This window comes from Girardinichthys multiradiatus, chromosome X, assembly GCF_021462225.1.
Source record: "Girardinichthys multiradiatus isolate DD_20200921_A chromosome X, DD_fGirMul_XY1, whole genome shotgun sequence".
In the NCBI taxonomy this organism is placed as follows: Eukaryota; Metazoa; Chordata; class Actinopteri; order Cyprinodontiformes; family Goodeidae; genus Girardinichthys; species Girardinichthys multiradiatus.
The window spans coordinates 24,113,770-24,257,948 of record NC_061817.1 but is presented as its reverse complement, the minus strand read 5'-3'; the positions used below and the strand labels follow the sequence as shown (position 1 = coordinate 24,257,948).

The 144,179-nt window shown below is 39.5% G+C and overlaps 7 protein-coding genes across 15 annotated transcripts; 6 read left to right on the top strand and 1 right to left on the bottom strand.

Moving 5' to 3' along the window:
- Positions 1 to 50,029: 50,029 nt before the first annotated feature.
- On the top strand, positions 50,030 to 59,026 carry LOC124862507 (palmitoleoyl-protein carboxylesterase notum1a-like). The gene is made up of 11 exons (XM_047356462.1): positions 50,030 to 50,613; positions 53,745 to 53,797; positions 53,910 to 54,005; positions 54,292 to 54,352; positions 54,436 to 54,494; positions 54,588 to 54,690; positions 54,773 to 54,964; positions 55,064 to 55,161; positions 56,159 to 56,306; positions 56,396 to 56,443; positions 56,530 to 59,026. The coding sequence occupies exons 1-11, from the start codon at positions 50,273 to 50,275 to the stop codon at positions 56,831 to 56,833; spliced, it is 1,503 nt and encodes a 500-aa protein (XP_047212418.1). The 5' UTR covers positions 50,030 to 50,272; the 3' UTR covers positions 56,834 to 59,026.
- Positions 59,027 to 60,677: 1,651 nt separating this feature from the next.
- LOC124863165 (myeloid-associated differentiation marker-like protein 2) lies at positions 60,678 to 62,837 on the top strand. Its single transcript, XM_047357431.1, has one exon. The coding sequence runs from the start codon at positions 61,457 to 61,459 to the stop codon at positions 62,366 to 62,368; it is 912 nt and encodes a 303-aa protein (XP_047213387.1). The 5' UTR covers positions 60,678 to 61,456; the 3' UTR covers positions 62,369 to 62,837.
- A 1,889-nt stretch (positions 62,838 to 64,726) lies between these two features.
- Positions 64,727 to 68,579, top strand: LOC124863033 (pyrroline-5-carboxylate reductase 1, mitochondrial-like). Of its 2 annotated transcripts, none has more exons than XM_047357274.1 (8): positions 64,727 to 64,882; positions 65,078 to 65,149; positions 65,261 to 65,331; positions 65,686 to 65,865; positions 65,951 to 66,172; positions 66,299 to 66,391; positions 67,532 to 67,695; positions 67,957 to 68,579. In XM_047357274.1, exons 2-8 carry the CDS (start codon positions 65,083 to 65,085, stop codon positions 68,123 to 68,125), a joined length of 966 nt encoding a protein of 321 aa, XP_047213230.1. In that variant the 5' UTR covers positions 64,727 to 64,882; positions 65,078 to 65,082; the 3' UTR covers positions 68,126 to 68,579. The 2 variants fall into 2 exon arrangements, with proteins under 2 accessions (XP_047213230.1, XP_047213231.1); XM_047357275.1 differs by lacking the exon at positions 64,727 to 64,882 and adding an exon at positions 64,902 to 64,969.
- Positions 68,580 to 69,668: 1,089 nt separating this feature from the next.
- Positions 69,669 to 85,054, top strand: LOC124863459 (transcription factor MafG-like). Its single transcript, XM_047357834.1, is given in 4 exon segments — positions 69,669 to 70,132; positions 70,135 to 70,163; positions 80,971 to 81,043; positions 82,086 to 85,054. Coding segments are annotated over 4 exon segments (618 nt in total). The 5' UTR covers positions 69,669 to 70,069; the 3' UTR covers positions 82,539 to 85,054.
- Positions 85,055 to 92,378: 7,324 nt separating this feature from the next.
- Positions 92,379 to 110,311, top strand: LOC124862326 (ethanolamine-phosphate cytidylyltransferase-like). 4 transcript variants are annotated; one of them, XM_047356172.1, is made up of 13 exons: positions 92,379 to 92,568; positions 99,353 to 99,441; positions 101,679 to 101,840; positions 101,927 to 101,993; positions 102,090 to 102,174; positions 102,257 to 102,298; positions 103,957 to 104,086; positions 104,581 to 104,663; positions 104,735 to 104,812; positions 104,912 to 104,977; positions 105,055 to 105,120; positions 105,207 to 105,295; positions 109,112 to 110,311. In XM_047356172.1, exons 1-13 carry the CDS (start codon positions 92,435 to 92,437, stop codon positions 109,227 to 109,229), a joined length of 1,209 nt encoding a protein of 402 aa, XP_047212128.1. In that variant the 5' UTR covers positions 92,379 to 92,434; the 3' UTR covers positions 109,230 to 110,311. The 4 variants fall into 4 exon arrangements, with proteins under 4 accessions (XP_047212128.1, XP_047212126.1, XP_047212129.1 ...); XM_047356170.1 differs by having other exon boundaries at positions 103,954 to 104,086; XM_047356173.1 differs by having other exon boundaries at positions 92,380 to 92,568; positions 109,115 to 110,311.
- Positions 110,312 to 112,328: 2,017 nt separating this feature from the next.
- On the top strand, positions 112,329 to 127,008 carry LOC124862572 (guanine nucleotide-binding protein G(o) subunit alpha-like). 5 transcript variants are annotated; one of them, XR_007036945.1, is made up of 11 exons: positions 112,329 to 113,383; positions 113,710 to 113,845; positions 113,926 to 114,017; positions 114,120 to 114,212; positions 115,696 to 115,856; positions 119,061 to 119,189; positions 120,786 to 120,915; positions 121,016 to 121,087; positions 122,649 to 122,780; positions 126,054 to 126,141; positions 126,646 to 126,670. XR_007036945.1 is itself a non-coding variant. In XM_047356561.1 (10 exons), the coding sequence occupies exons 1-9, from the start codon at positions 113,345 to 113,347 to the stop codon at positions 122,730 to 122,732; spliced, it is 936 nt and encodes a 311-aa protein (XP_047212517.1). In that variant the 5' UTR covers positions 112,329 to 113,344; the 3' UTR covers positions 122,733 to 122,780; positions 126,646 to 126,780. The 5 variants fall into 5 exon arrangements, 4 of the variants coding, with proteins under 4 accessions (XP_047212517.1, XP_047212519.1, XP_047212516.1 ...); XM_047356561.1 differs by lacking the exon at positions 126,054 to 126,141 and having other exon boundaries at positions 126,646 to 126,780; XM_047356560.1 differs by lacking the exon at positions 122,649 to 122,780 and having other exon boundaries at positions 112,335 to 113,383; positions 126,646 to 127,008.
- A 1,127-nt stretch (positions 127,009 to 128,135) lies between these two features.
- On the bottom strand, positions 128,136 to 129,477 carry LOC124863390 (neuropeptide B-like). Its single transcript, XM_047357750.1, has 2 exons — positions 129,155 to 129,477; positions 128,136 to 128,513 (listed from the first exon to the last, which is right to left on the bottom strand). Exons 1-2 carry the CDS (start codon positions 129,410 to 129,412, stop codon positions 128,385 to 128,387), a joined length of 387 nt encoding a protein of 128 aa, XP_047213706.1. The 5' UTR covers positions 129,413 to 129,477; the 3' UTR covers positions 128,136 to 128,384.
- Between the last annotated feature and the right edge of the window lie 14,702 nt (positions 129,478 to 144,179).

Here is a 144,179-nt window from a genome sequence, read left to right as displayed (position 1 = left end):
ATTCAGAATTGCCTTAAGTGTTTGTGGCATTGTTGCAAAAATGTGTTCCTAAGAGATTTTAGTTCATAGTCATGATAGCATCACGCAGGTGATCCACATTTGTCGGCTTCACATCCCTGATGTGAAGCTCCCATTCCACCACAACCAAAGCTTTATTGGACAAAGATACTGTGACTGTGAAGGCCATTGAGGGTGTGATTTTATTGTCAAATTCAAGAGAGCAGTCTGAGGTAATTTGGTCTTTGTTACATTATTAATTCTCCTGTTAGAAGTAATCATCAGGAGCTGTCTACATTGTGGTCATAAAGAAATGACAACAATACTCAGGGAGGCTGTGGTTTTAAAATAATGCTCAGTTGGTACTAAGTGGCACAAAGTGTGGCAAGAAAATATCCCCTACACCATGATACCAAGACCAGAAGCTTCAATCATAACTACAAGGCAGGATAGATGTATGCTTTTATGTTTTGTTTTGCCAAATTCTAAAGTTGTGATACTATCTGAATGCCACACCTGAAATTAAGACGTATCGGACAAGAAAGTGCTTTTTTTCTATTTTGATGTGAACTGTAGCCTCTTGTTTCTTGTAAGCTGGCAGGAGTGACAGCCAAGTTGGTCGTTAGCTGCTGTTGGCCTCTGCTCCAATGTTTATTGTGTTGTCCATTCAGTCTTTACATACCCTGATTGTAATGACTGGTTGTTTAAGTTACTGTTGCCAGTCTTTTATCTCACACCAGTTTGGCCATTCTTCTTTGATGTCTGACATCAATAAGGCTTTTTTCATCACACAACTTCTAATCACTGGATACTTTGTTGCATTAGGATTATTCTCTGTAAATCCAAGATATAATTATCCATTTAATCCCAGTAGTTTAGTAGTTTTTGTTATACTCACACCAGCCTGGCTGGCACCCACATCTACGTTCCAAGTTGTTTAAATCCCCTTCTGTGCCCATTCTGATGCTTCACTTGAACTTGAGCAAGTCATTTTCACATTTAGATGCATTGGAGTGCTGCCATGTATTTGGCTGAGTTGGTATTTATGTTAACAAGCAGTTGAACATATGTACAGTACAGACCAAAGGTTTGGACACACCTTCTCATTCAAAGAGTTTTCTTTATTTCCATGACTATGAATATTGTAGCTTCACACTGAAGGCATCAAAACTATGAATTAACACACGTGAAATTATATACTGAACAAAAAAGTGTGAAACAACTGAAAATATGTCTTATATTCTAGGTTCTTCAAAGTAGCCACCTTTTGCTTTGATTTCTGCTCTGTACACTCTTGGCATTCTGTTGATGAGCTTCAAGAGGTAGTCACCTGAAATGGTTTTCACTTCACAGGTGTGCCCTGTCAGGTTTAATAAGTGGGATTTCAAGCCTTATAAATGGGGTTGGGACCATCAGTTGTGTTGTGCAGGAGGTGGATACAGTACACAGCTAATAGTCCTACTGAATAGACTGTTAGAATTTGTATTATGGCAAGAAAAAAGCAGCTAAGTAAAGAAAAACGAGTGGCCATCATGACTTTAAGAAATGAAGGTCAGTCAGTCCGAACAATTGGGAAAACTTTGAAAGTGTCCCCAAGTGCAGTCGCAAAAACCATCAAGCGCTACAAAGAAACTGGCTCACATGAGGACCGCCCCAGGAAAGGAAGACCAAGAGTCACCTCTGCTGCGGATGATAAGTTCATCCGAGTCACCAGCCTCAGAAATCGCAGGCTAACAGCAGCTCATATTAGAGAACAGGTCAATGCCACACAGAGTTCTAGCAGCAGACACATCTCTAGAACAACTGTTAAGAGGAGACTGTGTGAATCAGGCCTTCATGGTAAAATAGCTGCTAGGAAACCACTGCTGAGGACAGGCAACAAGCAGAAAAGACCTGTTTGGGCTAAAGAACACAAGAAATGGACATTAGACCAGTGGAAATCTGTGCTTTGGTCTGATGAGTCCAAGTTTGAGATCTTTGGTTCCAACCATCGTGTCTTTGTGTGGCGCAGAAGAGGTGAATGGATGGACTCTACATGCCTGGTTCCCACCGTGAAGCATGGAGGAGGAGGTGTGATGGTGTCGGGGTGCTTTACTTGTGACACTGTTGGGGATTTATTCAAAATTGAAGGGATACTGAACCAGCATGGCTACCACAGCATCTTGCAGCGGCATGCTATTCCATCCGGTTTGCGTTTAGTTGGACCATCATTTATTTTTCAACAGGACAATGACCCCAAACACACCTCCAGGCTGTGTAAGGGCTATTTGACCAAGAAGGAGAGTGATGGGGTGCTGCGCCAGATGACCTGGCCTCCACGGTTACCGGACCTGAACCCAATCGAGATGGTTTGGCGTGAGCTGGGCCGCAGAGTGAAGTCAAAAGGGCCAACAAGTGCTAAGCATCTCTGGGAACTCCTTCAAGACTGTTGGAAAACCATTTCAGGTGACTACCTCTTGAAGCTCATCAACAGAATGCCAAGAGTGTGCAGAGCAGTAATCAAAGCAAAAGGTGGCTACTTTGAAGAACCTAGAATATAATACATATTTTCAGTTGTTTCACACTTTTTTGTTCAGTATATAATTTCACATGTGTTAATTCATAGTTTTGATGCCTTCAGTGTGAAGCTACAATATTCATAGTCATGAAAATAAAGAAAACTCTTTGAATGAGAAGGTGTGTCCAAACCTTTGGTCTGTACTGTAAATGTGGCCAGTGAATGTACTTCTCAATATTAACAAATTTCACCCTTAAGGTGAAAATACATGCATCTGTCTGCCACAGTACATTCTATGAGAGCATCAGCCAATGAACCCTAAGGTCTTGGAGGGAACACAAAGGGCCACACTCCAAGCTGTAAAACTCATTTTAGCTGATGATCATGGGTGTAACAACTTGGCTGCTGCACATCTACATGAATGATGAATTAGCAACCCTACACTTTCTTCTGGATTTCCCTTGTAGATAATTGCGTCACCATGATCAAGCATTTGCGTAAGAGGGTTTTGCTTTTCCCAAAGCCTCTTTGTCATCTCATGTCTAAATTATTCCCTCCTAACACGCTTATACACTGCAGGCATAAACATTGAGCTACATATAGCAAAAATATATTATCTTTTTATTGTTGGTTTGGACATTAAAAGGTTCTGATTTCATGCACACAAGGTCTTTCTGGATGCCCAGGTTGAACTATAATCAGAGGATTAATCTAGCATAATCAGACGGGTCCCCCAAAAGACCACCAACAGAGAATAAAGCAAAAGATGTCTGCTTTTAATGGCATGATCATCATACACAAAAACCAAAAAGGACAGATGGCTTTGGTCATAATCTTCCAGAAGGTTGCTGCCTTCTTGCAATGAGTACCGTTGTCCTAAATTGGAAAGCATAAAGTAAAGTAATTCTGTTCAATGGTCCAACTTCATAATACTGTGTTGAAACATATTACACAATACTTGCACAGTATTCAACTTGAAGCTTTATCAAATTATGGGACAATGAAGGTCAAAGCAAGCGGAAGCCTTACTTTCAAATGATCCTGAAAATGATAGGCCTTGGTTAAATTTAGCTCCTAGTTTTCTGAAAGACCTGGAAATGTTGTAGCTGGAAAAAGGAGAAATAAACAAAGCTGGGGGAGCTCAGAGAAATATGTTATGTCAGCTACATGCTCTCCTCAGTTAGTGCAATGGCATTACAATTTATTTGTGTCAGGGAAGGGGGTACTCCAACACCACATGAAAGACTCAGATACCATCAGGCTGTCTAGCTGATCCTCATAGGTCTGGATGGTGAATAAAAAAGTCCCATAACAAACAGAAGGCACTCTATTAACACCCATCATGGCTGCCAGTACAGCTGTTTGATGAAGGACATATTTGTCAAAATAGAGAAGTCGTCTGAAGTAGTGTCTTCCAGAAAAACTCTAATTTTCATGTTCATCTCCTCATTTGCTGGGAGGAGAGTCTTGCTTAGGATGGTAGACCAACCCAACCCAGTTTCTTTAGTCCTGGCTAATTACAGGACCACAAGTCATCTGATTTTTGACGGGTTCAAAGAGACCTGAATGTCCTCTTCTGTAATTTCAAATGACTGATTTCTGTTATTAATTATACATCTTAAGTGCCTTTGAAGAATGCTGCAGACCATCCTTCAGCAGGAAGACATAACGTCTTGTGCAAAAAGAAAAAAAAAACATAAGAAAGCAAAGCTTCACCTCATTGACTCCAATAAATCATCGCTTCCAGGAAAATCATCAAGTCCTGTCTTATTATAACATTAATATTTCTCTGTCTCCTTTTTTTGTAGCAAAACACTGAGTCTGACGTCATCTGAGTGCATCATTGTCATTTCAAAAGTTTCTGGAAGCAGAGCAGGGGTTGTGATTGAAGTCTGGGATTTGCCCCAGAGCTGTACTTTGAGGAAGAAACCACAGAACCACAGATAATGCTTTACAGTCCACTGGTCTCAAGTACTGTCATCAGTTTCATTTTGTAAGATACTTGAAATAGATTGCCATTCTGGGTTTCTTCATACCAAAGGGCATTGCACTAATGTCAAACTAAAGACTTGCTTTGTAATATATTAGATAGATAATACGTTTGCACAATAAATCCGACACAGCGTATTATAATGCTTGGAACCTGGCAAAAACATTAACTTACCACAAGAAAGGTTGAAGCATGAAGTAGAGACATTACGATCTCTGGACAGGCGAACACTGTTGACATTGGCTTTACTGTCATCAAGAGTAATCCAGGCAGAGTTTATAGTGAGAAAACTAAAACATCTCAGTGTCAAGCACACAGTAAAAATGAAACCACCAATGTTGACTGGTCAAAGACTCGGAAAGGACAGTTCAAACAAAGCAGAGACTCTTCCTTGTCTACTTTCCACTCTGCTGAAGACTTTTTAGGAGACAGGGGAAGGCATCTCTCTTTCATCCTTCACCACAGACAAACATAGACACATAAAAACATCCGTGCTGAAAAAGTGGCATAGTCCTTTTAATTCCAGACAAACCCAATGAGAAGAAGTTAATTACAGAACTAGGGCAACCCAACCCTTTTGAAAATTACACTTACAGTAAGACCTTTGAAGCAAGTACGTCCTTTATGCTATTCTGCCCTTTGTTAAATGTTTTGTCTCTTTTAAAGCATGCCATTGACTGCTGTGGTTACCAGTGGGTCCCAGTCTTTTTTTTTCCAACTTGGAGCGGCATTCACTCATGAAAGGCCTATCTATCGGACACACAGAGGAGGGCAGAAAATGTTAAATTAAAATGTAATCTGTTAATTTTTAGCTGCTTCAGGACTTGAAAATAAGACTTTTATACAAAACAATAATAGGTGTTGCTTTTGCAGCACAACATTTCCTGTTAAACAGGTACATAAATCTCTTCTTACTACATTGGCAACACATTTTGGTTGTTTTTCTTTGTGGTCTTGGTCTTTGATAGTTGTTTCTCAGCAAGTTCTCGTTATGTAAGAATTAGGAAAGACCATTTGAAGATTGGGCAGCAACAGTTGGACTGCTTTTAGCAGACCGTCCATTAAATTTTTGAGACTCGTTGATCGGTTGTGACATGTTATACCTAAAACAAAAGCCAGGTTTAGGTTGCCAACTGCCAGCTTAAATAACCATCATTAAAGCACCAACTTTTCAACCATTTTCAGGTAAAACTGTTTTAAAGGTGGAGTAGAATATCATGACATACAGACCCAAAAATACAGATGTGTTGAATTAGTTTGCAAAGGAACTAGTTAATTGTGTGCTAGACGGCTCATAAAGGGATCATATATTTTCTGTATTAGTGCAGCAGTTTCTCACAGCAAAAAAAGATAGGTCTTGTTGGACTGGACCAAAACGTTTGGCTTTAGACTTTTACCTACTACCTGGTAGTAATTTTAGAGGGTGAGAGATATGGTGAAGCCTACATATCATTCTCAATTTTTTCCCAAACCACTGTAGGATGCTGTACCAGCTTAAGGCTGCATTAGTGCTGAGGTGTTGGGTTCACCAGTAGAGCAGCCTGCTCTACAGTGATCAAAAATCTTTTCCATTTCTATTATGATTTGTGGGTGTTTTTGGGTTTTGTCGGTCTGTTTCACAGTTAAGGTTTTGAATTGTTCTTCTGTTTATTATTTTCCTGGTTATGCTTTAGTTTCATGTTTTTCTAGTTGTATTTGTATTAGTTTGTATCCTTGAATTTCCGTTCTGCTCAAGCCAGTTTTTGTCCTGTCAATCAACTTTATTTGGTTCACCTGCACCTAGCTAATCTGTCTTCTTGCTTCACCTGGTTCACGCTCCATAAATACACACCTGTTCTGTCATTTGTCACGGAAACATTTTCTGGATCATGCTCACGTCTTGTTTTTCGGATCATGCCAAGCCTGTCTTGCCAGCCCGTTTATTGTTTTGTTCCTGCCTCTTCTTATGAGTGAGTTTTTTGTTAATTAAAGCCTTTTTCACTTACCATCATGCTGCCTGCTCATCTGCATTCTGGGGTCCTATGCTGCACTAGTCCTAACAATTTCCCACGCTTTTATCTAATCACATAAAAGGCTGAACCCTGTGATAAACACAGTTTGCTTTCCAGGAAACCTGGGCCTCCCATGGCACTACAGTTCTGCTGACTGCTATTTAAAAGCTTACTTAAGTGTCAAGCAACAGATCCTGTCATGATACTTCTGTTGACTTTTGTTGACTAAGGTTGTTCTGTGAATTTTTTTTCTTTCAAAATCCTTGTTTGAATATTTGTTTGTCTAATATTTGTAACTTTTGACAATTGTTTTTTTTATTTTTATTAATTGCATATAGTACATACATAATAAAAAATGATGACACTTTACTTATCTTGTTATCTTATCTCCCTATATATTTTATTTTATTGCAAAATATTTCTTATTCAGCTACAGGGTATGCACAACAGTTTGATGACTAGGGTAAACCTAAAAATGAAAGACTGACAGAATAATTCTTTTAAACATACAATATAAGCGTATATACAAGGGTTGGACAATGAAACTGAAACACCTGTCATTTTTGTGTGGGAGGTTTCATGGCTAAATTGGACCAACCTGGTAGCCAGTCTTCATTGATTGCACATTGCACCAGTAAGAGCAGAGTGTGAAGGTTCAATTAGCAGGGTAAGAGCACAGTTTTGCCCAAAATATTGAAATGCACACAACATTATGGGTGACATACCAGAGTTCAAAAGAGGACAAATTGTTGGTGCACGTCTTGCTGGCGCATCTGTGACCAAGACAGCAAGTCTTTGTGATGTATCAAGAGCCACGGTATCCAGGGTAATGTCAGCATACCACCAAGAAGGACGAACCACATCCAACAGGATTAATTGTGGACGCAAGAGGAAGCTGTCTGAAAGGGATGTTCGGGTGCTAACCCGGATTGTATCCAAAAAACATAAAACCACGGCTGCCCAAATCACGGCAGAATTAAATGTGCACCTCAGCTTTCCTGTTTCCACCAGAAATGTCCGTCGGGAGCTCCACAGGGTCAATATACACGGCCGGGCTGCTATAGCCAAACCTTTGGTCACTCATGCCAGTGCCAAACGTTGGTTTCAATGGTGCAAGGAGCACAAATCTTAGGCTGTGGACAATGTGAAACATGTATTGTTCTCTGATGAGTCCACCTTTACTGTTTACCCCACATCCGGGAGAGTTACGGTGTGGAGAAGCCCCAAAGAAGCAGACCACCCAGACTGTTGCATGCCCAGAGTGAAGCATGGGGGTGGATCAGTGATGGTTTGGGCTACCATATCATGGCATTCCCTTGGCCCAATACTTGTGCTAGATGGGCGCGTCACTGCCAAGGACTACCGAACCATTCTTGAGGACCATGTGCATCCAATGGTTCAAACATTGTATCCTGAAGGTGGTGCCGTGTATCAGGATGACAATGCACCAATACACACAGCAAGACTGGTGAAAGATTGGTTTGATGAACATGAAAGTGAAGTTGAACATCTCCCATGGTCTGCACAGTCACCAGATCTAAATATTATTGAGCCACTTTGGGGTGTTTTGGAGGAGCGAGTCAGGAAACGTTTTCCTCCACCAGTATCACGTAGTGACCTGGCCACTATCCTGCAAGAAGAATGGCTTAAAATCCCTCTGACCACTGTGCAGGACTTGTATATGTCATTCCCAAGACGAATTGATGCTGTATTGGCCGCAAAAGGAGGCCCTACACCATACTAATAAATTATTGTGGTCTAAAACCAGGTGATTCAGTTTCATTGTCCAACCCCTGTATGTGTATCAATGTCCACCATTAAGACACATGGGAAGCATTGCTCATTGGGTGTGATGGCACAACACAGGCCATTGGGTCTCAGTAATATGTAGTTTTTCTTTATTTCCCTATAAGAAGTGATGCTTTAAAATAGAACAGTGCCGAGAAAGATCTCTTAGTGCTACACCATAGAGTAACATTCATAAATTGTTATAGCTGAAGATACAAGAGAGATATTTTTTTATGTGTGTCATAAGCTATTAACATGTTTTACCCTTTACTGATATAAGCTTTAGTTGCAAGAAGCCTATGGCCATTTTTTAAATGTAATTTCTACTGTAACTGGTAAATAGATGACAGCAAAATCAATTAAATTGGAGATCTTGCAAAAACAAAGTTTTACAAAATGGGGAATCAGGCACACTGTGCCACTAAAATACAAAGTTTGCGTTTGAAAAATAGGCAGCAGGAAGACTTGAAACGACTCCATGCAAGACTAATAAAATGTTTGGAACAACAGCAACATATAACGAAACAGACAAACCTCAAAAGGGTCATTGTTTGATCTCCCCAAGTTTTTTGCTCTCTTTTTTGCATTGCTTTAGCCTGTTAACATTCTGGTTTACATTATCTTGTGTTGCCTTCAAAATCATATTAAATCTATCAGCTCCTACATGAGAAGGGGGCACACAACTTTTACAACATAAATGAGACCTTTATTGTAGCTAAACCAATACAAATATTTATCTGTCAGTGTCACATCATCTCCAACTGTCTAATGTGGAATCCTGTGTAGCTTTGTACATAGATGTAATAGATGATCTGGTCTTCAGAGAGGTTTATAGCTGGCTTTTTAAGATGAAGATAAAACGCAACCAGTCACCCACTCCATCCTAAAAAAGGATAAAACCATAAACATGAAAAAGGAGCAGTTAAAGTGCTGGATAGCTACATGCCGGGAGCAAAAACTATGATTTTGCCTGCTGTGTAAAGTCTTTCAGGAACAGTAAGAGATGCACGCATCACCAATACATTAATGTTGGGAGCTGTTGTGGTCAGGGTGTATCAAACATGTTCTTTTAGGCCAAAAAAAACTAAACACACTGGCAGCTGCACAAAACTCAATCACTGCTTGGTTGGCTTGGCAGGATTGAGAACATGTCTATGTAACAAGTTTTTCAGTGAGCCTTTTTTCTCCAGATAAAGTTTTCCTAGAAATCCACATGGATATTTGCCAGTGGTTTACAACTGAAACATGCTTTATGTGTGTGTAGAAATGCTTTCTCGTTTTCTTTCTCCACTGCAGGATGTTTCCAAAAGTGTGTGTACATCAAGTCTCAAAGAGACAAGACCACTTGTGCCCATAGCGTCTGGTAGAGCTCGTGACTGGGCCTGTTTAATTCCACCAACAGAGAAGCCGTTCCACAAAGCCCATCACGCAACCCACAGATGTCCCACAGAACAGACAGGGCTGTGCCGCAACCAAGGAGGGGCAGGAATTGTCCTCCCCCCAGAACACTGAGCCCTGCACACACACATTAGAAACACGCAAACAATCACCAGAGATCAATAGGAGAAAATGAATCTACTTCAGAGCAATAAATACAACTCTTTCTGTTCATTACTTTAGGTAAAGTCTGTGGTGGTGAGTTATTTACCCACATCAGGACAGAATATGTACATTTTAGTTTGCTAAAAATTCAACAACATATGCAAACCTGGTAAAACCAGATAATCAGTCAAATTTGTTTCACACTGTTTTGTCGGTTGTCTGTTGCTGAAATTCATTTCGAAGTAGCAAAATGTATCTTTAACTGGGATTGGGTCTGAAAAAAAAACTGTCTGCCTTATTAAAGAAGGCAATATCAGTTTATAAACCCTGTTAGCTAAAGTGCATCAGATTTTAAAAATAAACAGTGGAGCGAAACAAAAATGAGATGTCTTAGAGATCTAGACAAAGATATAATAATAGGGCACTTTTTGCAACCTTCTGGCACAGCTATCTCTTGTAATAATTTATTTAATTTCACATTATTTTGGGAAGATACACAATGTTACATCGATTCTTGAAAAACTCTGAATGACCTGCTGGATATTATTTATCAGAGTCAAATAATCACATTTCCTCACATCAGACTTTGAGCATATTATACAAATGGAAGACTAGATATATATGCTTGGTAGGACTGGAAAAAAAATAAAGATCAGACAGGATCTAGCAGAAGTATAACATATTTAAGGGCCAAAATGACCAACACCCATCAGAAACAAGTTTTTTTTGTTTCTGATGAAGTTCTGTTTTAAGGGTACAGCTTCATTCATTTCTTTGACCTGAAAACATATGTGCAATAATGTGTTTTCAGAATCCACTCTGACTTTACCAACTTTATTTTAACACAGTGTTTTCTATTTTCATTCTTATGGAGAAGTAGCTTCTTCATTTTCTCTAACATTAGATGTTGCAGAAATTGCATTGAAAGATGTGTGTTTTTAAATGAAATCGGGCAGCATTAAGAGCAGTAACAGCACTATTTGACTGAAACTCAAATTATCAAATATCGTTATGTTTGTCTATGCTACTTAGAAGCAAGACAAGGGACCAGAGGAAAGTCAGAGTGGAACTCGAGCATGTTTTGGTATCTTTATATTCACAGTTGGGCTACTCTTCAGGGTTGCCTGGGGCTGACAGGCAATGTGAGCACAGACTTCAAAGTAACCAAAGAAAATATATAAATACAAAACCATTAGCCAGCTTGTTTTCTTTAGTTAACATTTCAAACACACTGTGGAGTGGATCATGTTTTTCAGTCCCCCCCCTTTCACCCACCTCTGCAACTTGAATGTTGTTTTTTTCTGATGGTCCTGCAGTCCCACAGCTGAACAGTCGGCAGCAACCTGAGAAATTACTTAAAAAGGAAACCACAGCCAGACTGAAGACAACATCCTCTGACTGGTGTGGACTTTCCTGCCAGCTGTCTCTTTATGAGACTATTGGCATTTGACCATCAGTATATCAACAAACCCACCAGGATCCAATATCAGCGACAGATCAAATATACAAACATCTGAGCCCCAGAGGTAGTAGGCTTACAGTACAGAGAGCAGATAACTATATTTGCTTAAACACTTTTAAAAAGTAGGTGTAAAATAACTATATATCTGCAAACTTCACGAGAGGAATATAAATACAGGTGCTCCACATAGCCGAAGATTTAAAGGAGATTCTCTATGTAGACAGATTACCACTTCATTATACAAACAAAGCTCTGAAAAATTAACAGGGCCTGGGCCTCTCATACCACAGAGTGTGAACAACACATATCCAAAACCCACATGAGACAGTAATGTTGCCATTTGGAGGAAATCAAAAAATGGGAGTTCTTTTGTCTTCCCTTCTCATTCGTGTCCACAAAATTACATTTTAGCAATAAAGACGTTTATAAGCTTCGGGTACAAATGTTTGAGAATAGCACTTTGTGGCTATTTTAAAACTCTGCTTAGAGCTGAAATAACATCATAAAAAGACACATGAATCAGTAAAAATAATGTGCAGGGGGAAAATAAAAACCTTCATCTGTTCCAAGTAGCTATTATAAAATTACAGACAGCTGTCAGGAGAAGACTTTGACATGTGCGACCACAGTGCAAGTTTGACCGGGTTATGCTATAAAAACATAACAAAGCTTTAGCCTCAGCAGCATCATGGCACATTTTGTAAAAAGTGAGGAGAAATACTATAATCATGTTCTAGTTGGCCAACGTTTGAGAACTGACATCAATCCAATGGTCCTTTCTTTTACTAAAGCCTGGGGTTGTACCCATGAAGCATTATATCATTTAATCAAACATTTAGAGACAGATGCGAACAAAATGTTCCTCTAATGTTACCAATTTACAGATTTGCATCTAAAGCCAACAGCCAGCATAGCTTAGTTCAGTTTAGCTCAAATAATAGATGAACTTCATTCTCTTTTGACTTGAGTGTATTTTATTAGGATTTTATGTGATAGACCAACACAAAGAAAAGAAACAAGAAAGAAAAATGATACATGCATTTAAACTTTTCTGACAAATATAAACCTGAAACATGGTGTGCATTTTCATTCAACTCTCTTTACTCTAATACCCCTGCCTAAACCTCCGTGCAACACACTACTTTCAGATGTCGACCAACTAATAGGAGAGTCCACTTGTGTAGAATTCAATCTGAGTACACATTGAGCTGTTCCATGAAGGCTCGAGACTGTTGTTAAAGGGAACAAACACCATCACAAAAACCAAGAAAAACACGAGAAATATCAGGGATAAAGCTGTGGTGATGGAGGCAAGCCTGAATCACAAAAGCAGCCAAGGACACCATGATAAGTTGGAGGGAGCTGCAAAGATGAACAGCTCAGGTGGTAACTGGCAGACAAAATTATTAGCTCTGGTGTCTAAAAATCTTGACTTCATGATATGGCGGCAAGAAGAAAACCACTTGTAAAAGCAAGCCATATAAAGTCGGATATGTAATTTTCTACAAGTCTTGTAAGGATTCAGCAAACAAATGGAAGAAGACGCACAGGTAAAATTAAACCAAAATTGAACTTTTTGGCCACTATGACCAGAGACATTGTGTGTGGCAGAAAATTAACACCCCACATGACTCTGAACACATAATCCCCACAGTGAAACTATGGGGATATTTTTATTCAGCTGGAACAAGAAAACTGGTCAGTTGATGAAAGAGTTGATGAAACAATCGATACTAGAAGAAAACCTGATACAGGCAGCAGTCAGCTTGAGACTGTGGTGGAAGTTCTTCGTCTAGCAAGACAATAAACTTAAACATATAGCCAGAGCTACAATGGAATGGTTTAGATCAAGTATGCATGTGGTAGAAATGTCTGGTCAAAGTCAAACCCCAAATCCAGTTGAGAAAATATGGCAAGCCTTGGAAGTTTATGTTCACAGAGACTCTCCATCCAATCTGACTGATCTTGAGCTGTTTTACAAAGAACAATGGGCCAGGGTGTGTGGGCGAGGGAGAGGGTTGTGGTGGTGGCTGTGCTCGGAGTGGAGCTACTGCTCCTCTACGTTGAAAGGTGTCAGCTAAGCTTGTGTGGGAATCTGGTCAGGATAACTTTTAGACACCTCCCTTTCCAGGTACGCTCTACTGGAGGAAGCCTCTGGACTTGCTGAAGGGACTATATTTCTCTTCTGGTCTGACAACACCTTGGGGTCAACCAGAATGAGTTAGTGTCGCTGGGAAGAAAGATGTCTGAGCTTCCCTTCTGGACCATCTTGGATAAGTGGAAGACAATGAATGTATGGTATAATTATGATAAAAAAGATTCTGACTGGAAAAGTGTTCTGGAGGTGTTCTGGAGGTCTTTTTCAAAAATGTTTCTGGTTTGGTTTAAGTTTTGCTTAATAAATAATTTGCGGTTTGTGGTTTGGTACAAATGAGGCTGTAGATTTAGACCAGCTGATTGATATTTAAAAAAAACTCCAGAAAATGTAAATCATAAACTTTGTGAATATGTTTCAAGAAGACTCCTATGATATCTGTTTAAGTTAAGTTAAAGTTCTGCAAAAGAAATTGGTTTCTTTCTCTTCCTTCATATAAGTTGGCACCCAAGTTATTCAAAATAGTTTTTGTTTATTTATTTTTGTTAGTATATCTTTAATTGTTTTCCTTCATCCATTTCCAATGTTTAAATGTTGATTAGTGGGAACTGACAGAATAAATCTGAATTTAAAAGACAGTGAGTTTACCCTCTAAAACCAGATTGTTGTTAATTAATTAACTTCATGTTAGTGACTTTTTGCAGTTTTTATTGAGACAAGGCTGCGTTTAAACCTCTCTATTTCAAAATCACTTTGAGTGGTCAAACTTGGACTATGATTTTACACTGAACATAGATTCATTAAAACATTTATTATATTTGTGAAAACACAAAAGGGAGCATTACCGTTACTTTTTTTTGGTATTAGGACCACCTCAAAATTAGACAAGCGCTCAAAACTATACAGATTACAGATTCTTTCCAACATAGTTTGTGTTTTGTACAACCTCTATGTTTGCGTATGAAATGAGGAGATTCTTAGTTTTAGCAAAAAACATTGCTAGAGCCTGAGCTTGTTCTCATGAAGCGGTATTGTGTCTGGTTATATCGTTACACCCCTAAAAATAAACAATTAGATTCATCAAACGTATAGGAACAGGGCCCTGTTGTTTTGAAACAACTATCTTTCTAACTCACGAAATAAAAAATCTTTATATTTTCTGACATTTCTTTGTCAAAATCCATACTGAGAAGTTGCAAAAAATAAATAAAACCAATTAATTTTAGAGTATTACATGAGAACCTGACAATCTGTTCTTTGAAAAAGGATTTTCATGTAATCCAATCACATTCCAGAAAGAAACGGGCAGTGGCACGGTGGAAAACTGAGCCATTCTCACTTCAAAGAGCCAGGAGGGGGGTGCTTTTAAAAATCACACCAGCAATAAACTACGACCGAAGTTCATCACTTTTCCACAACATGAAAGAGGTCTTCAGAGCTGGATCTCTTCAAGTGGTCCCCCCTACTCGCTGACCCGATTCTGCACAAAGTTTGAAGCAAAGTTTGCATCAGTGGAGGGCTGGCAGAGCTGAGGCTGTTTACAGGGGAGGCGTAACCAGGGAGTGGTCAAATTATTTACATTTCAAAGACAGTGGACAACATGCCACTGTTTGAGAAAGGAAGAAAAAAGCAGGGTCTTAATTTAAAACAAATAAATCACAGCTAAAAGCTGATATAATTTATTTGAATGACAGATGGACCGCTTAGGTGTCTTTCATCCTGCTACCCGTGAACAGAAATGGGCGAAATTAAAATGATAAATATGCCACGGACACTGCAGAGTTTATCTTGGTGTGGGAGTAAATTATAATCTTAGAGACAGCAGCTGAAATGCTCCTCTCCCGCATGACTAATTGAAGTAATTACAGAAGGGACATGAAAGGGGTGCAATGCTCTGCCAGTAAAACAAAGACAATAAATCAAGTCTTTGCACACTCCATCAGGGTAAACGTAAAAAAAATACAAACGAAGAATAAAAAAAAAAAAAAACATTCTTCTCACATATTAACATCACCTAATGTCACCTGGGCCAAGGCATCCAACAAGTTCTCATCTTCTTACTCTCTTTTCATCAAAGGAAGCAGGGGACAAACACAGGAAGTGTGCTGTTAGGCTAGATGAGGGACAAAAGAAATAAAATACTAAGATAAAGCCCTCCGATCTTCATCAAATTTACCAAAAAGAAATGTGGGAAAAAAATGACATTAAAAAAAGTGTGTACAGATGGTGACAGGTAACATGGTCTTCTGTCCACAGCTGAGACTCCTGAGCAGTTGCAGCTCCCTCCTGAGGTAGAGGTTTGAAACAGCATAAGTTCATGGTACACATTATATTAGTTTAGAAAACCTAAACCAAATTTAAAAATTATGAAAAATGTTGGTCAGAAGGGCTGCAGATGTATTTACTATGAATTAAGATGACAATGGGTTGGTTTGGTTTCATATCTGATTACAAGTGAAATGTCTACTATACACCAATTTAAATACTTGTATGGAACAACTGAAGGCAAGAATGCAATGTTGAGTATCCAAAGTATTATATTATCTGTAAAAATGCTACTTTTAAGAAAATGTATTATATTTGGTTTACTTTTCATAGATCTATAATACCAGTCAAAAGTTTTAGATACACTTTCTCCCTTTATGGGTCTCTTTATTTCCATGACTGTAGATTCTCACCAAAGGCATCAACTATGAATGAACACTTATAGAATTGCATAGTAAACAAAAAGTGTGAAATAACTCTTAATATTTTTATATTTTTGATTTTGTTTTTAAAATAGCCACCCTTTGCTTTTATCACCGCGTCACTCTCTTGGTATTCTCTCCATGAGCTTCATGGGGTTGTCACCTGAAATAGTTTTCCAAAGAGTCTTGAAAGAACTTGCCAGAGGTTCATTAAGTGATGGCCAAAGGTTAATATTTCAGTCATCACAGCAAAGGGTGGATACTTTAAGGAGTCTAAAATATAACATAATAAAGTTATTTTACAATTTTTCTATATACATTGTAAATATTCATATTTCATAAAGAATTAAATGAGAAAGTGGCTCTAAAAGCAAAAATAAACCCCAATTGACCTATATTCACTTCTGGCACAAGGAGAGCCTTTGGAGGCAAGCCTTTATAAAATGGGATCTTTGTTACAATGTGAAGTGATGATGTGCCTTAGGAAATGGCAGAGTGAGACAGCCTATCTGTGTAGATAATTATAAAAAATAATTTCCTTCACACACATACAGACAAGATTCAAGTCAGAGACAAGCAAGACTTAAAAGGTATGCTCTTGAACAAGTGAGTAACAAAGTTATGCAGCGCTTTGCAAAAGGTTTTTCAAATTCTGTCACATCACAACCAATAACTTCAGTGTATTTTATTCAGATCTATCACTATGAAGTAGAAGGAAAATATTTCAAAAGGCTTTTTTACAAATAGAAAGCTAAAATGTGAGATATGCATATGTATTCAGCCTTCTTCACAGTGATACCCCAAACAAAATCCAGTGCAAGCATTTGCTGTTAGAAGTCGCCTAATTAGTAAATAGATTTCACCTGTGTGTGCTCTGATCTCCTTTTAAATAGAGCTGTTCTGTCAAAAGCAACACAAAACACTGAATTTTTGGCCTTTATGCAAAAAGCTTTGCATAGTGGAAAACTAACTCTGTACACTGCAATGACCATACCATCCCCACCATGAAACATGGTGGTTTTAGAATCAGAATCAGCTTCATTGTCAAATTTGTACAGACAAACAAGGAATTTGACTCCAGTACACTTTGCTCTCAGCGACGATTGTTTTTAATATATATATATATATATATATATATTTATACACATACACACACAATAGTGGAAATAGGAAGTATTTTTAAATGTACATATAAATATAAAATTGACTTTACAATAGAATATAATGTGAAGTGTTGTTCTGGAACTCTGACTGTCAAGTGTTCATTGGAGAAACAGGCTGAGGGACGAAACTATCTCTGTGGCAGCTGGTTTTAGCAGACAGTACTTTGTAGCACCGACCTGAAGGTAAAAGCCTGCAGTGCAGACAGTTTGTGTGCAGGGTCTGTGGGGTCTGCAGAAATTTTAGCTGCCCTTTTCCTGACCCCAGACCTGTATAAGACCTGGATAGAGTGAACGTCAGCCTTGATGATTCTGTGTGCAGACCTGATTGTTTGTTGACAGACTTTTTGTTAACCCCTTTTTTTTTTATATATCCCGACTTCAGACATGTAAATTAATTATATCATGAGCAAAAAGCCAAAAGCAAAGAAGCCAAGCAGCTGAAAAGGAAAATGTGTAAAAAGATCAAATATAGCCATTAATCCTGACACATCAAGCAGGTTCAACTGACTCCCTTTTTTGATAAAAAATAAAAAAACAAAAAACATTTGAGGTAAACATTACAAAACCATTATGTAAATTACTAGGCTTTGTGTTTACTATTCTGAGCTTTAACATGACATTCAGTTCAGCAGCATGCTAGTCTTCTGGTATTTTTGTTTTTCTCTTTTTTGAAACAGAGGAAAGAGAAGAAAATACCACAGTTCACTGGATGCTCAGACTGAAGAAAAGAAAAGCCATAATTATTGTGGAGGATGAAGCAGGCGAATTAGTCGCCGTCAGTTACTCTCATTTGCTCATCTTCATTTCGTCCTTCACATGAGAGTGTGGTCAGCTCTGATCTTGTTTAGATGAACACATCAACAGTCATGCCAGTAATGACTGCATGTGTCTGGTTCAGAGCATTGGCAAAGACCAGCTTTCTCTGAAGGTTTAGATCCTCTCCTTCAAGTTGGTTGAAACAAATCCTAATTGTGAGGAATTTCAACAATTACGAAACTGTAATCAGCTATGATGTTCACTATAGCAGAATGTAGTTTAAAAATGTGCAATCATTGAACTTTCTGAGGAAGAATATTATCCATGCCCCTCTGCAGATGTGATTTGAGCCTGCCATCAGGACACAGTTGAAAATGTGTCCAGATGAGTTTGTACTCATCTCAAAAACACAAGAGCATGCAAAAACATACATATATTTAAAAAAACTGATCAGGAACAAATGAGCTATTAGAGAAACAGGAATAATTAACAACAGTATTTATGTTCAGATTTTAACCGATTTTGTGGCTCTGACTTCAGAAGAACTCAGAAAAAAAACAACTTTGAACTCAATCAGTTACAACAAATACTTTGTAAAATACCATAAATGATCATTTTAGGAGGGGTAACTATCTAAAACCGCTCCCAGACATTTGCTTAGCTAACCAGTAGCTGAGTGGTTAGCTAAGATAAGGACAGTTTAGCTATGTTGAAAAGAGGTGGAAGCAAAATAAGTTTTTTGTGCATAAAAACACTCAGGCTTAACATATATGTAATATATGTTGGTGGAGTTTAAACTGTCATATCAACAGAGCTGTGTGCAGGTAAGTGTGTGTTTGTGTGTCTCTCCTCACCTCTACCTTGCAGAGTGTGGCTGGCAGGTGCAGCTCAGCAACTGCAGCTCATCAGGACTAATCAGTAGGAGCAGATTCCATGAGACAGATGCCAGATTGTTTGCTTACCAAGCGTGGTAATCAACCAGCCTTCTCTACATAACTTTGTTCTTCTTTTTCTGACTCTAATTTGAGTTGTCCTCCCTTTTTCAGGAACCAGATCCATGCCCATTCACAAGTTCCCACGTTTCAGTGTTCTGCTCCCTTGCTCCTTGGATCATTGGAGAAATCCCTTTGACATAACCTCCAGTAATTTTGTCACTGCTCCTCGAACTGTCCTACTGGTACCAGCTGTTCATGCTGCTCAGCTACTTGCCACATGTTGACAAGCCTGTCCAACCTTCAACGATTGCCGTTTCCAGGAGAGAAAGAAACAGAGGCACAGTCTTACTGAGCCATCATTTACCACCACCTGCCAATCTCAGACTCTGTGGATTTACTCACCTCCTCCTGGTCTTCCTCATTCACCACTAACAATAAGAATTCATCTGCCCCAACTAATTCATTACCCATAAAGTCACAACCCAGAAAATAACCACTTACCTCTCTTAGTGTCCAACCAGAACCTTGCTGGGAACTCAGAAGAACCATTTCCCTGTATTTCATTTTCAATAAATCTGTTAAACCTTTGTGCTGTGTCCATAATTGTTGCTGACTGGAGAGTCAATCCTAAAACAAACATGACATAAACAGCCTGGGCCTATTGGAGGTTCCTTCCTGTTAAAACATTGTCTTACCTTTCTACTGTCACTACATGCTTGCACAGTGTGAAGAATTGGTGCAAAGTTAATCGTTCTGAAGTAGGGATTGCAGCAAAGTTGGTGACTCAATGAAATTGGCTTGGCTTCCTTACATAGATATAACTTGAATTTAATTAACCGAATTTGACTGTATTGTATTATAATTAGGATCGTTTTTAAATCTGTATTTGTCTGCTTGGATTTAACTGACTATATATTTGTGTAAATTGTAAATTGCATTTGTGTGTCTTATGCCTTGAGATGACACCTTGGTGCTATATAAATTGTATTAAATTGATTTAAGTAAATTGAATATACATATACAATATATATGATTATGTTAGCATAATTTCCTTTTCAGTTGTGGTTGGGCCTGCAGCCAATAGTTATATTGGTTTCTCTGTTTGATGTTGAAAAAAATATTGAAAGTAAAAAATAAAAGGAATAAATTATTTCAGTAAGCAGCTGATTGTTGCCGAAGAATAAAGATGTCAAGCTTGAAACACACCCAACTATGGTTGATAAGCTATGATAATATAGTCTCTATTTGTCTATTTGGCGATTTGTCCTATGTAAGTTATGCCAAATGTTTTTTTGTGAGGCAGCAGCATGGACACCTAATATTCTACCATCCCAGAATCCTCTGCCATTTAATTTGTTATATTCAGAAATATACATATGCTAAGATTACTGTGCCTTTGAACAATTTAGGGAAGCAGAGATGTTGATGATGTCATTCAGTTATTTGTAAGCATATGAACACACATTAAACACACTGCATTTTTTGTGATATCATTAGAAAACCAAAAGGAAATACTAGAGATATCAAGAAGAGAACAAAAGTCTGAATTAACCTTGTGTATCGTTTCCTAGTAGCCTGAAGGTACCACGTTCATCAGTTCAACAAGTTATATGAAAAAATAAACAACTGGAATGTCTTGCCATCATACCACTAAAAAAAGAGATGAGTTCTGAATCCCAAAGATGAACATGTTCTTGTGAGAAATGTGTGCATCAACTCTTAGTCTTAAATTGTTCTTTCACTTCAATCTAAGAATCTTCACGGGACTTATTGCAGAATCTTGTTGCAGGGAGGTAAGATAAGATAAAAATCCCCTTCATTTGGTTTGATGAATCTTTGCCACTTTTCAGGCACAGCTGTGAAAGTATGGATGCTAACTATATCCATTCATGTTTCAAAGCAAACACATTAATTGAGTCGATGTTTGTTAAAAATGTATTTTTTTAAATCAGGAAACAGTCTGTGTCTGTACAGATGAACAAATAAAAGGAAACAGGTGCATCTTTCAACAGATAATAAAACACACAAATGGAGTTTCAGTAAAAAAAAAAAAAACTCATTCTCTGTTTTTATTTGTAGTTCACTAAAAACAGTGTGTCAATAATTATTTATACCTTTCTTAATAATTAATGAAAAACATTTTATTGACATTACAGCAATCTCCTCTTCTGATTGCTGACCAGTTTTTTTGCATGTTTCCACTGGTACTTCGATCTTTCGTCTTTGGCGTTGACCTCCAAGTCTTTGAGGTTGGAAAGCCTTCTTGCCATCACCCTAATCTTTAGCTTCCTCTACGGATTTTCTATCTGATTCAAGTCTGGACCCTTGCTAGGCCACTCTAAAACATTAACATTACTTTCAGTCAGAAGAAACATGTTGGTAAAATCAAACATTAATTTAAACCTAAATCTTTTATTGGTATGAACTGTACAACAATAGTCCATCAGACACTGTGGATCCAGATGACACATCGTCGTCCATATATGGTACTCACCTCCCATTTTTAAGAGTGTTGTTGCTTTTTTGTTGTCAAAACGTGCTTTTATGATTACTTATCTGCTTTAAAAATTTATAAAAAGGCTTATTTGGGATAGTTTTAATATTTATTTATATATAAATAATATAATAATATTTATTATTATAATTAATATACTGGTCCTTCTCAAAATATTAGCATATTGTGATAAAGTTCATTATTTTCCATAATGTCATGATGAAAATTTAACATTCATATATTTTAGATTCATTGCACACTAACTGAAATATTTCAGGTCTTTTATTGTCTTAATACGGATGATTTTGGCATACAGCTCATGAAAACCCAAAATTCCTATCTCACAAAATTAGCATATTATTAAAAGGGTCTCTAAACGAGCTATGAAACTAATCATCTGAATCAACGAGTTAACTCTAAACACCTGCAAAAGATTCCTGAGGCCTTTAAAACTCCCAGCCTGGTTCATCACTCAAAACCCCAATCATGGGTAAGACTGCTGACCTGACTGCTGTCCAGAAGGCCACTATTGACACCCTCAAGCAGGAGGGTAAGACACAGAAAGAAATTTCTGAACGAATAGGCTGTTCCCAGAGGGCTGTATCAAGGCACCTCAGTGGGAAGTCTGTGGGAAGGAAAAAGTGTGGCAGTAAACGCTGCACAATGAGAAGAGGTGACCGGACCCTGAGGAAGATTGTGGAGAAGGGCCGATTCCAGACCTTGGGGGACCTGCGGAAGCAGTGGACTGAGTCTGGAGTAGAAACATCCAGAGCCACCGTGCACAGGCGTGTGCAGGAAATGGGCTACAGGTGCCGCATTCCCCAGACCTGGGCTACAGAGAAGCAGCACTGGACTGTTGCTCAGTGGTCCAAAGTACTTTTTTCGGATGAAAGCAAATTCTGCATGTCATTCAGAAATCAAGGTGCCAGAGTCTGGAGGAAGACTGGGGAGAAGGAAATGCCAAAATGCCAGAAGTCCAGTGTCAAGTACCCACAGTCAGTGATGGTCTGGGGTGCCGTGTCAGCTGCTGGTGTTGGTCCACTGTGTTTTATCAACGGCAGGGTCAATGCAGCTAGCTATCAGGAGATTTTGGAGCACTTCATGCTTCCATCTGCTGAAAAGCTTTATGGAGATGAAGATTTCATTTTTCAGCACGACCTGGCACCTGCTCACAGTGCCAAAACCACTGGTAAATGGTTTACTGACCATGGTATCACTGTGCTCAATTGGCCTGCCAACTCTCCTGACCTGAACCCCATAGAGAATCTGTGGAATATTGTGAAGAGAACGTTGAGAGACTCAAGACCCAACACTCTGGATGAGCTAAAGGCCGCTATCGAAGCATCCTGGGCCTCCATAAGACCTCAGCAGTGCCACAGGCTGATTGCCTCCATGCCACGCCGCAATGAAGCAGTCATTTCTGCCAAAGGATTCCCGACCAAGTATTGAGTGCATAACTGTACATGATTATTTGAAGGTTGACGTTTTTTGTATTAAAAACATTTTTCTTTTATTGGTTGGATGAAATATGCTAATTTTGTGAGATAGGAATTTTGGGTTTTCATGAGCTGTATGCCACAATCATCCATATTAAGACAATAAAAGACCTGAAATATTTCAGTTAGTGTGCAATGAATCTAAAATATATGAATGTTAAATTTTCATCATGACATTATGGAAAATAATGAACTTTATCACAATATGCTAATATTTTGAGAAGGACCTGTATTTATGCCCATTACATACAATTACATACTATTTGCCTTTTAAACTGCACATTTTATTTTCTCTACCTTGTTTTCCTCTAAGCTAGGCTAACTGTTGGTAAAGTCAAAAGCCAGAATGAAGTTCATGTTTAATTTTCAGTACATTTTGAAACAATGTTTCATTTCTGGAAATGTTTTTTCTTGTACATTATTCAACTGTATGTTGCTCAGTGTCTTTGCTTTTAGGGGCTTCAGTGCATCTTTTGTTTAGACATAGAGACATTTAAAGATCATTTTGGGACAACTTTGATCAGACTCTCATTGCTGGCTCTCTGTTTTCCACCACATGGTTCCCTTGTCTGTGTATCTGTGCAAGTATCTGCACAAACAAGTTGCCTGAGCATCATTGTTTTTAACTCCAGGCAAGGCCTACTGTTCTCAAGTGATTATCAAAGGGCTCCATTTACAGTTATCTCTGCTTGGTTGCGCCACGGAAGTAATCACTACAGGTCAGGGGTCAGAGCTCATGGCCCGGGCAGAAACTCGACTGACTGACGTGGAACTTCAAAGGAAAGGGATCCTCTGACAGGCTGTTGTTTTCGCCAGGAACTCTGGCTATCATAATCAGGTTGGAAAGGGACAGTAACAAAAAAGAGAAAAGGAGTGTGTGGAGGGACTTATGTCTCTGAGAAGTAGAGCAGAGAAAGAGTAACTTTGAATAATTAAAGGCAGCAAGATCAAAGAACAGGCTTGAGTTTGGTCTGCTTAACCTCTTTAACACAGAAATGGAGCACAGCAAAAAGGTTGCACTTTATTTTGTCCTGTTGTTGTTTCTTTGCTTGGTGAAACCCAAAACCATGTTAAACACAATGGAAAATATTTGAGGTCATCTTTTATTAACCAAGGACAGCTTTGATGTTTGATGTCTTTATTTATTTTAGAAGAAGAAAAAGAGAGGCCCGAAATGGCATGCCAGCGATCTTCTTTTGGAGAGAACACACGAAAGCGGTGGGGGGGGGAGTAATGAATGATATGAGAGCAAACCAACCTTGTTTATGCTATGTAATCAATTAAACATCATTACTGGCCCTTTCAAGAGTACCATGATGAAAGGCCAGAAAGAAATGATCAAAGTGACAGCATTTTGTTTAAGCGCTAAGCTGTCTCTGCTACCATGTCCCAGTCCTTAGCAAGTGACCTTGCAACAGAGGTAATGATATGTGACCAAAATTGGGTTTGCTGTGTTTTGTATTTTACACTGCTGCATCAAAGGCTGATGGACTGGATGGATGTTACTGCACATTGTGTTTTGTCGACACTGCAAAAACACAAAAAAGACTACACATGGAAATTATACAAAACAAGTCATACAAATGGCTCCAAAGGAAAAACATGTTACAATTTCTCACCGTTGTCTTCAGTAGTACTTTCGGTAAAAAGATCAAATTGTATTGACTGTTGCAGGTTTCTGCACAAAGTCTCTCTTATTGTACATTGGTGTAAAGCTGGAAAATAAATAGGTTTGGGGCATGGTGATGGAGTGTTTTGACCTGTGTATGAAAGTCCAAAACAGCATTCCAGACACAAACCACAGACCATCTCAAGACTTCATGTTCAGCAGCATTAGGGAACTTCAAATGCAGTCTGAAAAGGAGCCTCTTCAGCTTTACTGGATGTAAAAACAGGTAGAGGGAGTTTTTCATGGACATCCTGTCATGGGAGAAGGGCAAGGGTGTAGCGACATCACAGCAGGGTTTAAAGGAAGTCAGCATTTCAGGGTGGTCAGCTGGAAAGTGAAGGAGGTCAAAGGAACCTTGTTGGCCACATAATCCAGTTCTTATCTCCACATCCGTGTTGAATTTGGGTTTTCTAACAGGCAGAGGGCTATCAGTGCTTGTGACATATATAAAGTACAACAATACAATTTCAGCTCTTTCTCCTGTCTGAATTGTAGGCTCCGTTTTTTTCTAAATCAATGTTCTTTTAGCCTACAACTGTTGTTTATATAAAAAAAACACCAATACTAAAGTCAGTGTTGGAACATCTGCACAACCTCTGTTTCTAAGATGCTGTAAAGGACGCCCATATTTGGTAAAATAAAGTTTTACCCCTCCTGTTAACCTGGGTAGTTCATAAGCTATGCTACATTTAAATAGACACACAAATCAAACTCTCAGGAAACTTGTGTCTATCAAAGAACCAAGAGCTGACCTTGTCACATGGCATGATCAGTCTTTGTGGATTGTGTTACATCGAATGCTACTCTAAGTTGTCTGTTTATGAGTGAAGCTCACCAATACCCCCTTTTTGTTTTTTGACGTCCTAGGGGTGTATTTTAGCATTCAGCAACCTTTTCCAAGTACTTCCTCTTTGCATTTGCAACCAATTCCTATGTGACCTAAAGTGCAGAAACGTAAGGGCATCCAAAAAGCCATTGCCAGGACAGACCAGTACTTCTTGCTGTCTAAGATTCTCCTTTGGCAACCAGAAAAGCTTTTGGGCATGAAAAGCTCAAGTTGAAGGAGAGGAGGGGGAACCCAAGTGAAAAAAATCAGAGAAACTGCATCCTTTTGTGACATCATTGGAAAATCAAAAGAAATGTCTAGAGATATAAGGAAGAAAATTCCTAAAGGTCTGAACTGAAAGATAGACTTTGCAACACCTCTGTCTCTCAAGTTGAGAGACATAGAGGTGGAGGAACCTCAGAGCAGAAAGGCAGGCTGATCCTGAGAAAATAAACAGCCCATTTAACCAGTAAGGCATTCTTTCCAGTACTACCTCTGGTGTTTCTGGTGTGACGAGCTGATGGATCATCCTAGTGGCTCTAAAACTGTGATCTTCCCTTGTATTGATCTTCCTCTTTTTTACTCTTCAATACTGAGGCTGAAACCCAAACTTATGAAACAAAAAGTTTTCTGTTGGCTTCTGATTGATAGTCTTTTAACTTTTAGGTTCTTAATAAGTTTGAATCACTGCACCCTGAATGCTCTTTAAATAATTTTACTCTGGCAAGTGGTCTGTTGATTAAATTTGTCTTATTTTTGATAGATTATCATGCAGTACTATAGTTCAACATAGTTTATCAATCCTGCATAGATGACTGGGCAAGATTCATGTTTGTCTAACACAAGCAGAAAGTCAGGTCAGATTATATGCTAACCCATCAAAAAGCAGTTGTGAAAGTCTTTGGTTTGGCGCTGGTCTCTGAGAGAGTGTTTCACTGAAGCATAAAATAAGAGACATTTGATCTAAAGCCCAATTGGTGATCTGTTTGGCTTGTAACAGTTCACATACTGCTGAATCATGCCAAAAAGATATTCAATTAGCGTCAGAACCGGCAGCGGTGACGTCCCATCCGACAGGATTCACAGGCTTCCCGCTCCTCAGCACAAAGGGGCAGAACAACAATATTATGGTGTCCACTCAGAGCCTACCCCACCAGTAAAAACATTTCTGTGACAGTGGGCTTGACCTACCTCTTCTCTCGCATAAAAACACAAAGCCAAGCGTAATTCAACAGCTGCTGCCCGGGTGCCCTGTGGAGGACAGGAGGAGAGCTTTGAAGATCTTGACCTTCTGGAACAATAAAATGCCATCATCAAACACTATCCTGAGACAAGCTGCTGAACCACATATCTATGTGTCTGCTTGAAGTATTTCATATTAAACTCTGGGGATCTCTAGGATGAGTTATCTAACAGAAGCACACATAGAGTTGTTCTGCTGCATTCTGATGGTCCTAACCGGGAACACATGCAACTGAGTTTACAACTGCTGCCTCAATTCAGCCCCTCACTGACGTATTTTCTACCATGAGTGGAAAATATGCCTCTGTATAAAATCAGTGCATTTTTCTTAGTGATTTTTCTGCCATGAGCGTAGCATTATTTAAATTCTTCAGATTCCCCTGAAAGTTTTAGATCTTTGGTAAGCAAGATCAAAAGCTAAGTGACCCAAGAAATAAAATATTCCAGCGAACATCCAGGAAGTCCTACAAGTATTCAAGCGATTACAGGTCGTTGTATAGCCACCAGGGAAAATCACTGCATTCAATGTTTCTAGAAACCACAGAGGGGTTTCACCCAAACATTTCACTGGCATATATAAATATAAGGTAAATGCCTTTTAGAATGAAAGGTCTGAGTCTATCTAGATTACCTGCCCACTGCCAAAAACGTCTTGAGACACATTGAGAAGCAACATGTGAAATATATATTATAAATGGTTTCTGGAAACAAGAAACAACAACATTAAATTGTGGTATATGGAGATTAAGGTCCTTACTTATTTTTAAGCACACTTTAGACCTTTGGACAAAGTTTAAGGAGAAAGGAACGATATGGACAAGTTACAAAAAACCTGATGTGTATGATCAAAAAGTCAAGTAAAGGGGGCTTTCAAAGATAAGCCACTGTGCTTAAAAAGTAATTGAATACACAGCAGTATAAGTATCTAAATTAGAACTGTATACTACCCAGATAGATTAACGAGTACTCACAAGTTAGTATATCAAACCTCTACCCAAACTAAAATTAGTCATTTGTGAATTACTTTGAATTGACGTTTGGACTTCACCACCAAAAAATCTGGTGTTCTTGCTGATTTCAAATAGTCTGCCATATTTTATTGGTTAAATAAAATGAACCCTTAAGAAAAATAAAACATCTTTCTCAAACTATTAAGGTAGTTTCATAAGAATGTAACAAAAATGATGTTCTGAAGTTCTAAACAGTTTTTTTATTCTGAATGTATGAAGCCATTTGCAGCTGTACTGGACTCTCCTATTGGACAAAATACAAGAGTATGAAGGTTAACCATATCATTTCAATTAAGATTTTCCATAATTAGTCATCATAAGGTTAAATACTAAGTATTCGGTACTTTTATAGTGCCATAGTTCTGCTTTTATTCAGTAGAAAATGTATTCATAAAAAAAGAATTGAACGTACAAAACAACTTTGTTTTAACGGAAAATAATTTCCTAAGTTGCACATCTATGAAGCTCCCTGATGTCACAAAGAAACAGTAAAGCTCTGCAAGAAGTTGTATATTAGTCACTCCTTTTGTGCTGCACTTCACTTAGTAACTTCTTTAATATGAGCCATGTTCTGCATCAAAAATGAAGAACCTCTGCATCCAAGATGAGTATCTGAGAAAAATAGATGGTCGAGAAGGTAGAAATACCACCGATCCTGTGAGCAAATGTCATCACAGCCCATGCTGGACCGAACTGGCACTTGCTTCTCTTGTCCTGAACAGACGCTGATGTAAATGGACTCTCAGTAACCTTCTCACATTTCCCATACAAAAATTGCCTCTTAGATTAGAAATATGTCCCAAACATCCGAATTAGACCATCAAATAATGTTTCTGCTCCATTAAAATTTAATGTTGATGAATCAACAACAATGCTGGACAGTTGTGATTGCTTTAATGTTCATCTCAGTCTCTTAACCTGTTAAGCCCTAAGGGTTTTAGAAACAATTTCTGCCTGAAATTACATACTTGAACTAAATCAAGTACTGAAATTACATAGCACTTTTCCAGTCATATAGTCCACTCAAAGCACTTTACACTAGAGCCACATTTACCCAATCACATTCACTAACGCTCACACATTCATACACTGATACACAGATCAGTAGGCCATATGTTGATGTGCAGAGGGGCACATCAACATATGGCAGGAGGAAGCTGGAACCAAACCCACAACCTCCTGATTGCAAGACAACTACTCTTTCTACTGAGCCTTCTAAGGTCTACATGCAAACTGTGTAAAGGTAAGACATAAAATAATATTTTTCAAGTGGAAGCACTATTGCAACTGTCACTATGTCTGATCTAAGCGTGATCAAACAAAAAATAAATAAACACATCACACACACCTTTGTCAGGCTTAACAGGTTAAAACAAGCCTCTGTGAGAGCATAAGTTTTTTTCTCTTTGCCTCTGGGAAGATGCTGAAAGCGGAGGTCTGCTCTTCTTTTAATTTAATATTTCCACTGAGGTTGTTGAATTTTATCAATGTATTTAAATGCAAACTCTGTAAAATACTGTGATATCTGGCATGGGTGGCTCGGCAAATTAAATTGCAAGACTCCTGTAGTGTGATATTAAGTTAGAAGAAAATATGTCCTGTAGATAAAATGTAAATAAAATTCTGAAGAAATACAACCAGTGAGAAAGGTTTAGCACCCTTCCACCATGAAGCTCCACTTTTAGTTCAGGGTCAATATAAATAGTCCCACTTTCCTACAGGGGCTACATGTTTTGTAGTGATTTGGCCCAGGTTACTGAGGTGCAAATGCAGGTGGAAGAATAACTTCCCCTAAGAACTACACTGGTTCATAAAATGGAACCTCTTTATACATATTCAGAATTTGAAATTGTTAACAACAGTAAAAACAATGTGTAGGAAGAAAAAGCTTTGCTTTTTGGATTTTTCACCTTCATCTGATATACTTTTTTCAAGTTGGTATAAAGTATTTGCAGCTCAGAAATTTTGCAAGACTGACTCTCAAATGAAAATAGTAATCCATCCACCACATACATTTTGTATTATTGGGTATCTACATTGATATTCTCCATATTTTCAGTATATCAGCTACTTTAAGTTAGAATTAACTGAATATTCTGTCTGAAAGAGAATTATTTTATTAGGCTAATATTAGAAAGAAGGTGAATAAACGGATAACTTCAAATCAAAGTCTTTCCATCAAATGCAGTCAGTGAAACAGAATTGATCACATATGATGCTGGTAATGGATGACTCAAAATACCTTTCTGAACATGATCAACATTCCTGTGGGTTTTTCGCACTGAACAAGAGATCAGAGGAGATGAAGCGAAAGGTGCCTCATCTTAACGGTCTCCAAATGTAAGTTTGTGAACTTTCAAGTTGAAAGCAGGACCTGTCGCTTTGATACAGCAGGAAAATAAATCTCAGGGGGTCAAAATATGAGGCACGAACTCAAAACAAAATAGGACACACAAAAACATTGTTCTGGATAAAATTGAAAATGTTTTTCTTATCTCTGTTCTCATGCTTATAGACTGATGTTGTAGTTTCACTCACACGACTGATAAAACAAGTCTTTGATCTTACATAACTCTGCATTTCCATAACTGGCAAAGAAGACTGCAAAGCAGAGATGCCAGCTGGGTCCACTTGCTCCTCAAACCTTCTGTCTTTGTCCACATGTTAAATTTTACAGGCCTCTCAAGGAAGTGGTGTTGACAGTCTCTATTTGAGGTCAAGAGGGGTTGGGGGTCAAGCACTTCCTGCTGACATGAAAGAACATCGGAGCACACCTTGCTCCCAGAGTCTGTTGTCGGCCCAGTGGACCATCTGTACCTACATAATCTGGGGTTCATCGGACCCAAACAAAAGCCATGTGTTAATTACCTTTGAAGGTGCAATAACTTCAGGGCCACAGCTGATCTTCATCTTGTTTCAAAGGTAAAGCTGGAGAACAGGTTACGCTTCAGACACGTTACAGTTGTCCTTTCCCACCGGTAACCTGGCTGTTCAACGTTCTCTTAAAGGAAATAAGCTTTCCACTCGGTCTCCGGATAGTATGTAGCCCCTTCAATCTTACTCCAAGGAAATCCCCAAAAAGTATTTAAAAGATACATTTCTGATACAAGACGCACCCTGCTACACCTGTACACCAGATGTGAATTCAAGTTGTTCTCCTGATGTTTTGTCTTGTTTGGGAATGCACAGTGTCCACCTTATTAAAATGGAACATTCCTATATCACGGTAGGGATTTACCAACTGTATATTACTGTTTTTATTATTTAAGTAGAAAAACAACAACCAAAAGAGACTGTACTATTATAAAACATATTTATATAGTTCTTTTGACCATTTTTTATGAAGTTAACTGAAGATTCCAGTAATGTGATGATCATTACTTCATAGACATAGCAGAAGATGCCGGTGGCTGTCAGCCCATTAGTCATAAGAAAAACACGATGATCTGTCCCTCTCATGGTTTGCTCTTCCCTCTGTGAATTAGGCTTGAGTAACACTTTCTCTCTCACCACAAATGACCACCTTCCTCCGGACACAGGAGAAAAGAAGGTGGGTGCTGCGCATTCCCAAACAGATAGGCTAACTTGCTTTGAATAAACATACCTATAGGTGACGCCAAACCAACAACAGAATATCTGTGGTGATGACACATGGGTTTAAATGGAACATGTGGGTTTGAAGGAAGTGGTTTCACTATATCCGTTTGTTTTTCTTCTGAAATCCCACAATACCTACCTGCATTTGCAAGAGGATAATCTCACATGAACACATCAAAGACTATGTTGGCTACGGTTGTCATAAGATGCATCAAGAAATGGTTGGTTCTCACCATTGCTAAATTTTATTCTTGGGAGGCTCTGATCGGTCACCAGCTGATTGGAAACTCAAAAATTGTCCAGTCAGCAATATCAATATAACTATCATGTCGGGCAAAAGGTAACTTTCATTAGTTTGGAATGTTACTGAAAGAACACACAAAGTGTATCAATAGCATGTTTAGAAATTATGTCAGAAGAAGAACAATGTTGGCTGTTCATTTAGGCTGTGGTGTTCGTTATTTTGCTTCTGTGCCATTTCACTCCAGTTTACTAAAAGAAGTCTTCTGACAACAAACATCCTTTTTTGTACTCCTTAGAAATGTTTTGTTAAAATAGGCTACAAGGAATATATCCCCTGAAATGTACCTTCAGTGAATTAACCTTCAGCAGATAGTAAAGCTGGAAGGCAGGAAGGCTGAATGTGCTACAGCAAAGCTGCTCTGTTGTATCATTTTACGTATTTACCCTCTCTTTGATATGTTGGAAGTCTGTTGTTTCGGTTTGTGTTAATTTATGAAAATAAAACAGTAAAAACAGTGCTAGCTGCACTTTTGACATTTTGTATCTCAGTATAACTTTCAGAAACAGAATTGTACAACCTCCATCTGTCAGCAATGTGTTGCTACAGTGTTTGAAAGTACAAAATGCAGAGAAATACAATGTTATTAGCTTGCATTGTTTCACTGTCAGTGGCTGGACACCGAACATTACCATTAGCAAATTCTACTTATTTTTAATGTTGGAACTGGAAAAGAGGTTCCAACTTCATTGGTACATGGAACATAACACAAGTGGTCAATAGCCCTTGTTCGTGGTTCTCTATCTTCTGTTTCATCACAGTTATGTTGCCAATTTAGCAAAATCATGTTTTTCAGACATGGACTCTGTTTGACCACTCAGACAAGAAGATTGGGAAGAAATTAAAAAGACTAAACATTGTAAATGTAAAAACATACTGTCTTTGCACTTCAAAAATAGTCTGAAGGCTGTAGTTTCTAGTCTCAAGACGGTCAAAAGGAAGCAGACAGACCCACAGGTGAAAGATCCCAGTCCTGTGAAGATGATCCTGAGCAGGGATGCAAGAAAGTGATTACAAAAGTCCAGAAGTTCCCTCGGGTTTTTTCAAAAGAAACCACTTGGATGCCACACAGACTAATGTCTTAGATGTGTCTTTTTTTTCTATGAGGGTTGTAAAAGCTAAAATGATGATTTCATGTTTTTGGCAAAAATTTCCCAGGCTGGGAAGAGCCCGTGGAAGGTAATCAAGTGGCAAGGCGATGCCATTCTGATGAAAGACGGCTTGTCAGACAGCTGGCGACTATGGGCGCTCTTTGGCATCGGCCACAGCCCACTACGCACCAAAATGTGACATCAAAGCAGGTATGAGGCCAGGCCAAGATGCTGGCACCGATCGTTATTTTCTGTAGTTACAATAGCCTCATCATCCTTGAGTGGGGATAAAGGCAAATGGCTGCTTGGTGTTAAGAGTGTCAAAACTAATGGAGACCTTACCATGAGCTGATGGCATTAGAGTGGTAAAATAAGCGGAGAGTATAATGTGTCACTTATCTATCACTTTTACCTTTATCCTTGGTCAGTAGTCTTAATCTGTTTATCCATCTAGTGTTTTTTGACTTTTTCTAAGTGTACATTGCATGTCAACGAGACCAAAACAAAACAATCATAAAAAATTATGGCAAATATTGTGTATTTTGACTCTAAACCCTAAAAACAGCCTCAAATGCAGCTCTCATAATTGAATAATGGGCATGTTTTACGGCATGGTGTGGACTTCAAAAGAGCTTCCTCATAGAGAATGGGAGGTTAAAGGACAGCAAGTGAGTAATGTGTTTTGGCTGTCCTGTGATGACCTGTAATAAGGGCTTTTCCATGTCCTATGGCATATGTGTGGCATAAATAAACATTTCAAAGACGAAGGAGCCGGATTCTCCCTCTGTCTCACTGTGGATGAGAATAGACACAGTGGCAGGAGGGCTGCCGCCTCTCCAGGGATAATAATAGCACATTTTAAAAGGTAATTGGTCTCTGTCGTCTCCTTTTCTCCCAACTACCTGGCAGAGGGCATTTTAAAGGGTGATTCAGGCACCAAGCATGAATGGAAAACTCCTGGAGGATGACTGCACGCCCTCTCATGCGCCATTATCTCCATTACAGCCTGGTCCACCCCCAGTCATCCTGCAGCGCACTGACACATTCCTGCTCACATGCAGGCAAACACGCAAAACATGCACCCTGACAGACATGCACATCCATCTAGCTCGGCGTAAATGACGTGACAAAAATGTTTACAGGCAGCAAGAGCAAGTTTGTCACTGCCAACAACAAACAGCTGAGCTGTAAAATCATCAGCTTGATCGGTATTCAGTGTCAAAGAGATCCCTAATGCTATCTTAAGAGATCATTTCTTTATCAAATACTGCATCATCTGCAATCAATAGATGTTCTCCTCTTACGAAATGAGAGCCTGCTCGACAGATGTCTCCTGCCTCTCTTAACCCCCCCCCCCCCAAGTTTACATGCACATCTTAGATAGCACCTCTTGGCTTCAGTCAGGATCAAGGTTGTTCACTGATTCTCTGGGAAATATCAGGAACATGTGGTTAGTGCACATGAAAGGATCTCCGCTATGCGTTAACACCCAAAAGCATCAGTACATGTTGTTGCTTTGAGTTTCAAACAAAGGCTCTATAAAATAAAGGGGAGCCTCCTGCTTCCGGACAGTTGACCCAAGGTGATGCAGAACAGAAGCTGTGGTTAGAATTGCTTTCACAGGGACATCATAACCTGGCCAATTTGTTAATGAAACTCCTCAATAACAGGAAATATAAAAATGTAGTGGATAAAAAGAAAGATTAGAGAAGTGTGAGTACTATGTATAGTAATGACAAGTACATATCAATGTTTTTTATTGTAAATATGTTTCTAATAGGCCTGCTGACATGAAGTTCACACCAGATGTCAGTGAAAAATCCAAGTAATCCATTCAAGAAAATAAGTCAACACAAATAAATCCACAAATTATGTGTATTGAAATGTATCTAGTACTTAGTAGAAAGGTCTTTTTTGTTAATCACAGGTTCAGAATGACTCCTGTATGGAGAAACTAGTCACATACACTGCTCAAGTGTGATTTTGACCCATACTTCAACAGAAACAGTTTTCAAATGGACCTTTCAGTTCTTTCCAAATATTTTCAGTTGGATTTAAGTTGGTTGGTCAATAGGTTCATCCTTGAGGCTTTGTTTCGTTTCTCAAAAAATTTGGATTATTGTCTTGTACCATGTCTTCTACCATGTTTCAATTACAGATCAAGAGTATCTTAGTAAATTACTTGAGTCATCCTCACTTTAACTATTTAAAGTCTGCCAGAATAATATGCTGAAAAGCAGTCTCACACCATGATATTCTTCCCTCCAAACTGCACTGTCTCTATGGTATTTTAGGGGTCATGTGCAGAACCATTTCTCCTTTCAAAATATATATATACAATGAAATTTCAATGAGGGAAATTTTCATCTCATCTGACCTCATTGTATTCTCCCAGTATTTGGTTGCTTGACCAAACGTTTAGCAGTAAACTGAGAATGATCTTCAGCATGCTTTTCATCAGCAGTGGAGACGCACTGGAAAAGAAGGGCTTTACCTGGGAAACATGAAATATGAGGTGAACATGCAGACTAGAAGGCAAACGAAGACGAAGGGCAGAAGGACTGATCACAGACTCAATGACATAGGGACCAATAAAGTGGGGGGACAGTTTCTTAGAGACTGCCTTTAGAGGTATGTCCCGAGAGGACAACCAAACCTTCTGGCCAGGTTGGTATACAAGGGTCGGGCGCTTTCTGCGGTCGACATTTCTTATTTTGGTCTGCGGTGCGGAGGAGAGCCTGGGAGTCCGTGCACCAGACCAGTTTACAACGGCGAACGTGGTGGTGAATGGAGGTAACTGCAATGACCTTCTCATCCGCAGAAAACAAAGGCGGCTGATAGCCAATAGGGGCCTCAAATGGCCCGTAGCTGACGAAAAGTGTGAATTTATGGCATATTCAACCCAATGTAGGTAAATGCTCCAATCCAGAGGATTTGTGACCGACAAGCACCTGAGAATGGACTCCATCTGCTGGTTCATACGCTCAGCCTGTCCATTGGGGTTGGTAGCCAGAGTTCAGGGAGGTCTTGGCCCCAAGAGCCAAACAAAACCGTTTCCATACACGAGATGGAAACTGAGGCCCTCGATCCGACAATATTTCCTGAGGAATGCCATGAAGGCGAAAAATATGCTGTACTAGCTGCTGGGCTGTCTGAAAAGCTGACGGGAGCTTTTTTAAGGGGATGAGATGACAGGCTTTAGAAAAGCGATCTACAACAGTGAAAGTGGTCATCATCCCTTTAGAGATGGGCAAACCGGTAACAAAGTCAAGGGCAATGTGTGACCCTGGGCGCTTAGGAATGCTAAGTGGTTGGAGTAAACCAAAAGGTGGCTGGTTGCCTGGCTTCTGCCTAGCGCAGACTGAGCATGCTTGTACATATTCCCTGACGTCTTTATGAAAAAATGGCCACCAAAATCTCCTAGAAATAAGAGAAATTGTCCGGCTGACCCCTGGGTGCCCAGAAAATCTGGCGGTGTGAAACCAACCAATTAGCCGGAACCTGACAGACGTTGAAACAAAAACCCTATTTGGGGGACCCATGCCAGGGTCAGGTTCGAGCCGCTTGGCCTGATTAACTAGGTCCTCAATCTCCCAAACCAAAGCCCCAAAGGTCCAATGAGGAGGAACGATTGGCACAGCCTCTTTCACAGTGTTATCTGGGGAGTACAGTTGGGACAGAGTATCAGGCTTAATATTCTTAGAACCTGGCCTATAGTAAATGGAAAGATCGAAATGGGGAAAAAAAAGTGACCAGTGTGATTGGCGTGGGTTCAGTCTCTTAGCTGACTGTAAATAGGCCAAATTTTTGTGGTCAGTCCATATTAACACAGGGTGTTTAGCACCCTCAATGCTGTCATTCCTCCAGGGCCAGTTTAATAGCTAACAACTCCCTGCCCCCCACATCATAGTTCTGTTCAGTGTTGCTGAGCCGTCGAGAAAAAAAGGCGCATGGATGAAGTGTTCCATCCATGGGGGACTCTGAGAAAGGACTGCTCCTACGCCTGTTTCAGAGGCATCTACCTCCACAATTAACTGCTGGGAGGAATCTGGGTGAATCAAGATGGGATTCTTGAACTTTTCTTTCAGAGCAGAAAAAGCTTTGTCAGCCTCAGGTGTCCAGGAGAACAAGGTGTTCGTGGAGGTCAATGCAGTGAGCGGGGCAGCCGTCTGACTAAAGTTCTTAATGAATCTGCGATAGAAGTTTGCAAAACCTAAAAAATGTTGGAGCTGCTTGCGGGAGTCCGGGACAGGCCACTTGAGGACTGCCTTGATCTTCTCTGGGTCTGAGCGAACCTGTCCACCCTCAAGAATGAATCCCAAAAATGTGACTGATTTCTTATGAAAGTCATGTTTTTCAGCCTTCACAAACAACCGGTTCTCCAACGGTTTTTGAAGGACTAAGCGAATGTGACGGCAGTGCTCCTCAATGTCCTTAGAATAAATCAGAATATCATCAAGATATACAAAAACAAAAACATTCAAAAAATCTCTGAGGACACCATTGACGAGCGACTGAAACACTGCTGGTGCATTACAGAGGCCAAAGGGCATCACCAGGTATTTAAAATGTCCCAGAGGAATTTTAAATGCAGTCTTCCACTCGTCCCCCTGGCGGATCCTGACTAAATGGTAGGCATTTCTAAGATCTAATTTAGAAAAGATTGTAGCACCGTGAACCGGCACAAAAGCCAAGGTAAGGAGTGGGAGCTGGTATTTATTCTTAACTGTAATTTGATTAAGGCCCCTGTAGTCAATACATGGGCGAAGGGATGCATCCTTTTTACCGACAAAGAAAAATCCGGCTCAGAGTGGAGATGATGAAGGGCGAATAATGCCGGCAACTAAAGACTCATTAATATAGTTCTCCATAGCTTTTCCTTCGAGTCCGGATATGTTATACAGCGTACTGGCTGGCAGGGGAGCGCCAGGAAGTAAATCAATGGCTCAGTCATAAGGTCTGTGGGCAAAGTTAAAGCCTTAACTTTACTGAAGACTAGCTTTAGGTCATGGTAATCAGTGGGGATGAGCGAAAGATCAGTAACTTCACTCTCAGCAGGAACAATGTCAGCAGGAAGTGAGGCAACAGCTGACTGAAGGCATGAGGAAAGGCAACTAGTGGACCATGACTCGACTCGGCTATCAGACCAGTTAATATGGGGGTTGTGTTTCTGTAGCCAAGGGAAGCCTAAAACTATGGAGTTCAGAGCAATAGAAAACACAAAAAAAGATATCTCCTCCCTATGATTTCCAGACAATACTAAAGTTAGAGGTTTGGTTTGATGGGTTATGCGTGGTAATTTCTGCCCATCCAAGGCTGAAACTAACTGTGGTGTGGGAAGATCCCCAGTCTCAATCTGGGCCTCATTTACCAATCTCTGGTCTATAAGGTTTTGTTCACTCCCAGAATCGATCAGAGCGGAGAGGTTCTGCATATGACGGTTGAATATTAAAGAGGCAGGCAAACTAAGTCTGGGGCAAAAGGGTAATTTAAACGGTCTGCCAGTTCCCCCTCTATTACTGACGGACCTGATCTTTTGGTCCTGTGGGGCAAATAGGGCAGTTGGCTAGGAAATGCTCATCAGAGCCACAGTAAAAACACAGATTGGTCTGACGGTGTCTCTGTCTCTCTTCAGAAGAGAGATGAGTACACCCAACCTGCATAGGTTCAGCCTCAGAGGTCTGTGCTGAAGAAGAGGAACGTATAGCTAAGGAGACCTGGCTGGGGTGTTGAGTCTTACCAATGCTATGATCTAGTCAGGACCTCTTTCTCTCTCTGATACGATTATCAAGTCTAGTTGCTAAGTTGATTAGCTCATTAAGAGTCTTGGGTTCATCTATTAAAGCTAATTCGTCTTTGAGAGGCTCATTTAAAGCCTGAAAAAGATGCCGTTTTAAGGGCACAATTGTCCCACCCAGGGGCTGTTGCTAGGGTTCGGAAATCAATTGAAAAGTCAGAAACTGACTGATTCCTTTGTCTTAAAGACCATAATTTACAGGCTGTAGCAGTCTGGTCAATTTCACTAGAGAAAATCTGCCTGAATTCCTTCTCAAACTCTGAAAAAGTGCAACCGAAATCCTGCAGTCAGCAAAGCGTGCTTCTGCCCATCTTAACACTTTACCTGTTAGGAGCCCCAAAACATAGGAAATCCTGACATGATCATGTGGGAAAGACTCCAGGGATCGGTTGAAAACAAGTGTACATTGCAAAAGAAAACCCTTGCAATCTCCCGTCTCCGCGGAATATTTCTCTGGGTTAGGGGAAGTGACATCACGAGAGTGCGGAAGTTGCTGAGAGACCGGTGGGGCTGTAGCGCCCTCTGTGACCGGAGTGGTAACACTGCTTAGTGTGTGTTGTAGCATAGAGGCTAACTGCTCAATCTGCAGGTTAGTCTGTCTTTGCTGCTCGGCAAGGGACTGGAGAGTAGAGTCATGAGCTTGAATTTGATGGGATTGTTCAGAAAGGGTTCTCCTGAATGCCTCTGCTGGGTCAGGTTGGCCAGAGTGTTCTGTCATAGTTTTACGGACAGATTTGACCCACATGCAGTAAGCATTCAGGAGACAGATATGGTTTTAACAAATATTTTATTTACAAGGAACGGGGTGGTACGGGAGGAACTGGAACCAGGAAACCAACTGCAAGGTAAGTAGAGCTGGTAAGTTAAAGTGAATCTTAGAGTATATCTTTTACTAAATAACAAATCTGTCTTATTAGGGATGAGGAGTGATCCGCCAGGAGGAGGGAGCGACAACGAAGCTGCACACAGATGAGACTCGAGCTGGTGGGTACTTCACACAAGTTGTTGGGGACTGAGGTTCTGGTGGTGGTTCTGCAGCGATGGAGGGTGGACAGGGTTCGCTTGAGGAGGTCCGTGGTTGATCCAGACAGGAAGCTGCCAGCCAGTTGTTGGTAGACGAAGTGAGCAGGAAGCCTTGCTCTTAATCCACAAGGTTGGAGATCTTTCTCCAGAAGTCAAAAATCCAAAACAGCAAACAATGCTGAACGCGAAGTCAGGTTCATATATACAGCCTGCGAAGGAGCACATACAAAGTTACATAGGGCAAAGAACAAAGCAAGAATTACTTGTGGCTTGAGCTTACACCACTGAGGGCAACACTCTGGCCATGAATTGCTGGCAGCCTTCGTCTTAAATACCCTCCAAGGATGATTAAGGAAATAGGGAACACCTGTCACCTCTCCTCACGGTCTCCAGTGCCACCTAGAGGCTAAGAACAGTGAACAGCAACAGAAAACAGACACAGCACTCAGGTCCTGACAACCATTGCATCTGAGAGCATTATTTATTGTTTTTACATACTAACTGTTTGCTCTGATTCATGGTCTTTCTGGATCTCGGAGAATTCTTTAGATTACGTTTTTAATCCTCGGTCAGAAATCTTGTGAGGGGCACCTGGTCATGCCTTGGATTATGATGAATTGATGTTCTTTTCACTTCCAGATTATGGCATCAAAGCTTCTCACTGTAACATACCGACGTTTAAAAATATGTCTGTAACCAATGTCATCAGAATATGTTGCAACAATAAGGTCACAAAGGTCTCAAACATTCTTTTAGTGCGTATTTTTTACACATAATTGAACTTACTGACTGATTTGTATTTATTTATTTCTATACGTGGGTTACTTGATTTGTTGCCAACATCTTGTGTGAATTTCATGTCAACAGCTCCATTAGAAATATATTTGGGATAAATATTGATATGTTTAATTGATATGTTTTAACTCATTTTTCCTGCTGTGTACTAAAACATCTAAAGTACTTAGTCACTTCAAAATAAATCCTTTAGTGGTATAATATAGTAGAGGTCTTTGTTATTGTGACCTTTGTGGGATTTAGCATTCTACTTGAATCCCACAATCCTCAACTTGCCATTGTGCCATCATATGTTTTACGCTCCTACTTTGAGGCTACTGCATACTGTGTGGGAAATAGAATGGTGATTTAAGGAAATCCAAAGAAACTCTTCTATAAATTATAAAAGTTTTATAGATGGTGATCCCTTCTTTGTTCTCCCAATGAGGACCTCCACCTGTTTCTGATGATATGAGCCAGAGCCTGTCCCTTTCAAGCGGCTGATCCCTCCTGATCTCTTTGATGTAACCTGACCTAACAGTTCCAACTAGCAGGATTTGACGATCACGGACAGACCCTCAGCAGCAAGCCTGCACAAATCAGAACTAACAGCCAAAGGGAAGATGGGAGATGGGGATGTTCATATAGAACTGGTAGGGCACAAAGATGGAAAGGGGTCTCATGAAGCTATGAAGTGTCTGAAAGCCAACCAGCCAGCAGTCACATGATCAGTGCTGCCAGCCCAGACTTAAGCAGTAAAACCTGTGAATCTGTGAGGGCACATGCAACTGATCGGAGATGAAAGACAAGCTTTGACTTTCACAGGAGGCCTGCAGTTGGGGTGGGGGGTGGGAGGGGTTCTATAAGGGGCACTTCTGAGGGACTGCCATCAGAACAGCTGGGTCATTTTCAGATGACCTAATTTTTGTATTAATCCATTCAGACTTGCATGGGTAAATTTGAGTCTATGTTACACAGAAAGGACAAAAAAGGAGAGAAGGAGAATCATTGGTAAAAGTCAGAGAGGCTTAATGCTACGAGTTCAAATAAGGTGTGCAGAAAACCACCCTCACCATTGACATAACAGTAGCAAGTCTTTCCCATGTTTTTTTCTTTTTCTTGAGTCTGTTAGCTTTCCTATTGCATAGCACTTAAGATGCAACCATGTGCAATTTAGTCTACTTTGATTGGAGAACGTTTCACCACCAGGGCAGTGAGTGTCAGAGACCAGCGTCCATCTGCGAATGATTTAAGGGTTTCATTTTTGAAGATGACACGTGATAAAACAGGGAGGTATAGGTCAAAGTGACTATAGACTCAGTCTATGACAGAGCCTCTGCTTCTGGGCCCTAGCACATGTTTTAATCTATCCAAGCATGTGTTTGAAGTTCCCATTGAGCACCATCAGATTCAACTTACCAGGCTCACAGCAGCTTCACCTATTTTAGACTAAGACTCAGTGAGGGTATATTAAGCTGTTTGATAATATGGTTGTTTTGAACAATACTTTGACTTATGTTATATAAAAAAAATCAAACATTTGAACAAACATTTATTTACAGTGCAATCATAAATCTCCACGGGTTTATGAAAATAATATATTACCTCAATAGCTCCGAAACACCTCATATACTATTACCCCTCAAAACCGTTTCACATAGAGCTGTAAAAATGGGCACAGTAATAAAACTTTGCAGGGCAGATAAGTCTCCTGGAGGTATGCCTATAACTAAACAGGAGGTTGGCCATTTTGAATCAAAGCCACCATTGTTTGCTTTAACAGAGGTTGTATTTTAAGTACCCTTCCTGCAGGATTACGATGTATCAGTTTCAAACTTGAAATTTAAATAAAAATGGTATAATTTCAACGTGCAAGATCTGAGTGACACCAAACCAAACTGAATATGACAAATATCTGTCAAACCCCGATTTAAAGAGCCCCTTAGAATGTTTCAAATTGCTGCATCTCCTGTGTGCAAGACCTGGGCACCACAAAATTTCCATCTGCCAAACAGGCAAATTCTCAACACGTTTGTACAGCGATTTACTAGCATTTGACTTTAGTTCTGCTCACTGAGAAAAGTAAGTGAAGTGTTCAATTAAATGATCCTCTTTGCTTGATGATCATATCAGATTCATACCTTTTCTGATGAAAGCATAATTTAATCCCAAAAGGAAGTAGACACCAATCCTTCAACACTAAAAAAGAAGTTGGTTTAATTTAAAGAGACAATGCTTGATTTTATCAAACTTTTTGCTGCTTCATAGTGGACAATAATGAATCCGACTAAATGTAATATTTAAGTTTGCAAAGAGAACCAACTACTGGTTAAGTGCACCTATGGCAAAGCTGGGATTTATCCTACTGAGGGGCAGTGTAAAGCCCTTGGGTGTCATGATGTAGGGTTGTTTAGTTTTTGGTTTCGGGTTTCTTCTTATGTTTTTCACAGTTAAGGTTTTGACTCGTTCTTTTGTTATTATTCTTCTTAGATTTTGAATCATGCTTCTGTTATTTTCCTGGTCATGCTTTAGTTTTGTCGTCTTGTTCATGTTTTGTCAAGTTTGGTTTTCGGATCTGGTTATGCTTTAGCTTCATGTTTTTCTAGTTTGTTTATTAGAGTCTCTGTTTTTGCCGCAGCCACGTTTTGTTCTGTCTGACAATTAAGTTTATTCGGCTCACCTGTCCAAGTTAATCTGTCCCCTTGCTCCACCTGGTTTTCACTCGATATATTCACACCTGCTCTGTTTGTCTTCGCGGAAACACCTTTCACTCTCATGCTCATGTCAAGTTTGATGCTCAAGTCTTATTTTTTTATCATGCCTGTCTTGCCTGCCCATTTGTTTTGTTCCTGCCTCTTGTAGTGAGTGAGTTTTTGTTATTAAATCTTTTTCACTTACCATCAAGCTGCCTGCTCGTCTGCATTCTGGGTCCAATTCCAAGTAAACCATGACAGAATCATGACAGTATGTTTCCGCCAAACATGGACCTCGCGGACAGTAGGCAGGAGAGCGCCAGGGATCGCTGGGTTAAGCAGCAGATGAATGAGGCGATGAGACTTATGCCGACTGATTTGGTGGTTCTGCCGTCTCCTCTGCTGCTGGAACGGATGGAGCGTGAGGCGGCCCAGCGCCAGAGAGTTTGTTAGGGCTGTTCTGTCCCTCCGCCTAAGCTCCGACGTTCCCCACCTGCTTCCATACCGGCAACAAAGCCATCATCTTCCTCCCGCCGCAAGAATCACCGTCATGCAGGGATTCCCAGCCGGTCGTCTGGCGAGGAGGTGGTTTCCCTGCCAGCTGACGTGAGGGCTGCAGCAAGTAAGCCCACATCTTCGTCTGCCATAGCACTGTCTCCCAGGCTCGCTGCACCTCCGCCCATGCCGTCTGCGCTCGCTCCAGCCCGGTGTTCTGGGGCAACACCTGCCGAGCTGGAGCAGTGCTTGAGGTTCACTGCAAGCCAAATCAAGATCCTCAGGACGACAGGTCTCCTGTATTCCTCTCCTGAGCTGATGGAGAGGATAAAGCAGATTGAGTATGAAGCGGCAGTAAGGCTGTTTTACTGCCATCCACTATCATCCACGTCAAGCCTCCAGGGAGCTGCTGCAGAGCAGCCCATGTCAAGTCTCCAGGGCGCTGCTGCAGAGCAGCCCACGTCAAGTCTCCAGGGCGCTGCTGCAGAGCAGCCCACGTCAAGTCTCCAGGGCGCTGCTGCAGAGCAGCCCACGTCAAGTCTCCAGGGCGCTGCTGCAGAGCAGCCCACGTCAAGTCTCCAGGGCGCTGCTGCAGAGCTGCTGCAGAGCAGCCCACGCCAGGGCTCCAGGGAGCTGCTGCTGCTGCTGCTGCAGAGCAGCCCACGCCAGGTCCACAGCTTGACACACCACAGCCTGACACTAAGTCAGCCTCAACCCCCTCCAAATGGCGCAGAAGACGTCGTAAGAGGGACGCCCCGGCTCAAGTCATAGGGGGCCCCGGCGACGCCTCTGCTCATGCCACTGAGGGTCCGGCCGACGCCTCAGCTCCTGCTCACGTCACTGAGGGTCCGGCCGACGCCTCAGCTCCTGCTCACATCACTGAGGGTCTCGGCGACGCCTCAGCTCCTGCTCACGTCACCGAGGGTCCGGCCGACGCCTCAGCTCCTGCTCACGTCACCGAGGGTCCGGCCGACGCCTCAGCTCCTGCTCACTTCACTGAGGGTCCGGCCGACGCCTCAGCTCCTGTTCCTAGTCTGCAGGAGTTTAAGGAACGTTTTGTCCTCATTCTGGCTTTTGAACCCAGAGCTGAGGGTTCGCCAGGCTCTGCTTCAGCCTCTGAGGGTTCGCCAGGCTCCACGCCTCTGGGGTTCCACAGAGCTTTTTGGGGGGCCTCTACTCTCCTCTGTCGGCCTCCTGACCTACCTGCAGGTTCCCGTCGCAGCCTGCCACGGCTTCGCCGCCTACTGCCCGGAACTCTGTGGTGCAGGTCTGGTCGCCCACCTGAACTCTGTGCCTGCTCAGGACGACCTCCTGGTGGCCCGCCTGAACTCTGTGCCTGCTCGGGACGACCTCCTGGTCGCCCGCCTGAACTCTGTTTTTGTTTTTTGCCCTCCTACCTAGACCCCCGCCGCCCGCCCTGGTTGGGTTGTTTTCTTTTTGTTTGGACTGTTGTGGGCGTCTGGTATCCGCCCTTAAGGGGGGGGTTCTGTCATGATGTAGGGTTGTTTGGTTTTTGGTTTCGGGTTTCTTCTTATGTTTTTCACAGTTAAGGTTTTGACTCGTTCTTTTGTTATTATTCTTCTTAGATTTTGAATCATGCTTCTGTTATTTTCCTGATCATGCTTTAGTTTTGTCGTCTTGTTCATGTTTTGTCAAGTTTGGTTTTCGGATCTAGTTATGCTTTAGCTTCATGTTTTTCTAGTTTGTTTATTAGAGTCTCTGTTTTTGCCGCAGCCACGTTTTGTTCTGTCTGTCAATTAAGTTTATTCGGCTCACCTGTCCAAGTTAATCTGTCCCCTTGCTCCACCTGGTTTTCACTCGATATATTCACACCTGCTCTGTTTGTCTTCGCGAAAACACCTTTCACTCTCATGCTCATGTCAAGTTTGATGCTCAAGTCTTATTTTTTGATCATGCCTGTCTTGCCTGCCTGTTTGTTTTGTTCCTGCCTCCTGTAGTGAGTGAGTTTTCGTTATTAAATCTTTTTCACTTACCATCATGCTGCCTGCTCGTCTGCATTCTGGGTCCACTTCCAAGTAAACCGTGACAGAACCGTGACATTGGGTCAGGACACTGGCCAGAGTTTTGCCAAAGTGCAAGGGCCATTCAAGATTGCTTGCAGCTTATCATTGGAACTTCATGTTTCACCATGGTCTTACTTTGTTAAAGATAAGTAAGCTTACAGAGCTAATTCCAAATCTCCACAATTTTATCAAGAATGGGGATTCATCCAGATAATGTGATTTCAGATATCTGCATCTCCACCTGCTGCTTGGTCTATAGCTTTCGTTAGACACAGAGTGAAAGAAGAGTCAGAGATATTAGTTATAAAATATGATGCGACTAGTGACACCGCCCGCTACCAATTCAGTAATCAACAGTTTACTGATGTTGTGATTTTCAGCACAACTTTGGAACTGCAAGCAAGCAGTTACTAAAAATAGTAAAGATTGCACTTATAGTAGAGCTGTACCTGAACAGTGCTGAATAGGGACTAGTGGAAAAGGGGCATAAGTACAACATCTACCTGAATTCAATACAATTTAGTTTATTTATATAGCGCCAATTCACAACACATGTCGTCTCAAGGCACTTCACAAAAGTCAAGTACATACATTCCAATTAATCCTAACAATTGAACAGTGCAGTCAGATTCGTTATTTATTCAAATTGGATAGACTTAGTCAGAGATTTGTAGCATTCACTCCTCCTGGATGAGCATGTAGCAACAGTGGACAGTCCCTGGCGTTGACTTTGCAGCAATCCCTCATACTGAGCATGCATGTAGCGACAGTGGAGAGGAAAAACTCCCTTTTAACAGGAAGAAACTTCCAGCAGAACCAGGCTCACTGTGAGTGGCCATCTGCCACGACCGACTGGGGGTTTGAGAGAACAGAGCAGAGACACAAAGAGAACAAAGAAGCACTGATCCAGGAGTCCTTTCTATGGGAAGGAAAAGTAAATGTTAATGGATGTAGCTCCTTTAGTTGTTTCACCTAGAAAGAAAGAACAGATCAACTCTGAGCCAGTTTTCAAGGTTAGAGTCTGAAAGAAAGCACATAGAGTTAGTCACAGTAAAAGCTCAGTCAGTAACCATGTCTAGGAGAGAGAAAGGGTTAAACACTGAAAGACAGGGCCATGTGGATCATCGGTAGAGGGTGAGTATTAAGTTGTTGCCAGCAGAAGCTTGGACGATGCCCCTCTCCAGAAAGGTGTCACAGGTAGACACAGAATCAGGCCAGGTGTAGCTTCGAGGAAGAGAAAAGAGGGAGAACATAAAGTTCAAAACTGAAATAACAGCAAATAATGCAAAATTAGAGAGTAGTGTGAGAATGTAGCGAAGAGGGTGAAAGTGGTCATTATGTCCTCCAGCAGCCTAAGCCTATAGCAGCATAACTACAGAGATAGCTCAGGATAACCTAAGCCACTCTAACTATAACCTTTATCAAAAAGGAAAGTTTTAAGCCTAGCCTTAAAAGTAGACAGTTTGTCCATCTAGAGCCCACTGATGGCCATTGTTATACTAAAAACCACAACGATTGGGATACCTCTCTCTGTCAGATTGACCATAACCATTGGAAAAGAGAGGGGGTCATACAGGTAGCAGAAATGGAGGGTGTGTTTGCACCTCAGCCATAACTGAGCCGGTTTAGGCTAAACCTGTCTCCCCTTTACTCCATCCAACAGGGAGGGAGGAAGGCGGAGGTATTAAATAAGGAAGATAGCTCAGGATAACCTAAGCCACTCTAACTATAAGCTTTATCAAAAAGGAAAGTTTTAAAGCCTAGCCTTAAAAGTAGACAGGGTGTCTGCCTCACGGACTAAAACTGGGAGCTGGTTCCACAGGAGAGGAGCTGATAACTAAAGGTTCTGCCTCCCATTCTACTTCTAGAGACTCTAGGAACCACCAGTAAACCTGCAGTCTGAGAACGAAGTGCTCTGTTAAGAAGGTATGGAACAATCAGATCTCTGATGTATGATGGAGCTAGATCATTAAGGGCTTTATATGTGAGGAGGAAAATTTTAAATTCTATTCTGGATTTAACAGGGAGCCAATGAAGGGAAGTTAAAGTAGGAGAAATATGATCTCTCTTTTTAATTTTCATCAGAACTCTTGCTGCAGCATTTTGAATCAGCTGAAGGCTTTTAACTGCATTTTGTGGACATCCTGATAGTAAAGAATTACAATAGTCCAGCCTTGAAGTAACAAATGCATGGACTAGTTTTTCACCGTCACTCCTGGACAGGATATTTCTAATTTTGGCAACATTCCAGAGATGAAAGAAGGAAATCCTAGAAACCTGTTTAATATGGGATTTAAATGACATGTCCTGGTCAAAAATAACACCAAGGTTTTTAACTTTATTATTGGAGGTCAATTTAATACCATCCAGGTTAAGTGATTGACTAAGCAGTTTCTTTTTTAAAGACTCCGGTCCAAAGACGACAACTTCTGTCTTGTCTGAATTTAGGAGCAGAAAATTTAAAGTCATCCAAGTTTTTATGTCTTCAAGACATGCTTGTAGTCTATCTTACTGGTTGGGTTCATCAAGATTTATGGATAAGTAAAGCTCAGTATCATCAGCGTAACAGTGAAAATGTATCCCATGCTGCCTGATAATTTGACCTATTGGAAGCATATATATAGTAAAGAGAATTGGCCCAAGTACTGAACCCTGTGGTACTCGACAATTAACCCTGGAGTTTAAAGATGATTTATCATTTACATGAACAAACTGGAATCTGTCAGACAAATAGGATTTAAACCAGCCTAGCGCTGTTCCCCTGATCCCTACAGCATATTCCAGCCTTTCTAAGAGAATATTGTGATCGACTGTATCAAATGCAGCACTGAGATCTAACAGAACCAGTACAGACACAAGTCCATTATCTGAGGCCATAAGAATATCATTAGTGACTTTCAGCAGAGCTGTTTCAGTGCTATGATGAGGTCTGAAGCCTGACTGAAACTCTTCAAACAGGTCATTGCTGTGTAGATGCTCACACATTTGATTAGCAACTATTTTCTCAAGAATTTTAGATAAGAATGGAAGATTGGATATAGGTCTATAATTTTTCAAGTTATCTCGATCAAGCGAAGGTTTCTTAAGTAAAGTTTTAATTACAGCTACCTTAAAAGCTTGTGGTACATATCCATTTACTAAAGATAGATTAATCATATCTAAAATGGGGCTGGTAATCAGAGGGAACACTTCCTTAAATAATTTGGTTGGGATTGGGTCTAACATACAAGTTGAAGGTTTAGATGAAGCTAATATTTCTGACAACTCAGGAAGCTTCACAGGATCAAAACAGTCCAAACACAGATCAGGTTCTGCAGTTACTCCCAATGTTGTCTCACTTGCTGAGGATGAAGTAATCATCTTCGGGAGTATGTCAAAGATTTTCTTTTTAATAGAATCAATTTTATTTTGGAAGAATCCCATAAAGTCATGACTGCTGAGAGCTAAGGGAATGGATGGCTCAACAGAGCTATGACACTGTGTAAGTTTAGCAACTGTACTAAAGAGAAACATAGGATTATTCTTGTTCTCTTCTATTAATGATGAATGCTGCCAGAATATTTATTTCTTTAATTATGGTTTTGTTACAAGCGGTCAAGCACATTTAAATTGCTGGGAAGCGTGCCGGTTTGTTAGGTCTCCAAACTACTGAGCTCAGATGATATTTCTCATTATTTCTTCCTCCCTGGAGGAAATAATAATAATACTAAAAACCTTCACTTTTGGGACTTGGTTTATGCACTGATGCCAGAGTTCAACATTCAAAACATAGCATCAGTCTTGCGAAAACTATTAGATATGTACTTAGAAGCCATGTGCTTGCTTTTGTTCTTTTATGCCTTTTTATTTTGTAGAAAATGTTTTTATAAAATGAGGATATATGCCCTTTAAGTTATACACTCTGACTTGAATGTGTCCTTGACAAAAGGGAAGCTGTTACTGGGAAGCTCACCTCAACCGTAACCAGGCATTCCTGTGTTAAAAAGCTGGCTTCTCATCAGGATGCTTTGCTCCACTTAAAATATACGGTAGAGCAGGAAAGTTTGGGAAGGACTGCACTGGGAGGAAGGACGCAAACAGGGGAAGAAAAAATGATGGCTGCTTTGATCTTTAGAGACCCAGTCTGGATGAAAAAACAGAAGTTCCCTTTTCTTTAAGAAGCGTGAGCAGCTCAGAAATTAAATGAATAAAATAAGATAAACAAATACAGTAGATAAATAACAAGTACACATTCTATAATAATAATATTACTTGTAAAATAGGGTTTTCTTACATAAATATTTGTAGATTTTTTTCGTTTATTTTTCTGTATCATTGTGTATTCTCACTTCATAAATTTGCGGTAGGATGGGAAATGGGCATTTCAAGCCCAGTAAAAGCTACCACATCAAATAAAACATTGTGGATCTAAAGAACCGACGCATCGACATTTTTCCCTGTATAAATAAAAAAATGGGGGTAGTCTGCCACGCTTGATCGTTCTCTGAGTCCTGCCCCCGCACCAGCGATTGGCTGGGTAAACGCACATGGGGGGAAAGTTTGAATAAAATACAAGAACATGGCACAAGTGTTGTTGTTCAAGCTTGTGCGCTTGATCCAGAGGCACTGCGATCCGTCTTGCAAAACTGAGGTTTGACAGCTGTCTTCATGAATTTGAATCAGGTTCAGAAAGTTTAGTAGATGACTCATTGGTCGAATAGGATTATCTGATCTTAGGTTACTTTAGATTTGACTTTTTCGGAGTTTCACACGCTCCTTCAACCCCTATAGCCGTTTGTTCACTCAGGAAAGTTGCGCGCATCGCTTCGTCTTTCTTGTATTTGTGGAGACATCTGAGATGAAAGCCGTCAGAATGGTTCCATCACTGCTGCTGGTGCTGTTTCTGCTGGTGCTGATGCAGTCCGGCGCCCTCTGCGCGCGGAGGTTCCGGGGCGGCCGCAACCCGCAGCCGCGCCGCTCGCCGCCTCCTCCCACGCACCGGGCTGACCGTGGAGACACCACGGAGAGCTTTCCTCTGGACTTCACCGCAGTGGAGGAGAACATGGATAACTTCATGACGCAGGTGAAGAACCTGGCGCAGTCCCTGTACCCGTGCTCAGCGCAGAAGCTTGACCACGACATGAAGCTGAACTTTCTGGTGAACACGTCAGTCACCTGCAATGACGGGAGTCCCGCCGGGTATGTAGCATTTCACAATAGATAGTAGACAGCGATGTGGTCAAATGTAGTTTCAGGGTCACCTGAGCAGCTGATGTTCTGCTCCAGGAGCCCTCGCTTCCCTCTTGGTTACCTGGATGCTTGCAGTCAGTCGCAACTTTCTCAGAAAGAAAGCGCTCCTCTTTCTAAAACATCTTTCAGAACTTGATCAAGTTTGTTTCCAACATTAATATTTACAATGGATGTCTTATTTTTATGTTTTGTATGAATATACTTAGAAAACTGTCCAAAGAAGATAACGTTATGGATAAAAGTGAACCATAAAAAGACGTCCAGTCTACATGAGGTTTAGGTGTTTGAGGTGGGTTTCAGGGGCTAACCAAGCCAGACAAATACCAATCAAGTCTTTCTTTAAGCTAAATTTGAACAGGACCTATGGACGAAAAAAGTCCATATTTCAACCTTTTTTCTTGACTGGCCAACCTTAAATAACGACACTGAAGGTATCCGTGAACGTCGCGGTGTTTGAAGCTTTTGTTGAAAAACATAGGTAAATGGTGTGTAAATTTTGCAAAAGTTCAAAAGGCAGAAGCTCAGTCAGGAGAAGGTAGGAGCTGGACAGCTGCTTTGCGTCAGCGGAGCGTGAAATTTGCGGAGAGCCACATGGTCTATGGTTCATTTCCTTTGCTTCAAATTAGAATGCAGGATTTGCTCTGCAGAAAGCTTCGGTGTAAGTTTCCAGACCCCTGCCCAATGAATGCCAACTTTCTGACCGATTATGTTTGAGGAGGGAACAAACTGTGGAGTTGGGATGTTTCAGGAGTTTATATGTTCTGCTGTTTGATCCTTTAACTAAGTATTTGTTTGGAAAATGAGATGCAAACGTTCAGATTTAACTGGTAAATGTTCTACAATTTGAATATATATCTAGGTAAAAAAAAAAAAATCATAGTCATAAAAAGTATCTCTACAAAGGTGCTGTTATGTGCTTGTGGCAGCACTTTAGTTCCAAAAAATAACATAAATGTTTTGGAAAACATCTCCGAATTATACTGTAAACATGTATAGCTATTATTTGGAGCATTCTTTGTTACATAAATAACTTTTATGTGTGTCCTGGGGTAACAAGATACTTATTGGCTTTATAGACTTCGTGAAATGACCGCATCCAACTCAAGCAACAAAGTGGACAGGTGAAACAAGGGAAGTCTCTCCCGGTAAACCATTTCTCATTTTGTACCCATGGATTGACATTTCTTCCTTTATAACTTCCGTTTCATACCAGAAATAAATCATTGTGTAATCACTTTTCTTTTCAGTGAGTATTTTTTCAATGAAATTTAAAGATACTTATAAAGATTCTTATTTAACGACAAAGGCTCATTAAAAACATCCCCTATTGGTCCAGCACAATATGACGTCTAATTAGATATTATTCATTTGAGTCATTTAATCATTTTTTACTCACAGTAGAATAAAATATATATATATATATATATATATATATATATATATATATATATATATATTAAATCAATGGCTTTAAAAGCAGATGTGAAAAGTCCTCCTAGTCCAATGAATTCAGGCATGATCAGTAGGAAACATACCGTACTAGATGGCATCGTAGTCGGGTAATAGTTGGATATGAATCCACAACGGCAAAGTAAGGAAAAAAAAGACAACTAAAAGTTAAAAAAGGAAAATAAAAGACCAATATATAATAAACAAAATCTTTCTTCTGTTCCCTCAGGCATTTAAGTATCAATTGTAATTTAAAATACATTATTTTCAAGTACTCTCATCATTTATGCTAACTCAACTGGTTTTTGCACCAGTTTGATTTGTGCAAAAGAACCCATCAACCCACCAGAGGGGTTTAGCCAAGGATCACCTTGACTGAATTTCATGTCTCTTTATGGATTTAGAATCCAGTCTAATTCCTGTTAAAACCCAAAGTGCCATGTGGTAAGAGCAGGCTGCTTTCACTGGAAAGCTCTTAGCTCTTCAGAGACCCAACATTATATTGGCAGACGGCCTTTCATTCACAGTTAGGATGGTAATCCATATAAACAGCATGTTCCTGAAACCTATTAATCACAGTAACACACCTCTAAAGATTAAACCTTCAAGTTCACCGGACAGGAGCGGTGTTGTGATTCAGCTCCCATAGTTGCACTAGCGTGAGTGGGTCAACGGTGCACTTTTCCATGGTTGCTTGTTAACCTTCCTAAGAATGCTTCAGTAAATGTTTTGTTGTTCAGAAACTTAAGGCTCTCATCCTCCATTGTTGACTCTAGCTGGCAATAGTAGCATAAAACATGATCTGGAGCCAAAAAGTGTGATTCAGCGGTCTGAACAAGCAGTTGGAAGGGTGAAGCAAAGTCTGCTCTCTTTAAACTCGCTGAAATGTCTTTTGGCAGTCTCTTGAGTTGGGTCATTGGTAAAGTTGAGAGGATAGAAAAATGAAATTCCCAGTTAGAAGCTGGTCCTTCACTCAGCTTGAATGATATAATGTCACATTTTGTCACAAGTGCATCCAAAAAGCATAGAATTATTAAAGCAATGCCCTCTTATGGACTGAACGCAAAAAGCATGCTTCAATTTTACAGCATTGATGAAGTTGTTCTCTAGTCCTTTTTTGTAGCAAATACTGTCTCTGATTCTCTTTTCCATGCTTCATAGTGTGCACAAATATCGGAAATGCATGATTTCTCTTCAATTGTTTCTTGATTTTTATCCATGTTGTGGAAAAGACAAAGAACGATGAGCTCTAGGTCAGGAAATGATGGTACAGCCTGGGATAGGGGTTCGGTATGATGTTTATCTCCTGTTCATGAATCACATCAATGCAGAATATACACATAAGCTTATTGTTCTCCACTGTTGCTGTTTTCTGTCAGTTTTTACAGATAAAAATCAATGAAGTAAAAGGACCTTATGTTTATGTTAAAGCAATGAAGTCACATTCGTTCTATTTTATGCTATTTAGTCAAGAGTTTTACCTTACAGTTTTCACTCTGTATTGCATTGTTTAAATTATTATTAAGAAAAATTAGCCTTTACATGGATTAATTTTGTACATATTTGCAAGCAATTTATACCGACCTGCAATCAATGCGATAAAGACTAACTTTGTTTTTTTTTTTCTGCAGGTACTACCTGAAAGAGTCCCGAGGCAGCAGACGCTGGTTGATATTCCTTGAAGGTGTGCACTTATCAAACCTCAAGACACTTCTAATGGCACCTCTAAATTAAATTAGGAATTAGTTGAGAGAGCTGATTCATGATCAGTTCTTTTTTTCCCTATAATTTTCCAGGCGGCTGGTACTGCTTCAACAAGGAGAACTGTGACAGCCGATACGAGACCATGAGACGATTTATGAGCTCTTCCAAGTGGCCCCAAACTAAAAGAGGTCAGCTTGTTTGTACTAAAGAGTGGAAAACAGAAGCTGTTTTGACGTCTTTGCAATGAAAAGAGATTGGGCATGACGTGCACAAATTTACAGTGTTATTAAGATCTTGCATCAAGTTGCTGTAGAATAGTTACCTGGCGCCCACTGCTAAGAAAGCATAGATTCTTCTCTCTGTCATTGCAGTATAATGACTGTAATCCATTTGGTAATGATAATGAGTAAGAGGAGGATGTGTCTGGGGATTGGTGGGGAGCCAGGATGGCTAATGATACATCTGTCTCTGTAGGCACGGGGATCCTGTCTCCACTGCCGGAGGAAAACCCTCACTGGTGGAACGCAAACATGGTGTAAGTTGACTCCTGTTTCTATGCTCATCGATGGCTTGACTGAAATCCCTACCGGCAACTTAAACTTTCTGTCATTTGTGCAGGTTCATTCCCTATTGCTCCAGCGACGTGTGGAGCGGTGCCACGGCCAAGACAGATCAGAGTAAGAGAGAAGTAATGAGGTTCTCTCAATAAGGACAGTCTCTTTGTCCTTAAAGAACGGCTATTCTACAGCTCTTCTTTCTGTTGTGTTCAGGTGGATATGCCTTCCTGGGCTCCCTGATTATCCAGGAGGTTATAAAGAGTCTTTTGAACAAAGGTCTGGACAATGCGAGGGTCCTTCTGTTAGCAGGAAGCAGGTATTTCATTTTAAAATCTTATAAACCAATGTAGCTTTGTTGTGTACTTGCTGATGAGAACAAGAATCGTTTCTTTCTGTAGTGCTGGTGGCACTGGAGTTCTTCTGAATGTGGATCGCGTAGCTGAGCTCCTGAAAGGCATGGGGTACGCTGGGATACAGGTGCGAGGCCTGTCTGACTCTGGCTGGTTCCTGGACAACAAGCAGTACCACTGCACGGACTGTGTGGACACCATCAGCTGCACACCCACTGAGACAATCAAGAGAGGAATCAAGTAGGGAGATAAATATAAAATAAAAAAGTTGGCACAGAGCTGATTGCTTTGCAACTGAGAGCATGTTTGCTTATGTTGTTTTGTTGCCTCACCTATAAGGTACTGGGGAAGTGTGGTCCCCGAGAGGTGCAGGCAAAGCCATGAAGGAGAGGAGTGGAATTGTTTCTTTGGATACAGAGTCTTCCCATCAATTAAAAGTGAGTTTATCATGTGGGGCCCCCTACTGGCCTGGTGAGGCCAAAACAACTGGAAGTAACACAGGACATGTTGATAAAGGCACCAGTTTTACACATACTAAGAAAATCTTTGTAGCTTCAGTTCAGTTCTTCTCAGTAGAGTCATAATTCAAAGCTATATTGACAATTGCTGCAACTTGTGTCTGAGCTAACAGAAGATTTCTGATTGTAAATACATCAATTAGTAATAACCTTTTTAGTACATTTCCTCAGTTTGTGTGTCATTTGGTATTTTCCTGCTTCTTTGCATACCCACAAACAAGCCATTTCCCACCCATACACTTAACAAATTGAGCATCAGTTTAATCCTCCTGGTAGTTATGTTTTTGCTAATTAATTGTGGAGATAAATAAACATAAAATGTTAAAATCCCACATTTAATCATGAATTACATTATATCCAAAACATATATCCATTTATTTTGGGACTGACCTTGCTTTGCCCAGTTCACTTTTATAAAATATGACAGAATATGGGCCCAGAATCAAACCAAACTAACTCTGAATGACCACTGGGTGTTTGATATTATTTATTGGAGCAATATAACCACAATAACCAGAAAATAGGAAGTTACTTTAACTCCTCAGTATAAAATGATTCAGTACAAAACACCCTGTGGCCTAGGGCTCAATTTCTACCAAAACTGCAAAGGAACAAAATAGCGAAGGGACAAAATAACCAATTATGGACACTTTTCCATGATTTTTGTGAACGCAACATTAAACTTAGCTCCTCCTGCCTGACTCTACCGAGTCTGCAGAAAAACAGAATACAAAAATACGAAAAATGCTAAATAAATGTAAAAGTAAAAAGTATTGCTAAAAAAGAGGCCAAAAAAGCTGGAAAAAACTTGGGCCATTGCTCTTTGCATCATTATATTATGCTAAATTGTTTGTGTCCACATTTATGGCTATGGTAACAATATTTTACATTATTTTGCTCTTTGCTCCCTGTGCAGGCCCTGTGTTTGTGGTGCAGTGGCTGTTTGATGAGGCCCAGTTGACAGTGGACAACATCCAGTTAACAGGACAGCCTGTGCAGGAAGGCCAATGGCGCTACATCCAGAATCTAGGCACTGAGCTGAGAAACACACTGAAAGATGTCCCGTAAGATGAATTGCTTCAATTTATAAGGAGAATTTAAAAAAATATACATGTTTTAATCTGTTTTAATTTTCATGTCTTCCTTACTTCAGGGCTATGTTTGCACCAGCATGCCTATCACATGAAGTTATTACCAGAAAGTGAGTCAAATGTACTAGGTCAAGAGACTTCACATGTATGTTTTCTCAACCATGAGCTAACAGTGCCCTCTTGTGTTGTGATTTAGCTACTGGATCGACGTGCAGGTCAAAGGGACCTCTCTGCCCCGAGCCCTGCACTGTTGGGACCGCAGCCTCCATGACAGCAGGAACAACAAGGCGCCGCCCAAAGCCTGCCCTGTGCATCTGATTGACAACTGCCCCTGGCCTCACTGCAACCCCACCTGCCCGACTATCCGGGACCAATTCACAGGGCAGGAGATGAACGTTGTGCAGTTCCTCATGCACATGGGCTTCGACGTGCAGAAGATGGCCCAGCAGCAGGGCATGGACCCGAGCAAACTACTAGGCATGCTCAGCAGTGGCAGCTAAAAGGGACACACACTGCCCTATTTTAGGCTAGAACTAAGCAGGACTGGACAATTTCTCTGGTCTGTCTCCCTTAACTGACACCTCTTTACACCCTCCCCACTTTAAATCCCATTCTGTTGCTTTCTGACCTCCTGTCATACCAGGTGCTTTGATTTGATCCTAAGGTCAGGTTTAACACACCAGGCTCCACCATGACAAGGCACCACTTTTTGCTACCACAAATGCAACAATAAATTGTTTTATTTTTTAAAAGAAAAACAAAAAGAACAAATATCATGAATGTAATCCAGTTTTAAAGATGCTAACTGACACCTATTTCTTCACTGCTGTCATCCTTTTGTACAGAATAGATTTGGTCATCACAATAATGGTACACAAAAATGCTGTTTTATATTTTAGGTAGTCAGAGTTGATAACTGAAAGAATTCCTATTACCTCTAGTGTATTAGAGATTTATTTCTATAGATGTCTAGTCTCTAATAGAAAAACACATCAGGTCATGTGTTTGGCAGGAGCAGGGTCAAATGATAAGAAAAGCACACAGTCAGGGAATCTGTAAAACAAAAAAAGAAGCAATAGTTGACTTTACTTAGTATTAAAATCACCCAAATGAAAATAAGTTGTCAGATCGCATTCACACTTCATATTGTGATAAATAAGGCATGGGCCAGCTTGAGATTTTTTACAACATGATAAGCTTGAGTAAAAACACTACAGTTTCATTGTAATACCTTTAAGATTAAAAACTGCTTTCATTTAAAACAGAAAGCAGCGATTATTCAAAATGCTGCTAAAAGACCCAAACATTGTCATTATTACAATTTTAATAATTTTATCTGTAACATCTGTTTATACAAGTTATTTTAATTTTAATACACTGACTTCAGCAAAAATACAGAATAAGCACTCACTAAATTTAGATCTGATTTCAAGCAATCTTTATCACAAATAAAATAACACCATTGGCATGGGATAAGAGGTTGTGGTTGCTAATCTAAGGGGTCTGTCATATATATTTTGAAAGGCATTAATGAAAGCAGGTAAAGCAGTTGTGTGTGAAAGGCCAGTTCTGGTGTTTCACTACAGTGGTTGTACAGAATATAATAGATTTTTACCAATCTCTTTATAGAGAAATACAAACATGATAACCTAAAACATCTGCTCAGGTAGTTAGCCTGCAGTCAGTTGCTTAACAGTTATGCTGCTCTTGACTTGCAGGGTCAAGTTTTAAACCGTGAAACCTTAAATTGATGGGTGATGCCTGTTTTCATTTCCACAACATGTTTATGATCTTTGCAAGCAGAAGCACTTCCCCAACACCAAATCTGTCTTTTTTATTTCCCATACAGTCGGAGAAAACTTCAGTCACCATCCCTGGCATCTTATTAAAAGAACCTTAATTTGCAGGAACTGTGTGACGAAACATTTTGGTGATTTTGAAACGGTAACTTTATAAAACCTCAATATACATTGACACCTGTAACAGGTCCATGCCTATTTGGAATCAAATTTGCAACTTTTTGCTGTTTGCAATTAAACATTTAACAATAGTAATTCTAAATATATTCTGAACTGGTGCTAAGGTGGACCTGGAAACACATCACAAACAGCTACACATGCATGTTATAGTGCCATCACATCCATACTTCCTTCTTACGGACTGCGTCATCATCACAGGGGAGTTCAAACCTTATTGGCCTCAGGTCACCTCCGTATAGCTAAACAGTCCTCAAACTCAATGCACGATGAACATTTAAAGGGAGACAAATGTTGTGTATTGTATATTTTATGAGTATTTGTATAAATTCTTTGGAATTGTTCACCATTGTAACACCCTTCTTATATTTCATCATAGAGATCACGTTTTAATATAATGACAATGCTTGTATGTAATGATGACTTTATAAATGATTTTTGTAAAGGACCTCTATTTTACATCACACCAGAAAAAAGAGAAGTATTACTACTTGTAATTTTATTCTGTAACATATTTTTTAACAAAAGACATAACTCAAGCTACAATGGTAATTTTTACATATTTATTTTGTTATGTAAATCATATTTATAAGTGTTATTTTCACAGAGAAGTGATTCTTTGTAAATTGTAAATACATTGCTGTTCTTTACTTTGTGCTGATTGCATGTCTTTGTATCAAACTCTAAAAGAAAGACATTACATATCTATACGATAAACATAAGCAGTCTTGTTTTTCTTTACTGTTATGATTGTCACTGGTAATATGAGTAGAGGAGATTGAACAGGCTTTGCTGTCTTGTGGGGAGGATAAGGTAGTCAAGGAAACCTCGTGATATTATTGTAGCTTGAATTTAAAGAATATATGACCTAAGTAAGAAAAACAGATTAAGTGGGTACAGAGTTGGAGACTAACCCATATAAAAGCATAAAAATAGAAGAGAAACATTAATGACAACTGCATCATTGTCATTCCATTTAAACTAAACGAATCCAGTGCCATGAATGGTTTCATCTTGCATTGCGAAGCTTTCTTTTAGTATTTTTTTTTTACTATAATTCGCTGCCTTTTTTAGACTTAGGCCTCCACTACCATATTGCTCAACTCTGTCAACAAGCTAAATTGCAAAGCAAATCAAAAGAGGGATTATTGCTTATATTTCTCACCTGGGATTTTTTCAGCTGTCCTGAATGACTCAGAGGATGGATGGATGGATGGATGGATGGATGGATGGATGGATGGATGGATGGATAGATGGATGGATGGATGGATGGATAATAAGCAAAAATGGATGGACAGGTAAAGTCTGGAAATATTGATATTTTTCCATACACTTTAATTTTACCATATTTCTACACACCTGGAAATGGTCTAACCAAGCAAAGCCAAGCCAACTTTATTTTTAAGCACTTTTAAACAGCACAATTGACCAAAGTGCTGGTCAGATAGCACATATAAGCATTAAAACACAAATACAAGGAGACACAATTTTTTTTAAAGCAACAAATTTGTTATTGTGTTAAAACACAATAACAAAGATGAGCCTGCCTGATGTGCACTGGGACCAATTTCCAAAGTCCCGAAGCTGCCACAGAAAAGGTTCTGTCCCCCCTGAACTTCTGCTGTATCCTCGGCACATCCAGGAGAAGCTGGTCCACTGACCTGAGTGAACAAGAGGGGCAATGTAATTGTAAAACCTCAGAGAGGTTGGGCAGGGCAAGACCATTTAAAGATTTAAAAACAAATAAAAAAATCTTATAATTAACCCTAAATAAAATGCCATGATATTCCAGATTTTCCAGACTGTGTAGAAAACCCTAAAAAACATTTTGCCAGGTAATTCTTCTCAGTTTTGGGCAAATCCACCCAGAGCCACAGCAGGTTTCTTTTCCATTTAATTTTTTCATGTATGACATTATGGGTGTGGCACTATGTCCCAATATTTGGTCTTTCTTAACGATCCTCAGTTAATATTGTGGATGTACAAAATCATCTTGTATTGGATTAAGATTAATAAACTTTACATTTTAAAAGATTTTGGGGTGGTTGTTCCAGTAAAAAACATCCTTTGGTTCATAAATCAAAAACAACAGGACACTAATACTACATGTTGAAGCTTTGTGCTGGAAGTGCCTCCCTCTCACGTGTTGAAGCTAAATTTGCTATCACCCGTGTATAATCATCTCTCTCAACTCGTGTAATTTATGTCTTTAATGTAAGTTTTTAACCTCCCTCCCTGTCATTACACCGCATCCAAATGCCAGCCTCTTATACCGAAAGGAGCTCTGAGTCAGCCTTTCCAGAAATACGACTCCCATGCTGCCAGCCACATGTAACCTCCCGCCCCTCTGTGGAATATAGACCCCCTATTTATAGTGCTAGCAAAGGTCTGGTAAGCTCTGGCTCTTCACAAACTTTTCATTTAAAGTCACCCGTAGCAGTCCACCAAATGCACAGTGACACTCGGACAGGAAGGAACAGGATGTGCCGGCTCAGGTAGAAAATAACCAAATCTCAGAGAGGCTAAAGGAGACTGCAAGAGCAAGCCGAAGAGAAAGACTGAATCTGATGGGTAATTAAAGGCCTACCAGACTTGGCTGGCAGGACATTGAACTTGTCCACCTGTCATCGGGACGAGCTATTGTTAAAGACGTGATGTCTGTATACAACTCTTAAAGGAATGCTGTGAGACTGGAAACTTTTTTTACACTGGACAACACAAAGGAAAGAGAGCAAGCAGGACAAAACTGAGAATTCATTGGATATCTACTGTACAAGTAACAAAGAAAAAAATATGGCGCCTTCGTTGCTTTATTCAATGAGTTTTCAGCACTAGATATAAATGCAAGTTAAGGATTTGTTTGGCAAAGAAGAAACAAATTCCACTTTTTTATCCTTTTAAAATCTGATTGTTGAAATCTTCTAGAGAAAATTCTGCACCTACGTCTCTAAATGTAACCTGATCTCATGCATGTGGCTCCAATTGCAAAGCAAGTTCAGACATTTGTAATTAGTGGTCATCTTTAAGAGCAAACCAAGAAAAGGGTGAGGTCTGTGTGAAAGAGGACTGTAGGCTGTAAGAACACCAACACTGACAACAAAAATATCCCAAAGGAAGACATCTAAATCTCAACGGCTTAGCAGTGTTATGGATTCTCATGGGGGACACTACCTTAACAAGGACGCAGTGCTGTCACCTTTGGGTGCAGCCCGAATATGCCAGCTGGTACTTGGCTGCACCATTATTGCCCTGGTGTCCCATAGTGCAGGTTACAGTGCAAACTATGGGACCTTCTGCATGTTTGTTTGGTGCTTCTGCTTCACTGTCACACTGGTCGTGTTTACCTTGGACATCACACGGCTCCACAGCTGCATGCCAATTTCCTGGGACAATTTCACTGTGGCCTTTGCCATGTTAGCAACACTCATGTACATCACTGCCTCTGTGGTCTACCCCGTTTACTTTCTGCAAACAGATTACTCCGACAAGGACTACGAAGTCCAAATCTACCGCATTTCCGTAACAGTCTGTTCCAGTGTTTGCTGCTTCCCTTACGGAGTGGAGGTATTCCTGACAAGAGCAAAACCAGGAGCTGTGGTGGGCTACATGGCCACTGTGTCTGGACTGCTCAAGGTGGTCCAGGGGTTTGTGGCTTGCATAATATTTGGAGCCCTTGCTAATGACAGTGAGTACAGCCAGTACATTGCCACCCAGTACTGCGTGGTGGTGTACAGCCTCTGTTTCTCTGTCACAGTAATCGTCATCATACTGACAGTGTCCGGAAGAACAGCCGCACTGAGATTCCCGTTTGATCGCTTTGTGGTCGTCTACACGTTCTTTGCTGTGATCCTCTACCTCAGTACTACACTGATCTGGCCCATCTTCAGCTTTGATAAAAAGTACGGCAGCACTGATCGTCCTGAAGCCTGCCCACGGGGAGAATGTCCCTGGGATAGTAAGCTGGTTGTGGCAGTCTTCACCTGTGTCAACCTGGTGTTATATTTTGCTGATCTTGTTTACTCCCAGAGGATTCGCTTTGTCTCCAGCTCTGCTGTCTGAAGAAAAAAAAAAGAAAAACTTTTATTCCATTTGTTGTGAAGGACCTTTGACCCATAACTTAATAGTATTATATGCATTATAAACCTCTTACATGTCTTAGGCAGTATTAAGCATGTTGCTCTCTCCAATTGCACCTGGTTGGTCCTGTAAATGTATAGCCTATCTTACAAAGACTGAGCACTGCGTTTATTGTTTTTAAGCCTTCAACTACAAGTAAAATATACCTTAGAGATGTGTCTAATATGTAAAAGCTACTGTACGCACCAAGTCTAGATTTTTGGTTTAAGTGTTCACGAATTTTCTTTCTATATGTTTTTTCTCTTCATAAATTCCTTATTGACTTAAATATCAGTTTATTTAATTGCTGTCCTGTTACGCTACCTTTTGAGCACTGAATGAGTCTAGCATTCTTAATTGCCATATGTTTTTAATGTTTCCCGTGTTCAATAAAATGCCCAAATGCAGGCCATGTTTAGTTTTGCATCTGTTTCTTTATCTGAAGCAGGTCTAAAATGTCTCAGGCTAACATGATCTCTAAAAGAAGATATTTATTTATTGCTATCAATTATGTTTATGTCTAAACATGCTAAATCAGCATTGGTTCATCATATGCATAACTGTATGTTTTTGTTTATTTAACATTTGTAAAGAGTAAGAAAAAAAAAATTGGTAGCAGCACCTTAAAGTCAGAAAATGCCAATAATATTGCCAAAAAACTGACAGAGTTGTTTGTTAACATATAACCAGTTTTTTTTTTTTTACATAAAACAACTTAATTAACTTTACTGGTTACCTATTTAAGTCAACAGTTATTAGTTTGACAAAAGTGCTACAAAAACAAGGTAAACCCATGGCTCCAGAAGTGGGACTTGGGTTGATTTAATTGTACTGAGAAGAAATGTTGGTTAAACATATTTGCAAAGTTAACCCAAAGACATTAACTGTGATGTAGAGCTTACAGCTTAAACACTCGAAAATATGTTTTATCCAAGCACATTGGTCTTTGCTTCACCAGAAACCTCTTAAAAGAGTTCAGTGGAGAAAATGTTAAGGACTTCCAGTAACTGTAGTTGATGACTGAACCAGAAACAATGCAGGTGGCAACTTTTGTTGTGTTCCACTTACCGCTGACACATGAATCTGGATTTGGAAATGACATCAAACCCAACTGCAGTCTTCTCCTTCCAAGCTTGAAAACCAGTGGGATGTCTATTAATGCCTATAAACAACACAAGCTAATAAGAATGTGTTCCTGTGCACTTTGTACTTTCCAACACTGTAGCAACCTGGTTACAAAAGACGTTTCATTTTTGTTTTACAATTAACATCACAGAGCTTTGTATGCAATGCAGCCATATTTGATTTTGAGGTTGGGGTTCCTGTACAATTCCAAATTTCCCAGTTAAAATTCGGACTTCTAGAGACACTTCAGCTAATTGTTTTTTTCAAATTCAAACTAGCAAATGTCCATTCCTGAGTAAAAATGGAACATACAATTACATTGTATCTTTCAAACATCATACATCCTTATCTCTGCAAAACAAAAAAATTGTGATTGGCCTGACTGAAATCAATTATTTCAATGATACATTGAATGATACATTATTAAACCGAAAAATAAATTATATAAATGAGATTGATGTTCAAGATTTTTCAAATGACCTTCTGTTGAATTTTTACTAGCAATTAATGTCTCCCTTGCAATGAATAGATTTGAAAACTTTGTCATTTAAAATAAATTAAGATTACTTTAGCCAGACTGAAGTTTTGACCATTGTGGGTTTTTCTTTCATTAACCGAGGGGTACCAACAATTTTGTCCAAGTATCTATCTATCTATCTATCTATCTATCTATCTATCTATCTATCTATCTATCTATCTATCTATCTATCTATCTATCTATCTATCTATCTATCTATCTATCTATCTATCTATCTATCTATCTATCTATCTATCTATCTATCTATCTATCTATCTATCTAGAGAGAGAGAGAGAGAGAGACAGAGATGTGTGTGTTATAAGACAGTGGGAAGTTCTTGGAGATATTGCCCTTTTAATATACTGGTAGGAGAAATGTGTTCACTAATGTAACAATATAGGTTTAGAATGTAAAGTCTTTGTGCTATCACTTTTAAAAAATGTGACATTTGAAATCCACATGCATATTTGGTTACACATAAGCAATCATAGCAAACACTTTAAACTTACATCTTTACAGTTTTAGCATAAAATGTACTTCAATATCTGGGTCACGGGATCTGGTGACCTGTGGTTAAAAGCCGACACAACTGGCTCTTCAGCTTTCCAAACCCCGCCCATTCAGGCTAGTGATTGGTTAGGCACGTACGTATTGCCCACAGATGAAGCTCATTGGTTGACCATGGCTGCCAGTCAGTCGTCTTGTCACAGGTAACTGCCGAGAGGAAGCGTAGACAGGAAGCTGGAACACGCTGATTGTGGAGTCATAACATCTGGCAGCTACTCAGTCAATTTGAAGGATCTTCTCTTTTTTCGTAAGTGTGTTTTTCGCTTTAAAGATGCGTTCGGTAAAGATATGATTTTAAACGCCATGTTACGTCATTCGTTCGGATAACAAGGAAGTACGAGTTTGTTTACTATTCAGGAAGACACGCAGCCCATCTTCATTTGGAAAGCTGGCGAAACAAAAAACTCACTGTGATTCACGAACTAATTTATTCTATTTTCAGACATAATGAGTGTTGGATTCATAGGAGCAGGCCAGTTGGCGCAGGCCCTGGTGAGAGGCTTCTCAGTTGCAGGTAACTTTAGACTTTAAAATATGTGCTTTAATAGGTTTTGACTGGTATTTTTGACATGTAAAGATTGCAGTCATACACTGACGTTGTTTCTGGACATGTGTCCCATCTAAGGCGTGATTGCCACCCACAGAATCACAGCGAGCTCTCCAGACACAGAACTCCCCACAGTGCAGCAGCTGCGGGTGGGTACACAGCTCCATACGTCCACCATGGCCATGAATGGCATTGCATATTAATCTGGGACTTTTAATGATGCATTTGAATTGTTCTTTTGCATGGTGTTTATTATGAGACATATATCTTTAATTAGTTTAGAATAAATAATTAATGGGTTAGAGATTAGGGTCCAAATTACACATACAGGATCAAATGCATACATGCAACTCTGCTAATATCTGGTTAAAGACCCAGGGCAAGCCCTAAATTAATGAGTGTATGTGAAGTTCTGACCAGAATCTTCCATTTCTTCATTTGAATTTAACAAATTAGTTTTACACTTCTGAATTTAGAAATGTTTGTGTTTTTGATACATATAGAAGATGGGTGTGAACTTCACCACCAGCAACAAGGAGACAGTGAACAGAAGTGATGTCCTTTTCCTGGCCGTAAAGCCCCACATCATCCCTTTTGTTCTTGATGAGATTGGGCCAGATATCGAAGACCGTCACCTCATTGTGTCCTGTGCTGCAGGTGTTACTATCAGCTCCATAGAGAAGGAAAGTCATAGTTCTGCCAATTTTTTTTTTTATTCGTTATGTGATTAAATAAGTAGTTCTTGAAGATTTTGTTACTGCTTCACAGAAGCTGCAGCAGTACCGAACTTCTCCAAAGGTGATGCGCTGCATGACCAACACTCCAGTAGTGGCACGGGAAGGGGCCACTGTCTATGCCACAGGTACACATGCAGAGGTGGAGGACGGGAAACTTCTGGAACAGCTGATGGCGAGCGTTGGCTACTGCACTGAGGTGGAGGAGGACCTTATTGATGCCGTCACAGGCCTGAGCGGCAGTGGACCTGCTTATGTGAGCTCGCTCTGCTTTTTGGCCTTCAGTGCATTCGAACATACTGCCTTACCTCTTGTTAAAATCAGGCTCTCTGGATAGTTGAGCCTTTTCTATCATTGGAATTGTACGATTGTGGTCTTGCAGGCATTCCTAGCTGTGGACGCTCTTGCTGATGGTGGTGTGAAGATGGGCCTGCCCAGGAGGCTGGCTGTACGCCTCGGAGCACAAGCACTGCTGGTAAGACCTTCATATCTGATGCCAAAATCAACAACTTGTACAGTTATAAAAAATAAAAGTACACCTGCCCATCACTAATTTAATTTTTGCTTTGTTTACATAGCAGACATGCTTTTTTTTTTTTTTTTTACATTTTGTCATGCTACTACCACAAAATTCATAACACAAAGTAATGTATATTTGTGAAATGGCTGAAAACATGGTTTTGAATGTATTTATTTCACAAATACAAATCTGAAATATGTGGTGTCCATGTGTATTCAGCCTCTTTTACTTTGATGCCCCAAATAAAATCATCACTCCAAAGAGACCATCCCCATGGTGAAGCATGGTGGTGGCAGCATCATTCTGAGGGGATGTGTTTTTCCAGCACGGACAGGGAAGCTATTCAAATTTAATGGGACAATGGATGACACTAAATACAGATTGTCCTGAAGAAAGCCTATTAAAGGATGCAAAAGACTTGAGAATGTGGCACAACAACAACCCTGAACATACAGCCAGAGATACGATGGATTGATTAAGTTAAAGAATATTTATGTGTAAAGGTTAGGAATAGTTTGCAAGACATTGTGGGCCACTACTTCTATTTTACAGAGTGAAGTTGTACTTACTGCTCCTTCTTATGTTTTGTTTTGTGTTAGTAAAACTGATAACACGATGAAATGTGTTGCAGTTTTTTGTCTGAGCATACATTCATCTTAGGTTAACATATCGTAGGAACTTTTTTTTTGTCATTATGATTTTCCTAACTATAACATGTTCTTACTTTTACCCTGGCTGTACTTTATGTAACTTTGTCTCTGCTGTACATGTTTGTGTATTATTTATTTATTAATTCGTTTATTTAGCCTTCAACTAACTCTATCACTGGTGTATTTTTGAATTTAAATGTAATCTTTCTTGTTTTGCTTCCTTATGTTATTTAAGAAATTACAGTTTTAAAACTCCTCGCCTTCTGTCTAGGAATTGCAGGCATTAGCCAGTCTTGGCACTTACTCAGGCACTTTTTCATTCCAGTGTAGATTAATTCAGCCTGTTTTGGCTGACAGCACACAGAATCTGGATGCTTGGATTTTGAATAGAACTACAGGAACATGTTCTGCTGTGCATCATATTCTCCTTCGTACTATTTTAAAGGGTGCCGCTCGAATGTTGTTGGACTCGGAGCAACACCCTGGGCAGCTGAAAGACAACGTTTGCTCACCAGGGGGCGCCACCATCCACGCCCTACATGTCATGGAGAGTGGTGGTTTCCGAAGCCTCCTCATAAATGCTGTAGAGGCCTCCTGTGTAAGAACGAGGTAGGTTGATCAGACGCATGGATTAAAAAAAATAAGTTATTTTTTGCTATTACAGACACGTACCAAAAATGCAATTATTAGCTATTTCTGATGTAAACCGATTCAAAACTAAATATGAACTTCGGACAGCAGATGGAGCTGTATGCAGAAGTAATTTAGAGATTGCTTAATGTTTTCTGGGTTTGAAATTACTTGATTTCATACTATAACGAATGCTTTGTATTTTGCATTTTTTTATGATGTACATGTATCTTTTAAAAGGGAACTTCAATGTTTGGCTGACCAAGAGAAGATCTCCCCAGCTGCCATCAAGAAAACCACTCTGGATAAAGTTCTTCAGCAGCCAGGAGTCACTGCAGACACCGTCGGTGTCAGAACCCGTGGGCTCAGCATTTTTAACAGCAATAACCCCAAGATCAAGAAGAACTGAGTCATTTTGCTGCACTGTATACACTGTCTAGAAACCACTGTTTGAAAACATAAACCCAGAAAACTGTACAGTTCTCACTTCAGGGGGATTAAATCAGATTTATTTAGGTTAATGCCAAACTAAAATAAAATTGTGGAGATTTTTTTTCCCTGAATTGATAAAATAAAGTTTACTCAATTTAACATTTTGTGGAGAAATCTGACGTGTCTCTTAGGCTTTGATATTTTTATACATTTTACTGTGTTTAAAATGACATTTTTTGCTTTACTAAGATAAAAGTGCTGTTTTTATAAAATGAGGAAGGTTTATTTTACCTATATTAATGTATTAATTTTATCAGATACCTAAAGATTACTGTAATTGTAAAAATTCAAAGTTGTGCACAGTCTCTCTTTATCACTTGATAAAATATTTAAAACATGCTCGCAAATAATAAAAAACATTTCTATGGTCACAATGCTTTTTGATTTTTACCCCAAATTGTAAGATGAGATCAAACTTGAAATGTTTCACCTGAATGCGAAATGGTATGCCACCCTTTGCAGAGTTTTATTTGGACAAAAATATTAAAAACCATGTATCCTTTTTCTTCCACTTCACAGTAATCAATTACCTTGTGTTGGTCTATCACATAAAATCCCAATTACATAAACTGAAGTTGGTGGTTGTAACATGACAAAACGGGAAGGTGGTCATGTAACAATTTTCTCTACTTTCTCTTTAGTTTAATGGTTGATGACAATGTACATTCAATTTTGACTGAGTTAACATTAAGTAACAAAACTATTTGTAGGTTATCTTCAGATGAAAGTAAAAGAAAACTTCTGTTATAACTTAAAAGTAGAAAAAAAATCATAGTCATAGTCATAGTTCTATCAAATAATGGTTGCTGGTTGGATTCTTAAGGCATTCAGATTCAGTCTCTGCTAACTTAGACACAGTAAATGTCAGCAGTGTTCATGTCGCTTAATGGGAACTGACCTAGACAACATAACAATACGCGTTAAGTGTTTTTTTATGCAGATGTGTGCTTTTGTTTTGAGCAAAGTAGACCTTTCATGAATGAAGGCACGTGACCAAACACGATGACGTCTGGCTTCGATACAAGAAAGCAATCAACAAGGAGCGCACGAGCTGATATCTGGAAATTGCTTATTTTTTTTCTGTCGCGAAAACCAAACCTGTATTTATCTGTAATGCTCGGTCCGCCTCTCCGGGGTTTGAGAAGAGGAGTTTGGCAGCTCTGACTTCAGGAAACGACATTGTTTTTTTGTTTTTTTGATTCAGGTGGGTCTGGAAAGCGAAGCGACTCGCCGTTGTTGTGCTGAGTGTGCAGAGATGTATTAGCACAGCTAGCTCGTCAAGCTAATTCCGTTAGCTCCCACAAACGGATTTCAAACTAAAGTGTCCGCTTACTCAAGCGCTTAAAACACGTGTTTATCTTGCTAGGAGGTTTATTTTGAAAGCTTCAACCCTCAAAGGTCTCAGTTTTTTTGGGTTTTTTTTTTGGCGAACGAGGTTTTGCTCTTACTATGGTGGGCTAATCTTTTGTGCACTCATAAAATGCGAACACATGAAACAGAAACAAATTTTGGTTTTAATGGAGCGGGATTTGCCAAGCCGTCTCACATCTGGCATCTAATTTCAACACTGTGAGGAATGGCTCGGTGCCACAGTTGTAATGTGCAGGCAGAGGCGCGGGGATTTCCTCGCTTGCTTGCTTGCTTGCATTGCATTGCTTGTTTCTGTAGGCGGGGAGTTGTTTGCCACTTTCTCGCATGCGGGGCGCCGAGAGGTTGAGTTGCGGAATGTCAGGAGCGTGTAACCAGCGTGTAACCTGTGCAGGTTCCCCTTTCCCGTAATTAGTTTACTGTGTGTTATTACGCCTGGTTTGCTTTGCTTTCCTACCGTGTCTGAGCGCCTCTCGGTGGGGTTTGTCAACTCATGCGCTTCTCGCTGGTCAAACCTGCTGCTTCATCACCTCGTTGTGCGAAGGAGCGAGCGCCAGCCGAGCCAGCCAGCGGTGCGGCCAGATCAGGTTGGTTGCAGTGTCCTTTTGTGACATTTTTTTGGTAAACAAAAAAATAATAATAATAACACAAAACGCACGCGATTATTTGAAACAGAGCTTGATGTTGTCGCTTTTGTGCAGCTTTTGTACATGTATGAATTTGATCATCCAGGAAATCGCTTCACCTGGACTGACCATCAAATTTAACCACTATTTAAAATCTGCAGCAACGCCGAAACCAAACCAATCGGTTCTGCATCTCCCATCATTATTGTTTCATTTTAAAATCCCAACTAGCAAGGAGTGATATTTTTATCATGCTGAATCATCACAATGATGTATTTAGACGCTCTCTCAGTCAGAATCCACCCCGAAATATGGCACCATCGGACAAAGGTCTCCTCGCCAGATGAGGGTCGATGTTTATCAACGAGCCCGTCGTTATTAGTAGGAAAAGGATGGAGATCTGGTTGCTGATCTCTCATCTGCCATCAGCATCAAGTGGTGACCCATTATGCAATTAATCAATATCAATACCTCATCGACATCCATGATGTACATCAACAAACGCATTTAGACTAAGTGCTTAGGTGTCAGCCGCGATGTCGAAACCATTTTAAAATTGCACAATGAGCAAATATTATGTGTTGTAATATTTTAATCAAAGACTGCGTTAAATTGGGTCAGGTCTAAGTGTTAATAGTACAAAAAAAAAAAAAATACAAAAGCAGCACCTGGAAATTTGCACATATTATGTATATTTTAATAACGAATGAGGCATGATATGAATCTTTTCAGATTTACCTTCCTTATGATTTATTTAAGCAACTGTTAATTATTCTAATTTTGGGATGACAACTGCTCTTGTTTCCCTGAGTGTGACATGATGAAATTTGCTGCCTATTAGAGCTTATAAAGGGTTGCAGGTAATGAATTATCCATGGATAGTCTCTGTGCAATTTGAAAAGTCACCTTGGAAACTGTTGAGCACACATAGCCGGGGCTAAAACACATAGAAGTTGCCCATTCTTACTCGGATATCCAACTTATTTCATCATCTCTGTTCATGCAAGAGAGGGGGAGCGCATTGAAGTGTGTTTAGCAGGCAGGGCAACCGTACATCAGAAGCCCGGCTTTGCAATAAAGCGTAATGCCCCTTGCCCTGCCTCTCTCCGCAGGTAACAAGAAAAGATGATGGTCCTTATAAGCGTCTGATAGAGGCAGATAGTGGCGCAGATCAGCTCTTAGATTTATCTCCTCTTTCATTGAGGTGGTGAGGATAAAATGAGAGTATTGTAGTGGTGAACTGAGTGCACAACTCACAACCAGTGACGTTGCTTGTAGTGGGCATTCGGCGGAGGGTGGAAGCGGATATGTGGGGTTGATGAAACACGAAGCAAGACTTGGCTCTGCACAGAGGTACGGACTGGCCACCAGCACCACTGTACAGCCAACTCAGCTGCGCTTAGGGAGTTGTTACGCCTATTCAGGACAATTATTAGCCTCCAGAAAGGAACACAAATGCAGGATTTGTACACAAAAGTGCTGCTTAAGCTGCACAGGAAAATAGAAATGCCTGGGAGGAAGGAAAGGAAAAGATCAATATTTTTTTTCAGCCCTCCCTTTTTGAAATGAGGGACTGGTGGTGATGAAACCTCTTGCAAGTGTGGTGCGGATTAGGGTTGCTAAACATTGCGATATGCCCCCTTTCACTCCTTAAAGTAATACTTTCATCCAGATACGTCAAAAAAGGGTGTTTGATGGATTTCTTGGAGCTTGACTTGGACATGTCGTGATCATTAGTGCTCTCTGTTTACTCGAAATTTAGTGGAGCAAACGTGATGAGCATAAGCGTGTGTCTTTTTCACGGCTAACCTTTTATTCTTTATCTTGACTCTGTCTGTGCAGAAAAGATCCGAGTTAAACTCTCATGGGGAAGCAAGTGATTTAAAAAAATCCCAGTAATGCTGTTAGAAACAAAGTCAAGATAAAACTAGTGAATGGCTCAGGGTTGGATTTTTTTTCAGGTGCTTAAAGAGACACAACTACTACTATTTCTAGTAGATGCCTTGCTGGATATGTTTCACGTTTTCTAAGAAGGTTAAGAATGTTGGGATGTTGTTTTAAAGCAACCCCATCATGAAGGCACTTTGGAGGGTGTTGAGTACTGCTAACTGTTAGTACTTATTGGATTTAAAGTAACACTTGACACACTTTTTCTGGCCGGTACTAATTACCATGTTTCTTCAAGGGCTGACCTACCAATTGCAAATTTGACTGATTGCTTTTCTCTTTTATTCTAAGGACTGGAATACATAAAATACAAAAATGTGCCACGGATTCTTTGAGAGAGGCTGTAGTTTAGAATCAAACTGAAAATGGAGGAATTATTAAGTTTAAGTTGATCTGTATATAGATTGAAAATGCATTTAGTGATTTAAATAGGAAAAAAAAAAAAAACACTGTTTAAAATAAAAATTACCCATTGATCGCAGATCAGAGCAGATTAATTGGGTCATTTCTGATGTTTTGACTGGTAATTCTGTTAACGATAGTAGGGATCTTCATATAACTGAATTATTAAATAGAAAACATTTATTTATTCATGTCCTTTGAACTTACGTGCAAAACTCTTAGAGTGGGGTATCATTTTGTACCAGTGGCATTTTTTTTTTTAATCTCCAACAGTAATTAATGAATTTCTAGGTTATTCTCAAATAAAATCACTTGCTGATGGTTTCCTGTGATAGACTGAAAATTGTTGGAGTCGTTAGGTTAGATGCATTCAATGAAAAGGAAAATAAAATGATTTTTTATGACCTGCTTTCGAACTCTGGCATCTGTAAATGAATAACACGATATTTCTGTGAATGATATCTTCATGAATCCAAATTCTTAAATAAAAACCTTTTATTTCTACTTTCTCTGTACTGATTTTGGGCAGGTTAAAAACACGCAGAACTCTTTTGGGGTATGCGTTAATTATTTGAGACTGGGAAATTTTGTGCATTATGTTCGATTTAAATGAAGCTTTTACATATTTTTTTTTATTTGTCCTAAAGTAAAAGATTAGACATTTTTAGAAATAAATGTTTACTAATATCAGGTTTAATTTTTCAGCAATCACACAAGTTGTAACCTGAAGGCAGACATTATTAATCTCTTGCATTTTTTTATGGAGAAACTTGGCTCATTGAATCAATTCCAAAAAAATGCAACAACAGGAGAAAATGACTTGTTTTCATATTTGGTGAAGCTTCGATGCTTTCATTAACGTTTTAACTGATCTACTAGTAAAACTGCTCTGTTTAGCATGTGTGCTGCAAAAGGTTGTGTTGATGGGTCAATACAATATATTTTCAAAAATGCCAGTCCAGAAGTAAGCAGCAAGGTTTTTGTTTTTGCCAGTGTTGGTTGCCTTTAACCTTTACTTCCTCTGCCAGAGTATCACAAGCTATTCTCTTCCTGTTTAAGCAAGTCCTCCAGGCAGATACAGTTGAAGGTCCAGAGTCTCTTCTCCCGGCCTGCTGCTTGTGCTGACGGAGCAGCTCGGAGAGTAAATAGCGGCGGCCAAGCCTGGAAATAGATTCTGTAAGACTAGAAAACATCGGACAGTACAAACTAGTCCTTTTAAATAAGCCTCATTTTATCAGCAACTTTGAAAAACACAAAAAAGCCCCTGAGGGCAGTGATTCATGTTTTCATTTTAAAGCAACATGAACTGGATGCAGAAGTTGGGCTTTTTTATTATATTCTATGCATGGCAGTGGCTTCTATGTTTGTTTGTTTTTGGGGGATTTTTCTGGGGATCCTCCGTTGTAGTTTGTAGTCGACACATATAACCTTATTTTAGCAAAGAAAAAACAAAATAGGAGCAAGTCTGGTGAATTCTTGCTATTCTTTTAGTTGCACTCTTGAGTGGTCGCCACAGCAAATCCTACACTTCCATCTCAACCCATCCGTGGCAATATCCTCCTTCACTGCATCCATGCACCTTTATATGCGGTTCTCCTCTTTTCCTTCTCCATTGCGGCTTCATATTCAACATCTTTTCACCAATATGTCCACCAACCTGCCTCCACACATGTCCAAGCCATCTCAGCCTTGCTCCTCTGACTTTGTGTCAGAAGCGGTCAACCTGAGCTTGTATCTGATATCTACCCGGTTAAAATAATTTTTTTAGCTGAGTTGTTTTGCAAAATGTTCATACTTTTGGAATCAGTTTAAAAAATAATCTGAGAAAACAGCTGTATTCACAAGCGAAGAAACAATTTGGAGAAAATGTGTATCTTGAAAGATTAATCATATCCTTGTTTGAAAAGTTTGAATATTTTACTGCTTTTAACCCATTCATGTCTGTGAATTTATTTCAACACGATTATTAAACCCAAGCAAATCTACTAAAACTGCATGTTTAAATTAACTTGCTAAACAAAAAAAGTTCTAAGCGTTGAAGTAAATCATCAGGTCTGAATGGCTTAAGTTTTTAAAACACATTTTAATTAGCTTTTTATCCCTGCCTCTCGCCCATAGACTGCTGGAGATAGGCACCAGCTCCCCCGTGACCCACTATGGAATAAGCAGTAGAAAATGACTGACTGACTGATAAATTTTTTTTTGTTGTAGATATAAGGCTCAATTTTCTATAGTTTTTTATTTTTTTTTATTTTGGAGGAGCTCTTATCCGTTCGTCTTGATAAAAAGAAAGCTGTCCAAGCTAACGGCCCATGTTTTTTGCAGCATTAAGGCAAAGGTAACAGGTGAAACTGCGATTCTCTGTACTTCTGTATCTGTAGGATGTGGGGACAGAAAACCTCTTAAGAGACGTCGGCTGACTTTCCTTTCTCTGCTGTAGTTCCCATCGCTGCTGTTTTCAGTGGATCTAAACTGGCACCATTTCTAAGGCCTGTCACAATAATTACACAGTCATATTATTGTCATTATTTGGACCAGTTGTTGACGGTGGGATGTTTTGTTGTTGAAATATTATACATCATAAGGCTGCAGCAGTGGCATAAAATTGAACAGAGACTGACAAATAATTTCTTAATATCTTTTGCTGCTAACAGGTTTTTACTAACTGTCCCCTGTTTTGGGAGTTATGTCAACAACAAAGATCGCGTACAAGTTTGATTAGTTTTATTTTTAGAACCTCCACTGGTCAAAAGAACACAGATGAGTATTTCCCTTCTACTACAAGCAGATCACATTTCCACTCTGAAAGCTGCTTAATAATTCCTCCCCTCGCTCCTTTTGTCAGTCTTATTTCACTCACTTAGTAGTTAATGGCTTCCCACCTCTCTTCCCATCGTACCTTACTGTTACTCAGATGCACTCACACAGTTTTCTCCATCCACAAGTTTGCACCACTCAGCTCATATCTCTCCTCCAGAGCGAGCACAGGAGTCTGATTTTTAATTTGCAGTTAAATGCTTCCCGACACATGCAGCTTGCTTGATAATTGACTTAGCTCAGCTGACAGGAGAAATGATTAGATCTGAGTTTCTGGGTGATCTTTTTGAATCTGAATTAGAAGGGAGGTGCTGAAACTAGGGCGTCTGTTCAGGCGCGATGATTTCTTGAGGTGGGGTCCTCATCGCGTACGGCCTTCAAATGTTGGCTGATTACATTCAATCATCTCAACTCTATAAGAACAATCTTATAAGACTGCAAATTAAGTAGAGATACAAATTTGACTCATGACGAGAAAAGGTTAATATAGCTATTTCACTTTCTTTGTATGTTTTATGATTTTTGTAATCAACATTAGGCTTTTTCATCAATGACAAGTGAAAAGCTTGAATCATGCTCAAAAGCTGTTTGTTGAAAATATTAATTCACTTACATTAGGCTGATTCAACAGGCAAAAATAATTATGAAAATTCTCAGAGAATTGGTAATTGAAAATGACCAGACTTAAGCTGCTCGCTTTTAATTTATTAAAACAAACTAATTAACTTAATGGTTCGTGTTTATTTGAACTCTTTGGTATAACGTGATACTGGTAACCATCCCATAAAGGTAGTTGTCCAGCAATTGTAAAATTGTGGGTTCAATTCAAGTTTACTCATCCAACATATTACATTGTGCCTTTGGGCAAGGCACCTTATCCCAGGTTGTCTATTGATCTGCTTATTGATGGATGAATGTTTCGCCGTTCGTGCCGCTTGGTCAATGTGGCTCTAGTGTAAAAGAGCTTGAGTGCTGAGTATGGCTAGAAAAGCACGATAGAAGTTCAGTCCATTAAAAAATTTTGGATGTTGAAAAGTGTTTTACAGCCTTTTAAACGTTGGTCATTTGGTCTGTTTTCCGCGTCATAGTTTTGGAGTTTTGGTTGTTTTCTTTCCGACTTTTTCGTACCCACCATACATCGATTTATACGTTGGGACGTTTTGTACCTGCTTTGACAAACAATGTAATTTGTCATATCTACTCGTTATCTGTTGTAAATTCTGTCGCTATCAGTAAAGCATAAATTATACTTACCAGAAGGAGTTAATGGTATGCAATAAAATTAAATTATATGTGAAGTTTGAGCATTTTTATATATTTATCTCATTAATTTACCACAATACTTAATTGCCAAGAGAAACAAACTGGTTGGCTTAGGTAATAGCAATACGTGGGTATGAATAGATGAACCAGGGACAAGTCTTTTATCATAATACATCTCCAATGGTCTAGTTTTATTTATTTTATTACTAGGCTGCCAGAACCAAGTGTCTGGAAGCTGCTTTGCAAGAGTTGGTCGAAGCATTTTATTTGCACCTGTGTGGTTTTAGTCATCTGTCTCTAAATATGTTTGTTTTAGCTGATGTGAAATCCACTACCTTGGCTCAGCAACCTGCTTAGTATTCAGGCAGCAGGTGCTGTCATAATCTGGATTCTGAGGCATCTTTCTGGGGTTTTGGTTCGCTCTTATGGACCTGATAATCTCGTTACGCTGCTGTCAAGTGGAGACGGCTGAACCACCATGCGTGCCACCTCTAGTCCCCAGAAATATAACCTCCGCCCTGCCCCCACCAGCCTGCCGCCATTTTGAGACAGTCGTTGATAAAAGAGCCTTGGATGTATCCTTGAAGAATCACCTCCCTGAGTATCTCTATTCAGCTACCAAAGCCCCGGTACCCCCACGCCCCCCCTCCCTTCGGCTGTAATCGACAGTGATAAATATTCATCATAGGGACGGGACCACGGGAGCCTCAGCTCCAGATCCTCATCAACAAAAAGTCCCCCAGCTAATGGTGTTCATCCTTGGCATCCCCCCGGAGAGATCCTATGAAGGGGACGAGATCTTTAAGGCAGGCCGCTGGCTGAAGGCCAAACATATCATTTAACATCAGCCATTAAAAGAGCAGATTTTCTTATTTAATTTTATATTATCATTCTGGAGTATGAACCTTAGCTTACCTTTGTAGATTTGGATGAACAAAGACAGCTGCTGATGGTTGACTGGCCTGCTCTTATTGTGTTGGCTCAACTTTACAACTTCTAATTGGCACCTTGGTTTTTGGTCCTTGCTGAGATCAGTGTTTTGTTTTTTTTTAACTCAACCTGCGCTGCTCAGGCACCTCTAAATGTGCCGACCACACATTTTACACAAGGCTTTTTCGTCTTTCTTTTCATCTCGTCCTCTCTTTTCCTCTCTCTCTCTCCCTCTCTGTCTCTCTCTCACCATTCCTTTTCTGTGGGTGACCACACTCAGCATTTTTCTATTTCCTGTGGGTGTGATGTCTCTCCTCCACAAGCAATCAGCCGTGATTTGTCAGCGTTCTTCCAGGCGATTCATAAAAATTCAGCAAGCATCCACAAAAGGCGTCTGCACCCCTATCTGCAGTGCCCCCTGCGCTCTGAGCTGCAGATCTCACCTATGGCTAGACGCTCGCTAAAGGCCTGGAATTATTAAGACGAGGCAATTTGCTGCAGGACCTTTTGTTTTTGTTTGAGTTATTGAACCTAAAGTCATCCTGTCACAATCAAATAACTCACTGGAACACCTCTGACATCTTGTCATTTCTGCAGAAAATTGTAGGTGCGTTTTCTTCTCCCCGGCCTATCTATTTGTGTGGATGCCTCTTTGTCTCTTTGAGGAATGACGTGCCCGGCAGTGGAAGGGAGCAGCTGTGCATTGGACCTTGTCTGTGTTGTTCTGCCATGCCCTGTCATTGCTAGCCGTCTGTTGGCAGCAGCCTGTGCTGGAGGCTTGCAGCCTGGGCGCAATCTTTCCTCGGTGTCATATGGTGAGCTATCAGAATGCCAAGCAATGTCTTCACACAGCTGTGTGACAGAACGTGTATCTTTAATAGGCATGGCCCAGTATGAGATCCCCCAGTTTGTGATAACCTGGGTAAAAATACCAAGATCTGACTGTATCACGGTATTTTGATCAAAATTAAAAAAGAAAATGTTTCACATAATCCAGTTGTTTTTCTGTAACACAGAAAGTTATATTTATTTGTTCTTCTGCTAAAATAACATGTTGATTATTATAACTTCAACAATGTTGTTTATTATAATGTTGTTTATCACACAACTCTGGTAACTTGTGCACTCGCTGTCACTACAAGCGTATAAATTATTGATTAAAACAGTTATATTAATGTTATAACTGTTTTAAAATCTCTTCATACTTGCAGCTTAAATGATGATTTTTAAATGCATATTGCTGGAAGCTGAACAAGCTGATGTTTGCTTGTTAAATTTATCCGCTCAGGTAGCCAACCAGCAATCAGTCTTTGAATTGAGATGTATCTCGCTGTGTATTACTCTGTGAAATCCATTTTGTTGTTTTGTAAATGGATTACACAGGGCCCTATGTGCTAACTATAGTTTTAAACAATGCAACTTTAGTAAGAGTGATGGGTGGCGCTTCTTTAGTTTTCACATCATGACTGTAGGTGTTTATTGTGACCAAAGATCTTTTCACACAAACATTTCTCTTTATTTTTAAGTGCGGGAAAAGTCTTGACTGGCAGTGTGAGGCAACAGGTAGGGGAGGGGCAGTGCAGTGTTACTCGAATGGCTGAAGAAAGTTCTCTTCGTTCCAGCACTTTCTCTAGCCTCTCTTTAAAATGACTTTCAATTGTAGGAAAGTTATGATGGAAAATCTTAGCGGTGTTGAAACCAAGCTGCCAGACCTTGCAAGCAGCCAAATTTGCCTTGATTGACTCTGATTGGTGATTTTGCTATTTATTAATTGCCTTGCATTTAGCTATTATACATACATGCTGTAAGATCTTCTACAATTTTTAGTCTATAAATGAATCAACCTACACCATGTAATTTGCTGCCCTTTTTTTTTGTTGATTAAAAATCCGGTAAGTGGTTGGGACATGTACTCTGATGCATAAATGGAATTGGTCAAAGTTGAAATCGGCAAACAAAAAGGAAATCGGGATCAGTCGGGAAAAGCCTGATCAGTGCATCTGCAGCTCTTTTTTCTCGCTTTTATTCCAATAGCTATTAGCCCTGTGCTCTCCTGTCTATTTGTCCATTATCTGTGCATCATGAGGCAGACCATTATCCCATTATGTTTTGCATCTGTGGTCCAAATGCTTACTGGAAATGAGTCACCACAAAGGCCTGTAAAAAAAAAAAAAATAATAACTAGGTGTTACTATCAGATGACTATTCATAGCCAGCCCATCAGGGATAAAAACGCCACATTTAAAAAGTCCACTGAAGGCAGGGTGGGGAGGCATGCTTTTTAAATCTACACCCACATCACAGTGTAACCCTGCTGTTTTTATGAGGAGCCAGAGGACTCTTTCTTTGGAGTGAAAAGCGTCAAAAAATTCCAGTCACAATCTGACCCCGTGTTATGTCCCCAGCCTGTGCAATCGTGTCGTATTTAGGTCATTTTTAACAAGCGTCTGTCTCTCCCTGTTTGGCTCAGGTGACCGGTCCACCTGTAGCTCCCCTTTTGTTGCCATGGTAATATCCTGGCAGTCTTCTAGTGCACTCCAGAGCTGCGACTCATCTGTTTTTTCCTTGTCTTACCTCACCGAGCTTTCTCCACAAATCATACGTGACTGGCTTAATGTGCTTAGAGACCATAAACATACACACACATGCACACAGTAGCTGTAGCTCTTTGTACAATTCTTTGTTTGGTATGATGCTGTCTGTAAAAAAAGAAATGATATCCAGCATGTGTTTGTTTATGTACTCTGTAGTAACACACTGCCAGCTGTGTAAATCAGCTTACAGAGGCAATGTGCTGGGTGGGCGGATGCCGTGGGTGTCGCTGACACAGCATTTATTGCATTCAGCGCAAAACTGTGCGTTTTTTGTCTTGTCCTGTGATGGCGCTCACCTGATGGACGGCATTTGACCCTCTGTCTTCACACACCTTGGTTAAATTTCTCATTCACACAGCTTCCTTGGATGTTCCCTCTGTCCTGACACAACAGAATTAAACTGCATTGCAGCCTGGTTATTCTGGGCTCCGCACCAGTTACATCTCTTTATTGATTTGTGGGATTATAGCCTAGCTGATTCCGAGACAGGTGCGACTGTCTAGACCGGGTAGCTTGCTGCCCTGTGTACCCGAGAGAAGGAAGCTTCATGTACCATCTTCTAAGTTGCATGTCCCGTTTAAATTCAACCTGACCTATGCTGGAGGCAGAAATGCCGTCAAATGATTTGTTTGTTCCGACCGAAGCAGAAGGAGTGAACTCATTCAACACTGTTGCGACCACCGAGAAGTCCTTGACCTACTTTATATTTTTGGGTCAAACTCATGCTGCAGCCTATTTGCCAGATATATAATATTTTGAATTGAAATGAATCCTTTCTTTTGACAGCTAATTATTTTTATGATTGACTTTCACAGAACAACCAGCAGTAGAGGTGGACGCTGCTCCTGTGGCATGAATACCATAAACAAAGGAAACAAGGCCTTAAAGGTAAAAACTGATACAAATAGTTTTTATTAGGATTGTCCATTATGGCAGAAATAAATAATTTATCTTTTTCTTTTTTGGTGGGGGTGTTTAATTTTAATTTTCCATATTGCTTTTACTTCATATCCCATGCCTTTTTAACTAAATCCTTGTCAGATTTCAAATCCTTCAGACTTTTGTGCCAATGACTCATGCAAAATGCATTTTTAATACCCCAGCTCTGCAATCTGATTTCCAATTTCTTTTTACTAATTCCCTGATGTTTAAAATTTCATGTTTTGTTATTTTTTGATGAGTATTTTTTCATGTACTGGAAATCCATCGATTTATATATGGGATAGTATACAATTTTACTCATTTTGTTTTACATCTTTTTATTGACTTGGCACAAAAACTTTAAAATGGTCAGAGTCAAGGTTGCTGCCATTTTTAAAATTGCCAGGATTGGATTACACTCCCCTCCAAAATTACAGTTTGTATATATGGGATGGGAAAAAAATCTAATTTTAGTGTTTTTTATTTTTTCTAAAATGAGAATTGCAAAGGATGCCTAAACCTGGAAAAAGATTACAATTTTAGAAAACTGATAAATATATCTTATACATAATGAAGACTGAATTAAATAAAAAAAAAATTTTTAAATGGCAAAAATATGTTGATACATGCTCACTGTTAAACATTTCTATGTCAAACTTTAAAAGAGTATTTTTTGTGTCCAACGGACACAGGTGGAGCACAAAATGAAGGGACTCCCAAGGGTTACAAGTATAACGTTTCAGTTCTCAGGATGGTGGGTCACATTTTATTGTTCAGTTGCAATGTCTACTGTTCCCAGGAGATAATAATAAAATGTTTATTTTCTGATTATTCCTAAATATATACTTGGAAAAGTTGTATTCAGCTAATGATCCGGACGTTGACGACTACAAATAATTGCCCACCCTCCACGATCTATTATTGTTACATAGCCCACCCCTAGTTCTTATGATGACGTTAATAAACCAATTTAGATATCAAACCATTTCTAATTGATTTACCTCTGCAGGTGAAACGGGAGCCGGGGGAAAATGGCACCAGTCTAACGGACGATGAGCTGGTCACCATGTCAGTGCGTGAACTGAACCAGCATTTACGGGGGCTCTCTAAAGAGGAGATCCTGCAGCTAAAGCAGCGGCGGCGCACCCTGAAGAACCGTGGCTATGCTGCTAGCTGCCGGGTGAAGCGAGTCACCCAGAAGGAGGAGCTGGAAAAGCAAAAGGCCCAGCTGCAACAGGAAGTAGACAAGCTGGTGACGGAGAATGCCAGCATGAAGATGGAGCTGGACGCTCTGCGCTCAAAGTATGAAGCCCTCCAGAGCTTTGCCAGGACTGTGGCCCGCAGCCCCGTCACTACAGGAAGGGGGCCCATGGCCTCTGTGATAGGGCCCCTCATCCCTGGTAAAGTAGCTGCCACCAGCGTCATCACCATCGTCAAATCCAAAACGGAGGCCAGGTCGTAGTAGCAGAACAGGCAGAGAGAAGATTTGCACTTCTAAACTAGTCAGTGCATTTTAACATAGTGCAGGGTCTCCTGTGTTTTTAGTTGTATTTTAACTCTCATAAAATGCTTCCTAAATCACTCTTAGCAATGCAACTCAGCAGTCTTCTCCTTTCTTTAAGTCAGAGAAAGTCTCGCAGGTGGTCCCTGCCTGTAAAAAGAAACCATCATCTTTATTTCTCTCTAATTTTATATCAGTCAAATCTTATAATTTAAGGACCTATTGCTTGTTACTCTGCACTGACTTGAATGGGGATCAATAATAAAAGGTCACACTCTTGGTCTTAATGCTACAGAAGTCTTCAAAACAACTTAACTAACCCAAAACAAGCAATTTAAGTCCAAATCATGGTATTTCTGTTTGTTTTGTTTTGGTGTTAGGTGTCTCTCAGTGATATGGACATAAAACAATGCTGACAAACCTAGCTTTCATTTCCGTTTATGCATCCATGAAAGGCTTCAGTGAAGTTGTCATTATCGACATGACTGGTAGATGCAATAATATATGTATGCACTGAAAACACACATGGAAACAAAGAGATCTTGCGTATTTATCTTAGCGATATCGTTCCAGAGCCGAGTGCCATTCCATTATGACAGGATTCCACTACAACATCCGTAAACCTGAATGTTAGTACAGAAATACCCTCACGATTTGTAAGCACACTCGTTTTGTTCATGGACAAAATATGTCATTTTCTTTAAAAAAGCTTATATATATATATACATATATATATATATATATGTATTACATTGTATTTACTTCTTAACACGTCAGATATTTCCAAAAGAAAGTCTTTACACAAGCTTTACTGTTTGACTTGTTTAAAGTGTAGGAAACTTTGTCTATCACAGAGTTCTTGGGTTTTTATTACTTGGTAGATTAAACTCCATTGTTTATAGAAATACAGAAAAAGAAAACTCATAAAAAAATAAAAAATCCTGTGACTTCTCTTTTGCAATTGTACCGAAAGTGGCTTATTATTGAAGTCTGATAGCTTTTTTCTAGTGACTAGGCGCGTACAGTGGGGTAGCGCGTAACGTGACGTGTAAGTGGCAAGTTGGCGGTGTTGTTCACTGTATAGATGTCAACGCTGTGCTATTAAAAACAAAAAACAAAAAAACACCTAATCTGTAGAGCTAAACTAGGTGGCGTGAACAAGGTCGGTTGTCTGTGTGCGTATTGGCATCTGTGATATCCTCCGCTTTCTCGGTGTTAGTTACAAATCATATCGTCCTTAAGAGTTTACATCAGCGAGCATTGTAAGGCAGATATCAGTGAAATAGACGGTGAACTTAAATTTAGCTTAAACTGAAACAACAAATATGCTGCAGGTGATGTTGGATACCTTCAAAATGCAGCCTCTGTGTCCTGAAATTAAAGAACCTCAGTATTGGGAAGATTTAATTCTGACTACGTTTATAAAAACTCATCTTTGACATGATGGCCATATTAATTTGAGGCTTTTCCTTATTATATGAAGTAATAATAATATTAATCTTTCCCCAGGGTGGACTGACAGTACAGCATACAACTTCAATAATTCCTTAGCTGAATTTATTTAGTATTTTCGGTAATGACCAAGATTCTATTTACTGGCCAAATACACACACATACACACACACACACCCCGGGGGGCTATTTGTTCAGATGTCCCTTCGCAGCCTGCTAGCATCATTCTGGCTGAATATTTTGGAACTATTCTCTGTAGAAATCATGGAGTTAATCTAAAAAGCATCTTAAGCATAGTCAGTAAATTGTTTGGGAACTATTTTCTTTCGTTTTCAAGGTCATAATCCTGTTGGAAGATCTAATTGTGCAAAGTTTCAGCTAAACTGCTGATTTGATAGGTTTGATTTTGAAGGCAGGCAATATTTCTTCATTACTCCCCCTTTGGACCAGTACTAACAGAATCAAAACAGCCCCACAGCATGATACTGCCACCACTATGTTTGACAGTTGATACAAAGTTCTTGGGTTTGAAAGCCTCACCTCAACTCCTTCACCTCGTCATTGTGGCCAAATAGCTCAATTTTGTCTCAGTAATCTTAATCCCTGATGATGTTAAACTTGTTTCAATGTGGACAGTAACACAGGTGTTCCGTGTGTGGATTAAAAAATTCACAATAAATTCAGATTTTAGCACCTGATTCTTATTTGTGCTGCATAATTACCCTGGAATAAGATTGTTTAGATACACCATTTAAAGCTCAGAATTGATATGCCATTATTGTCCTTCAAGCAAATGTATAAGTCGAACTGTCGATGGCAGTAATGAATGAATTGTACTTAAAATATGCAGTTTCCTAAGCCTGTATCTGGATTATCCACCAAATACAACGCCATCTCTTCCGTAATTTTACCCGATGGTCTTGAGATTAAAAGTGGCAGGGTTCCGCTGAGGGTTTGTACGAATGCACTAAGCTCCTGCTTGTTTTGCTCACACCAAAACAGGCCACTAAAAATAAAACAGCTCTGGATGAGTAGGGATGGCAGCTCTGATTTTCTCCCCCTTTCTACTCTTTAGTTCTCATAAAGGGCTTCAATTCACACGTAGAAAGAGACAGGGCACGAACATGTAGAGTTGCAATCAAGAGCAGCTGCCCCCCCTCCTCCCCTGCCAAGTGTCGTACCGCCTAAGCAGCTGTACACCTCAAGGTGAACCCAGTTGTGTAACGACATTAACAGAAAGCACTTCATCCAGGGGTCGCTCTCACTGAGGTGTTAATCTACCGTCGCTCTCAAAACACAAACCTCAGCAAAACTCTACGTCAGAGATCTAGGTGGTGGTTAAACTGTCTGCGTGCGCGTCATCCTATTCTCTCTTTGTCAACATGCTTAGCTCTCTGCGGTGACAGGTTAACTATGGGAAAATATACTTGTGACTCTTGACATAGCCCAGTATTGATGTTGGCGTCCTTATTGCCGTGGCCGTCTTGTGGAGTTTTTTTTTTCGTGTCAAGTGTCTTTAAAAGGTGTTCAAGTGGCACTATTGAGCAGTCTTTGAATCTCTGGAAGGCGACGAGTCTTCATCACGCATACTGGTGTATAGTATGTAGCTGCAGTAGGTACTGATGACCGTTGTAAAAAAAGTGACCCTTAATATGCAACTCAGTGGAAAGATGTGAGAGAGATGTGTAAGGTTATTTAATATTGTCAGAGTTAGTCTGTTGTTTAAATGTTCTTGCTGCTTAGTTTTGGGATACATTTTTTTTGTTGTTGCAGAGTTTGTGCTTTCCTGAGGTTTTGCATCCAGAAGTATGAAAGCATTTGGCCCTTTGTTACCTAAAGGATCCCAGGGTTCCTGCGCTGTCTTGGAATTAACTTTTAGCACTTTCCAGATATGCTAAGTGTGGGGGGGGGGACTGAGTGTGGAAAATTGTTTAAGTTTTCAGTTTTTATTTCCTATTCTGTTATGCACAAGATTCTAAAAAAATAAGTGATTCTTAAATTGATTTATATTTAACTTACATACTTTGTCTTTGATTTGCCGCATCACAACTTTTAATAAATTTTTTGGTTTGGTTTTAGTGAAACCCCTCAGAAAAACAAGCCAAAATGAAATGAATAATAATCTAAAACTGGTTCTGGTTTAAACAAGTCATTGAAAGTCCTACGTTTTTAACGTAATCAAGTTAGTTAAATGTATAAAAAAATGTACAAACTGTGCTTTAAAGAAGCTGTATTTATTGTAGGATATTTCTGTCCAGATTTGTCAAACCTGTTGTAGAATTCAAAGTTGAGCAGATTTAAAAAAAAACAACAACCTTTACCACATTGCCGACTCAGAAGTTAAACCCAGCGTCAGGTTTCATGATTTGTAGAAATAACCAATAAAAATCCAAATAAACGTAGCAGAAAAAGGATTGAGTTTGTGGTCCGCACCCATGAAAAACTTGCCAGCTCTTCACTCTCAGTGCCAAACTGCTTACTCTGCTATTGACTCTTGTTTGGTGTCATTTATTAAACTGGATGATTGAAGTTGGAAGAAGAGGGGCCTTATTGGTGTGTTGGAGAACAGCACACACTGATGTGGGATTAGGACGGTGGTCCACTCTTCAACTGGGATTTATCAAAGCCAAACATTTTTGTTTTGTTTTTCATGCTGGCACAAACGGCACGGGAATTCTGGAAGTACCTCTGACAACCCAAGGTCGTGGGGCCGAGCAGTAACTTCTATAGAATATTTGTTCTTCCAATGAGGAATCTGCCACCCCACACTATCATACTGCCTCCACCGAAAGCTCTTTGGCATTAGCAGAAAAGACTTGGCAAGTTTTTCATGGGCACAGCTCACATTTCAGGAAGATAAAATTCAACCAACGTCCAAGTTTAGTTTTTATTTAAAAAATTTTTCTGGAATTCTAAAATGGAAAATGTGTGGCAACCCTGGAATCCATAAAATATCCAGCCTTATTGAGTTTGCAGATTCCCAAATTCAACACTGACTGATTTAAAGGCACACAAGAGTTACAAATGTTTGTAATGTGGATGCAACTATAGCTCTGTCCCAAGGGCCTCATGCGAAGTCTATTTGTTTTGTTTTATTGTTGTATTTGTGAGTGTGTGTGTGTGTATGCGTGTGTGTGTCCGTCCACCTCTGCTGCTACACCAGTCATTAATGCTCCTCGTTTTCTGTCCCATCCTCCACAGCATTTTCTGCTCTCATTATGTGGCGTATTTCTAATTGATCCCAACACTGTAATTTATTCTGCTGATGTAATTTTATAATTGGTCATTGTTTTTTTGTTTTTTTCTTCTTCTTTGTAAGCAACCTGTTAGAGAGGATAATAACAGCATTTGTGTGCCAGTTGAACTTAGTAGCTCTCAAGACGTCTGGATTTTTTTAAAAAGTGGAATTTGTAAACGGTTGACTGTGCAGGGTTTTTTTTCTCTTGCTCTGTGGAGTGGGTTTGTGCTTCAAAGGGAATATAAGTGGAATAATACAAAGTTAGTATTCTGTTTTGTTATTTTTCTGTATGGGTTGTAATAAAATATTGCAGTACTTTGTATGAAAACAGATGATAGTTAATTGTAACTATTTATAAATTAAATTATTGTACTTTTTTGCAATCTGTAGATAAGCACTATGTATTCCTAAACAGTATCAGCTGTGGATTTAAATGTGATTCTCCGAGGTGTCTAAGTTATTGATGTATATATTGTATGTTTGTTGATACAGCTTACTTTATTTTCTATAAGACCAATAAAATGTTTTGGAAAAGGACTTCATCCGTCGTTGCTGTCATTTGAATTTCTTGAAATTAGGTTTTGCAATATTCTGTGGCGTCATTGACCCAGTTTGATGCTCATAAAAATAAACTGGCTGGGAAGGCTTTTTGCTGTCCAGGGTGGGTTTCAGAAGACAGCGATCATTTAGATGGCACATTTCTTTTTTTTTTCTTTTTTTTTTTTCTGCAATCCAAAAAAAGCTGTTGGGCGACCCACTTTGGCTAACCTCAGCGGGCGTATTTTTGGCCCGACACGAGTAAAACATTAGAGTCATGAAGGATGTCTAGGTGTGCTTGTCCTAGATTAGGAGGAGTTGTGAGTTAGTCATCTCAGCTCTCTGTGGAGCTCCTGAACCAACCTCTCCCCTCCTCATCAAACATCAAGCTCCTCAGCAGTGTTTCAACCAAAACACATCTCATGGGAAAAGTTGCTCAGACAAAGAGACAGATGGCTTCAGACAGGCTACATCGTACTGCTTCATCCTTGAGGGCAACTCCAAACCCCAGCTACGCCAGGTGTGATTTTAGAGCAATATTGTTCTTGAGGTGACTGTGGCTCAGTAGGAAGAGTAGTTGTCTTGCAATCAGAAGGTTGTGGGTTCGATTCCAGCTTCCTCCTGCCATATGTTGATGTGCCCCTGGGCAAGGCACTTAACCTCAAGTTGCCTACCGATCTGCGTATCAGATGAATGTGTGTGAGCGTTAGTGAGTGCGATTGGGTGAATGTGGCGCTAGTGTAAAGCGCTTTGAGCGATCCGTATGACTGGAAAAGCGCTATATAAGTTCAGTCCATTTACCATTCACTTCTACACATCTGTGTGACCTGTGTCTTAAAACGGGCTCTGCTTCTCCCCTTGGACGGCTGCCCCAGACGAGCACATGGCCTCTGAAGAGTTGATTAACTTGACAGGTTGGGTTAAGGTGAGCCGTTGGGCTATGTAGGACAGCATTCTTCATCTTCACCCACTTCTGCAGCAGGTGCCTGCCCCAGTTCTCAGACCACAACCTGCTGTACAATTAATGTTGCCATCTCCATCAGCCCTGCTGAACTTCGGCATGCTGCTGATTGCAGAATATGCCTATGATTGTTAGTGCAAGTAATAAAAGGTTTATTTAACTTCTGATTTAAGGTTTCTGTCAACTCCCGCAGTTATAGTTTACTTAAATCTGGCTTTAAATCATTAAGGGATATTCCTATAAATATGATTTGTTGAAAGAGTTTGTGCTCCACAATCTGTGTCCCTGTACTGATAAAAGGATGCAAAACAAAAAGACAAGACAAAAGAGATCAGGATATTCAGTTTCACTGATTGGTAGGAAGAGGCTTCGGGTTTGCGTAGGTTTAGGTTTCCCTCTGCTGGAAAAAAAACAAAACAACTAAGCTTCAAAAGTAAGAACATTTGTCTTTGGAAAGCTTGTTTATTTCCCTTTAAATGGTGCCAGATTTGTTTGGAAAATTCTTTTGTGGTTTGAGCCAAAATTGCCAAATCCTCTCGGCCATTGCCAAACAGCTTTTGGAGGAGGCTGTGTGATGCTGTGGGGTGGCATCTGCCTCACAGGTCAGATAGCACCCATTATTACATTGCTCTGCAGGGCAAAACTGTTTTACTTTTAATGCATTAATACAATTCCAGCAGAAATTGAAAACACATCAAAGTTTTTTAAAATGTGGTATATACCACCCACTATGCCCTGTTCAGCAGTTAAGAACTATACTATACATTTTGTATCTTCATATGCAAATTAGTGCAAGTCTACAACTCTCTTAAATCCAAGTCTCTGTTTTCCACTTACAGTTACTTCAACATTCAGTAGCTAGACTGCATACCCTGTTTGGTTTTATAAAAGCCAAGCTCTTATGCCTTTACTTCAGTTTCTGAAGCCAAAAATAAGTACACAAACTTTATTTGTAAAATATCAGTAGGGCTCCTGCGCCTTCCAGACTCCTAAGATTTTCTTAATAAAACCTTTTGTTGTTCTCAGCTCTGTCTAAACTATGAGGGGACTTTGAATTTGCAGCGATTTGAATTCCTGCAGAATTCAAAATGGCACACTCCCTTGGTTGCTGTAAAAAATAATAATAAATAAAGCTTATTTTTTAATGTGCTTAAGGCTGACTTTTTTTCATTTTCATTATTTTGATGCTGCATTATTTTAATACTTTTAGTGTTTATAAAATCTATATCCCTACCCTATTTTGCATTTAATGATGAATTCTGGTGCTTGTCAGACTCCAGTACAGTTGGTTGTCATCACCGCACAGAAATGGATGTTAAAATTTTACCCACTTTTCTCATTTCCTAAATCTCAGTAGGAACTGTGACAATGTATTTGTAGATACTTTTTTTTTTTGGAGTCTGGGAGTTTTTGTCTTGTGTTTTTTTTTTTTTTTGCCTGCTGCTTACACTTACTCACCACTAGATGCCGCCAGGATCCTCCGGTGTGGAGAGTAGCAGGTGTTCCTCATCTTCATCCATCTGGAGGAGTACAAGAAGGTGGAGCTGTCAGCACTCCAGTGCCTGAGTGTTAGCCTTTGTGGTAACGTCATCTGGCCAAGCTCGAAGTTCTGTGTTCATGCCAAAGTTCATAGTTGTTTACCTCTTTGTGTGCTCCTTTCTAGGTGACTTCCAAGTCCAAGCCTCAAAGCTCCTGCAACTTTCAGCCTTGGCTCAAAGTCTCAGATTTGAATCCTGCCTCAGTCAGAGCTTCAAATCCTTCAAGAAACTTACCTGCCTCAAGTACTACCTGACAGCTCAAGCCTACCTCCTTCAGTAAGCAAACCCTGCTCACCCTCCAACTATTACCTTCACATGCAGCTTCTGAAAACCTCACCAGGTAACACACATAAAAATCAAACTGTCAAGACCTCAGCTGAACTTTCCCTTGAACTCACCACCTCCTTGGACTGACTCGCAGACTCAGCAACTGCATTACCGTTCTACTAGGCTCCACATCATTCTCCCTCATCTAAACTCATCTTCATCTCCAGTAAGCAAGAACTTAGTCATTTTCTATTGCTTCCCAACCGCACTTCAAAGTTACTTACCCCTTTCATTTCTCTCGTACAGTTTGGTGTCTCAAGCCCCGGTTCCATTAACTATTAAAAAAATTTAACTTTTCTCCTGCCTCTTGAGTTTCTCTCTGCATGTGGGTCAAAACTATTAAATGGACTATGACACTTTCCTTCTGCAAATGTAGATCAGCTCAATGACATGGCCGACAAACAGCTGGGTCTCAATTTAACTGAAAGTATAATGGAATTAAAAGAGTAGCCTACATCCCTCAAACAAATTCAATGTCAAAAAGGTCAGGCAAGGTACAACAGAAGACAGATTGGTTTTGTAGCTCATGAATCCATTTTTCCAAAAAGAATGAAAAACATGCAATTTTTTATTTTTTCCTACAAGATGTGTGGAAAAAATGTGTCGATAAGAAAAGTAATCAGCCAGAATAAAGTTTCATCAGAGTTAAACAATATTTAACTGCCCAGACAGGACTTATTGGTATTATAAGATAGCTAATATTGGCTGTTTTCATCCCAATACTAACAAATACACATAAAATAACATGTTTTCGTTTTTACATGAGGAAAGATCACTTTAATGCCTGGTCTTTTGCAAGAGCCAATAATCCAAAAGCAACATACAGGCAGATTGTGGTTTGCAAAGTTGCTCATGAACAAAGACTTGTGTTTTTTTTGTTTTTTGTTTTTGTTTTTTAAGACATGTCCTGATGAAACTAAAAAGGAATTTTCTCGGTATGAGCCTCATTACATTGGAAGGTAAAAATGGGAAGTTTCCGAGCCAGACACCCCCTTCCCAACTGTTGGCATGCAGCCCTGGCAGCATCATTTATGTGTATGTATCTTGTGCACTTCACTAAACACCCAAAACATTTGACTGGAGTCTTACAATTTAAAAAGTCAGTCTGTCAGTCATTTTCTACCGCTTATTCCATAGTGGGTCGCGGGGGAGCTGGTGTCTATCTCCAGCAGTCTATGGGCAAGAGGCAGGGTACACCCTGGACAGGTCGCCAGTCCATCGCAGAATTTAAAAGGTAAATATACCAAATACTGAGGAAATGCATGCAAACTCATGTATTACAGAGTTTAAAAAATACCTAAAAGTAATTTCCCCTCAATATTCTGGCATTTAACAGAGCTGAAGCTTAATAAATATGGTCACCTGACGGAGGAAAACGTCTTACGCAACAACTTTGCTCTTTAAGTTCCATCAAGTAAAAACAGGGAGGCACGTCTCATATTTTTCAAAATAAAATCCTCGATCAACATTGTGAAGGGTGTCGTTTTTAGCCCCTTGTGCGCTTCCTCTGTGTGTCCTCTGCGTTGCTCCATCAGCTTGACGCACCGTGCGTCTTTGCGTGGCCGGTGGAAGAGGCGTTGGCGCATCGCCCCACTGCCGCTTCTCCTGCTTCTGATGCTGCTGCTGCTGCTTGCTCTTAAAACCGGCCGTCCTGTACAGAGAGGGGGGCTCACACCTGCCAGACTGCTGTAAAATAAACAGACCCTCGGCAGTAAGGTTTTACAGAGGACACCCCCCCCAAACCCCCCCCCCCCCCCCCCCCCCAAAAAAAGGAAAAAAAAAAAAAAAACAGAGCAGCCTCAGAATGATCAAGAACGGTCACCACCAGCGCCACCAAGTGAGCGCAGCTGCGGGGAAAGACGCAGGGACGACCCACGCCCCTGCAGCGCGCAGTCCGGAGAAGAGGAGGCGAAGGATCCGTGTGTGGTGCGACGGCTGGTGAGTTACTGATTGGAGATGTGGATTGGTGTGATGAACATCCCACAGAGATGTCCCCAGTCCTTCGTGTTTGAATGAAGTTGTCACATCAGGACAGGCCTGCTCCATGCAGGCTGCAGGAGGTTGCTTGACACCTTATCAGTTCAGCTCAGGCAAAACTTTGAATGCAACATTCAGCAGCAGATAGCCTGTTATGAGTGGGATAATCGCCTTATGCAGAACCAGTGTGTTATAATGCAAATCAATTGACATTTCACCCGTTTTTTACTTTGCCTTACAATTATTCGTCTGGCGTTTCGTTTTTAGTAAACATGCTTTTATATAATAACATATCGGTAGTATCAATTTATTTTTTCCTGCGGCTATTGTTCATAACTGAGTGTTGTGTTGAATTGATAAAGTATTATGCCATAATAGCACCATGAACTGGACCTGCTTTACTTCTGTAGAATTTTTTTAAAAAGCTTCACATGAAACCTCTTGTAAATATACAAACTCCCCTTTTAAGGTGTTTATTATTTGCCTGTTACATAGGTTTTAAAAGTGAAAACCATCAGAGTTTCTGCATTTCATCTGCTAAGACCTTTCTAGACTGTTACAACACACAAATCAGCATTCAAGAATAAAACAGAAATCACATCTGAATGATGATTCATGCTATAGCTTTTGACATAATGCATATAGGGAAGCAGAATGTAGTTATTTATTTAGTTCTCTGTTAACACAGTACTTATAAAATGGAGATACGTCTCAAATGTCTTTGTAATTTCCCAGCTTGCATCAAATGCTTACTTCCCTTTTTACGTCTCTATCAAGAAAGACACAAGACGTATTATTTAGATTTAGTTTGGATAACCTGTATGTATGAATGTGGCTTAAAAATTCTCAGTTAGTCCAGCTGGGGAAAAAGGTGCAGTTATAGTCTACTCAAAAAAGCAGAACCAGACACAAATACAAAGGAAAATGGTCATTTTACCAAATTAAACAGATGTTCTTGCAAACAGCTGTAGAAATAAGCATCTGATATTCAAAAACTCACACTAGTCATCAGTTACATCTGGCCATTTTTTGATTGGACAGGAGGTAATTAGGATGATGATTGTTCCATTTCCCTTGACTTTTTATGGACATGCTGCCAAGTGTCTGTATCTACATCTGTACAAGCAATTGTTTAATCACATTTCTTAAATTACTGTCTCTTTTGAAATCTGCGTTTTTTAACGTACATCACAGACAACTTGTAAATAGTAATGAGATTGCAACATTAACTTTGACATGGCTTATCTTAAAATAGATAGTGTTGCGGGAAATGGGCGTAACTGCAAACACACATCCACCACACTAAATATCTTCTTCCAGCATGACAAAACAGGATAACAAACAATCACATTTGTATTTACAAAAGCACAGCAGTGTTCTTTAATATCATAACTCTGTCGTATTATTGCATATCTGCTTTGCGTTTTAAAGGCATACCAAGATCTTTTAAGTGCAAAACTCTCCAACGCTGTCTTTCTATACACCAGATAATGTTATATATTTATATAGCATATATTTTGTGATCTCCAGCTGGGCCAGACTATGAAAGATTTTGTTGGCCACAGTTATATGAAAGTATTAACAGCATGTGAATTTCCAGCCATCATGCCGTACAAGGAAGGGAATTGGTCTGTGTCCCAGGGGTGTGTTGGTATGAAATTTGGCCCAGAACACAAATTAAACATCTTGTGAAGATGTTGGCTGAAGCTGGTAAATGAGATTTATCCAGAGTGAAACAAGTCCTCTACCATCGTAGACTGAAAGGCCACTGAACAGGAAGAAGCCATTAATACAAAGCAACACAAAAAGCCAGATTACAGTTTGCAAATGCACACAAGAATTTGAATTTATGGACACATGTCCTGTTGTGTGATGAAACTAAAATCAACCTGCTTGGTCATAATGAGCGTCATTACATTTGGAGGGAAAAGTGAGAAACTCCCAAGCCTGAGATCACTATTCCAACTTTAAAGTGCAGTTGTGGCAGCGTCATATTGTGGGATTTTTTGCTGTAGAACAGACTGGTGCAGTTTTCAAACGAGATGTCATCATGAGGAAAGAACATTTTGTGGAAATATTGAAGCAACATCTCAAGACACCAGCCAGAAAGTTGAGGCTTGGGTACAAATGGGTCCTCCAAATGGACAACGATGGGTCATTGTCCATCGTACTGCCAAACTAGTTACAAAATGGTTTAAGGACAAAAACATTTATGCAACACAACCCTGATCTCATAGTGGGTTCCATTTGAAGTCGGAACTTCCAATCTCTGAGTTAAAGTTCAACTGGAATATGCCCTCGAAAATCGGAATTACAAGTTGGAAAGTTGGGCCAACATGATCATACCAGACTTCCGCATTCAAGATGGTTGCTGCTTTCATCAATAGTAGTAAAACGTTCATACTTAGTGTTTTTGCAGTTCCTTATTTATGTAACATGTAGTCTGTAATATGCATACTACTTTTCAGTGTTTATAAGATGAGATGTTTCAACGTTGTTTATATGCCCGAAATACCGCTTAGAACAATGTTTATTGTCATTTTTATTTTTGTAAGACTGCTGTTACAGTTGCTAGCAGTACAAACAAAAGCAAGAGCAAGAGCGAAACTGGAATGCTACAACTTGGAGATGACGTAAACTCCAACTTCCCAGTTCCGACTTCTGAGGTTAATGGAACGCAGCATGAGTCCCACAGAAAATTTTGATATTCAAAATTTGTGGCCTACAAACCTGATATAATAACGCCAATTCTATCAGGAGGAATATGCCAAATACTAAGGACATAAATGTAAACATTTAAAAAGATTTCTGCTTATTTAACCATTTAGCAAATAGAAAAAAAATTGTAATCCTAACTGACCTAAAACAGGAATATTCTGGTCTCATTTAATGCAGACAGTGAGGGACAAAATGGCTAAGTGAATGCAGAAACTTGGTTCCAACTATAGGGTGTTGCTTCCTTTAGGCCACGCCCTGTCTCGTTACACAAATCTACATCACCTGATTCCCTTAAATCCAAAAAGCATTCCAGTTTATACAGCTTGGAAAATGTATTAAAATAATGATATGGTCAAAACCATTGCTTAATAACTGAACATACACTCACCCATTTTTCTTAACGGAAAGATTGTGGTGTGTTTTGGCTGGTTTAACCTCACATACGCCACAACAGACTGCTGCATTAAACCAACTCAGCAGTTTAGTATAAATATTGGAGTCTATTTGTAGCTCATGTTTTAACTGGTCAGAAAACACCCATTATCACATTGCTGTACAGGTCAAGACTATTTTTAATGAACAGGTTTATTACATTTTGATCTGACCTGGTTTAATTTGTACGCCACATTTTTGTTTTTGTGCAAATTGATACTCCCGTTTGATTCAAGTCACTTGTTTTCTTTTACGTTTGCTTTAATATTAAGCTGCTAGACTGGTTATCCTGTTTGTTCCGGTATCACCCCAGTTCTTCTGCCTTTACAATGGCTTCTGAGGAAACAAAAGCTATTTAAATAAAGCAAACCAGATAAATACTGTATTCCAGCATAAGCTATTTATAGGTGTTAAAAGAAAAAAAATCACCTGATTTTCTAATCTGCAAATTAACTAATAACTTAAATGACCCAATCCATGATGGACACTCAGTGCAGTGACTGAACAGATGTTTTGAAGTGTACGTATGAAGACCAGGATTATGGTGGCTTTCTCTCGCAGAATTCCTGCCATTTCTGTGGCTGTGTATCTATGCTTTGACGGCATGCAGCGGAATATTTGGGATGCCGGAATATTAACCGGTGGGGTGAGCATGCAAAGAAAGCCAATGTCAACAGAGCTCATGTCATTAACCCCTCCAACCCCTCTGGCGAACACCTGCGAAGGACTTCAAGCACATTTTCCCCTTTCTGGATCACTCTTACTGGTATCCCTCATCTCTTTGTCTGTGATTTGAATGGAAATTTCCAAGGAAGTAGTAGTTTTGATTCTGTTCCTATTAGTCAGGAGAGTGGTGGGGTTAAAGGTCTGTTGTCAGAGAGGCATCATCAACCAAAGTCCAAATTTATAATCTGCTGTGGTGCTGTACAAACACAAGACTATAAAGACTCAGCCAATGAGATGCGTTTTGCTTATTGATTCATAGCTTATTATCTTTGATCATCAGAGACATTAGAGCTAATCGAATAAAATCCTGCCGCTGCCGTCTGCTGTTTCCTACACATGCCCAAACAGTCCCTCACCATGTGCACACATATCTGCAAAGCCATTGCCCTCGAGAAGCTTAGGCGCCACTTGGGTGTCTGTTAACAGGCTTCTCTAATTAAAATTTCATCATTCCCACAGTGATATGCTCATGATGCTTCCCTGCTAAAAAATACAGGAGGAATAAGGCCACTTGAAATCCCTCAAACAGAAAGGTCTTATGCAACTCAGGGTCTTTCATTCAGTCACCTCCGAACACTGCTCATTACATTCCTCTTGGCTTGCTCAGTCACCTTAGAGCTCCTGAATCTCGTTTCAATGGTTTGACAACACATGGCGCATTACTCATCATGGTTACTCTGGGTAACAAGCCGATTTTCTCCAAAAGTTACGATTTATAACTGCATTCCAAGTGTAGTTATTGCTATTTTAAAGCTCTGGTGCAAAGTTAAGTCTGTTTGCAGCAGGACTGCCGCACTAGGCTCTCTAACTGTCTGTGCCATGTTTGTAATCTAATAATAATAGTGTTGTTTTCTTACTGATTTTTATGAGTGTGCTATTTATAGCATACTGAAATAAATATAGAGGAATGGGATATGTGCAATTATCCAGCTGCTTTTCCCACTACACGGATCCGAATCTAAAGAGAAGAGACAAAGTAAATATCAGTGTCATGTTGGCTGCAAGCATTATAGAGCTTCAGATGGGAGGCTAACACCCATCTGTTCTGTTTCTTTGTGAGATTACTGTGCTACACCCTCTGTCTCTTATCTGTGCTAATCTAATCAACTACAGACACTATTAAAGCTGAGGGTAGACAAGCAGGATGGAAGAAAAACTCTTCATCGTTCACTTGTATGTTTAGACCCATCAATTTTGCAGTTTTCCTACTCTGGCAAAGTGTGGACATAATATTGATGGGTTAATAACAAAACAATGTAGAGACAGATGCATCTCAATAAATTATAATATCAGTGAAAAACTAATTTATTTTAGTAGTTTGAGTCAAACCCCAAAGGTCACATATGATATATAATCATGACTACACAGTGACATATTTTAAGCATGTATTTCTGTTCATTTGTATGGTTATGGGTTTCAGCTACTGACAAACTTAAATTCAATTCCCATAAAGCAAAGTTGTTAAATAAGAGCAATAAAAATGATATTTTTAAATACATAAATGTTATGTTAGGATGATGTTATGGTCTACACAGTCCTGAGGAAGACTATGTATTTTCTTTTCTGTCAGAGCTGTTCTTCCACTCAACTTTCCAGTAAAATGCTTGGATGCAGCACTTTGTGAACAGCCATCTTCCTTCCACTCAACCTCTCAGAGGTTGAGTGGAAAGAAGATGTGTGGTGGAAAGTGCTCAAGCAGCACGGATGGCCTTGGCTTTGAGAGGATTGTGAAGCAAGGCCCATTCAAGTTTTAAAGGAGATTCACAAGGTGTGGACTGCAGCTGGAGTCAGTGCTTCAAGAGCAGCCATACGGATATATCCAGGACATGGGCTGCAACTATCCAGTTCCTTGTTTTAAGCCACTCCCAAATCAGAGACAATGTAATACCACAGTTAAAGTTACCTGGGCTTAGTTAGCAACTTAGCAGAGCCACAAGCTGATTACACCAATGTTACCCTGCACTGATGCTGTATTCATGGTAAAAATGGTAAATGGCCTGTACTTGTATAGAGCTTTATCGAGTCCGAGAACCCCAAAGAGCTTTACACTACAATCAGTCATTCACCCTTTCATACACTGACAGTGGTAGGATATATTGTAGCCACAGCTGCCTTGGGGCTGACAGAAGTGAGGCTCTCATACAATTGATGCCACCTGATCCTCTAACCATCATCAGCAAGCAAAGCAGGTAAAGTGTCATGCCCAAGGACACAACGACTGAGACAGACAGAGTGGGGTTTCGAACCGGCAACTCACCGGTTAGAGGACAAACCCCTACCATCATCATTACTGTCGCCCCAATATTATGCAAACTTATTCCTAACCAGCTGTTGGGTGCAAATACTGTACAGTAAATGGACATTCTTTTCAGTAGGCTGACTTTGACATTAAAATATTTTAACATTCTTTTTTTTGAGAAATAAATAATTTGGGTTTTCCTTCTCTGCAAGCCATAATGATCACAATTAACAGAAATAAATAGCTTGAATATACCACTTTGTACTAAATATATATATATATATATATATATACACTGTATATATATATGTATGTATATCACTATCTAAATCAAATTACTGAAATAAACCAAGCTTTTGAGATATAACTGCAAACATATTTATAAACTGTGTTTTGGTCTGATGCATATATTTAAGTCCAGTCAAAGGTAAAAAAAAGTTTTACTTAAGGAGTAGAAAAGAGCAAATAAGTTGTATGCATGCTAGCTGCTGTGACTTAATTTATTTTCACAAATAATACAAATTCAGTAGAAACTCAGTTTTTTCTGTGATTCTGTGAACAATTTTAATTACAATCCTACTATATGACTCACTAAAATAAGTCCTTTATTCTTGTTTTTTTGCACCATAGCTACGACATGGTGCATTATGGCCACTCGAACCAGCTGCGACAGGCCAAAGCTATGGGAGATTACCTCATCGTTGGAGTGCACACAGACAGTAAGGCTTAAACGGATACTTAAATTTGAATGAAGCTACATTGATATACTGCTTAAGCACAAGGCCCCTACTTTTGTGTGTTCTGAGTTGTGGCAATTGGCCATGCATGTTGGTCCAGTATATAACAACCAGTTCCTCTCACAAAAAAAAATTATGTCACCAAATGACACAAAATGAGTGATGAACTCAGGGTACAATTTGGTGTTGTTTTTTCTGAAACCTCAGATTTACGACAAAGAAAGCAATTAAAGGAATAGTTCAGGATAATTCAGTATTTGTTCAGTTTACTGGATGTCGAACTCAATATCCAAGAAATAAGCAGAATAGTTTCCCAAAGTTTTCAATAATTCCCATCATGGTATTTGCAAAATTTGCCTCCCTTTGACAGTTTTTTAACCTTTGTTTTAAGCTTTCATCCTCTGGGTCATGGCCTTTGCTAGAACAAGGAGCATAAAGTAAGTCAATTTTCTTGATGAGCTGTAAAGGTCCTTTCATCCACCTGTTTAAACACAGGAAGAGATGTATGACCCAAGTTGCCATTTAACTAGAAAAATAGAAACTCAATGCAGAGCACAACTTGGGTCCATTTTAATCAACTATTGCAGGTTTGGACAGCTCTAAGCTTTAATAGCCGATGTCCTGCATGTTTTAAATGTTCCATTGTTTCAGCAGATCTGAATCAAATGATAGGTTAATTAGCAATTCAGCTTTGTTGGAGTAGGGACACATCTAAAACATGCAGGACGCCAGCTCTTTATGACTGGTCCTGGACATCCTGGTAGTATTTCCTTCAAATGATTAACTTAATCTTATCAATAAAAAAAACAGCGACCACATAATTAGTTTGTGATATACTGTTTGATTGAGAAAGTTTTCTCTGGCCGGAAGAAGGCTATTACACTTTCCCTTGCTTACAAGAAAGACCAATTTAGCTCTTTGGAAATATTTTTGGTGGTGAAAAACCCAGGGCGATGTGGTGTAAAAACTTATGAAGGTCAACTTATCAATCATATTAAGGTAATGGTACTTTAAAAGTGCATTTAGCAAGTAACTGGTGTGAGTTGAGTAGCAGATTACAGGCCGGCTACCTTAGTGGGTGGTAGTCATTTTTCCTCTTTTGTGCCTTTTAGCAATTTCTTTTTACCTTAATTTTTCTGGTACAAAATTCTGTTACCGACAATCCATGAGTTGATACCCACCTTGGGGATGTTTTGTACTTTGACAACAACTGATATTATATAATCTACTACTGTAATGATCTACAATAATAGTTTATCTGGTTTTATGAATCCAGTAAATAATGACTATCAGTGAGGGTTATTTTAGTTTGATCAAAGCTTATCTCATGCTTACATATTTATAAGAGTCAAGAGGCCAAAAAAAAAACAAAAAACAGAAGTGCAATCCATTTTATCAACCCATCACATGGGTTAGTGAAATGGGAGTAGGTGTAAAACAAACTGCAATGTGAGGGGACCATGTGGTTACAAATTACTGAAGGAGCCAACTGACCGAGAGCCTACCCATGTAGGTCAACTAGTGAAATAACCAGCGACCATCAGCTTGACGAGTAACGCTTAGACACTCGTGCGTCTAATATTCTGCACGATGTGCATTTAAAACTGTTAGATTTAGCAATATTCTAAGTATAATTATCAATATGCTATATTTTTTAAGCAGGAGTAGGAATGACTCATGCGTTTCATTGTTCAATAAAGCTATCAGATCATGTTGCACAATTTGTTTTAAACCTTTGTGAAAATACCATATACTATGAATTCTTTCATATTGTTTACATATACTGTAAAACACCCTTAAGCAGGTACTAAGCATACTTTTCATTGAGCCCACAGTTCTGTTTTAAAGATACACTCGGTAAATACCGCTGGGTCTGGGACCCGAACCCGGGACAGCTGCATTGAGGGCTGCAGCCCCTGCATATGGCCGCGTGCTTAACCCCTACACCATCAGCACCTCGCCAAGATATTTTTTCGATTGGTCTGATGTTATTTTCTAATCTTAAATGAGTTGTGTTTTTATTAGCTGTAAGCAGAAAATCTAAATAAAAAGACACGACTTAAGGCTTGAAAACATCAGTCTCTGTGCAATTAATTTATATGTGTTTCACTTAGTGAACTGAGTTAGCAACTTGAAACTGAGATTTCTGTTTCTATGTTCATTTAGCCAAGTTCTATTCGCTGGTTTTCTGTTTTATTTTCTCACTTTATTGTTTGAAGGTGAGATTTCAAAGCACAAGGGTCCGCCAGTCTTCACTCAGGACGAAAGGTACAAGATGGTGCGGGCCATAAAGTGGGTGGACGAAGTGGTGGAAGGAGCCCCTTACGTCACAACCCTCGGGACTCTCGACAAGTACAACAGCGACTTCTGTGTGCACGGAGGTACTAAACACCCTGTTCAGACACACAAAGGCAATCAAAGCTATGAGTAACAGTGTTATAATCCTGACTGTGTCATGTTGTTTCAGATGACATAACTCTAACTGTGGATGGGAAAGATACCTATGAAGAGGTGAAGAAGTCAGGACGCTATAGGTGAGCTTTTTCCTATCCAACACGCAAAAGATGTAGAGTCAGGGTTGGCTTTTATGTGTGTTTTATTAACTTACATGACATGTTGCGTTGCTGCAGAGAGTGTAAGAGGACGCAGGGAGTTTCCACTACAGACCTTGTTGGCAGGATGCTTCTGATGACCAAAGCACATCACAGCAACATTGTGGGTTTTACCAAATTCTAGTTTAAGGTCCTAACCTGAGCAATTTAGCCAAATATTTTTTTTTTTTTTTTTGTCTTTTCAGGACAGCTCAGACTATCAGCAGCACACAGATAACTTTGGAAAGGTAATGATGTGCCTTGCACATTTTCTTCTTCAACTGTTTTGTCATTTAGGTAGAAAGTAGTAGCTGTTTGGGCCAGTTGTCAGCTGATATTAAACAAAGGGCTTTGTTTTAGACCTACTTAGTAATCATTTAGTAGGCCCTGCCAGCAAACAGTGAAAAGCACTTCTGTTGCTGGATGACAAAGAGTAACTGAAAACCAACGAGCTTTTAGTCACAAACAGTTAAGGATCTCTTGACTGGACGACTAATGCTGTTTATTTGGCAAGTGTTGAATAAATTTATTCTAGAAATGTTGCCCAGTTTTGAATTCGTTTGTTACCTTCAGACGTTTTACTGGTTACTTTACTGCTCTACCCACTAGGTGGCAGTGATGTTGCACAAAGATTATGACAGCTCTGGAAAAGCAGATGCATTAAATTGTGCTAAACTTTTTAGTTTGTTTTAGATCAGTTAGACTTCCAATATGTATTTATATTTGCTGAATGCCAGAGTAAAGGGAGATAAACTTGATAGGGAATTTTTAGAACTCAAAATTCAAAGCTGCATCAATATTTGAACATAATGTTCACAGGTGTGCTGCCACTCACATACTTCATAGTTGGGATGTTGTTCTCAGGCTTGCAAACGTCCTCCTTTTTCCTCCAAATGCAACAATGATCATAATTCCCCAACATTTCAATTTTAGTTTCATCAGACCTCAGAACATGTTTCCAAAGGCTAGGATCTTTGTCCCTGTGTGCATTCCTGGCTTTTTATGTTGCTTTTGAAGTAATGGCTTCTTTCTTGCTGTGTGGATTTCTGCTCATCTTGGTACAGGACGCATTTCACTGTGGATGATAAAACTCTTACCAGCTACAGCCAGCATCTAGACAAGATCTTTGCTTTTGTGCTGGGGTTGATGCACACATTGGCATCAAAACAGGTTCACCTCTCGGACACAGAACCAGTCTCCTTTCCAAAGGACAGGATGGATATTAATATTTATACATCATCTGAGCTTTTTCCAAATGGTTAAAAATCAAAGTTATCTTCTGACTTTGAAGCAAATAAGGAAACGTTCACTCTGTCTTTATTCTGGCATTTATCAAAGGAAAATAATTTTAGTAATTCTAAATGACCTAAAACAGGATAACGTTTAGTCGTACTTAATATCAGACAGTGACAAAAAAAACACATGTGCCTTTTTTCAGTGTATGAAAATACACAGTCATATTCAATGAATTGGAATATTATTAAAACTGACTGACTGACTGACATTTATTCATTTCAGTAACTCAGGTCACTAAGTGAAATACATTATGTAGATTAATTACACACAGACTTCAAGCCTTTATTTCTGTGAGTTACGATGATTATCTGCCTACAGCTAAGAAAAATAAGGCATTTAAGATAAGAATATTACATCAGACCAATAAAAATAAGGTTTATTGGTTTGATGTAATATTGGACTTAATGAAAAGTATGTTTAATGCCTGCTTTAAGGTTGTTATTTTCCGAAGGTACTTTTAATCTCACCGATGAACCTCATCGGAACGGCTTTTCTAATTTTTTGAATATCACTGTATTTCGGACGTTTACCTGTTTTAATTCTGCTCCATAATTCAAGTACTCATTTTGTATGTTTTAATTTCTTTATTGTTTGGTCACATGGTCAGAAGGGCCACAGCCCATGGACGGGAGTGTCTCAGTTGCTGCAGACATCTCAGAAGATAATTCAGTTCGCTACAGGCCAGGAGCCTCAACCCGGAGACACAATTATCTACGTCGCAGGAGCCTTCGACCTCTTTCGTATCTTTTCATAAACTGCACTTGATACTGTTTATATATATTTTCATGCTCACTCTTTCCAGTCTCTAAAATACATGTAATCTCTAAATGTTGTATTAAATTACACAGCAAAAACCAAGAAGACATCTGAAACAGGAAAAAACTTCTTATGGTGTTAAAACATACTTAATAAAATAATGAAACCAGAGATAAACACAATTCAATTTGATAAAATTCTATGAAAGAGCAACAGGAAAAATTTAAAAAAGATTAGTGAAGATAAATGATCATGTCAGAAAATGCAATCAGCAATGAAAGAGAAAATACAAAAAAGTTATTTTGCTTTCTTGGTTAACTTTGATTTATGCTTTGCTTCTGCTTTACATTTTTGTAGTTATTATTATTATTATTAACTTTGTTGTAATAATATTTAACAATATGTGAGTACAGTCCTAGATGATGATATTAGCTTCTTTTATGAAAACCAGCAATATCCTTGACGGTACTCCTGTCAGACATTGGCCATGTTGACTTCCTGGAAGCGGTCCATAAGCTTGCTGAAAAGCCGTACATCATAGTGGGGCTGCACTTTGATCAGGTGAACATCTATGTGAGTGATACTATATTTAAAGATAAATGGCATGTCTGACACATTTTCTTGTGTTGCAGGAGGTGAATCGTTACAAGGGAAAAAATTATCCCATCATGAATGTCCATGAGAGAACCCTCAGCGTGCTGGCATGCAGAGTAGGTTATTTTCCTTTGTCAATCAGCAATTTACTCTGCATCAAAGGCATATTCTGTTTCTGTATTAATTTATGTGTTGATTTTTATGTGGTTTTACAGTATGTATCAGAAGTGGTGATTGGCGCTCCCTTTCCTGTCACAAAAGATCTGCTGGATCATTTTAAGGCAAGTACAAAAAATTGCAAAGATTTCTTGCTGTTAGGTAATGTATTCTGGAAATCCTTGTGCCTTTGTGTCTCCAGGTTGATCTTGTTTGCCATGGTAAGACGGAAATCTACCCTGACAAGGACGGATCTGACCCTCATGCTGTACGGTTTCAGGCACATGCCACACTTCATTAGTCTGCAGCAATGATTTGTGATAGTTCTTCTCATCATTTTTGCTTTATTGACAGGAGCCAAGAAAAAGAGGCATACTACGAACTGTGGACAGTGGGAATAGCCTTACTACAGATGCTATTGTGCAAAGGATAATCAAAAATAGGTGACAATATTTTTATTTTTATTACATAAAAAGTATCTATTATCCAAGCTATATTTTGTGAATGCCATTTTTAATTAAATGCAAATTCTTGTTACTTTGTTAGAGGCTTTATTTATAAGAAATAGGAAATGATTGTTTACAATGTAAATATGTTTAAATTTAGAACATTTGGGCAAATCTTATTGTGATACCATGCACACTCTTAAAACAGCTGAAAAGAAGAAAAAAAAGCATGAATTGGTCTCATAGAGTTATTCTGCAAGACTCAGACCAGGTTTATCTATAACAGGTTAGGGTGTCAGGATTGGACATAATACACAAAATATATATGCATCCTCTTTGCTGTTCAATTGTCTCATGTTCTGTCATGTTCTTTCGGATTCCAAATCTCATTTTATTTTACATTATTACGCTGAATATCTATATAAACACGCCTTGCACAAAATGTGGTGATTTTTTTAGTTTTTATATTATATTAGTAGTTTCCTAATTGTAGTTTGCTGACTGAAGAGCTCTTGAAGGTTAAATTATCATCTTTAACAATAATGTATTTTTGGTACTGTTTTCTTTGGATTATTTTTGGATTTTGGCACATTAGGAGTGCAGCTGGAAGGATTTTTGCTGATACATTTTTACTTTTGTACATTTTGTTATGATGCATAACCATAGCAAAAAGGTGTTTTTTACAACATCACCAGCTGATTAACATCTCAAAAGCTCAAATAATACTTCAACTACAACCCCAAATCCCTGATGAGTTGAAAAGGAGGTGCCGTGGTTGCAGGGCAGGAGCAAAGAGAAGAGAGAGAAGGAGGAAGTTCAAACCATCTCTTCCATCGATTATGATGGGCAACGTGAGATTGTTGGGAAACAAGTTGGATGAACTCCAAGCCCTACAAAGGACAGAGCCAGAGTACTGGGAATGCAGTATTATGTGTTTCACTGAGACATGGCTGCAGGATCATATCCCCGACTCCAGCGTCTCTCTGCCAGGCGTTCTGACCATACGAGCAGACAGAGATTTAAAGAGGAGCGGCAAACGCAAAGGAGGTGGACTAGCAGTACTTGTAAACAACAGATGGTGCAATCATGACATGTTACTGTGAAGTGTTGTCTCAGTGGTCCAGATATTAAACATTTAGCAGTAATTTTTGTCCATATTATTCACCCAGAGAGTTCACCACTGTTCACCATGTTTCACGCTCTGCTTCACTTCCAACATTTGAACAGTTTGTCAACTGCTCTACCAGAGAAAACATAACGTTGGATTTTTTTAATACAAATTTCGAGGACTCTCTAAAGCAAGACATCCTCCAGGCAAATCATATCACAATTTTGTTTTTCTCTGCTTGAAATATAATCCCCTCGTTCAGAGGCAATCTGTAATAAAGAGAACTGTGAGAAGAAGGTCACAGGAACCCGAAGAAGCCCTGCAAGGTTGTTTTGAGGCTACAGACTGGGACGACTGTGCTAGCCATGACTAAATGTGTAACCGTCTATATAAACACGATCCCCACCAGAATGATGAGATGCTTCCCCAATAACAAACCCTGGATCACCAGTGACCTGAAGGACCTGCTTAACAAGAAAAAAAAGCCTTCAGAGAGAGAGACAGGGAATTATTGAAGAGTATACAGAAGCAACTTGGAGTCAAGATAAAAGACAGCAAGGAGGTCTACAGGAAGAAGCTGTGAAGCAAGAAACAGCAAAACAATATCAGAGATGTGTGGTCAGGGATGAAGAAAATCCCAGGCAGAAAGACGATCGGATCGATGTATGTATGGACAGAGCCTATGAACTAAATACATTCTTCAATAGGTTCAGTTCAGAGACAAGCTCAGCATCCTCCTCTCCTGCTCACAGCCAAACAGACATCCTACCTTCCTTTGAACCACAGCTTTCCTGTCACACCTGAAATGTTTTCTTCCACCTCAGCCATGGACCCTTGTGCTTCTACATGTTTGTCTTCAACCAATTCAGAAGATGCTGTTGCTCCCTTTGCCAACAATAAATAAACAAACAATAAAACAATACAATCAGGATCCCCTTCAGTTTGCTTATTGCTGTGGAGTTGGAGTTTAAGATGCTTTCATACACCTGCTTCAACAAAACCACTGTCATCTAGACAATGCCAGCAGCACTGTGAGGATCATGTTATTTGATTTATCCAGTGCATTTAACACAATTTAACCTGATCTGTTATGTCAGAAGCCTTAGAACACTCAAGTGGAGGCCTCAACAATCTCCTGGATCAAAGACTACCTGACAAACAGACCACAGTTTGTCAGACTGAAGGGTTGTGTGTCTAACCAGGTAGTCAGCAGCACAGGAGCAACACAGGGGACTGAACTCTCACCATTCATTTTCACTCTATACACCTCAGACTTCCAGTACAAGACAGACTCCTGTCATCTACAGAAATACTCAGATGATTCTGCCATCGTGGGGTGTATCAGAGATGGACAAGAAGCTACAGGGAGCTGGTGGACCGCTTTGTAGCATGATGTGGAAACAATCCACTCATCTTGAATGTAAATAATGATAATTGTATATTTTAAGAGAAACAGGAATAGGTCAAACACTATTTCCACTATGGGAGAAGAAGTGGAGGTGGTGGAGGAGTTTAAAGACCTTGGTGTTCACCTGGACAACAGACTGGATTGGAGATGCAACTGTGAAGCCGTCTACAAGAAGGAACAGAGGAGACTGTACTTCTTGAGGAAGCTTAGGTCATTTAGTGTTTGCAGCAAGATCTCCATCTCTTCTATAAGTCTGTTGTGGAGACTGTGATCTCTTCTGCCATCATCTGCTGGGGTAGCAGCATCAGAGCCAGGGACTTAAAAAAGCTCTGGAACTTCACGAGAACATTGTTCAAAGAAGGATTTTTCATACAATGGAAATGAATTATGGAGAACCCTGAGCCTCCTCTTAAAGAGAGGCTTCTTCAGATCTGCTGTAAGACAGACCACTACAGGAGATCCTTCCTTCCCACACCATCAGCATCTACAACAGCTCTTTGAAGAAACCTGTATAATATGAGCTACAACAACATTTCATTTCCGTTTGGGATTAATAAAGTATTTTGAATTGAACTGAATTGAGTTGCCACAGATCCTCAATTGAATTGAGGTCTGGACTTTGACTGGGCCACTTTCACCAGTATTATGCTTTGATCTAAACCAAGTGTGGTCAACTCCTGTCTTCAAGTGCTGGTGTACTGCATGTGTTAGATGTTTCCCCGGTTCAACAAGTTTGAATCAAATAAAAGGGCTCACTATCCCGCCTGAGTAGAACTTGATGACATACTGAGGATATAATTAAGCCATTGTTTCAGCTGGTTTGGGGAACGGCTCATGTAGAACATTAAGGACCTTGATTTTTAGGAACTGGAGTTTACCAGGCTTGATTTAAGCCAATTTATTTTAGGCCAGGCTGTATGTTTAGGGCTGCATGTTCTGCTCGATGATGACCTCCACCCCTGTCCCAAGTCTGGTGCAGCCTCTAATGGGCTTTCTTCCAGTATTACTCTGTATTTAGCTCCATCCATCTTTCCATCAACTCTGGTCAGCCTCCATGTCCCTCTTGAAAGCATCCCCACAGCATAATGCTGCCAACACAATTGTTCACAATGTGTATGTTCAGGGTGTTGTGCAGTGTTCATTCACTGCATAAAGTACTTTGAATGGAATAGCGGTATAAAAGATGAATGAATTGAATTGAGTTGAACTGAATATTGCATCACTGATCAAAAATCCATGAAAGGAGCATACAGGTTTATTCTTTTTTCATTATTATTTGTGTTTCCCTTTGTTTAAGTAGGTTGCTATTTGAGGCAAGGAACAAGAAGAAAGAAGCTAAAGAGATCGCTGTGATCCAGGCCATGAAGCGACAAGAGGAGGAAAAGACTAAAGGAAGAGCACAAGCTCTGCTGTAGACACGCACCACCACCTGTGGCTTTGACTTAACAGTGACAAGCTACATTAATATAAACTGCTGTAAAGCAAAATTAACTCTCCATACGTGTTATAGCAACCCTCGATAATATCAGCAGTCTTTACATTTGAAGGATATCAAACCTGCGGTGGGATCATTAGGTGTTTGTGTGTAGTACGATAAATTATAAGCCAGAACAATGAATATGTACTGTACCTGTATCTCCAAAAGTCGAATATATGCCTTTGGATATTTTAAACTTTTGTAATTATTTTGCCTTTTAACAATGAAAAATAATGTTGAAGTTGTTTTTGGATTTTGGCACATTTGGAGTGCAGGTTGGAGATGTGGATGAAACATTTATTTATCTAACAAGTGACTGGAATTGTCACCACTTGGCTGTTGCTGCTTTTTGCACAGCAATACTCCTAACCATAACTAATCAAAATGTGTATATATTGTAATAAAGTGTGTAGGGATTCTAATTTATAGCAGAAATCATGGGACACCCACCCCTGTGTTCCTGTTGAGTTAAACTGCTTAAACAGTTGGAACCTCACGTTATCCACTCTGCACTGACGGCTCAGAAATCTTCGGACCTGTTCTGTTTTAATAACTGAGTTTTGTTGTTCTTTAATCACAAACTCAACACACTATTAAGACCTGAAAGTCTTGCCTTTTGAGGGGAATTTTTTTAAACCTAAACCACTGCGATTTCTGAAAAGATAGAACTGTCTGCTTTAACTTTGGTTTTCATTGCGTTAGTGGAGATTAATGATAAAGTGTTGACTTGAACACAACAAGATTTTATACTTCTCCTAAATCCCGAGAAGTCTAACATCTGAGGATATCAAATGAGATCAAATAATATATTTTTTGTAGAAGTATATTTTACTCCACTCCATTAGCTGCTGTAAAGATCGTAGCGTAATGTTTTAAAGCATACTGTGTCTTCTTGTCAAGCTAAAATGTTAGTGTTGCCTATGATCTGTGTTATTGATTACTTCCAAAGGACATACTGTATAATATAGAAATCGACTGGATTTAGAGTGTATTATTGCTAATAAAAAATACATTCTGTAAGACTGTTTTACATTTTGCCTCCTTTCTCATCAGTATTCAAATTCAATTCAATTCAAAAATACTTTATTAATCCCAAAGGGAAATTAAATGTTGTTGTAGCTCATATTATGAAGGTTTCCTCAAAGAGCCGTTGTAGATGCTGATGGCTGTGGGCAGGAATGATCTCCTGTAGCGCTCCGTCTTACAGCAGATCTGAAGAAGCCTCTGACTGAAGACACTCTGTTGTTGTAGGACAGTCTCATGAAGAAGATGCTCAGGGTTCTTCATAATGTTCTTCATTTTATGAAGAATCCGTCTTTCCACAATGATCTCCAGAGGTTCCAGAGGAGTCCCCAGAACAGAGCCAGCCTTCTTTATCAGCTTGTTGAGCTTTTTTAAGTCCCTGGCTCTGATGCTGCTTCCCCAGCAGATGATGGTAGAAGAGATCACACTATCCACAACAGACTTATAGAAGATATGCAGCATCTTGCTGCAAACACCAAAGGACCTAAGCTTCCTCAAGAAGTACAGTCTGCTCTGTCCCTTCTTGTAGATGGCTTCACAGTTGCATCTCCACTCTAGTCGGTTGTCCAGGTGAACACCGAGGTATTTATACTCCTCCACTTCTTCTCCCATGATAGAAATAGTTTTTGACTTATTCCTGTTTCTCTTAAAATCTACAATCATCTCCTTTGTTTTAGTCACGTTCAAAATAAGATGATTGTTTCCACACCATGCCACAAAGCGGTCCACCACCTTCCTGTACTCTGCTTCTTGTCCATCTCTGATCCACCCCACGACTGCAGAATCATCCGAGTATCTCTGCAGATGACAGGAGTCTGTCTTGTACTGGACGTCTGAGGTGTACAGAGTGAAAAGGAATGGTGAGAGTACAGTTCCCTGTGGTGCTCCTGTGCTGCTGACTACCTGGTTAGACTCACAACCCTCCAGTCTCACAAACTGTGGTCTGTTTGTCAGGTAGTCTTTAATCCGGGAGATTGTTGAGGCCTCCACCTGAGTCTTCTGGAGTTTCTGACAAAGCAAATCAGGTTGGATTGTATTAAATGCACTGGAGAAATCAAAGAACATGATCCTCACAGTGCTGCTGGCTTTGTCCAGATGACAGTGGGTTTGTTGAAGCAGGTGTATGATGGCATCTTCAACTCCAACTCCACAGCGATAAGCAAACTGAAGGGGGTCTTGATGGTTTACTGTTTGCTTACTCAGGTGGGCCAACAGGAGTCTCTCTAGGACCTTCATGATGTGAGATGTCAGGGCAACAGGTCTATAGTCATTGAGGACTGATGGGTGAGTTTTCTTTGGTACCGGAACAAGACAGGAGGTCTTCCACAACACTGGAACCTTCTTCTGGGCCAGGCTAAGGTTGAAGAGGTGCTGCAGAATCCCACAGAGCTGCTCTGCACAGGCCTTCAGGACTCTAGGGCTGACATGATCTGGACCTGCAGCCTTATTCCTATTCAGTCTCTCCAGTTGTCTCTTCACCTGACTTCTTGAGACACACGGGTGGAAGGGGGAAGCAAAGGAAGCAGGAAGCATCAGCATCTTCTGATATGGTTGATGGCAAACATGTAGAAGGGTCTAGGGCTGAGGTGGAAGATAAAAAATGTGAGGTGTTACTGGACAGCTGTGGGTCCTGTGGGTCAAAGGAAGATGGAATGTCTGTTTGGCTGTGAGCAGGAGAGGAGGATGCGAAGCTGGTTTTTGAACTGAACCTATTAATAATATAATATATTATATATATATATATATATATATATATATATATATATAATAGTATAATTAAATCTGCATTATATTTGTATGAACTAATATGTAATGTGGATTTGGATAGATTTAGATTTAGACATAATTAGCTTCAGAAGTCACCTAATAAGTAAATAAATCTCTGTATTAAAACAAGCTTTCTGTGAAGGCCTCCGACGTTTGTTAGAGAACATTAAAACCAGTGAACACAGCAGACAGGTCCGGGATCAAGATGTTTATTTCCCTTTATTGGAAAGTGGTTAGACGAAAGCCATTTTTAAAAAGAAAGCCATAAGTCCCACTTGCAGTTCGCCACAAAACAGACACTGCACATCACTCTGCTCAGACCATCCAAATCCAGTATTTTGTCATATTTTACATTAGAACGCAATTTACCAGAAAAATAAGCTACATTCTCATCTATTCAGGAAGCCAACAGAGTGAGCATTAATTGTTTTATATCAGTAATAAAAAAAGTATAAATAAACACGATGTGTTGGGAAACAGAGTTTGGTGGCTGACTCATGTCCGTCAGGTTAAAGTGAACATGACACAAGTTGGAAAAGACATGGATTCTTTCGGCGAAACAACACGAAACTGTGCAAAAACAACCTCACAAGACCAGGTTCAATTTGTATTTATTAATTTCTTTTTCTAGGAGCTGTTGATTAAAAATTAAGTAACAACATTGACATGAATACGTTTCGTCGTTTTACCGACAATCGATCAGAAAAGCTGTGAAGACGGTCGGATCCGCCTCTCTGGCTGCAGTGCGCGCTCCCGACACAGGGGGGAACAGAATATTTCAGGGGAACAGAATTTCGTACAACAGAAAGAAATCTGAGCAAAATTGTCAGTCTTTAGACATGCAACTGTGAAGACGGTGGTACAATGTATTGACTTAGTGAGCTGAATACAAATGCAAGTCTCACCTTTCATGTTTTTATGTGTGAGAAAATTGATTTTTTTTGTGTCTTTTTATAGATGGGGAGTTATAGGTTAAAAGCAAAATGTTCAATATGGTAAATTGTCATAGTAAATAATGATGGCTGCGTTAAACGTCCGACACGTGAACGTAATAAGCTTGTAAAACAAAGTTTTAATATTATTTTGTAGGGACTCTCTTTTTCCGGTGTCATGGGCTTTTATTTTGACAGAATGCGATGCGAGCGTGTTTCTAATTAGCAAATTAGCAAATTACCGCCTCGGTTTTCTGCTTGCTTGACTCCAAGAACAGTAACACAAAAATAACAACAAATCTGCAAGGAAACGAAGAGCAACAACAGAGAGATGTTTTGCTGTTTAAAAAGGCTCCGTCTGTCTCTGAAGGTACGCAGCAAAATGTGTTTATTAAATTAGTTCAGAAAGTTTTGTCTAAAGTTTGAAACCAGGAAATTATTTTAGCTTTCCCAAACACTTCCCTACATGCTGAACCACTTGTAGTTACTCACAGACGCGTTTTGTTTTAAAACACCAGTTTTAAAATGCCATTTTTAATTTTTATTTTTCTATTCAGCTAAGCACTAATGAAGTACTGATTGGCAACATTTCTGTGGAGACAATGTTTAATTGTTTTGCTACTGATGCACAAATATGCCATTTCTAGGTTACTTAAAACATCAGTTACTTAAATGAAATGTTGATGTTTCCCTTAGATCTGCATGGGAATGTGCTTCCAGAAGGATATATCAAAGGAGAGTAAGAAAGCCAAAATAAAGAGCTGTGTAATCGAACAGGACCTTTGTGAACATGCCAGGGCTGAAAGGGATGTAATCAAAATCCTCATGCTTGGTGTGTTTATGTTGCATCCTTTAGTTGCTCTCAAATACTTGTTATTGGTCCTGAAATTATCTATTCGGTGTGCATGGCAGGAGTTGCAGAGAGTGGAAAGAGCACAATAATCAGACAGATCAAGATAATTCACAGCTTTGGCTTCTCCAAACAGGAACTCCTCAGTTTCAAGGTAGCAAACACTCAAAACAATACCTAACCTTACAACTCTACTAGTCGTTTCTGTAGCAGCACATTAGAATAAAGATACATTAAATGAACAATGTTTTCAAAGCCTGCAGTGTTGGATAACCTTCTGACCTCTATGAAGATTGTTCTGCAAGGAATGGGCAAGCTGCGGATAAACCTTGCAAACAAGAAGAACAAGGTGAGCTACAGAAGCCTTGGTACTCATTTTTCTGCTTTGCTTTGAATGTGCCTCCTATTTTTTACACTAGATGTCCCTCTCCATCTGTGTAATGTCAATCGTAAAATCAAGTCTTAAATCAACAAGACTGATAAGTCAGTCTTGTTGATTTAAGACTTGATTTTACGATTTATTAAATAAGAGAAAATAAGCATGTGCATGCATGATGTATTGCAAGGGCCAATTTGCCACATTTAATTTTGTTCTTATTTTCAGTGAGACATCCAACTGTTAGTCATTCTTCTGTACCAAACAAAAATAATTAGGACTAGATTAGATTTTAGATATCATTGGGAAATCTGTTTATCTCCTAACAGATCTACATCTCAATAAACTAGGATATCTTCATAAAATAATTAATTTAGTAATTTAGTTAAAACCTCACAAGATTTGTTACAGACAGCAGTAACTTTTAAGGGTTTATTTCTGGTAACCTTGATGATCTTGGTTTACAATTAATGAAAACCCAAAATTCTGTTTCTAAGGCAATTGGAAGAAAGCTCGAGGACCAACTACAAAGGTGGTTTCAATACAGAAACGTCAGTCTACTAAAAAGTATGTTCACAAGATGTACAGTAGATGCACACAATACATGGTCAAGGGTTCTTCTGCATGAACTACTGCATCAATAAAGCATGGAAGGGATGAGATGAGCCTGTGGCTCTGCTGAGGTGTAAAGCAAGCCCAGCTTGCAAAAATGGTGCCCTTAGTTTGTCTGCATTGTTGAGTGTGGTATCTTTCATCGTCCCCTCAACAATGCCAAATAGTCTCCCCAATCCAGATAATTTTCTCTTTGGCCCAGGGTAAGCACCTCTGACATTTTCTCTGTTTGAAGAGTGGCTAAACATGAGGAATGTGAACGTTGTAGAACAGATCCTGGATACATTTGTGTGTGTTTGTTGTTTAAGCACTGATGCCAGCCACATGTCTTGGTAATCTATACCAAACACTTCAATGGGGTCAGCTTTTCAAAATACTTTTCAGCTTTGGTTATTCCACTTGCTTATTATTTTATCCACACTTTTCCCTTCCACTAAACTTTCCAATAAAAGGCTTGGATACAGCGATCATGTGAATAATCGGCTTCTTTAGCAAAGAACTTTTTTGGCTTCCCTCTTGAGTAGGGTCTCATTGACTGTGGCTGGACAATTGTCAGGTCAGCTGTCTTTTCCATGATTGTGTAGACTATAACACAACATTCTTGTATTAAAAATAATTTTTTATTGATCTAGTGTAATATTTAAAATTTCAAAAAAACAGACTTTTGGGTGTCCATTAGCTGTAAGCCACAAAGGATCATTTACATTTACATGGGAGAGCTATAACTACAAAGCAGATACCTTTGTACTCTAAGTTCATGCAGGTTGCGATTGCGTATCTTGAGATAAATTTCGAGCATTATATTTTTGACAGAGATGGTGTAATGTTTCCATATTTAAATCAGATCCAGGCTCGCTCCATTCTGTCCTGCAGCCAGTGTTTGGGACACGACCAGGAGCTGCTTCCTTTTGTGGCGCAAGCCTTCTATGCCCTTTGGGCCGACCAAGGAGTGAGGGCTGCTGCAGCCAGAGGATGCGAGTACGAGCTGAACGACTCTGCCCTCTAGTGAGTACATTAACCTTAGGCGATTTACATTGCACATCCTCTTCCCAATTATGACTGACGGTGGAAATGTCAAGGGAAATTGCCCAGTACGAAGTGTGTAGTCACATCTTGTAAATAGAGAGCAAATGGTAAAGGCAGCGCTGAGAATAACTCCCATCAGGAAATTATTTGCGTGACATTTGTGGAACAGGAGGCTTAATTGGAACCACATCAAATTAAAAACAGAACTGTTTGCAGATATCCATATGGAGGCAAATTAGGGTGGAACAGATGAAACAAACATCATTAAAGAGACTATTTTGATGTTTAATGAGAAGCCAAATGGCAGCATATCTGTTGAGCTGTAGCTTGAGGTAGCATAAGGTAATGTTTATGTTTTAGCTGAAATATTGGCATTGCATTGCTTCGAAGAGTATTAACACCCAGATAACGTATGTGAAATGCCAGTGCAAGGTACTACATTATTATGAACTAAGGGGAAAAATAATACAAATGCAAATAAGTCTGAAAAATGTGGCGTTCATTTTAATTTTATTATTCCCTCTAAGTAAACTTTGCACAATTCTTTGCAAAATAGGTCAAACAAACTCCATTACATTTGAGGAAGTTCATCAGCAAAAATCTATTTTCAGGTCTTGCCACAAATTTCCGGATATGCCTAGGTGTTTGCTTTGATTTAAACCATTCCATTGTAGCTCTGGTTGCATGTTTTGGGTTCTCTCTCTGGAAGGTGAACCTCCTCCCCAGTCTCAAGTGTTTTGCAGCCCCTAAGAGGTTTTCTTCCATGACTGACCTGCATTAAACTCCATCTATCTTCCCATAAACTCCAACCAGCTTCCTTGTCCCTGCTGCAGAAAAGCACCCCTATGACATGATGCTGCCATTGGGAAATTAGTATACAACATTTAAACATCTCCACAACTTTAACCCTGACCTCTCTGCCATGTTTCTTGGTCTTCATGATGCAGTTTGTCTACTAATGTCCTTTAAAAAAATCTCAGAGACCTACACAGAACAGCTATTTTAATAATGATATGAATTTAAAGACAGGTACTTAGTTTAATGACATCTGAAGCCAAGTGCTTGCCCTGGGTTTGATTTAAATGTATCAGGGATAAGTTGGCTTTATACAAGTGCATGCCACACTTTTCAGATTTTTATTTGTAAAAAACAGAAGTCTGAAAACAATGTTTTCCCTCAGCTTCACATCTATACTAAACTTTGAGTGGTTTTTTCACATAAAAGTCCAGTGAAAGACCTTAAATTTTGTGGTCTGCATATGACAAAATATGGAAAACATTACAAATACTTGTGCAAAACACTTGTTCTGAATAGGTTTTGTGTGAACAACACCCATTATTCCCCACTCTCCGTCCTTTCGCAACGCAATGATGCTCCTTCAGCAGTTAATCAAAAGCAGAGGGGCCTGCACAATGTCATAAAATCCTACCTCGCCACTCAGTGCTTAGTATTTTATTCAGTTTTTTTGTGCTGCATCATCTGCTAAAGAATGAAATATGTTTGCGAAATACAATGCCTAATTTGCACTTGTGCAAAACAATATCTGGTAATGGCTGGATATTGGAGTAGATACGTGGTTAAATGTTGAAGTGTGCGTTAAAGAAGAAATTTGTCTTTTTAAATAAATGTGGACTCAGTGGGCAGAATTGAACTTCTTATCTCTGAGGCAACAGGGAGGAGATCAGTCAAGATAAAATCTACTCCGGGTGGTCAGACGGAGAAAGGACGGAGGTGTGACAGCTTCATTACTGGAACTCGATAAAGTCGGTTGCTGGGGGATTATATGAGACTCGCCTGGCTCTTTTTCAGTGATCTCACCTTGCTGGACCCGGCATTGATTTCTCCCTCCAGAAATTTTGGATTAGACTGTGTCGTGACACACTTGACTTCCCCAGGCACCAAAATGTGTAAAATGACTTCTCTGATGGTAGCGTGGGCATGAAGTAAGTGGTTAATGTTGCTGAAAGAAAATTTGTGGTTACAGTGAGTTATCTGTGGGCGTAAAGTGTGCTTAGGGAAACCATTCAAATTAAGCTTTATTATAAATGCAAGCCTCCAAGCAATCAGGGATTTTTTAAAAGGCCTCCAGGCTGCAGCAGGTTTTCCTTTTCCTTTCAAAACTTTTATTCAATTTTCTTGGTGACGTTTACAGCAAATGTCATCTTCAGGACATTTTACAGGACAAACAAGTCCAATCTATATGCAGTTAAACAGAATTAAGTTCTGATAAGTCTTTCTGATGCAATCATAAATTCAGATTCAGAACCAATTAAATATGGAGGCCAATTCAATCCATATTGAAATTTAATACAATCCAATTTATATTATATGATCACATAATAAAAGTAAGTAAAAAATGCAGAGTATATCACAACAAATTAAAAGGAGAAATTTTACTGTGAGTTAAAAAAGCCGCATTTCCACTTTTTCTGTTACATTTGAACAAAACACTATGCATGTTCTGATGGTAATATCAATATTAAAACTTTTATTTCCTAGTCTCATTTTATCTACTTACCAGTAAAACTTTCCAGATGTTTTCATCTTGTCACAAATGATAACTTTATGACACTGAGACGCATTATGTGGTTAGAGGCATGACGTACCTTGAATTAGAGTTTTATGGAAAAATTTATATTCTCACCTATGCTTTCATGAGATGAGACTTCAGTTCAGTTGCTCTGGCTTTTTCTTTTGATTATAGATTACAATTTCACAGTACAATGTAAGGCTTTTCCCATTTATCTCTGTTGGGGTTTGAGCAATCTTCAATTGTTATGAAAAGAAGTGCAAACCTGTTATTATTCTCAACATTGTCTGGCAGTTGAAAGTGTAAAATTATGTTGATTATTTTCAAAGACATTTATAGCAAGTGTTTCTGCTGCGTGTGGTGGTTGTACTGTAGTTTAGATTACAACCCTACATGTTGTAATTTATGTTGGCTGCATTTGTCCAGAGTGGATAATATTGCATCTTATGTGGTTCTCAAAAACTCACCATCTTGCATTTAAAAACTCAAGCTACCTTTTGGTCTTGCTATGCTTTTTAAAACGCTTCCTGAACATATCTGTGAGCTGGTGTTAAGAATTGGTAAAGAATACTAAAAACCAAAGAAAAATAAACTATATCCATTCATTTTTATATTCATTAGCCAATAGCTTCTGTTCCTCTCGTCCTCTGCAGCTTCTTTGAAAACATAAGTCGAATCATCTCACCAAACTACGTTCCCACTGAAACAGATGTCCTGAGAGTCAGAGTGAGGACCTGTGGAATCATTGAGACACAGTTTCAAGTTGATGAAACAATCTTTAGGTAAGACTTCATAATAACTACCATATTATATCGACTTGCTTTAAGGATTCAGACTGAAAAATTTGTTCATTTACATTTGCTAGTAACAAATTCCCCACCAGTAGATATCAAAAAATTATATTAAAAAAAGAATTGATTCATCGTTTAAACTTGCATAGCGAGTCAAGCCACCATGACTCATAATGGGCCTTAATCTTGAGTGAAGGAATTTGAAAACTGCATAATGCACAAGTGGTGAAGGTATGGTAGGGAGGTCTGTCAGGCCTTAGGCCTTTATGGTACTTGCTGTATAGAACATTAACTCAACAGAAACTACACTAAAGTGGAGATGCTAACAAACTGCTGTTAAACCTAGAAAAACCTAGACTAAGAACATAGTCTACAAAATATTGTGTGATCTGGAAATTACCCCTAAGCAGATGTTAAAGAACATCTGCCAACTGAAAATGGAAGAAATAACTGATCACCAATTGACCAATCAATCTGACTGAAAATGGCCCAGTCAAAGAGTCAATAAGACAGACATCTTGATCTATATCCTAAACGAAAACTCACTGCTGTCTCTGATTGAGTTATTGAAGCTCTGAAGACTCTCCAACAATCCTTCGAGGGATTTCAGCAGAAAACAGAACAAGCTTTCAACAATGAACTGAGTGGGGGGAAACTTCTCGGGTATGAGTCAGACATGAAATACTGATGGCCTCAAACTTTCTGGTTCTCCACGAAACTTAAAACAAATCTGAAGAAGCGTGTTAGTGAATCATTGAAACTCTTTTGTCCTTTTCAGACACCTTTTATGGTGCCCCTTGCCCACTTTCTTGGACATAATTTATTCTGTGGGCTGTATGTTAGAACCCAAGCAGACCTCAAAAACTGAACTGGAAGTGTAGCCTGAGAAAAATACTTTAAATCTATCTATCTATCAATAAGAAAACATACTGTACAGTTGATGAGTGTAGTTGATCCTTTTTTTCCTAATGTGTATCTAAATCAAACCGTTTTACTGTTTAAACAATTGTAAATAGTTTCAGTGCCTCACTGTATTTTTTTTGGCCTTGCTGTCTTTGTGTTATGAAAATACTACACATTTTACAAATTTTATATAATTCACTTTAATCAAATAAAGTTTGTCCTTCAATACCAGGATACTCAGAAAAGCTGAAGTGATTTTTCTTCTCCCCACTACTTCATCCATTTCTGTCAGTTCAGTTAAGGCTTATCCTCCTCCAGCTTGGTAAAACTCACTCAGAGGATAAATGCCTCGTTGCCTGTGACATACGGCAATCTTGCACCTGTTTGGTCCAAATTGAAACTCATTATCTGTGTCACCCAGGCCCTAAGGTTCAGCTGGTGCCACACTGTTGAAACTGATGTCTTCAGTATTTTAATTAGTGGGGTCTTTTTATTGCTATTGTGAACTTGATCATGAATGAAATGACTTTGTAAAGAAAAAGTTATGTTGATGAATTTTTTCCCCCTGCAGATTAGTTTTTATAAGCTCAGATGATGCCTAGAAGGTTTACTTACAGAAACTTGAATATTTGCATTAATTATATATTTTTTTTAATGAATCTTGACTTTGTTGCTTGTTGGCAGATTGTATGATGTTGGTGGCCAGCGGAGTGAAAGGAGAAAGTGGCTGAGCTGCTTTGATTCTATTCACGCCTTGCTGTTTGTTGTGGCCCTCAGCAGCTATGATCAGACGTTGCTGGAGGATCCATCAATGGTATGCCTTTAAACCATTAAATTATACAACTGTCAGTATTTTGGATCTTTTTTTTTTTTTTTTTTAGCTCAATCTGTCTTCTCTCATGTTCTATTACTAGAATCGACTTCAGGAAAGTCTTGAACTTTTTACATCAATCTGCACTAACACAGTCTTCCAGAAAATCTCTCTGGTAAGTTTATCTTCATCTGGAAACCGAAGAGGGTGACATGCAAACAACTGCATTCAGATGTTGCCTGAAGAGTAAATAGAGGTCCCTTGTGTATTTTAATCTAATTATTTTTGTTTTGTGAAGACCTCAGAGGTTTGTTAAAGAACATTAATGAACAAGGATAATTAAGAAGACCAAGGAACATAGCTGATATAGTTGCTGAGAAGTTTAAAGCACAGTCAGGAAATAAAAACAATTTCCATTTAAGCTTCTAACTATGCACTGTTCAATCTATAGAGTACAACACATCTGCTAACCTACCAAAACCAAATTCACCTAAACTGAGCCAAGATATTCTTGCCAACTCTGGAGGAGCTGCAGATATCCCCATCTCAGGTGGGGGTTGACAGGACATTGATTAGCCATGCACTCCACAAATCTGGCCTTTTTATGTAATAGTGGCATAAAGGAAAATCCTGAACCCCTGTTTGCAAAGTTGTGTGTGGCAGAGAATGAACACTGCACAACACCCTGAACATACACATTGTGGACAATTGTGTTGGCAGCATCATGCTGTGGGGATGCTTTCAAGAGGGACATGGAGGCTGACCAGAGTTGATGGAAAGATGGATGGAGCTAAATACAGAGTAATACTGGAAGAAAGCCCATTAGAGGCTGCACAAGACTTGGGACAGGGGTGGAGGTCATCATCGAGCAGAACATGCAGCCCTTAACATACAGCTTGGCCTACAATGGATTGGCTTAAATCAAGCCTGGTAAACTCCAGTTCCTAAAAATCAGCTTTATTATCCAATTGAGAATCTGTGGCAAATCTTGAAAATTGCTTATGAGACACACAATCCATCCACTCTGACTGAGCTTGAGATGTTTTACAAAGAATGGACAAAAATGTCAGTCTGTAGATTCGCAAGGCTGGTAGAGACATAAGCCAAAAGACCTGCAGCTAAGGAGAAACGAAGAATTGCAATAAAAAGTGGTTCTACAAAGTCTGCAACTATGCAAAGGGGTTGCAAAATAAAGCACACAGCATTTTTCAGATTTTAATTTGTAAAAAAATTTGAAAATGATTAGATTTTCATTTATTTTGCAACAGTTTGCTACTTTGTGTCAGACAAAATCCCAAGAAGATAGATGGAAAACTGTGATTTAAGGGGTATATAAACCTCTGGAAAGCGCTGTATGTAACCTCCTTCTATTCTCTATTCTCACACTGTTCTAAATATGACAGCAAGACAGGTGCATTGATTGGCCTTTTAAGTAATCTTGCCAGCTATGCAAACAGAGCCCAACAAAGCTTTGATTGCATCTGATGTGCATAATTGGCATACAAATTCTAGTTTGCTGCAGCCATGTTTAACAGCTGCTGTGGTTGTTTTCTACTGTCATACTGAGAATGAGTTGCTTTGGTTATTTGGACAGAAATCCTTTGTTAGTTTTTGAGAATTGTTTTCTTAAGGTGTTTAGGGAGGATAATTACCTTTTTTAGCTTTTTCTTTTGCTTGTATATTTTTACATGCTTTTCTTCTAAATGCTATGTGGCCTATGCTTTTTGTCTCTGTAGTTTGAAAAAAGTCAGAAGAGGTGGTTGGAAATAACAGAACTATGGTGTGACTGGAGATTACTTGATATTTCATCTGAAATTTGAACAAGAAGTTTAATAATATTGGATATGATAATCTAACAAGGCTCAGAGGTACTTTTGAATTCTGATTATTCTCACACACATATTGTTCTCCTTAGTTATCCAACTCATGCATAATGAGGAGCCCTTATCATGTCACTAATAAACTAATGCAGACGACACAACCTGGAGGCCAAGTCTGCTTGAATGCGTGTTGGATCTGATGTGCGTTGCAGTGTCCAATCAGCATGCTGTTGATTTGGACATGATGTGAGGTTCTAAACAATGACTGCATCCTCTTTAGTACTTGCCCAATTACTATATTGTACCTTGCCAAACATGTTAAAGTTCAAGGAGAATTTCATTACGATGAAATGTTTAGTACCCACCATGCATCAGCCTGGGGGATGTTCCATACCTGCTTTAACAACTGAATTAAATTAGTGTAATGTTGTATAATCTACTCATAATCTCCTAGGAAAAGATTATGTGACACAAATAATATCAACCAGTAAGAGGTCAATCAGTTATTTTTGATCTAATCAGAGGGTTGTAATCTGTTAGGTTTTAAAAGAGTGGACTGGCTAAATGGAAAAGTAGTGTCAAGTCAAAGTTTATTTCTACAACACATTCAAAACAACATTACTAAACCAAACTACTACACACGATATACAGGTCCTTCTCAAAATATTAGCATATTGTGATAAAGTTCATTATTTTCCATAATGTCATGATGAAAATTTAACATTCATATATTTTAGATTCATTGCACACTAACTGAAATATTTCAGGTCTTTTATTGTCTTAATACGGATGATTTTGGCATACAGCTCATGAAAACCCAAAATTCCTATCTCACAAAATTAGCATATCATTAAAAGGGTCTCTAAACGAGCTATGAACCTAATCATCTGAATCAACAAGTTAACTCTAAACACCTGCAAAAGATTCCTGAGGCCTTTAAAACTCCCAGCCTGGTTCATCACTCAAAACCCCAATCATGGGTAAGACTGCCGACCTGACTGCTGTCCAGAAGGCCACTATTGACACCCTCAAGCAAGAGGGTAAGACACAGAAAGACATTTCTGAACAAATAGGCTGTTCCCAGAGTGCTGTATCAAGGCACCTCAGTGGGAAGTCTGTGGGAAGGAAAAAGTGTGGCAGAAAACGCTGCACAACGAGAAGAGGTGACCGGACCCTGAGGAAGATTGTGGAGAAGGGCCGATTCCAGACCTTGGGGGACCTGCGGAAGCAGTGGACTGAGTCTGGAGTAGAAACATCCAGAGCCACCGTGCACAGGCGTGTGCAGGAAATGGGCTACAGGTGCCGCATTCCCCAGGTCAAGCCACTTTTGAACCAGAAACAGCGGCAGAAGCGCCTGACCTGGGCTACAGAGAAGCAGCACTGGACTGTTGCTCAGTGGTCCAAAGTACTTTTTTCGGATGAAAGCAAATTCTGCATGTCATTCGGAAATCAAGGTGCCAGAGTCTGGAGGAAGACTGGGGAGAAGGAAATGCCAGAAGTCCAGTGTCAAGTACCCACAGTCAGTGATGGTCTGGGGTGCCGTGTCAGCTGCTGGTGTTGGTCCACTGTGTTTTATCAAGGGCAGGGTCAATGCAGCTAGCTATCAGGAGATTTTGGAGCACTTCATGCTTCCATCTGCTGAAAAGCTTTATGGAGATGAAGATTTCATTTTTCAGCACGACCTGGCACCTGCTCACAGTGCCAAAACCACTGGTAAATGGTTTACTGACCATGGTATCACTGTGCTCAATTGGCCTGCCAACTCTCCTGACCTGAACCCCATAGAGAATCTGTGGGATATTGTGAAGAGAACGTTGAGAGACTCAAGACCCAACACTCTGGATGAGCTAAAGGCCGCTATCGAAGCATCCTGGGCCTCCATAAGACCTCAGCAGTGCCACAGGCTGATTGCCTCCATGCCACGCCGCATTGAAGCAGTCATTTCTGCAAAAGGATTCCCGACCAAGTATTGAGTGCATAACTGTACATGATTATTTGAAGGTTCACGTTTTTTGTATTAAAAACACTTTTCTTTTATTGGTCGGATGAAATATGCTAATTTTGTGAGATAGGAATTTTGGGTTTTCATGAGCTGTATGCCAAAATCATCCATATTAAGACAATAAAAGACCTGAAATATTTCAGTTAGTGTGCAATGAATCTAAAATATATGAATATAAAATTTTCATCATTACATTATGGAAAATAATGAACTTTATCACAATATGCTAATATTTTGAGAAGGACCTGTACAATCCCCAGTAATTTAAATGAATATATATATATATATATAAACATTTTTTATAATACAGCAAACAAAATCTTACCAGAAAAAATAACTAGTAAAATGAATGAACTTAGCTTTACAGTCAGTTCAAGAAAAGCCAAGGTTAAACAAAAGCCCTTACATAATAATATACAATTAAATTACATAAGTGATTTCAACATTTATATGATTGCTTGCTCCTATAATTCGTGAAAATACTTTAATACTAAAAAAAAAAACGGATATTAAACCGTTTAAGGCATTATGAAATGGTTTGTTTGTGAGGGTAAAAAACTGGGTGCAGTTTAGAGGAGGGACTGTTTTTCTCTCTGTTTCTAAGTGATGTATAGTGATTCAGATATCGGTCAAAACATGATCAATTTTAAACTTTTTGTTTTGAAAGCTACTCAAACATTTGCTGAGGATCTTTTAGGAATATTATCCCTATCAGTTATTGTAAGGAAATGTGATATGTTTATAAAAAATAACTATTTATACAATGTTTGTAATTTCTATCTAATTGTTGGGGTGAAAATGTGAGGTAAATTCTTTTAACCTTATTTCCTACTGTTACTTTAACCTGTTTTTGGGCTTGGACTAAGCAGTTCTAGTCAGTTCTGCTGAGCAGTCTCACTGCAGTGCTCTTGCAGCATATTTCTTATGAGAGAGATTACAGTAAATAGCCTTACAGACCACACAGCAAAGAGATTATAGTTGACTGGCCACTTCATTCTCAAATACTCACTTTACACAGTTTGACAGTGGGTACAGATCCATCTTTTTGGCACAGCCCGACTGAGTCATGCTTTGAAGTGACTCAGGTTGTTTAAAAAAGGCCAAAAAAGAAAAAAGAAAATCCAACATTTGGAGGGCTATTTCAGTTGCATTTTAATTTCTATCCTTCACTACTGACCCATTTGTTCTATGTTTTGAAAGGGTAACGTTTAAATTTATTATTTCCAATGTAATTAAGATATAACTTAAAACATTTTATATTTAAAACTATTTATGTGCTTGAAAAAAATCTTATTCTTTCCCCTCTAAATATTTTACAGATTTTGTTGCTGAACAAAACTGACCTTTTCCGGGAGAAAATCCTGCGCTCTGGGAGACACCTGAAAATGTACCTTTCATGCTATGAAGGTACACTAGAAAAAAAACAACCAGATCATTTATATTTTCTCTGAATATCTTAGTCTAAAGCCAGTTTAAGCAACAGACCTGATTTCATTTGTAATATGATTGACGCATTTAAAAAATACAGATAAATAGCCTCTTCACAGTCCTGCTGCAGCTATGTTGGTTACTGGAAAATGAGCAGTGAGCAAGGTGAATGATCTAACATCTGAAAGTTGTTGAAAATGCATCACTTTGGATTTTTGCAACATCCCCTCTGCTGGTTTGGTAAACAGAAATATTTGTGCATACAGTTTGACATACATTGTTCATATTATTCATCCGGGGAGTCATGGTGATGCATCAGTCCAGTCTCATTTCCAGGGGTTCAGTGTGTCGGCATCATGTTCAGCGCATTTGGATTTTCATGAAGAAGGACAGCCGATGCCTTGTTGTATCTATATTTCATGAAGTGAATAAACCGTTTGTGACGAGACAAACTGGTTTTTCTTCACCTTCACTCCCATTTAGGAGCAGACTGTGACGTGGATGCTGCAGCCCACCATGTTGCTGCCATGTTCTCAGCCTGCAACGTGGCCGTAAGCAGACCTGTGTACCACCACTTCACCATGGCCACCGACACTGAAAGTATGAAGGGGGTCTTCCACGTGGTCATTGATCAAATCATCAAGGAAAACCTAGCATCTGTGCAACTGTTATAGGTCTCCTCTACAGTCTGTGTTTAGTAATCGATTGCTGTGATTTCAATAATTTTAATTATAAGGTATTTTTATTTTTGTGATTTTTTTTATTTTGTTTTACTCTCTAAGATATTTCTTGAAACTGTGCTGTTTTTCATTCTAATATATTTTAAATAAAGTCCTGATCATCTTAGATCTTTCTCTTTGTCTGTACACACCTTCCATGAGTTACTAAAGCATCCCAGCTCCTGTAATTTTTGTGAATAATATTTGCAAACTGTCCACACTGCAGTCTTTTGTTGGTCATCTTGTCATGTTTTCTCCAGGTACCTTCCTGTGTTAATTTATTTAGTTTATGTTTTTGGGGTATTTTATCCTATTGAAAAACAAAAAGTAGTGCATAACAAACATGGGTCCATACCAAAAAATAAAATAAAAAGAATAAAATCCACAGTGTCAAAAATGTACATGGAGGCCAAATTGCCATAACTTAAACCTAGTTTTAACTTTAAGGACATTGATCCTAAACATTCAGTCAGAGCTACAATTTAATGGTTTAAATCAAAGCATATTCATTAATTAAAATGGCCCAGTCAAAACCTACACCTAAATCAGAGAAAAATAATTGTATATTTGCTGTTTAGATGCTCATCATCCATCCTGAATGAACCTGAGCTATTTTACAAAGAAGAATGGGAAAGAAATGTAATTCTCTACCTGAGCAAAAATTGGGAGAAACCTGCCCCTAAATACTTGCAACTATAATTGCAGCAAAATATGGGTTTACAAAGTATCATGATTAAATGTGACAAAGTTCAGGCTGTAGGTTTACCCAATATGGCTGAGTAAACCCGCCAGCAGGGATCAGTGTGAACGTCATAGAGTAGGTTAGTAAAAAAAGAAACCATATGAACCATTTGTTTTTTATTTTAAGGTATTTTGACCAGAAACATTTCTTGTTAAGGAATGAAATAATGGAATACTCTCCAGTGTATTTGTCAGAAGTACTTATTTTACATATTCACCCTCCAATAATTGTCAAGTAGCTGTGGTTTGGCTCGGTAATGGTGTTTTTGTAATGATGGCGTCCTCCTTTAGGTGGTTGCCAATAAAGTTATTTTTTTCATTTTATTCCTAAAATATTTTTTAACCAGAACTAACCTGAGCTAATAAAAAAAATCACAAATAAATTAGAATAATACCATTGGGAGTGAGTTCCAGGATGATGGTCGGACTTGGTTTGCAAACTTAGAGTTATTAAAACTAAACCCACTCTTTCATTGCCAAAGTGATGAAATGTGAAGAATCAAACGACACTGATTTGCTTTGCGTGTAATATTTTTAACCAGATCCACAGCGTGATCCATTTATTAATGAAAACGTAGACCAAATATGAACATTAATACTGTAACAGTTACAATTTGACATACTTCATCATAAAAAACAAGCAAAATGGTGCATGAAAAACAAACTTCTTCCATCAAGATCATTACCTGTCACGTTAAACATAGATGTTTTTTTTTTTAAATGTCCTTTTAAGAAGTAGGTTTTATGATCCAGAGACAACAATCAGTCTCCTTCACAGTCTGAAGAGTCCAGGGAGAGGAAGACGTCTGCCTTGCACTTCATCGACCCCTTGATTTCTTGGAAGAGTTCACAGCTCTGCAGGTTCGGGGTGATGTCTTTAATGCAAAGAGGCTGTTTGGGGAGAATGCAGACAGATAATTAGATCTCTGAGAATCCGGATTAAAATATCTAAAACCCAGAGTACTTTTGTGCACTTGATTAAAGATAACGAGTTTCAAGATGGGTTTACACTGCAGCAAATATTCTCTAAATCAGATTATACACTGTACATTTACGCACTTTTGTTCCCACATTTTTGAAAGAAAACACTGTAGTTATTAACAACTTGTCAGTTTGTAAAGTAAGCGTAGGAGTTTTTCATATAATTTCATAAAAATTTATACTTTGTAAACGTGGTACAATAGGCAAGCACATCATGGTTCGTTTAGCTTTATTTGTGGAAATCGAAACTGAAATCGAAACGGCTTAATAGGTTATATCGCTTCCTGAAATACAAAAAATGTATATTATTACTCTATTAGTCCCACATTTAGTCAAATTATGGACTATAGATCAATAAAGAGAAACGTTTCTGCGGTGAAGAGCCCCGGTGGTGCTGAATGGACAGTTCCTTTAAAAAAAAAACACATAAACTGAGGAAAAAAGTACTTCCAAGTTTCTGAAATCCTATGTTTAATCGAGCTGACGAACTTAGCCAAAAAGAAAGAAAAATGGCATTGAAAAGTTGATTGAGTAAATGGATTCCCACTGACCATCGTCTTTAAAATTGAGTTATGAGAGAGAAGCTGAGATAAGACGCTGCTGGTGGCAGACTCTCCGCTCTCTGACGGGGATTCCTCTCTCCTCGCGAACGAGGATGACCTCCGGATCCCGGACAGCAAGCCGGATGCTCTGCCCACCGAGTGGTAGCTCGGCCCGGCCACCTGCTTGTACCAAGCATCCGATGGGCTGCAGGCGACGAGAAGGGAAATCGCAACGATAGGCAACATAAGTTTTGAAGTCATCTCCATGTCGAGAGCAGAGGTCTAATCTGCTCTCTGTTTCACTTCAGCTGCTGGTTTTATTTCTAAGACCCCTCTCTGTCCACGGACCTTTTATAGGCACCCAGACCATCATCATCATCCCAGTATAGCATTTCGTCATAAAATAGAGAGACAAAGAGAGAGAGAGAGAAATCCTTTTTGTGCCACCAACACTGAAAACTTTGTTCAGGTTTTCTGATTTCCGAAGGGATAAAAACAAAGGGTGGAAAATGCTGTTTGTGCCAGTTGTTTAGGTTTCACTTTTGGTTGGGTTGTTAAATAGATTCATTACAACAGTAATATTTCAGGAGTTTATTTCTGTTAATTTACACTGCATTGACACAGCAATTCAAGCAAAAGGAGTCCATGTAATGTACAGTAAGTATGTCGTAAATCCCATTGACATACTATTCAGTAGACTTTTTTGTTGTAAAACCCCCTTTTAAAGTAGCCTAATGTTTTACCTTTAGAGAAACAAACGTTGGGGTTTTCATCAGCTGTGTGCTATAGTCATAAACATGAGCCGAAAATAACTACTGCCATATATATACTGCATTGATAAGTCAAATCCAGACTTAAAAATACAGTGGTGGAAGGAGAAGGTTAGAGAAGGTTCTGTTAGTTGTTCAAAACAAAAGTTTGCTTTCTATGTTGTCGTATTTTGGTTAAATCCTAATGTTTTAAACCTTGTTATGTTATGCTCGTTAAAAAAGCTGTGGGAAATAACTCAATGTTTTAATAATCTTAAGATCTCCCATTGTTCTCAAATTATTTTAGAGTGAGTAAGGAAACGTATCTGTTGTACAACACTGGATGTCATTTTTACTCTCCAAATGATTCATCAACCTTCTAAACCACAGGCAGAATCGTTCTCCCCAGAAATGAGCAGTAAAGTCCATTAAGAACAAATGTACAAAGTGGTATAACCCGTCATCAGCAGTAACGCCAACACTTGCTGGCATGCTGTGTGATTGTGTTGCACAAAACCCATTAAAATATCACAGTGCCAACTGTGCACTAACTGTGCTCTAACCACAACAAAGGAACATCAGGTTGCAGTGCACCAAGTGTGGGTCCCTGCATAGAGATTTTGTACATCTCGGATTCAAATATGGAGAGCTGAAGCAGACAATGTATGACCTGATTTTTACAGCCTTAGAAGTACAGCTTTGACCTAAGACCCTGTTTTTTTCATGACAGGATGCTGCATATTGAGATGATAGATTGAAAAGCACACAAAGACATAGAGATTGCTTGTTGTTCACTTTTTAAAAACGTCTGTTGAAGTTAAAAACCTTGAGATTTGACTTGACTCAACCTAAATAAGTTAGCTGGAATCAGAAAAATGATATGGACACTGTTGCTTCTGTTTGTACAAGGTAAATACGAATAACCTTTAAAAATGTCTTTCAGAAAGTTGAAATATATTGTAACATGAGAAAATGTATCTTTTTCAGGTGTTTTCTCCAAACAGTGCTCCGTGGAGTACCGCCAACCACACACGTGTGCAGTCAGAGGCTCATCTGTCGTCTTGTTTTGTTTCTTTAACAATATTGAAAAACAAGAAGTAAAGAGATTCACGTGGAGTCGTGCTAGATCTTCTAAAACTTATTACATTTTAAGTCACTCTAAAAATGTCTCTAAAAGGTTTGAGTACACTGGAGACAAGGAGCACAACTGCTCCATGAAAATACACAAAGTGGTGCCTATTGATGCTGGAAAATATTTGTTCAGATATAATAACAACCAAGGATGCCCTACTAAACATCTGTTATTGACCGTTGCTGGTAAATTATTTCTAATTTGATAAAAATGATACTGGATTTATCAAATAATGGAAAATTAAACAGAGATTCTGATTCAAACTCTCATAGATCTGAGCATTTTGGTGCAAAGCTCTAGTGGAGACGCGATAAAAGAAGGGGATTCAGTAAATCTCACCTGCATCAACGGCTGTGACAATGAGGACACTTCATCTCTGTTCACCTGGTTTAAAGATGGAGAAGCCATAAATGAAGGACCAGTTCTTCATTTAACAAATGTGTCCAGTAAACATTCGGGAAACTACACTTGCTCCCTAAAAAATCAAAAAGGAACAACTTCAGGAGTCGCTCGTGTTGATGTTGAATGTGAGTATTAGCCCTGATAAAAAGACTTTGATACCGCTAGAATCTCCCATTTGCTGTCTCTGAGTAATGCTGACATTTCTACTGCTGACAGCGGTAGGGGACTTTTTGAAAATCAGGGTGAAAGGGAGCCTCGACATAAGTGTAAACCTTCAGTAGTGTCTAAATTGTACTTTTGATATTTTTCTAGTTATTTATGTAAAACAAACCTCAAAATCTGGCCAAGCATTTAATTGATGCTTGTAGTTTAGCAGAAATTATTTCAAAAAAGGCATTCAAGTTCCAGACAGTAATTAAAGATTCAGCTGCTAATGAATGATGAAGGACAGACTGCAAGTGTTTCTACGGATTGGTGGCTGGACAAAGTGATGAATAATCTCCCCTGCCACTCTTTTGCACAATATTTCTTAATGAAAACACAAAACATTTCCTTTATTTTCAGATGGGCCCAAAAACACATCTGTGCTAATGAGATCATCATCTAAGACAGTTGTCCTGATCTGCTATAGCAATGCACAACCGCCTGTGCAAAATTACAGCTGGTTCAAAATAGTTGACGGCCAGACGGTGAAAGTTGGACATAAAGCTGAGATGCTTCCTGTTCAAGGTGGTCAGTATTTATGCAGTGTCTCTCACAAACATGGAAGTCAAAGCTCCACAGTTTTCACCATGAAGATGAAGCGTGAGTATTTCACTTTGGTATCTGTTTTATGAATGCGTTATTGGAAAATGCATCAAGTTTATCAGGCTTTGTTGTCTTGCTTCTTTACATCACATTTTAAGCAGAATGGACAAATTGTTATTCTTTCACAGCTTATTGGCCAACTTTTATGAGAGACATGCTTGTCATCATTACTGTTGCTGTGCTTTTAGTGGCGACCACTATTATTGCTGTTTGTAGGTAAGCTGTCCGTTTTAAATATCTCTAATAAATGCTCAAATTAAAAGTGTACAAATTGTCTTTTTACATGTTACTCATACTTATATTAAGTAATTTAGCTTTTATTTCTAAATAACAATTATAGCATGCAACAAACTGGGGAACCATGCATTTATTTTCTGATCATACATTATAAAAAATTGTACCACTCATACCTACAGAATCAGATTTTTCTATAAATAATAATAAACCATAAAAGCTGTAGGAATTAGAACTTATATTTTTTTGTTTATTTGGTTACATTGGTTAAATTTACTGCACATTGTGATATTTTCGTTTTCTAATTTAAACAGAATTACGGTAAATTATAACTGTTGCTCTATTTCAGGCTCACCAAAAAAAAAATGAGGGCACAGATGGCAGAACATCAGGAGGAAATACAGGTATCGTTGTCAGTCTTATAAAGGTTATGTGAACCCAAATCAAGTAAACAACTCAAATTCATCTCTGAGTCATCATAGATAAAATGCAGAAAATTACTTTGTTGTCTGGTTTGGGTAAAAAATATTATTTCTAATATTTGTTTAAACACTTTTCTTTTCCCTAATTAGGGTTAGTATTGATATTTGATTTTTAGTGATTTTTCTTTATGCTTTTATTCAGAAGACAGACAATGTGAACCGGCTTATGTGTGACGACAGTCACCAATCACAAGCTGTCAACGATCTTCAAGATGAAGAAACTACAACAGAAATCATTTATGCAAGTATTGACTTCCGAAAGACGAGGTCAAACCCGTAAGACATTCTGATATTTGTAACATTTTCTTAAACAATAAAAAATTTATGTTGCACATATGGTACAAATACTAACATACAGTGTAACTTTCAGGAAGCAGCAGGACTACCAAAGTGAAACTGTTATATACAGCACAGTTTGCAAGTAAAGTTCAACAAATGTGTATTTTGTTTATAGTCTTTTCATTTAAGCAGATTGACTAAAACATTTTGCTTCTTTTTCAGGGAACAGCTTTTAAACCGCTCAAATAGGGCATCCTCTTGATTTGACTGCTCACAGCAGACTTGGAAAATCTCCTGCCCAAGTACGGCTACTCATATTCAGTCTGTCTGCAACAAAGTATCACTTTTCATAATGACTTTACAAATAAAACTTCAATCGAGTCTACTGAGAAGATGTCGAAACACAACAACCAGAATTCAGATGGGATTCCCTACTCATCGAAAGCCAATGTGTTCAGACAAATGACCTTTTTTTATTTAAAAATAAAATTGTCTATCATACACATAGTATAAAAAGTAGAAATCAGTCAATTATACGCAACAAAAACAAAGAAAAACACCCACAAAGTAGGCTGTAAAAGAATATGAACAAAATGCCTTTTGTGCCCACTGTCTTGTACACTTCATTTTCAAATTGAAATTATGATAAGATGTTTTCAATGACTGAAACAATGAGGTGTTTGTTGCCATTTCTTTCATCTGAGCAGACTGTCATAGCGTGATTTTTGTGAGATATGTGAGTTGACATTTCTCAGAAAGGTTCTCCAAAACATACAAAAAACATTTCTGAAAAGCTTGCCGTTCCTACCAATCTATCACACAGTATCTTATGCCTGTCTAAAAATTAACGATCAGAACACATGAAAAGACTGTTTAAACATTTATTTTAGAAGTTCAGTATATAGTGTTTTTATAACAAACGAGAAATTTAGACGTTTTACAGTAAATTCTAGAAAAAAGTCTGAAAATCTGTCTGTTAAGCCATCCATTCAGTTGGTCACCACAACAAAACCACAACGCCTCTCTCCCTGCTACCACTTCCTGTTTTATCTTCTGGCCAACTTTTCAGAACTGCTTGTGCTCATTTTCAACCTATCACTTAAATCTGTGATCTTGGAGACATGAGGTCAAGATCATATTAATTTTTTACACAAATGAACACAGTAGTAGATAATAGATGCGGTGAAAAAAGTGAATGTTCAAATATTTGTAAAAACTGCAATTATTGAGTGAAACTGAGTCACATTTTTGCTGAAAGCAGAAGTTAAAAATTTATATTGATGCTATGTTTTTTTTTTAAGATATTTATATATTTTAATTTTTAAGCTAACATAAAGATTATTTAATTCAGCTCAGTTTAAAATGTGTTTTATTGACTATAGGAATTTGCACACTAAAGTATCTGTGCAGTGAAAAGACAATCCATGTGTTTTTTTCTTGTGCTTTTACTCATCCTGAAAAAGTTGCTGTACAAAATGTAAAATGGCCTGATAAATTGATCTCTGATAGTGAATCAAAAATGTATCACGCATCCACAACATTTCAATGTATCATTGATTAAAAAACTCAAAACTATCCATTTATTGCCCTTTGGAGCTCAGGGGTTGCTCCTAGAGACCATATTTGACTCTTTGGTGTTGTCTGCTGGAGCAACAGCCCGTTGTTAGCTGAGAAGAAATGATTGTTGTGTCCTGGGACATCCCCTAGACTCAGTGCAGGTGGTGGCAGACAGAACTGTTGCCAACGTCACATCACTTTTGGATCATTTCTCCCACCTCATTCATGACAGTGTAACAGCCCAGTGAAGCTCCTTCAGTGGCAGGCTGCTGCATGCAAACTGCAGATGTTAGATGTTTTAAACCCCCACTGCTACCAACAAACCAAAACAAAAAAATGTTTACATTCAGATGATGTTCTTTTCATAGGATTCTGTGTATGAGCATTTAGCAACTCTTTACACAAATACAAAAACAATTTGTACAGGAACACTTTATTTCAATATCGTTTATTTAAGGATTTTCTGTTTATTCATTGCTGTATTGTTTTTTCATTCTTCTTATCTGTCTGCTGCACAGTTTTTTTTTACACATAATTGTTTTGGGATTATTGTGTGTATCTGAATGCTTTGACTTATTCTATTCTATTCTATTCTATACATGGTGACTCAAAGAATCATACCTGTGTCCACAATTATGATGGCAACTGATTGGCTAGACAGAAAGGGCTGAGATCTGGGAATTACAGCTAATACTCTTACTACTACTGCTAACAATAATAATACAAACAATAATAATAATACTTTACATTTTTGCATCTAAATCTGCTACATTACACAAAAAGATGAAAACCCTGTGTTAAAAACTATAAACAACTCTTTGACACACTGGCAATGAAAACATACACAGTAGCATTTATAAATTCAAATGTTAAAAAGGAAGATCTCAAGTGCCTTTTTAAACCTTTCCACAGTCTGTGGGGGCATCAGGTCATCAGGGATGGCATTCAACAGTTATGGAGCAGCAGAGCCGAAAGCTCGGTCTCCCATTGTGCGGGTCTCAGTCCTGGGGAGGCGGGTTTTTGTAGAGCGGAGGGAGCTGGTTCTAGTGTAAGGAGTGAGGAGCTCTGAAAGGGAAGGAGGTGCATTGCCATGAGTGCACTGAAAGATGAGAAAAAAGATCTGTTACTCAGTCCTAGCTGGGACTGGGAGCCAGTGGAGTGAGGATGGCGATGATGTGCTAATATTTCCTCACTCTCATTAGGATCCTTGCTGCACTGTTTTGGATGTACAGCTGTTCGCTAAAAGGACCACTGGAACAACCTTAAGAGCATCAAGAGCAATTTGAAAGTGATTGATGGAGAGTAGCACCATCATCATAAGAAAGTTGAAAAAATATATATTTATTACTATTCAGAAAACCATATGTTATGTCTGTAGTCTAATTCTCATTTCTTTATTTAAAAAAAAAACATTTGCAATGTTTTTTGTTGATAAGGTGGTTCTGTCAGCATTTTCATGCAACGATCCTCAGCGAGCAACAAAGCAACGTGAAGTTGAATGAAATGTGTCTGGGGATGAGAGTCAGCTCCTTAAAGTCTGAGGCTATGGTCTTCAGCCACAAGAGGGTTGAATGCTCTCTTAGGGTTGGGAGTCAGTGTTTGTCTTGAGCGAAGAGGCTTGCGTTTCTTTGTCTATTGTTCCCGAGTGATGATAGAAAAAAAGTCTAAAAATGAAATGAGCTTCCTCTATAGGGTGGCTAAGCTCCCCCTTTCAGATAGGGTGAGGAGCTCCTTTATCCAGGTAACACTTAGAATAGAGCCACCACTCCTCCACATCTGAAGGAGTCAGTAAAGGTGTTTCAGGCATCTGATTTAGAGGCCTCCTCTCTGGGTTTCTCTCCTAAACCTGTTACTCCCGTGACCCATACTAAGCAGAGGCAGTAGACGAATGGATGAATAGAATAATGGATTGAAGAAATATGCAATTATGATGGTAATATTTTTATTTGTTATATTTTTGTTGTTTTGTTTGGTTTTCTCATTGACCTTTTACCCCTTAATATTGTGATGTGTACTAATTCAGAATCAGAATCAGAATCAGAATCAGAAAAGCTTTATTGCCAAGTACGTTTTTGGACATACAAGGAATTTGTTTTGGTGTAGTCGGTGCAATACAATACAAATTAAACAGTATAAACATATCTACAATATAATATAAATATATGTGCACAGTTTTAAGTGAGTGAGAGTAAATATAGAGCAGTATAAGATGCAAGAGCAATACAACAGTGCAGATGATCATTGTGCAAGTATGGCAGTGCAAGTAAAGCAGGAGTCCAAGCTGAGCGTTAATGTAACACATAGAGTTACAGGTTACAGGTGTCCTGTCAGCAAAAAAGGGGGGGGGTGTGGGGGAAAGGGAGAGTGTCAGTGTGGTTTCCAGGCTTTGTTAACAAGGCTGGTGGCAGATGGGAAAAAACTGTTCTTGTGGCGTGAGGTTTTGGTCCGGATGGACCGCAGCCTCCTGCCAGAGGGGAGAGTCTCAAAGAGTCTGTGACCGGGGTGGGAGGGATCAGCCAGAATCTTCCCTGCCCGCTTCAGGGTCCTGGAGGTGTACAGTTCCTGGAGCGACAGTAGACTGCAGCCAATCACCTTCTCAGCAGACCGAATGACACGCTGCAGCCTGCCCTTATCCTTGGCTGTAGCAGCGGCGTACCAGATGGTGATGGAGGAGGTGAGGATGGACTCAATGATGGCTGTGTAGAAGTGCACCATCATAGTCTTTGGCAGGTTGAATTTCTTCAGCTGCCGCAGGAAGAACATCCTCTACTGGGCTTTCTTGATGAGGGAGCTGATGTTTGGCTCCCACTTGAGATCCTGGGAGATGATGGTTCCCAGGAAGCGGAAAGATTCCACAGTGTCAATTGTGGAGTCACAGAGGGTGATGGGGGCAGGTGGGGCTGGGTTCTGCCTAAAGTCCACAACCATCTCCACTGTCTTTAGAGCGTTGAGCTCAAGGTTGTTCTGGCTGCACCAGTCCAACAGATGGTCCACCTCCCATCTGTACGCGGACTCGTCACCATCAGAGATGAGTCCGATCAGGGTGGTGTCGTCCGCAAACTTCAGAAGCTTGACAGACTGGTGACTGGAGGTGCAGCTGTTGGTGTACAGGGAGAAGAGCAGAGGAGAGAGAACACAGCCTTGGGGGGAACCGGTGCTGATGGTCAGGGAGTCAGAGACGTGCTTCCCCAGCCTCACGCGCTGCTTCCTGTCAGACAGGAAGTCAGTGATCCACCTGCAGGTGGAGTCGGGCACACTCAGCTGGGAGAGCTTCTCCTGTAGCAGAGCTGGGACGATGGTATTGAAGGCAGAGCTGAAATCCACAAACAGGATCCTGGCGTAGGTTCCTGTGGAGTCCAGGTGCCGGAGGATGAAGTGAAGGGCTAGGTTGACTGCATCATCTACAGACCTGTTGGCTCTGTAGGCAAACTGCAGGGGGTCCAGGAGGGGGTCGGTGATGTCTTTTAGGTGTGAGAGCACAAGGCGCTCAAAGGACTTCATCACCACAGAGGTCAGGGCGACGGGTCTGAAGTCATTAAGCCCTGTGGTCCTTGGCTTCTTGGGAACAGGGACGATGGTGGAGGACTTGAAGCAGGCTGGCACATGACATGTCTCCAGTGAGGTGTTAAAAATGTCTGTGAAGACTGGAGACAGCTGATCAGCGCAGTGCTTCAGGCTGGCTGGTGAGACAGAATCCGGACCAGCAGCTTTCCGGGGGTTCTGTCTCCTGAAGAGTTTGTTGACGTCCCTCTCCTGGATGGAAAGAGCCGTCCTCAGCGTGGGTAGGGGGCTGGTGGGGGGGAACTTCAGGGTGGGGGTTGGAGGTGCCAAGGCCCCTCTTGAGGTTGGAGAGGTGGGGGTGGTGGATTGTGGCTGCAGCTGTTGGGGGGCGTCGTGGGGGATGGTTGCAGGACTGTCCCTTTGTCTTTCAAAGCGGCAGTAGAACTCGTTCAGGTCGTTGGCGAGGCGTCGGTCGTTGATGGAGTGGGGGGCTTTCGGCTTGTAGTTGGTGATTTGCTTGAGCCCTTTCCAGACAGACGCAGAGTCATTGGCTGAGAACTGGTTTTGGAGCTTCTCAGAGTACAGTGGTTTGGCCTCTTTCACTGCCTTGCCAAACTTGTACTTTGCCTCTCTGTATATGTCTTTGTCCCCACTCCTGAAGGCCTCTTCCTTATCCAGTCTTAACCTTCTGAGTTTAGCTGTGAACCAGGGTTTGTCGTTGTTGTAACTCACCCTGGTGCATGATGGTACACAGCTGTCCTCACAGAAGCTGATGTAGGAAGTCACAGCCTCTGTGTACTCGTCCAGACTGTTGGTAGTAGTCCTGAACACATCCCAGTCTGTACAGCCTAAACACGCCTGGAGATTCTCCACAGCCTCACTGCTCCACTTCCTTGTCGTCCTCACAACAGGTTTGCAGAGCTTTAGTTTCTGCCTGTATGCAGGAATCAGGTGGACCATGATGTGGTCGGATTGGCCCAGTGCAGCACGTGGGACGGCGTGATAAGCGTCTCTGATGGTGGTGTAACAGTGATCCAGAATGTTGTCCTCTCTGGTCGGACATTTTATAAACTGTCTATATTTGGGGAGTTCGTGGGTGAGATTACCTTTGTTAAAGTCACCAACGACGATTACTAAGGAGTCCGGGTTGGTCCGCTCCACACTCAGTATCTGGTCAGCGAGCATGCGCTGTGCGACCTGCACGTTAGCCTGCGGCGGGATGTAAACACCGACCAGGATGAACGAAGCGAACTCACGGGGGGAATAGAAAGACTTACAGTTTATGATGAAGGATTCCAGGTCTGGAGAACAGTGCTGCTGAATCACTGTCACGTCGTTGCACCAACCACTGTTGAGGTAAAAACAGATTCCTCCACCTTTCGCTTTGCCGGAGAGTTCCGTGTCTCTGTCCGCTCTGTAGAGCTGGAATCCTGCCAGCTGCAGCGCAGAGTCCGGTATTAATCCACACAGCCACGTCTCCGTGAAGCACAAAACTGCCGATGAATAAAAGTCCCTGTTTTTCCCCAACAACAGTTGTAGTTCCTCAATTTTGTTGGGAAGTGAGCGCACGTTAGAGAGAAATATTCCAGGTAACGGTGTTCGTAGTCCACGCTGGCGAAGACGTACCAGCACCCCAGCCCGTTTCCCTCTCTAGCCATGATGTTCATGAGTTCTTCTCTGGTGAGAGAGCTCCGGGTACCATCACAGAAGACCGTTTTAAAGCAAAAAACAAAACAAAACAATGCGCACCAACACGCCGAGGCAACCATCTGCGGCGCCATCTTGAAATGATAATTGGTATGCATTCAATGAAAAGGGAGGGAGCTGAGTTGTACTGGTATATGTGGAGCTGGGAATATTTCCTTTTAAAGTCAACAAAGTGGGCTAGCGCTCGACATTATTTTTATTTACCGGATTTTGCTATGGACACATTGCTGAAGGAAAAATGCGAATATCTTCACTGTCATCTGGTCATGAAAGAGGACCTTTGTTTTAGATAGCTTCTGCATCTGGCATAAAACATCAGAAGTCTGTGCAACCAACCTTTTACTGAATTCTTTTGTCAATCAAGAGACAAATAGTCTCCTAACAATGGTAAAATCAACATAATTCACCGAAGTTGATCTTATGGCAAAGCATATTTGATTGGATTTAAAAAAAAGTATGGCATTGTGACATCCTGACATTAATACGTAATTTTGTTTTTTTGAGTTATAGTATAAAAAGGACATTAAAAGTAGGTTTGAAGTGGGCGCTTCAATTTACCTCCTTTCTTGCTTTTCCTTTTTTATGTGAGATATTCTCTTCTTAGCTACAATTAGTTTTTTCATAGAGCCTTTCATGCAGTAACAAAGTCGCTCATCAACCGCGTTACCTGCAGGCTGAAGCAGACGGACTCCCGTGAGGGTGATGAATGTGTGATGCACAGGGAAGTTTGCAGGTAAAGATCAACAAGCACACGTTTCATTAATAACCGTTTGCTTAAGGCGGCTGCGGTACAAAGGTGTCTTTTTTCTTTTTCAGAACATCGCTGCTAAACCCTTGCACGTTAAAGACATCAAGCAACGTCCTTTTGAGTTTTAGGTGTACACACAGAAAGCTTTAACGGCATCTGTATTATGATGCATATGAAAGAGAAAGGAGAATTACAACAATAAACAGCCTATACCTGTTTAGCAATGAAAAAACACAGAAAGCTCAACTTTACTTAACGCATACACACCATGAGTTGTATGTTTCACATGATGTTTAAAACTAAATTATATACAGTATTCAATAATCTTTTGAAAATGCTGGATAAACATTATACTTTTGGCCATGGAGAATTACAAACAATTTTTGTTATAGATTTCCTCCGATCCAGTTAAAACATTGTTTTAAGTTGTCCCCCCAGCTTTCACTCCCTCTTAATTTCAGAACTACTTGTATGCTGGAGAAATAAACCCTTATCTGATTTCTCCAAAATAATGAAGCATCTGAGAGAAGGTAACACACACAGTGCCTTACAAAAGTATTCACACAACTAAAACCTTTCCACATTCTGTCATGTAACTACCACAAACTTTAGTCTATTTATTGGGATTACATGGAATAGAGAAACACAAATTAGTAAATAGTTAAAAAGTGACATAAAAATCATAGAAGAAATAACCGAGAAGTCTGGTAAATATGTATTTAGCCCCTTTTACTTTGATACCCCTAAACAGAATAAAGTGCAACCATTTGACTTGAGAAGTTAGCCTACATTTACAACCCAATAGGGAGAGCATTAATCAGTGAAGCAGCCATTTAAACCATGGTAATTCTGGAGGAGCTGCAGAGATCCACAGCTCAGTAGGGAGATCCTATTAACCAATCAACTATTAGCTGTGCACTCCCCCAGTCAGATCTTTATCTAAGACTGGCAAGTAGAAAGCCGTTGATGAAAGAAAGCCATAAGCAGTTCCATTTAGGGTTTGCCGCAAACCATGAAGGGGATTATGACAAACATGCAGAAGAAGGTGCCCTGGTCAGATAAGAGATAAATTAAAATTGTTTTACCTTTATGCATGGGAGAATACTCACACAACATATAACCTTGAAAACACTAACCATAGCTAAAAATGACGCTGACAGCATCAAGAAGCTGAGATGTTTTTATTCAGCTTGGACAGGAAAGCTGTTCAAGGTTAATGGGAATATGAATGGAGTTGAAGGCTGAATAAGACTTCCAGCATGACCTTCCAGCATGACAATTGCCCTAATCTTACAGCAAGAGATATAATGTCAGAGTTTAGATGAAAGCATATTCATGTAGGGCTGCATGGTGGTGCAGTTGGTAGTACTGTTGCCTTGCATCAAGAAGGTCCTGGCATGGAGTTTGCATGTTCTCCCCGTGCATGCGTGGGTTCTCACCGGGTACTCCGGCTTCCTCCCACAGTCCAAAGACATGCCAGTTAGGTTAATTGGTCACTCTAAATTGCCCTTAGGTATATGAATGAATGAGTGTGTGCATGGTTGTTTGTGTGTTGCCCTGTGATGGATTGTTGACCTGTCCAGGGTGTACCCTGCCTCTTGCCCATAGACTGCTGGAGATAGGCACCAGCTTCCCCGTGACCCACTATGGAATAAGCTGTAGAAAATGACTGACTGGCATATTCATGTCTGAAGGAAAGTCAAATTCCAGTCCAGTCGATAAATGTAAATATATCAGCTGATAGCAACATACTCCAAAAGGTTTGCATATGGAAATGCAAATCTTTATTTAAAAAAAAAATGGATGTCATGCATCCTTTCACTATCAATTGTGCACTACTTTGTGTTAATCGTTCACATAAAATCCCAATACAATACATTGTAGATTGTGGTTGTACAGAGAAAACGTTTTAAGGGGTATGACTACTTTTGCAAGGCCTTGTCTTATATTCCAAGCAAAGACTTTAGACAACCACATTAAGTTTATCAGGATGGTGCAGTTTGATTCATATGGAAAATTAAACACAGACACACAATTGAATCATTAGAGGCAGAGCAAAAAAAAAACTGCAGGTTTTAAGAAGACAAAAACTTGCATCTATTTTACTTTCTGTTCGGTTTGTTAAAACTTCAGCAATACATTTACAATATCACCATACTTTGTTTTTTTTTATTATGTTGCACACTGCATTGAAGGAACAGTGTGTGACTACTGCATTCTTCAGGATGAAAGATGAGTTTTCTAAATTTAAAATCTATCAACCTAAATGAATGTTTCTTAAATGTGAGTGCAATCCAAGTTACCATGGCATTATGGCTGCAAAAAAAATTGAAAAAAGTGTAGGTGGAGTGAGCCTGCTAAAACACCAATCTGGGGTGTTTCAGATAGAAAATGCATGACTCTTGTAGATGACTGCAGGAGCCACTTGAGTAATACTTTGGTAGGCATGACACTTTGTTCCACTCACACTCAAATTCTGTGTCACTCTGCCCTCTGCTGACCATCTGGGAACACAGCATGGCCTTTGCATCAAAGCTGAGTGTCACAACATGTGGAAATCCCAAACTAAGAGTGACTGAGTGTCACATGAGAGCTATAAGAAAGATTGACCCATAACAGGATAAAAGGTCATCCGGCTGGCATTTCAGGGTGCTTTATTTAAACACTTAAAGCCTGTCACAGAGTCACATTGCCTTTAACTAGCCTGTTGATCCAGTGCTGCTATTTTCAGACTAAACATTCCTCCACGATTTTAGTTCCTCTTCTGTTTGGAGCATTTTTGAGATTTATCTCTCAGTAATTTAAAACTCAGATTTGACCACATTTGTTTCACTTGGAGTGCTACAATTCTACTCATCCGTGGGGAATTTCTCTAGTTTAGCCTTTAGAGGTGCAGTGTTTGGCCATTAGTGAAACAGAAAGTAGAAGTTACCAATGAAGGCTCCTTCCTCACAATAACCAGACTATAAATAACTCTAGAGATGCTCAATTTATGCTGAGTGGAACCACCAATCCAGACTAGAGATTCACCATTCATCTCCGCTAGAACCAACAACCAGGGTTGGAGATGGTGATTTTGTGCCCAAATGATGAAGAGAGAGACAATCTTATTCACTTTAACTTTCACTGATCAGAACTACAAGCCTAAATGGTGTATTTGTACACATTTAAGCAGGTTTTTGCATCCATACATCATTTTCTAAGCAAAATATAAACAAATGATGGATGGCGTCGGACAACTGGAGTGAAAAATCCTCAACCAAATGCAACATTTTCTCAAGAGAATCCACATAAAAAACTTCACACAAGTTTAGAAAATGTTGTCACCTGAAGTTCAAAATCATATTTAGACCACATAGGATTCAGTATTTTTAATAGATTGTTTTTTAAACGAAATACAAAAAATAAAAAATAAATAAACTGCAGAAACATCTGT

Coding starts and splice junctions, on each gene's coding strand:
- LOC124862507 (XM_047356462.1), top strand. CDS start 50,273: ATGAAAGCCGTCAGAATGGTTCCATCACTGCTGCTGGTGCTGTTTCTG. Junction 54,006..54,291: donor GTGGCCCCAAACTAAAAGAG/GTCAGCTTGTTT, acceptor CTGTCTCTGTAG/GCACGGGGATCCTGTCTCCA. Junction 54,353..54,435: donor TGGTGGAACGCAAACATGGT/GTAAGTTGACTC, acceptor TCATTTGTGCAG/GTTCATTCCCTATTGCTCCA.
- LOC124863165 (XM_047357431.1), top strand. CDS start 61,457: ATGGATTCTCATGGGGGACACTACCTTAACAAGGACGCAGTGCTGTCA.
- LOC124863033 (XM_047357274.1), top strand. CDS start 65,083: ATGAGTGTTGGATTCATAGGAGCAGGCCAGTTGGCGCAGGCCCTGGTG. Junction 65,150..65,260: donor GAGAGGCTTCTCAGTTGCAG/GTAACTTTAGAC, acceptor GTCCCATCTAAG/GCGTGATTGCCACCCACAGA. Junction 67,696..67,956: donor GCCTCCTGTGTAAGAACGAG/GTAGGTTGATCA, acceptor ATCTTTTAAAAG/GGAACTTCAATGTTTGGCTG.
- LOC124862326 (XM_047356170.1), top strand. CDS start 92,435: ATGATCAAGAACGGTCACCACCAGCGCCACCAAGTGAGCGCAGCTGCG. Junction 99,442..101,678: donor CGTTGGAGTGCACACAGACA/GTAAGGCTTAAA, acceptor TATTGTTTGAAG/GTGAGATTTCAAAGCACAAG. Junction 102,175..102,256: donor AAGCACATCACAGCAACATT/GTGGGTTTTACC, acceptor TTGTCTTTTCAG/GACAGCTCAGACTATCAGCA.
- LOC124862572 (XM_047356560.1), top strand. CDS start 113,345: ATGTTTTGCTGTTTAAAAAGGCTCCGTCTGTCTCTGAAG. Junction 113,846..113,925: donor AATCAAAATCCTCATGCTTG/GTGTGTTTATGT, acceptor TGTGCATGGCAG/GAGTTGCAGAGAGTGGAAAG. Junction 121,088..126,053: donor TCTTCCAGAAAATCTCTCTG/GTAAGTTTATCT, acceptor AATATTTTACAG/ATTTTGTTGCTGAACAAAAC.
- LOC124863390 (XM_047357750.1), bottom strand. CDS start 129,412: ATGGAGATGACTTCAAAACTTATGTTGCCTATCGTTGCGATTTCCCTT. Junction 128,514..129,154: donor ACTCAATTTTAAAGACGATG/GTCAGTGGGAAT, acceptor CTCCCCAAACAG/CCTCTTTGCATTAAAGACAT.